The sequence below is a fragment of the Ruditapes philippinarum genome, unplaced genomic scaffold (genome assembly GCF_026571515.1).
Source record: "Ruditapes philippinarum isolate M1 unplaced genomic scaffold, ASM2657151v2 ctg1855_1_1_1_1, whole genome shotgun sequence".
Classification (NCBI taxonomy): Eukaryota; Metazoa; Mollusca; class Bivalvia; order Venerida; family Veneridae; genus Ruditapes; species Ruditapes philippinarum.
In genome coordinates, this window is record NW_026854339.1 from 7,009 (window position 1) to 133,787 (window position 126,779).

General features: G+C 33.2%; 2 protein-coding genes across 2 annotated transcripts; both read left to right on the forward strand.

Annotated features, from left to right (window-relative positions):
• The first annotated feature begins 8,762 nt into the window (after positions 1-8,762).
• Positions 8,763-72,054, forward strand: LOC132739857 (mitogen-activated protein kinase kinase kinase 2-like). Its single transcript, XM_060727666.1, has 15 exons — positions 8,763-10,335; positions 19,092-19,189; positions 24,708-24,754; positions 33,939-34,044; positions 38,589-38,674; positions 41,347-41,356; positions 42,408-42,524; positions 54,287-54,345; positions 55,437-55,516; positions 56,412-56,708; positions 57,286-57,434; positions 60,111-60,236; positions 60,717-60,846; positions 61,502-61,676; positions 64,494-72,054. The coding sequence occupies exons 1-15, from the start codon at positions 10,311-10,313 to the stop codon at positions 64,720-64,722; spliced, it is 1,734 nt and encodes a 577-aa protein (XP_060583649.1). The 5' UTR covers positions 8,763-10,310; the 3' UTR covers positions 64,723-72,054.
• Positions 72,055-78,512: 6,458 nt separating this feature from the next.
• Positions 78,513-119,891, forward strand: LOC132739858 (activin receptor type-1-like). The gene is made up of 11 exons (XM_060727668.1): positions 78,513-78,636; positions 104,538-104,689; positions 105,562-105,757; positions 106,572-106,774; positions 109,226-109,348; positions 109,669-109,708; positions 111,223-111,315; positions 113,692-113,838; positions 114,939-115,091; positions 115,238-115,368; positions 117,605-119,891. The coding sequence occupies exons 1-11, from the start codon at positions 78,573-78,575 to the stop codon at positions 117,797-117,799; spliced, it is 1,497 nt and encodes a 498-aa protein (XP_060583651.1). The 5' UTR covers positions 78,513-78,572; the 3' UTR covers positions 117,800-119,891.
• The last annotated feature ends 6,888 nt before the right edge of the window (positions 119,892-126,779 follow it).

A 126,779-nucleotide genomic window follows, 5' to 3' on the forward strand; every position in this document is an offset into this window, starting at 1 on the left:
CTCTACTCACTGACTTTGGATTCTTTCCTCTACTCACTGACTTTTGGATTCTTTACCTCTACTCACTGACTTTGGATTCTTTCATCTACTCACTGACTTTGGATGTTTTCCGCTACACACTGACTTTGGATTCTTTCCGTCTACTCACTGACTTTGGATGTTTTCCTCTACTCACTGGACTTTGGATTCTTTCATCTACTCACTGATACTTTGGATGTTTTCCACTACACACTGACTTTGGATTCTTTCATCTACTCACTGACTTTGGATTCTTTCATCTACTCACTGACTTTGGGTTATTTTCCACTACACACTGACTTTGGATTCTTTCCTCTACTCCACTGACTTTGGATGTTTTCTGCTACACACTGACTTTGGATATTTTCTCTCTACACACTGACTTTGGATATTTTCCTCTACTCACTGACTTTGGATGTTTCTGCTACACACTGATTTTGGATTCTTTCCTCTACTCACTGACTTTGGGATGTTTTCTGCTACACACTGACTTTTGGATTCTTTCCTCTACTCACTGACTTAGGATATTTTCCGCTACATGCTGACTTTGGATTCTTTCAACTACTCACTGACTAAGGATATTTTCCGCTACATGCTGACTTTGGATTCTTTCCTCTACTCACTGACTTAGGATATTTACCGCTACATGCTGACTTTTGGATTCTTTCCTCTTTACTCACTGACTGCTAGGATATTTTCCGCTACATGCTGACTTTGGATTCTTTCCTCTACTCACTGACTTAGGATATTTTCCGCTACACACTGACTTTGGATTCTTTCCTCTACTCACTGACTTTGGATTCTTTCCTCTACTCACTGACTTTGGATATTTTCTCCGCTACACACTGACTTTGGATTCTTTCCTCTACTCACTGACTTTGGATTTCTTTCCTCTACTCACTGACTTTGGATTCTTTCCTCTACTCACTGACTTTGGATATTTTCTGACTTTGGATTCTTTCCTCTACTCACTGACTTTGGATGTTTTCCGCTACTCACTGACTTTGGATTCTTTCCTCTACTCACTGACTTTGGATATTTTCCGCTACACACTGACTTTGGATTCTTTCCTCTACTCACTGACTTTGGATTCTTTCCTCTACTCACTGACTTTGGATTCTTTCCTCTACTCACTGACTTTGGATTCTTTCATCTACTCACTGACTTAGGATATTTACGCTACATGCTGACTTTGGATTCTTTTCCTTACTCACTGACTGTTAGGATATTTTCCGCTACATGCTGATTTGGATTCTTTCCTCTACTCACTGACTTAGGATATTTTCCGCTACACACTGACTTTGGATTCTTTCCTCTACTCACTGACTTTGGATTCTTTCCTCTACTCACTGACTTTGGATATTTTCCGCTACACACTGACTTTGGATTCTTTCATGTCAGGTCTGATGGTTTATTTTTGATTGAAATGAAGTTTAAAACTGGGATATGATTTATTTTGTCTGTTTAATTAAAAATTTGATTTGGGTTTTAAAAATTAATTAGCCCAATTTTTTTTGAACAACTTTGCACTGCTTTAGATTTGACACCTTTGTATTTTTTTCCTTTAAAATTTTTACCCCCTTTTTTAACTTCATTCTATCCTCGATGTTTTTTTTTAAATAAAGCCTTTTCGATAAAAACATTGTAAATTTTTTTCGTTTTCGATATATCCCATTTAAAATTTCGGGTTTTAAATTTTTGGTATATTATATTTCAAAAAACCCAAAAAATCTTTTCACTGATGTTACTTGGTTTTTGATCCCGTGAATAAAAGGGGTTTTTAAATATCTATATCCCAAATTTAAAATTTTTGGGTTCATTTTTTTAAAACCTTTAAAAAAATTTACAGAATTTTGAAAAGTTCACACGTTATTTTTTGGATAATGACTGAATATTTGTGAGTAATTTGTGCTACACTTTTACAGCAGATTATTTGAATTCTCTATAAATGTGTAATGGACATTGTATATATAAACAGGGTCTGATAATATCCTAAAATGTTCTTAAATGGTTTTAACATGGCTAAGATATAGGGCTGATAGAATTATAATAAGTTTGAAATTGATATAATGATTGTGTGTATTGTATGATACATGTGATTTGTTTTTCAATTGGATTCTATGTTAATTGGTTTATGATAAAAAAAAATTTATTTAGAATTCATCAGAATCCATGTTGATTTGGAGGTTTGTGGAATTTCTTTTTCTCTTTTATCACTACAGGTAACTACTGTATTATAACTAGATAATTTCCTGTCTTATAGTAAGATAATCATCCATAGTTAAACAAAATAAATGCTCGTTGTAGTATATCAAGATAATTGCCAGTAGTGTAACAAGAAAATTGTATTTTATTCAAATTGATATTCATTTGACATAAAACTGATAGTTTGATTTTTTTGGAACTGGGTGTAAAAAAAAGAGGGGAAAACAGTCTTGTGGGTGGAAAACCCCCAAAAGGTTTTTTAATTTTTACCCGAACATTTTTACCTTAAAAACTTAAGTTTTAAAATTTAAAAAAAACAATTTGGGGTTTAGTAAATAAAAAAGAAAACCTAAAGACATCAAAGCTTGTAATAAATTATTTATTTAATGAAATTAATTGAAAAAAACACAAGCATGTTTATAAGCTTCAAATAGGCAGAGATTTATCAAGTTGAAATTACCTTAAGGGGAAATTGTTTTAAATGTAAACACAAGTTTGAAATTCTTTTTGCTTATTTAGTTTTAAGGGATTTTTGGTTATTTATTTAAATATTCACTCGAAAGAGTTAAACCTCTCACAGATAAAAGTGTGTTTAAAATGTTTGTTTTCTGATTTCTCCAAAGCCGCGTTGACATCGCAGCTCCGATTTCTATAACAAAGTTGGTATTGTTTAAGATGGGGGGATAAAGTTGTGTGAAGAAATTTAATAACTGAGCGAAATAGTGTATTAAAACAAGTGTTATGTATACTTTGAACCCTAAATTTTTTTTCGGATTTCTGATAGTAATTGGATATATACAATAATTCATGGTGCTGATAATAAAATCATGATTTATGATATATGATTTTTGCAGTGATGTTGATTATGTTGGGTTGGTAAATATTTTATTATTTTGTTAAAATTTTATTTTAGAGCACTTCAGTAGCGTTAAAGCATTCCTGAATACCATGCTTTTCAGGTAACTTTGCTTATTAATTACCTGCAATGTAAATATAATCTGTAAGTACAGTCATGTACTGCCATATGTCAAGAATTTCCCTAAAAGGGGCTATGGGATCTGTAGGTGGCACTGGGGTTAAGTTATTTGATGGTCTGTCTCTGTCCGAGGACAGGAGTTAAATGTTGGATATTTGATGTGAGGAAGCTTTACACTGTAAGGTTACACATAAATGTCACTAAGACTCTTAGACTGCTACAGGTAATATTTTGCCTCAATAATTAATGGAAAGAGTTGCACCAGAGATAAAAAATTACTAACTATTTTAAATTTGAGTTCTTTTCTAGTCAGTAAAGGTAGGAAATATTGTCTTCATTAACCAGTCAAGGTAGATCTATTCTTGCTAGTTGAGGTAGGTGAACTTCTCTTGCCAGATGACATAGCTGTCTTATCTTGCCATTTGAGGTATGCTGTCTTCTCTTGACAGTTAAGGTAGGCTGTCTTCTCCTGTCTGTTGAGGTAGGCGGTTGTCTCTTGTCGGCTGAGGTAGGTTGTCTTCTATTGCCTCTTGAGGTAGGCTGTCTTCTCTTGCCATTTGAGGTCTTCTGTTTTCTCTTGCTAGTTGAGGTAGGCTGTCTTATCTTGCAAGTTGAGGTATGCTGTCTTCTCTTGCCAGTTGAGGTAGGGGATCTTTACTTGCCAGTTGAGGTTGGCCATCCTTTTTTGCCAGTTGAGGTAGATACAATATTTTCTTGCCAGTTAGGGTAGACTGTAATTTAGTCTTTTTAATTGACTAAAGTCTAAAAAGCACAAAATTATAATCAGATTTGAAAAATAGTCTCATTAGTTATTTATTCATGTAAGTGTGTAAATTGTGAAGCATTCTAGTGTTGGAAAAACATTTTAATCTCCATAATATGCCCTAAATATTTTAATCTTTACAGATATAAAGTAGCCTGATGTTTATCCTTCCATTCATAAAGTTTACTTGGGTCTGGTTTACAGAGAATTGGGTTAATTTATGACACAAAAAGTTTTAGTAAGTTTGCCATTAACCAGTCTGTTTAAACAGTTTTATAAATCTCATACCCTACTTAATTTTGAAAATGGACTGGTTCTGTTTTGAATTTGAAGCAGTCCATTGTTACTTAAAGGGATAGCTTATAAATGAAAGGTGGGTGGTTGTACCCAGATGCTGGGTTGTGCCTGAAATAATGCGCAAAGGTATAAGCTTCTGAGGTTTTCTCCACCAGTAAAGCTGGAAAAACACCCTATGACCTTAAATACTGTGTTGGTGTAGCTTAAAAACCTACAAAACAAACAGACATTTACTAAACTTCAGCATAAAGTATATAATTAAGATTATATTGTGTATACTTGTAATGTTTGTGCATTTTACTATCTAACATCTTGAAATTCAGAATAATTTTCACAGATCGTATTGCTTTTAAAGATCTTATTAAACATAAGTAAATATGAATTTGGAAGACCAGATAATCTAGGGCCACAAACATAATTATGACACAAAGGTCACAACCATAATTAAGCCACTAATGACATAAGGGTCACAACCATATAACACTAGGGCCACAACCATATGACATAAGGGCTACAACCATATAACACTCAAAGGGCCACAACCATATGACACTCAAAGGGCCACAACCATATGACACTAAGGCCACAACCATATGACATACGGGCCACAACCATATAACATAGGGCTACAACCATATAACACTGGGGATACAACCATATAACATTATAGGGCCACAAACATATAACATAAGGGACACAACCATATAATATTATAGGGCAACAACCATATAACATAAGGGCCACAACCATATAACACTAGGGCCACAACCATGTAACACTAGGGCCACAACCATATGACATAAAGGCCACAACCATATGAGTTAATACTGACCTATGCCAACAATTGGCTCTGGAGGTCTGAAGATAGCCCCACTATGTGAATAGTTTGTTTTTGCATTGATACAGAACACCTTAGATTGATATATATCTTACCCTATGGCGGAAACTGTGGTTCTTTGTTTAGTGGTTTTGTGGTATTTTATATGATAGAACACAATGCATATCATTGGACATTGTTATATTTGTAACATTTATTGTGCATTTATATTATATAGTTCAAAATTGTATCAATCTACAATGATAAATTGTCAGGAATACAAAGTTTTTATACTCATTCATACAAGTTTTGCTTGTTATATTGGTATTGCTTTCTTTCATATTGCATATTCAGTCGTTTTGTCACATGTTTTTCTATTCTGACATAATTATAGTGGTGCCTGTGGCCAAGTGGCTTCAAAACACTTGCCCCTCACCTCTGGGTTTGAATTTTGACAGAGACGATAGATTTTTCCATATGAGGAAGCTTATAATCCAGCTTACTTACGGAACGTTGTTGGTTTTACTCATGTGTCTGGAATAATGCACAGAAAGGCACCTGAGGGCTTTCTCCACCAGTAAAGCTGGAAAGTCACCATATGACCTATACTGTGTTGATGCGATGTAAAATCCAACCAAGAAAAAAACCCACAAAAAATCAAAGTAGCTGTTTGGTGTGAAGTGTAACTTAATTCCACAGACCCTTACCATTAAATGAGAGCAGCTGATTCATGTGAGCAGTTTAAATTGCTTTTCCTTGTAGGGCGACCAATGATTTTACCATTGTCGAAGGACTTTGGGGACGTACCTGCATTTGTTTAGATTTTTAGCTCGACTATTCGATAAGAATAAGTAGAGCTATTGTAGTCACCCGAGCGTCGGCGTCGGCGTTTGTGTCCATGTCGGCATAACCACTTATGTTAAAGTTTTTGTAATACCTCAAATATTTTCAAAGTCCATTGACATATGGCTTTGAAACTTTGCACACTTGTTCACCATCATGACCCCAACCTGTAGACAGGAGGAGGTAACTGTATCAAGCATTTTGACAGAATTATGCCCTTTTTTCGACTTAGAATTTACATTAAAGTTTTTGTAATACCTCAAATATTTTCAAAGTCCATTGACATAATTTATGGCTTTGAAACAAGATGAAATTTTATACCCTTTGAGAGCTTAATAGGACTTTTTCCAAGGCCTATAACTGTAACATGGATTTAAAGAAAAAAAATTTCCCTTTTGTTAACTTAGTAAATTTTACATTATCAAGGCATTCTTACTATCAAGCACTAAGAATAGTCGAGCGTTGCTGTCCTACCGACAGCTCTTGTTGTCATTATTATGTTGTATCGATACTTTGTAAGTCAGGTAGTATACACAATATACACTGATAAATATGATAGTGTGGTACAAAACAACCTGCATAGATTAATTAAGTGAAACATATAATGAGTAAGTCATCAATGATTGACAGATTAATTGACCAGATAAACCATTAACCTGGAGAATTTGTGTAATGAATTTGTCCTACTTTACAGTTGGAACAGTCCATTCAGTTTAAGGAATTTGAAGATCAAAGTACAGAAAATTGTGCTGTCTACAGTATAGGGCCTGCAGGTTGGTGCATCCTAGCTTGGCTCTGTGCTGGTAGCAAATTTCCATCAGGTTAAATATTACTTTATAATGATATCTAACATGGTGACCTATTTGATTTGAATTCAATAAATTCACTGATTGATACCAAAGATTATCATTCATGTGAACTCTCCCACTTTTACTGGGAGACTACCACATTCTGCAGCCATATTTTTAAAGATTTTTCTTAAAATAAGGGGTATTTTCACAAATCTCCCTCTTTTTGATATCAGAACTTTCTTCTTTTTTTATTGCAAATTCTAAAATCTCCCTCTTTTTGAAGAAAAATCTCCCACTTGAACATCGAAAAAAGTTCACATGTATGGATTATATACAATAATTTTTATATTTTAAGATATTAAGTTAAGCCACTTTCGAATTTTATCCATATAAAGTTTTTGTTAGAGATATATGATAATATTTGGTATTAACTTGATCTTTACAAACAAGTTTGGTAAATGACAGAATTGACACCTGTCATATTAAAGGTGATAATTGATATCATGTAAACAATAGTTATCAATTAGGGTAAAATATTTGGCATAGCTTTGATTAGGAAAATTGTTTTACATAGGTTAGATCATTATCTTCAGATATTACAAAATAAGACTGAAATTTTACTTTTAATAATGACTCACAAATGTACAAAGTAATGAATAATATAGCTTTAAATAGCTTTAATAACCTGTTAATGTCATTTTAACTTGAAAAAAAAGACTTTAATCTATACATGGAAGTTATTTAAATAATGCACCACTTGAGAATTGAACCAATTGCTTTCTTTAATGGAGGTTTACAGTACATTCATGTATAATTCTTGAAGGTGAAGAATGTATTAATTTCATCATGCAGCACACATGCTAAGAAGGGTAAGGGGATGTGGCGGGGAGGGGGTAAAGAGGAAGGGAAAATAAGCTTAGGTTTCGTTTATTGTTTGTGTCCATTCGGTTTGATGCTATAAAATGGCTTAGGATATGATTCTAACTGTCTCTACAGGGCATGAAAAATCCCATGACTTTCAACAAGGCTTGAAAATCCCATGACTTTCCACAGGGCATAAAAAACCCCATGACTTTCCATAGGGCATGAAAATCCCATGACTGACTAAAGGGCACGAAAATCCCATGACTCTCCACAGGGCATAGACGTCCTGTGTGTCTCCTCAGGGCATGAAAATCCTGTTACTACACAGGGCATAAAAATACCATGACTCTCCTTAGGGCATGGAAATCTTGTGACTTTTCACAGGGCATGAAAATCCTGTGACTCTCCACAGGGCATGAAAATCGCATGATTCCACAGGGCATGAAAATCCTGTGACTCCACAGGGCATGAAAATCCTGTGACTACACTGGGCAGAAAATACCATGACTCTCCACAGGGCATGAAAATCTTGTGACTCTCTATAGGGCATGAAAATCTTGTGACTTTCCACAGGGCATGAAAATTCTGTGACTCTCCACAGGGCATGAAAATCCTGTGACTACACAGGGCATGAATATACCATGGCTCTCCACACAGCATGGAAATCTTGTGACTTTCCACAGGGCATGAAAATCCCGTGACTCTCGACAGGGCATGAAAATCACATGACTCTCTGCAGGGCATGAAAATCCGGTGACTATCCACAGGGCTTGAAAATCCTGTGACTCCACAGGGCATGAAAATCCCATGACTCTCTGCAGGGCATGAAAATCCTGTGACTCTCCACAGGGCATGAAAATCGCCTGACTCTCCACAGGGCAAGAAAATCCTGTGACTCTCCACATGAAAATCCTGTGACTTCACTGGCATGAAAATACCATGACTCTCCACAGGGCATAAAAATCCTGTGACTCCACAGGGCATGAAAATCGGGAGACTTTCCACAGGGCATGAACATCCATTGACTCTCCACAGAGCATGAAAATCCATTTATTGCCCCAGAAAGGGAAAGTGAGCATGATTATAATTGAAAGGTACATATCATATTTTAGAGTAAATACGGTATTTCTTAAAACGTTGGTTATTTGATATTGATATTTCACATCTAATAATGTTTTATTCTTTTTTCTCATTTCAGGTAAATAAAAGTCAACAATGATGCTGTGTATAAAATGATCAATAGAGTGGAATGATATTACAACAACAGCAATGTAGGAACTGAAATAACCCTCATCATAAAGTGACAAAAAGCAACAACAATTATTTTTACAGAAGAAGATGAAAAATTAAGACACTTGGAACATCAGTTTTTTTTATATGAAAAATTTCAAGTCTGAAGAAATAGTAATTACGTGTAACTTTTGATTAAACTGACCTACTTAATTTATGCCATTTTGCAAAGAATAGAAAAGCCCTAACAAACACAAAAAAAAAAACGCAATTTGTTTTATTATGAATAGGATATATAGTTACCTACCGTAGATTAATACGCTAGTGACTGTGTCCTATATGCTTCTATTAAACAGTTTGTTTGACATCAAAAGGAGGTAAAGTTGAAAAGAAAATCTTGCTAGAAGAAAAGTAAAACAGTGATAAATTTGATACAGGGCACACACATGCTGTAAAGAATTTTTGTGATATCATAATCCGAACTACTTAGATGTTGCTATATAATGGTCATCAGGGGGGGTTGAAGTCAAGTATTAAAATAGAAAAATTCTTTTGATAAAGTTTGAAAAAAAATTGACTATTGAAAAAAAATTGAAAATAACACAAAAAAATCAACTCAAAAGCTGATGCATTTATAAACAATGTAGAAAAGATATATTGGAAGGAAATACGGGGGATATCTGACGGAGTGTTAAAGGGCTTGAAGTGTGATATGACGGTTATCTTGTCGGGATATATAATTTGCATATTATGACGTTGGTTGGCTGATAGTGGAATTGATAACAGCATTATAGTACATGTGTTTATACAGCTTCGAGATTGATGAAAATGTTTGGAAGTAATTTTTGAAGAGAAAAAAAAGGGGTACGTCATAACAACAAAAAGGACTGAGACGGACCGTTGTTTACGTCTTCGTTAAAGTATTTCCGTGAAAGTGTGGGAAGGAAATAATTGTCGGAGATATATAAGATTTGTGTTAAGTTTTGTAAAGGCTGTCGATTTATTTATTTTATTTCAAAGTTTTGTGCACATATTTTCTCCATGGAATAATCTGTGCGAGCCGATTGTATAATACTGTTGTATTGTATTGTGTAATATCTTGTGTTTTTTTTTTATGCGCGACTTTGTAAATTATAACCCTATCACTGTAATGCAAGGTGTTCTATGAAAAAAGAAGTGTTGTATTTAAGGGATTTGTGACATTATTTTTATTCAATAAAAAGGTGAGAAAAAAAAAATCAAAATGGCAAGTGTGAAGTTATTATATCATTCAGATGTTGGATAAAAGTGTGCGAGATTCTGAAAAGCCCGCGATATTCACTGTTCTTGGATGTATTAGTATATTTCAAAGGTGTAAAATTTGTGTGAATTAATCAATAAATTGGAAATCAATCAAAAATTTACTTAAAGATACAGTTAAGGATTTACTAATGGAGTTACAGCAAACTCTGTATTCAGGAATTAAGTGGAATTAACATACGAAGTCAGAAGATTTACATACAAACAATGGAAATGGCGGGGAAAGATCCAGGTAACAAAACTTTTTTAATTTACAAATTTTAAATTTTTTTTTATATTTTTAGCTCACCAGAACCGAAGGTTCAGGGTGAGCTATTTAAGTATCAAAGGGGGATGCTCCGTTGTCCATCGTCATGTGTCAACAATTGTCTTCTTCTCTGAAACTGCAGGGCAGATTTACTTTAAATTTGGTCTGTAGCATCCTTGTAACAGTCCACTTGAATTTGCTCATGTCATTTCAATTGGCCCTTTTTAGGGGTCAACAGAGCTAAACATAAAAAAAACCTTAAAACATTTTCGATGGATGATCACCAAACTTTGTCTGTAGCATTCTTGGGTAGTCTTTTATCAAGTTTAGGTTCTTAAATCCAACAAAACCTTCATACAAAACTAAGCATTATGAATTTTTGTTACCATATTTTGATGCATGCATTGACAATGGTGGTAAATTTTTATAAAAAACAATATGTATATATAATATTATTACGGGGAAGTCAAAGACCGGGCCCGCTTTTGCGGGCCCGGGCTTTGGCTTGCCCGGCTATAGACTACACGTGTATATGTAAAAGAAAATCAAATAAAAAACAATTAAAAAATATATAGAATTCTATACCTATCAATGATTTTTTCAGTGTCAGTTCTAGTCGGGCGCCGCCATTTACAATGTAACTCAATGATAATAGGCGGGGTATTCCGATAACGGAACAAATCTCAACTTTTCGGATAAATGATAATCGTCTAGTGTTCCGAGTGAAAACAGAAGCGGTGCATGTAATACCGAATAACACCTTTAAAACGGAAAGAATGAAAGGAATTTTTAACGACTTCCCCGTTCATAGGCCTTGCCTAATTTCATATCATATATTTCTTTGATGTGTGTATCTATGTGATGAAATATAAAAAATATGAATGCCCAGAACTCAAAAATCAAATCGTCTCTAAAACAAGTCTGAGAAATTTTTTTAATGACAAAACTGTTTAAGATTTTTACAACTCTTTAGAATTTAGATAGGGGCCCTAAAAGTGACAGCTGTTTCTCTTTGATCTATAAAATTTAATATATAATGTATATTTGTTTTATTACTGTATTATTGGCATGACGTTTTTCATGGGTGTATAATGTAGTTGTAGGTCTAATTTTACCTCGCATCAACACAGTTTAGGTCATATGGTGACTTTCTAGCTTTATTTAGACTACAGGTGCAAACAGGCACCTGAGTAGAACCACCGATATTCTGTAAGCTAGCTGGTTAGCTTTCTCACATGCTAGAATCGGAAGACACTAGTATTGCTTGAACCTACAGCAGTGAGAGGCAAGTGGTTTGAAATCAACGACCTTAACTTGCAGGCTAGTTTCAGTTATTACTTATTAGGGACTAATTTGGTAGCTTATGTCATGTTTTCAGGAAATTATGAACTAAAATTCCGAATTCATGAACTAACATTCCCAATTGAATCAGTTGTGCAGAAGGTAGTTTTTGTTGTACCTACCTAAGCAAGAAATGGCTTAACATGTAAATTTCCAATACCTATCAAAACTTAGAGTAAGACTAAGGGCACAAAGGACATGTTCCCAAAGTACTGATATGAACTTTGCATCGGTTTGAACTATTAGAAATTTTAACACATTTTCACTTTTCGAGAAAAAAATAAATATGAGTTTTTCCTGAGAAACATTCTGTACATGGGGTTCTTCACTGTGCTATGACTTAACCTTTAACCCTTTACCTACTGATTTTGTGTAATGTATTTGCCCTGCATTGATTTTGGAACAGTCCATTATGAAACCCAATCAAACAAACAAACAAAACTTGAGCAAGTCTTTGTTCCCTTGAGCAAGAAACTTTACACTCATTGCTCAGTACTGGTTGGTTCCAGGAATGGATTCGAAAGTGTGTCCATAAGCTTATAGCTTCCTACACAATCAAACTGACGTAAGTTCTGTATAAACCAGGGACCGTATAAACCATTATCAAAATAAAAAAAATCGAACAATATATCAACAGTATATAGCCTGGTCAGACTGCATACGAGTTCAGGCTGGCCTCAGGCTCTTGACTTGCATGCAAAGGCTTTCAGTTCCAGTACGACAACGGTTAGGGATAACCCTAATCATAACACAACCTCCTTGTCCCGCAGGTTATAGTAAAAATACATATGAAATTCTGAAAAGAATAAAAATATATGTGAAATACCTGACAGAAATACCAATAGTACATAATGACCCAAATGTTTATATATTTCACTTGTTAGCCATAATCAAAGGTAGATATATGTGCTGATAAAACTGTAAAGTAGCAAATGCCAGTTGTGATAAAAGGCAGACGTAGACTGTGCAATGATTCATAGAAAATGTGTGAAAATTATATAAAATATGTCATATTTTATCACAGAAACCTATTAGAGTAGAATTCTCATGATTCATGCAGAAATTGTTACCATATTTACTACATTTAGTGCCCTGATTTACTTTAGTTATTACACTAAATGCCCTGATTTACTTTAGTTATTACACTAAATGCCCCAATTTATTTTTGTTATTACACTAAATGCCCTGTTGATGTTACATTAAATGCCCTGAATTACTTTAAAGCGTCGGACTAGTGATCTAAGGATTGCTGACCCCATGGGTTCAAATCCCATCTACATTAAGCTGTTGTTTCCTTTGAGCAAGAAACTCATTGCTTTAAGTACTGGTCGATTCAAGGAACGATTTCGAGAGTGTTTCAATAAGCTTATGGCTTTCACAGCAATCGAGCTAAAATATATTTGTATAAACAGTTAAACTTACCTACATATATTTCTTAGTGTGTTAATTGCCTATGTGTAAATTAGAGACTATTTTGACCAAATTTGTGTAAAACTGTAAATTGATTTGCCCAACTTTGAATTTGGAATAATCCATCTAAATGTTTTAGATATGACCCAGCTTACTTATAGAGTATTGGTGGTTCTACATGTACTCAGGTGCCTGTTTGTGCATGAAAAAATGAACAGAGGGGCACTTGAGGTCTTCCTCCACCAGTAAAGCTGGGAAGTTGCCGTATGACGCTACATGTATACTGTATTGGTGCGACATAAAACCATACCAAAAAGAAAATATTTAAAAAAAAAATATATTCAAGAGATTTTAATATCAATATATACAAAAATAGCATTGTCACTTGGGTATTGAGCCTGGTCAGATAACAATGATTTGGGTTCGGATTGTACGGATCCCCTGTTTGGTGAGGGTTGGCCTAGCTCTATACTGATGACAAAGGCAAATTAGCTATTATCACTGTTGGTTATGTACTATATGTTAATAAATAAGTGATTTGATATTGGCCCTGTTATTTGTCCGAGGGCAGTCGTATTGGCCCAAGGCCGAAGGCCAAGGGCCAATACAACTGACTCGAGGACAAATAACATGGCCAATATCAAATCACTTATTTATTGACAATTTTATTAACTAACTACATGTACTTATAATATTTCACATTTAATCCTCAGATATTTCTTCTTTTATTGATTCTAACATATTTTTATTATAACAAAGAACAACAGTTACTGTAAAAATAACTACTTTTTAAAACAAAATGGCTGCCATTTCCCAGTTTCTTGCAGAAATCAATAACATTTTTGGCCCTACTTTAAAAGACAATCAATTACTTCAAATGCGAGCTTTATATCTATATCACTTTTCGGCACGGGGCCGAAAAAGTGATGAAATAGATATTGGCACTGTTTTAAGGCAGGTCATCGTGTTATTGAACGTGGCAGGTGCTTTTATAGGACTAATAAGGTATAGTTATTTCGTAAAGTGGGTTAAGGATTTAGAAACACAGTAACCAATCTTTTAACTCAAATGTTTGCCGTCTCCAGATGATAAACTTTAATCTAGTTAATAAACCGAAAAAAAATAAAATCTTTTTGTGTCCCCCATAAGTATGAACAAATGTGTTGTCAAGTTTATGTTTATTAAGGAAATTACCATAGCAACAGCCAGTTATGTCAAATATGCTATTATTGGAAACAATTTAATTGCAGCTCGGTTCAAAAGATGAAATAAAAAAAAGAAGCCGTAAAAATTTAATTTTCATGAAACTTTAAGAGATGGGAAGGTAAATGAGGTCAAAGTTCAGACAGCGTGGGTGTTGATAGTTGAGTTGCAAAGCATGTAAATAAATAAAGAGCTAATAAACAGTGATGTGTTAACACAGGTGAAAATCTAGCCGTCTGCCTGATGGTTTTAAATTAATGTTGAATAACTTGTCAGAGTTGTTTTATAGATATTAATTTGTTTTATTTAGGTTTTTATTTTCTCTGTCATTTTTGATATAATAGTAAAAAAAACAAAAAACAAACAGTTTGTGATGCACAGATTGACTTTGAAATGTAAGTCCCGACCTAATTTTGTGACTTAAAATATCTGCCAGTTACAGAAATTGTACAAGGGCTACTGAATGATTGTACAATGTTTACTGTAAATGGAATGATCCTCACAAATAGAAATTTTCATTCCCCCCCCTCCCCCACCCCCTATGGACATGGTGTTATGATTAAAATTCCCAATTTGTTCCCCTAATTTTTGCCATTTGACCTATTTTCATGACTTAATTTTTTTTTTCAAATTTGTGCAGACCCTGCCACCCTGGACTGCTGTTTCCAACAATTCAATTTCTATTTTTTCCCCCAACATGATGTTAAGATTTAAATTGTTGAAACTTATTTTCGCATTTGACCGATTTTTACAGCTTAGAAATTCACCAACTCAGAGCCGACCCTGCCACCCAGTGGTCGGCTGTTCCCAAAAATCCAAAATAATGTGAAAATTCTGCAATTGTCTCATCACAATGGTTTGCTCTTGTAATGCTGCAATTGTAGAAATATATATTGGCAGATTAACAAGGAATTTGAACAATTCTGCAGCAGGTGTTTTAATCTTGATCCATCTATAGAAAAAAAGAGAACAACAGGATAAGCTAAAGCAGTTTGATATTTTGCTCTGATAAAATAATCCCATCAAGTTCAACATTTTTTTTTATTTTCACTGAGACCAAGCTAAAGAGATAAAAATAAGGAAATTGAAACTTGCAGTTAGAAGAATGCCAGTGTATTATGTCAGATTACCTTTACCATATTTATCTTAATATAAGCCCCTGGCTAAACATAAAACTGGATGCTGACCGAGATTCTTTCATGTGATCCAGTGTGAGTGTTGCTTCTAGAATAAGACATTAGGGCCACAGAATTAAATGTTGAAGGACCCTTTGAGGGACACATTTGCTCATTATTATTAGCGTGATGCTAATAATAATGAGCACACACAACTCAAAGAAGATGGGGATGTTTCAGAAATTTTTTGATTACAGTAAAAACCCTCAATTAAGACCACCATTGAGACTGGACATACTTGCATACTAAATGACCATAGTCTATTTAAGTCATTTTGTATTAAACATTATTAAATTTTTTAATTACAAAATTTTAATCCACTTTTTTTTCATCTGCTTGCTGTAATTTCGTATATTTAGTTTTAGGCTTTCATTTAGATTTTTCTGATTTTAATTTGAGACAGTGAGTCTTTTTTTGGTTCTTAGAATCACATACAACGAAGAGTGTTTCTAAGTTTTGAATGGTAGCAGCCCAAAATTTTGGGCAAAGGAGGCCAAAAAGGTTTCTTTCAGTGACAAAAACATTATCACTCCTGTGAATTTCAGGTCTTGCACAACATGTAACACATGATTCTTGCAGACTTGGTAAAATGAAGTTAACATTACTAAATGGGGATGGTGGCACCTGAGGTCTTCCTCCACTAGTAAAGCTGAAAGTCGCCAAATGACCTATAATGTGTCGGTGTGAAGTAAAACCCAATCAAACAAACAAACTAAATTGGGGGGAAAGCTTATACATTTAAAGGGAGGGTGCTAATATTGAGATAATTACGGTATATACCAGACTAACATTGTGTTATCTAAATACATAGAGAGAAGAGTGTTTAATAAGTGATTTATTGCATACTTGATTGACAGTGATTAATGGTTTGAAATGTTGCTGTATCAGAATATAAAAATCTGGGTGAGAATTTATTGAAATCTAACAGATAACAATCTCTGGATCTCATGAAGATATCTTCACTGCAGTCTGCTGATATACTGGCTTCTCCATAAAATATATGCCTTGTTGATAACAAACATGTTTGTTTGTGAAGGTATTCAAGATAAGTCTCAGATTTGACTTACATTTTTATGCCAAAATTTAATATGTTTTAAAACTGCTAAATCCAAAGCAGGGTCGGCAAAATCTGATTTTGACTTACTTGTCCATTTTTATCTGAAGCATTTTTTTACTTGTCCGTATGATATTTACATAGTTAATTCTTGAAAATTTCCACTTGTCTGTAAAGAATTTTTCTTTAAGTAACATGAACAGTGCTGTCCCATACTCTTCCTATAATTGAAGTTGAAATGCTCTGCCTCTAGTAAGTTGCAGAACATTTCTAAATGAAACCATGAGTTCAATGAAAGAAAAAATCATTTCAGAAGAAAAAAAAGCAGCAAAACACTGATACATGTAAACAATTTGAGAAAATGGCTTTTACAGGTGTCTTAGTTTAGAATGTAGGAAAATGAATATGTCTAAGTGTAGAAACCTGCAGAAATACAGTAACTGTTGAGTGAATGCTCCAAAATGAACCTTACCTTGAATGTATGAATAAAACAAGTCAGTGTGAGACATTTTCGAAGAGGTGTCCATGGCTGAGCGGTCAACTTCAAACCACTTCCCCTTCACCGCTGTGGGTTCGAATTCCAACAGGGACTTTGGATTCGGTAATGCAAGGAAGCTATCCAGCCTGCTTATGGAACGACATTGGTTCTACTCAGGGGCCAATTTGTTCCTGAAATAATTACCATATGAGCCGCGTCACGACAAAACCAACATAATGGGTTTGCGACCAGCATGGATCCAGACCAGCCTGCGCATCCGCGCAGTCTGATCAGGATCCATGCTGTTCGCTATCAGTTTCTATACTTGTAATAGGGTTGGTTAGCGAACAGCATGGATCCTGATCAGACTGCGCGGATGCGCAGGCTGGTCTAGATCCATGCTGGTCGTAAACACATTATGTTGGTTTTGTCGTGACGCGGCTCATATGACCTTTACTGTGTTGGTGTGGCATATAAAAATAATAAAAATGTCATTCATAATTATCAGAATTATGAAAAGCTGTGTTGATCATGATTTGCATAAGTCATGATGATCATGATTTGTATCAGTCATAATGACCATGATTTGCATAAGTCACGATGACCATGATTTACATACGTCATGATGATCATGATTTGCATAAGTTATGCTGACCATGATTTACATAAGTCATGATGACCATGATTTACATCAGTCATGATGACCATGATTTGCATAAGTTATGCTGACCATGATTTACATACGTCATGATGATCATGATTTGCATAAGTTATGCTGACCATGATTTACATAAGTCACGATGACCATGATTTACATACGTCATGATGATCATGATTTGCATAAGTTATGCTGACCATGATTTACATAAGTCATGATGACCATGATTTACATCAGTCATGATGACCATGATTTGCATAAGTTATGCTGACCATGATTTACATACGTCATGATGATCATGATTTGCATAAGTTATGCTGACCATGATTTACATAAGTCATGATGACCATGATTTACGTCAGTCATGATGGCCATGATTTGCATAAGTTATGCTGACCATGATTTACATACGTCATGATGATCATGATTTGCATAAGTTATGCTGACCATGATTTACATAAGTCATGATGACCATGATTTACATCAGTCATGATAACCATGATTTGCATAAGTTATGCTGACCATGATTTACATAAGTCATGATGACCATGATTTACATACGTCATGATGATCATGATTTGCATCAGTCATTATGGCCACGATTTGCATCAGTCATGATGACCATGATTTGCATAAGTCATGCTGACCATGATTTACATACGTCATGATGACCATGATTTACATAAGTCATGATGGCCATGATTTGCATAAGTTATGCTGACCATGATTTACATACGTCATGATGACCATGATTTACATAAGTCATGATGACCATGATTTGCATAAGTTATGCTGACCATGATTTACATAAGTTATGATGACCATGATTTACATAAGTTATGATGACCATGATTTTCATAAGTTATGCTGACCATGATTTACATAAGTCATGATGACCATGATTTACATAAGTTATGCTGACCATGATTTACATAAATAATGCTGACCATGATTTACATAAATAATGCTGACCATGATTTACATAAGTCATGATGACCATGATTTACATAAGTCACGATGACCATGATTTACATAAGTCATGATGACCATGATTTACATAAGTCATGATGACCATGATTTACATAAGTCATGATGACCATGATTTACATAAGTCATGATGACCATGATTTACATAAGTCATGATGACCATGATTTACATTAGTCATGATGACCATGATTTACATAAGTCATGATGACCATGATTTACATAAGTCATGATGACCATAATTTATAAAAGTCACAATGACCATGATTTACATTAGTCCTGATGACCATGATTGGCACGAGTCACAATGACCATGATTTTTATTAGTCATAATGACCATGTGGAATGAGGTACCTGGTTTAATGTTTGTAATTTCAACTTGTGTAATGCCTAGGTATTGAACCCTTGTAATCACAATTTAATTATTTTTATTTCAGATAAACAAGAACTGCTGGACTCTATCCAGGCAGATTTAAAGAAAGGTCTCAAACTTGGTAACAAGAATGTGCAGAAACTATCATACTCACAGCTTCAAGTAAGTCTTTCTTTAAATTTAATAAATTTCTGTTACATATGAAAGTGAATTTTGTAGTTTGCCTCAAGTTTAAGTGATGCCCCAAACCCTAAGTCTGATGCACTTGTACTTAGAAACTGGAAACCATGAGTAAATAGAAACTGAATCCATGAGTTATTGGTAACTGGAAATCTGTAAACCATTCTGTTATTACTAACAGAAATACAATGGTTAGTTGTTAATAGTAACTGGAATCCATGAGTGATTCATAACTAGAACCCATGAGTTATTAATGCCAAGAATCCATGAGTAATTGTTAACTTAAATAAATCCATGAGTTACAAGTCACTTGAATCTATGAATTATTATTGACTACAAATGTGGAATGAATGTGTTATTAGTAACAGGCTTACAGTACTTAAGTATAGTAGTAATAGAGATCCATGAGTTATAAGTAATCAGAATCCATGAGTTATAAGTAAAAAAAAATCCATGAGTTATTAGTACAATGTACAAGAATCCATGAGGTATGTATACAAGAGTCCATGAGTTATAAGTAATAGGAACCAATGAGTTATGAGTAACTGAATTCCTTGAGTTATTGGTAACTAGCAACCAACCAAACAGTAACCTTTTCAAATAATAAAAATAATATTGATAACGATTATATGTTAGTTGAGGACAGGATACTCATTCTGACAAACTATTTGCTGATGCTAATGTTTTAGCAAAACACACCTGCAATTATTATATAACTGTCTCATAATTTAACTATAAAAAATATACTAAAGGCAGACACATCTTGACACAAGCCAAAGTGACCTAAAACTTAAAGCCCCCCAAATAATGCAAGAAAATAATTGTTGAGGTGAAAATGAATGTGAAAAAGTCGTCAAAAAATTAGTATAAATCAGTGTCAGAGTTTTGTATATATAACTGTGACATATATATTTATTACTGACCTGCTTTTACTAATAACTTGTCTATGTTTTATGACCTCCCACGACAAGGAGAGAAATCGTACTAATTTATGAATTATTTACCATAATATAATTATGTCATTCTAACCCTGTTACTTACCCTACATTTCATTGATTAATAATGACCTTTAAAAGGATATCATTCAAATCTGTTGCTCACCCAACATTTCATTGATTAATGACCTTGACCTTTTAAAGGATCAGGCCTCTGTGGTATAGTGATCAATTTACTGAACTTACTCTTGAATCATTTGCCTCTAACTGCCGTGGATTCGATCCCCAACATGATGGTGGTGTGAAAGCTTCCAAAAGGTCGGTGTAATCAGGGTTCTCGGTGCCGCTTATTTTCCGACGGTGTCCTGGTACGCATGTTTATTACGGTTGGACACTGTTATATTCAGATACTTATTTGGTACCCGTAAATATATAATACACTGAGGGACAACTATGCAAGGTTGTTATTGAAAATTTTCTAAAATGGTGGGTTTTGACTAAAGAGGCAGTTATTTTTGGTTATATCACATTATTATAGTAAGAGTTGTTTCTGAGTTTTGAGATGGCCCAGTATGCATTGAAGAATGCCATTTTTGCCTACAGCCGCATCTTAACGACAACCCTGCTACGGTCACTCTACACACCTTTAATGATGCATGGGTGGCCAGTATAGTACCGTTTATAATATGACCTTATATACAAATCTCTATAAACCAATCTTTTGTGTTGATATAAAATATGTCGCAACTTTTTCTCTGTTTAAAAACAGACACATATTTTGAAGAAAAGTATTTATTCTTGAATGTTATTTGATCATAATTAAATGGAAAAAAAACTCAACTTATTTTGAATACTTGATTAAATCATAATTTTATAGTAGAATACTTTTCACCCCCTTCTTTCAATTTTGTTTTTCACAGTAAAGATGTAGATCTATGGTTATAAAAATAAATTAAATATGATTTTTTTTCTATACAATTTTGATAGATACGGTCATTTGATATTGTTAGGCCATGTTTTTCAATTATACCACTTTAAAGTAGTTAAATATTTCATTATTAATACTGTAACTTAAGAAGCTACTAGATAATTCTAGCGATACATGACATCAAAAAATCATTTAAATATAAACTGCAATAAAATTATAATTCCATCAGCTGAAGATGTCAAAAATCAGTAAAGGTTTATAGAAAACAAGTCAAAAATCAGTAAACATTTAATAAAAAGTCATTTATAGAAAACAAGTCAAAAATCAGTAAACATTTATAGAAAACAAGTCAAAAATCAGTAACATTTATAGAAAACAAGTCAAAAATCAGTAAACTTTTATAGAAAACAAGTCAAAAATCAGTAAACATTTATAGAAAACAAGTCAAAAATCCGTAAAAATTTATAGAAAACAAGTCAAAAATCAGTATAGGTTTATAGAAAACAAGTCAAAAATCAGTAAACATTTATAGAAAACAAGTCAAAAATCAGTATAGGTTTATAGAAAACAAGTCAAAAATCAGTAAAAATTTATAGAAAACAAGTCAAAAATCAGTAAAGGTTTATAGAAAACAAGTCAAAAATCAGTAAACATTTATAGAAAACAAGTCAAAAATCAGTAAACATTTATAGAAAACAAGTCAAAAATCAGTAAACATTTATCGAAAACAAGTCAAAAATCAGTAAACAAATCCTTTTTAAATCTAATGGAAACAAAGGTGATTTAAGTCTTTTAAATCTGATGGAAACAAAAGTGATTTAAGTCTTTTAAATCTGATGGAAACAAAAGTGATTTAAGTCTTTTAAATCTGATGGAAACAAAAGTGATTTAAGTCTTTTAAATCTGATGGTAACAAAAGTGATTTAAGTCTTTTAAATCTGATGGTAACAAAAGTGATTTAAGTCTTTTAAATCTGATGGTAACAAAAGTGATTTAAGTGTTTGCCATTAGTATAGAACTCGGCAAGTCGGCACCTTTGTAACAGTGGCTAAGTTCCGCCTTCATATCCCTTCGTTTCCATTTGCATTGGTTCAACAACTTGAGTATCCATACACATAACAATATAGTTCCATGTTATCTAACTAAAGTCGGAAGAAGAAAAAACTTTCAAAAATAAATATAAACTTAATCATTTTCTTGAATGCTGTTACATAGAAAAACGAAAAGAAATTCAATTTTGAAAATTTATAATTTATTATACCCCCAAAACGAAGTTTGGGGGGGGGGGGGGGTATATAGGAGTCACTCGGTGGTCGCGGTCCCTTGCATTTTCCTTGTCCAGAGCATAACTTGAAGACTAATGATTGGAATTCAATACAACTTCATACAATGATCAAACACATTGAGAGGAAGTGCGGTGCACAAGAACCATAACTCTATCTTGACTAATTACAGAGTTATTGCCCTTTGTTACTTTCTTTGTCCGGAGCATAACTTGAAAACTACTGGTTGGAATTTAAAACAACTTCATACAATAGTCAAGCACAATAAGGGGAAGTGCAGTACACAAGAACCATAACTCTATGTAAAGTAATTACAGAGTTATTGCCCTTTGTTACTTTTTCACAGCTCTCTTTTGTCCGGACCATAACTTGAAGACTAATGGTTGGAATTCAATATCATTTCATATAATGGTCAAGCACATTGAGAGGAAGTGCAGTGCATAAGAACCATACCTCCATCTTGACTAATTACAGAGTTATTGCCCTTTGTTACTTTTCTTTGTCCGGAGCATAACTTGAAATGTACTGGTTGGAATTCAAAACAACTTCATACAATGGTCAAGCACAATAAGAGGGAGTGCAGTGCACAAGAACCATAACTCTGTCCAGAGAAATTATAGAGTTATTGCCCTTTGTTACTTTATTAGCTAACCTTTTTTAGCTTTTTTTGGACCATGGAGGCTTGAATCTGCTTTCTGAAAATAACTTACTAGTAATGGCATCATATGAGGACTTGGAACTAAATCCAGAGGCGATTCAGATAATCAATGTCTGAAATTGTCACCTTAGTACAGTAATGGGTTAACTTCTATTAAATTATATAAGGAGTTAACCCATTACTGCTCTAATGTGACGAAATTAAAGGCAGACCCATCTTAATTAACTCAGATCCCACCATATATTAGAGGGCTTGACTCGTAACCTGTTAAATTTATGAAATGGTCTTGTCAAGCTCTCTGGTTTTCGGAACTGAACATTGTTAAATTTGGGGGTATCAACTTGACAAGAGGCTTGTCTGTGGCACTACATGTTGACAAAATCTTCTTACTTACAATACCTGCAACTGGTGTCTTCACAAACTAAAAGTTTATTTTAAATGGTGAAGAAGCTGTAGCACAGGGGAGGAACTGTTACACGAGAAATGGTTTTCTTATGATAACTTGTCTGGAGTTCTTGTGATATTTTTACTGTCACGGAGTTCGTCAGAAAACTTTTGTATATTCTACAAAAACACTCATCAAAAATGTGAATTTTAATCTTTAAAAAGTGAGTTTTAGGTGCTAAATTAAACTATAATGGTAAAGCTTGCCCTACGTGTGACTATAGAGCTATAGTGATTCTGTTGGGAAATCAGATTGTGCCTGATGTATAAATAGATGTTAGCGCTTCCTTATTTAGTATTTGAGCTCGAAATTCATTATAATGATAGTTTATGTCCCTTCACAGTGTCCTGTGTGATTAGTATATAATTCAACAGAAAAAGTCCGAAAAAAAAAGAGTTAAAATGTATGTTTAAGTTTTATTAAAATTTTGGCCTAGTTAAGTATATAAAATGTTTTGATGTTTAAAGATGTGATCTCAGCAGGATTTTAACACCTCATTACACACCTGTGATGAATGGTTTTACATGATTATATGGGAATAAAAATCATTCATATGTTAATAAACAGGCGCAAAACTTACAAACAAACACAAAATAAGAAAAAAACACAACATCCTTAAGTCATAAAATGCTAGAAAAAAACCTATAAAAAAATAAACATGATAAAAGATTTGAAAGTAAACTTTGAATAATAATTTGGTTTGCATCACAGAGCTATATTTAAATGGAGAGAAAACTATGACAGTATAATAGAGATGATTATAAGATACAAACATGTCTTAATGTTCATTGAATCTAAGAATTTGTTGGAGCTGGAAAGAGGGTAGGGCACAAAGCAGGGTAGGGCATGAAGAACAGGGTAGGGTACAAAGGGCTGGGCAAGATGCAGGGCAGGGCATGATGAACAGGGCATGGTACAAAGGAGGGCAAGATGCAGGACAGTGCATGAAGAACAGGGCAAGGTATAAAGAAGGGCAGGGCAAGATGCAGGGCAGGGTACAAAGCAGGACATTGCAAAAAGCAGGACATTCATAGGGGATCTTGGTCTTACAAGTTTGAGGCAGAATATGGGCTTCATTTCCCTCTACTTAAACATATTTGATGACCAAACACTTAAGACCTACCTTTTCAGTAGATTTGGAAGTCTTTGTAAAAATCATCATAATTCAACTTTATTTTATATTTAATCATTGAATGTGTAAAATGTAGGTTTTGGTTCGTAAAGTATTCAATTTTTGTTTGTTTATTTCAGAGATCTCAGGGAATTAGAATCAAGATGGAGTACAACGAAGAAAAAAGGTGGGTTGTTTCCCTTTATACTTAACATTATTTTGTAAACATCAAGACTTAATTTTCATTATGCTTACATTACAAAGGATGCTTCTTTAAATTAATGCTCCAATATCTATAATTTACTGCCACTGGTGTTTAATTATCAGAGAATTACTTCCCTTTATGCTTAAACATTAAAAATAACTTCCCTTTATTCATTACTTCCCTTAATACTGTCTATTTATTACATGCTTTTCGGTGGTTTATAGAAATATATCAGTGATATAAAACTGGTAATTTCACTGTTTGAAACAGTGAAATTACCACTTTGATTAAATTTCACTGTTTTGAATTTAAGCCCCTTACGTTGTTTCAGTGAAATACCAGCGTACACAGTACTGGGTACCAACTTAATGACGTGACGTCGTAAATGACGTCACATTATATTATTATTTGGCGCGCTTTTCATTCAGTATTAGGTATAATGACTTTTTAAAACGTTTCAATGCATATAATAAAAAGAAAATTTGTTTAGTTTAGTGTAAGATCGAAATATATTTCACCTTGTGAACACCAAAAGTTCATATTTCACTCGTGGCTGCGCCACTCGTGAAATATACCTTTTGCTGCTCACTCGGTGAAATATATTTCGATCTTACACTGAACTAAACAAATATCCTCTATATATAATTGAAAAATTCATGAAGCGTACCCAGCTACCTAAAAAATGAACGCCTTTGGCTCTTCTCAGGTGCCCATCATTGTCTGAAATAATGCATAGAGGGCCACCTAAAATCTTCCTCCATCAGAAAAGCTGGAAAGTCACCATAATTATGACCTTTACAGTTTTGGTGCGAGGTAAAACCCAAACTAAGGAAAGAAAAATAATGAACTGTACGATCACTTTGTTTTTATATTCCGAGGGCCATATTAAATCTGGAGAGAAACTTTAACAACAAAAACTGTCATTGCTATTTAATTTATAAGAAAACAGAATAAAATGTTTCTTAGCAAAATTAACAATTGCTGTATTTAGACTGGTTTTTTTTTTGTGTGCTTACTCAACCTGCTTTATTATTGGAAAATTTTGAAAATGAATTCTTTGAAAATACAAACATTTTAAACATTGCAGTTTAGCAATATCAGACCACTTAAATATTTACACATCTCAATTATTCATATTGCAATTTTATAATTGTTGTTTGTCAGCGAACTTACACATACTTATACATAACAAAACGTTTATGGTCCTGTTTCAGATTACTAATTTAAGGATCTTGGTGAAATATGATGACTGTCATATAAACGTTTATTCTGTGTATAAAAATGTTTTAAGAGATGTATCACATTATTTACTGGCCAATCAACACGTCAGCTTATAAAAAATGATGCCTTGTCAACTTATTGTTTATATCCTACACAAGATTTGTATTAAGTAGTTATAGGAGAGTTTTAGGTTGGAATGTGTTATGAGGATTCCAAATATTGTGTTGTGTGTGTTATTATAATGATGATAATAATTATGATACTGATGATGATGAATATAATGATGCTGCTGCTGCTAATGATGATGATGATGATGGGGAATATGGGGATAATAATGATGGTATTAATGATGATGATATTAATGATATTCAATAATAGATGATGACAATCCTCTGATTTTGGGGCCTTGGTGTGACTTAAAATCAACTTCATCAAAAAAACACTGTAACATTATCACCAAAATATCATCACCAACATTACCATCGATTACATCAATAACAACATCATCAAAATCATCATCACCAACAACAGCACTATCATCATCATCATTTCCAAAATCATCATCAACATAATTTCCCTGAATCATCATCATTATCATCAAAATTATCATCAACAATGTCACCAATATAAATGATAACAACATCATCAAATCAACATCATCATCACCAACAACATTATCATCATTATCTTTTTATTCATCATCTTTAACAACAACATCATCAATATCAAAATGATCATTTCATCATCTATTTGATGCTGCTGATAAAGTTTAAAATGGTTGACATGCAGGTACGACACAACAATACCTGTAATATAAGTGTTATGTTAACTTGAACTAGGTGATTGAGTGATGCTGTCAAGGTGTATGTCTGCATTGTTTTCATCCATCAATTTAAAAGAGAGGGGGGGGAAAAAACACACACAAAAAAACTTTAAATACTTTTATAGCAAATCATTTGTTTTGGTAAATGTCTTCTCTCCTCTATCTAACAATTAGTGACAACATTAAATAAATAGCATATTTCAAACAGTCGGTGTGAGAGGTAACTTAGTAAAGATGTCAGTATGATAATGATGTGAATTTGTTCTTGGTGACTTTTAAGAAAAGTGGAAAAGAAGGGGGGAAAAAAACCTCATACCTGAAATGTCAGGATTGTAAAAAAACTGAAGCTTAGTGCACAGTAAAGTAAATACTGTACAGTGCATTTTGGTTGTTAATTCGAAGTTTTTGATGGTGTATCAAGTACAATGAGACTACTAAGTACAAATGTCCCATTTCTCATCCCCTGTTAAGTATTTTGTTGTAGGGCTAAGGTAATTATTAGTCTATAGGGTATACCAATCTAATTTGACCTTACTTTTGATATTACCCACTTTTTTAGGCCCCATTGCTCATTTCAAAAAGTGTTTCTCAAAAAATTGAATTTTTTTTTAAGTTTCTGTTGTTATGGATATTTAAGGAACAAAAATTTGTGGCTTCTTTGCTCATGTTTAATGAAAGGAATTATCATTCATGTTGCTTTTATTTACTTCTCTATTATGGTTTTTGTTTGGTTTGGTTTTTACGGCACACCAACACAGTATAGGTCATATGGCACAGAACAGGAAAGTTGATTTTGGTTAACCTTGGGTGTTACAACACCAGGGGTCAAAACCACCTCACCTGCTAGAGGTAAGAGATGCATAGAATCCAGTTATTTGAACCCATTTAGTAGCATCTTAAGATCACGCAGAGATAGAAGGTGGCTGCAATTCTTTTGCCTCAACCAGTTAAGGTAATCCCTCAGCCACAAAGGGCCTCTATAATGATTATTGATGGGTAATATTCTGCTAATGAAACAGAAGAGCTGTGTCATCATATCCCAAAATGCTGGAAAAATAGTATAATCATAATGCTAGGTTGATTGACCTTCAGTAAGGCCTGCACAAGCTCACAATAAAACCGCAACAAAATACTTGTAAAAAATATTAATAAATGTAAACATAGTAAATAATCTTTTTGAGTGGCAATGGTCCTGAGTGGTGAACCTGCCAGACTACTGGTAGTAAGTAGCATGGGTTTGATCCCCGTCATGGGCAATTAAGTCGTTGTTCCTTTGAGCAAGAAACTTCAAAGTCTACGCTTACTGCTGTATCTTACACTGAATCAAACCTTTATAAACTTCTATTTTTATACTGTAGTATATTGGAAATAAATCAGTGATACATGAAAACAGATATACTGTGGTATATTGGTTATTAATTCATGATATACTGTGGTATATTGGAAATAAATCCATTATATACTGTGGTATATTGGAAATAAATCCATTATATACTGTGGTATATTGGAAATAAATCCATTATATACTGTGGTACATTGGAAATAAATCCATTATATACTGTGGTATATTGGAAATAAATCAATTATATACTGTGGTATATTGGAAATTGTATCATAGTTTGGAGACCTTTCTGTTGAAAATGTGTCAGGGTTAAATCGTATACATAAACATGCACAGTGCGTTAACTGGAGTGCGGGTATTAGTTACCCGCACTCCAGAGCATGCCCATTGATTGGCTCATTTTTGCTGGGGTTTACATATTGTGACGGCAGTGAAAGTGAAATCGACAGAAATGTCATATTTAGATGCTCGTTCATTGGTTCATTTTTGCCGGGGTTTCATATTGTAACAACAGGGAACGTGTTTTTATGTTTGACTATGATACAAAAGAGAAAGAACACCAAACACTCGGTAATCTGATTAATACTCGGGGGCTACGCCCCCTCGTACAAATCAGATAACCTCGTGTTTCGGTGCTCTTTCTATTACTAAATCAATTATATACTGTAGTATATTGGAAATAAATCAATGATATACTGTGGTATATTGGTAATTAATTCATGATATACTGTGGTATATTGGAAATAAATCAATGATATACTGTGGTATATTGGAAATAAATCAATGATATACTGTGGTATATTGGTAATTAATTCATGATATACTGTGGTATATTGGAAATAAATCAATGATGTACTGTGGTATATTGGAAATAAATCAATGATATACTGTGGTATATTGGAAATAAATCAATGATATACTGTGGTATATTGGTAATTAATTCATGATATACTGTGGTATATTGGAAATAAATCAATGTATACTGTGGTATATTGGAAATAAATCCATTATATACTGTGGTATATTGGAAATAAATCAATGATATACTGTGGTATATTGGAAATAAATCAATGATATACTGTGGTATATTGGAAATAAATCAATGATATACTGTGGTATATTGGAAATAAATCAATGATATACTGTGGTATATTGGAAATAAATCAATGATATACTGTGGTATATTGGTAATTAATTCATGATATACTGTGGTATATTGGAAATAAATCAATGTATACTGTGGTATATTGGAAATAAATCAATGATATACTGTGGTATATTGGTAATTAATCCATTATATACTGTGGTATATTGGAAATAAATCAATGATATACTGTGGTATATTGGAAATAAATCCATTATATACTGTGGTATATTGGAAATAAATCCATTATATACTGTGGTATATTTGGAAATAAATCCATTATATACTGTGGTATATTGGAAATAAATCCATTATATACTGTGGTATATTTGAAATAAATCAATGATATACTGTAGTATATTGGAAATAAATCAATGATATACTGTGGTATATTGGAAATAAATCCATTATATACTGTGGTATATTGGAAATAAATCAATGTATACTGTGGTATATTGGAAATAAATCAATGATATACTGTGGTATATTGGTAATTAATTCATGATATACTGTGGTATATTGGAAATAAATCAATGTATACTGTGGTATATTGGAAATAAATCAATGATATACTGTGGTATATTTGTAATTAATTCATGATATACTGTGGTATATTGGAAATAAATCAATGTATACTGTGGTATATTGGAAATAAATCAATGATGTACTGTGGTATATTGGAAATAAATCAATGTATACTGTGGTATATTGGAAATAAATCAATGATATACTGTGGTATATTGGAAATAAATCAATGATATACTGTGGTATATTGGTAATTAATTCATGATATACTGTGGTATATTGGAAATAAATCAATGATATACTGTGGTATATTGTAAATAAATCAATGTATACTGTGGTATATTGGTAATTAATTCATGATATACTGTGGTATATTGGAAATAAATCAGTGATACATGAATACAGATATACTGTGGTATATTGGTAATTAATTCATGATATACTGTGGTATATTGGAAATAAATCAATGATGTACTGTGGTATATTGGAAATAAATCAATGTATACTGTGGTATATTGGAAATAAATCAATGATATATATATTGGAAATAAATCAGTGATATAATTATTGTAGTAATTATTGGAAATTAATCAATGATATACTGTGGTATATTGGAAATAAATCAAAGATACCTGAATACAGATTAACATGATAATAATGCATGATTCACCTGTACACACAGCCAACATTATCTATTTACAACAAGCAGACACTTGATTGTATCAGAATTTAGGTAAAAAAAACCCAACAACAAATGAGCTTGGATGTAGAATAAGTGAAGTACCATTGTCAATTGTGATTATGATGTAATTACTCTACCATACAGTATCATGATGAAATATCTATACCATACTGTAGGTCCTATCTATCAAGGTAAATTGCAGTCAATTGAGTAATAGCCTGTATATTTGTATACATGAGCCCAAAATGAAGTATATTTTGTTTCCCCTCCCCGCTACCTACCAATAAAAAAAATTGGAGCTTTCCAAAAAATTTCATTGCCAAACAAAAAAACATATTTTTTTAATTTCTTTTTACTAAACATGGAAGCATTTTGAAGTCTGTCAATGAGAATCATAATCTTTGTATACCAGCATTTAAAATTTAATATACAAACTGGGAAATATGTTGAATAAAACTTTGAAACATTGGTTTTAAACTTTAAAAATATGTTAAGCATTCACAATTTACTTATTTTTTGAAAGCCATTATAAATTTAGAGAAAGATAAAAAATATTTTGGATGAAAAAAAAAGAAAAAAAGTTCCTATCTACCTCACCTACCCTACCCTACCTACTGTAACTGGAATAGGGCTTTGAAGGAGAAAAATTAGGCCGTTAACTGAAAAGGGTCAGTTGCTTGCATATAAGAATTCAAAGTCCCTGGTGAGATTCGAACCTACAGCAGGTGGGGGCAAGTGGTTTGAAGTCAGCAACCTTAACCACTCAGCCTTGGACCCCCCCCCCCCCCCAATAAAAACAATACAAACAAACAAATGTAAAGTGTAAATGCCTGATTATTTTAACCCATTACTTCATATACACGCCTTTTAACGCCTTTTTCACCCCCCCCCCCCCCTTTATGTTGTCTCAAATGATGAAAAAATGCCTTATTTAGGCCCCAAACACTTGTTTTTGTTTGAGAAATGTTGTTAAAAAAAGTGACCTCTTTTTCGGCGCGGTCCCCCAACCAAAAGATACATCAGGGGGTTGCCAGAAGGGGGATGTGCCCCCTTCTGTTTGGGGGGTTTGAAGGGGGGCGGAGTCCCCCTCATCGCCAAGAAAATTTTGGACTTGTGAGAGGCTGTAAATGACCCCAGATTGATCATAAGGTAACGTGTAACCAACGCTGAAAAGCATTTGACTCTATCTCAATCCATTGAGAAGTTGTAGCACTTTGAAATCAATTTTGATGGAAAAAATCAACGCAAAATAGTGATTTTTGGCAATTTTGAGATGTCCCCTCGTTGCCATGGTAACAGAAAATTTAAGCCTGAGCATGTTGTTGCAAGGGCAATGGTCCAGTCAACATTTGTGCCAAGTTTGATAAGTGTGGAAGCAGTTTTTATAGTATTATAGCAATTTGAACTTGTAACGGGAGACTTTTCAATGAAAACAGCCATTTTTCACAAAATGCTCATGAAGTAATGGGTTAATGAAAAAAATAAAAAAATCTACAAAACAACAATTTTTCTTCAAATTTATATGACAGGCCATGTTTAAACATGAAAAAACGCGATTTAGGGTAATTTCAATTATTTTCATCATTTTCTGTTAAACCCATTACTTCATATACACGCCTTTTAACGCCTTTTTCACTCCCCCCGCCCCCCCCCCCCCCCCCGCTTTATGTTGTCTCAAATGATGAAAAAATGCCTTATTTAGGCCCCAAACACTTGTTTTTGTTTGAGAAATGTTGTTAAAAAAAAGTGACCTCTTTTTCGGCGCGGCCCCCCAACCAAAAGATACATCAGGGGGTTGCCAGAAGCGGGATGTGCCCCCTTCTGTTTGGGGGGTTTGAAGGGGGGCGGAGTCCCCCTCATCGCCAAGAAAATTTTGGACTTGTGAGAGGCTGTAAATGACCCCAGATTGATCATAAGGTAACGTGTAACCAACGCTGAAAAGCATTTGACTCTATCTCAATCCATTGAGAAGTTGTAGCACTTTGAAATCAATTTTGATGGAAAAAATCAACGCAAAATAGTGATTTTTGGCAATTTTGAGATGTCCCCTCGTTGCCATGGTAACAGAAAATTTAAGCCTGAGCATGTTGTTGCAAGGGCAATGGTCCAGTCAACATTTGTGCCAAGTTTGATAAGTGTGGAAGCAGTTTTTATAGTATTATAGCAATTTGAACTTGTAACTGGAGACTTTTCAATGAAAACAGCCATTTTTCACAAAATGCTCATGAAGTAATGGGTTAATTATGTCTGTAAATATTCTTAAACTGTTGAATAAAAAAACGTCTATAAACAAAAACTCAAAAATAGAGCCCCATAACATTGCTTATAACATCATTCTTGTAATTTTACATATTTAACATTGTGAACAAAATACACCAAAATTTTCCCCCTTTTTGCTTTAAAACCACTCATTATAAATTTTCTGCTTTATGCAAAACAAGTTGCTTTAAATCTCATGCTAATTCTTTGAAATCGTTAAATTATAAATTTTCTTTCGTGCAAATCATTACAAATTTACTTTCATGCAAATCATATTCACCATTATATAATATGAAAGAAATTTTGAAGCATGGCCAAAAGTTGCTGGAAAATTATTCTTAATACAGCCGTAAGACATGACACAAAATTACATGGTTATTTTTTCTTATTTTTTGTATGTAGTTTATCATGATTTAATAGAGAAGGTAATCTTAAATGTTGAATACACTCTTATAATAAATTTAAATGAAATTTGAAGTGATCGTGGGAAGAAAGTGAAGTAATCATTTGTTTACAAGCCAACAGAATATTATGTTTGGTTGTCAATCATTTTATGTAGAGGCTAATTTTTGGATATCTTTGGGTCTTTACGTTGTTTGTTGGAATCCTTTAAGAGAAGTTGGGTTTGTTCTTGACAGAAAGTTATTCAGCTAGTCTATTCTATGATCAGTAATTCTGAGTATTTGTTCACATGCCACTGATATAATTTCCAAACAGGCTTACATAATACTTGTTCCTTAACTCGAATAAAAGCTTGAAAGAGTGTTAAGCCCCAACCCCCCCCCCTTTTGTACCTCTCCCTCCCGTCATGTCCCCTCCACTCCCCTCCCATGTGCTTGCCTCTTAAATAACAGCCATAAAAGTTTCTGATGTGCATGCAGTTCCCAGACCTCTTAAAGCTGGTAAGCACCATAATTATAGCTTAACACTCACCCATTTGTGACAGTAATTAAAAATGGGGACGTCAATATGATAATGGCCATCTATAACAGCAAAAGAAACTATTGCAAAATAACATGCCAATCAAATTCTTAACCCATTTCAACCAGTTTGTTTCTTTTCTTGTTTTATTTTATATTAATATATTGATATTAAGGGGTATATAAAACTTAAATTAAGGTTTAAATTATATTGATATTAAGGTTTATGTTGTTTATTTTATTATTTCAGGACAATACACATGCCGAGGCCGCTCATGTTTGAGCAGATACGTGACAAGGTGGAACAGATGTACTCTTCTTCTCTTAGTATCTTCTTTACTCAAGCCAATGGCGAGGTACGTATTTTATATTATATTACATTATGAAATATCTTTACTCAAGCCAATGGCGGGGAAGTGTCCTATTAAATATCACATACCCATGGAAACAGCAAGAAATATTTAATCAAGCCAGTGTCTCATACCTCTTACACCCCTGGTGTTAAGCTTAAGTCACCAGAATGACCAGATTTAAATTATAAGCTAAAAGCTGTGAAGTCCGTATATAACCTTAAAGCTGTGAAATATAACCTGCAAACTGCAATTTCTGGAAATAATTTTATTGTACTTATATGTCTTATAAAAAAAACCAAAAGTCTGTTGGTTTACTTACAAAAGTGCACTATAGCATGTCAGATACAGTAGTACAATGTTAATATGACAGATTAACTACTTATATTTGAGTGGTATTTATTTAAAATCAATGAGTGGATCATGTTAAAAGTACAATTTTCAATAATTGTTAACCATGGATATGTCCTTGAAAATTGAAAAAAAGTAGTTCTTGTTTGCCAAAAAAAAAGTAGTTCTTGAGGAGTAGTAATTGATCATCTGTAAGTGATAATTGACAGACAGTTGGCTAGCTTACTATACAACTAACATTCAACTATGATGATCATGGTTTGTCTTGTATTCTACTTGGGTGCCCTTCAAAATCACTCGCCCCTCTGGCCCTCATCACTGTGGGTTTGAATCCTGCCGCCAGGGACTTTGAATTTTTTTCATGTCAGGAAGCTATCCAAATGTTCTCCTGAACTTTTTTCCCAACCCAAGTATGCTAAAAATTTAAAACATTTATTAAAAGGGATTTTTTACAGTTTAAAATAAAACTAAGTAAACAAAAAACCCCTTTTCATAAAATTTTTCAAATCCTTAATCTGGAAATATATCATCTTAGCTAGAAAATAATATGTATTTCTGCAGTGCTGTGGTATTTTGTTAAAGTTACTCAGTTTTATCAATTTAGAGGGACATACTGGTGAAAGTTGTGGTCAGCAAATCATAAAAGTGCTTGTCACTGCATGTGGGTAATCTTATCTGGCAAGGGTTCGAATCTCGCTTCGGGCTTTTGATTGAGGAAGGTTTTCTAATAGTTTACTTTAAGTTGGGTTGGGTTGGTGATCCTAATAGGGGGTACTTGCAGGAAGGGTGGGGGGCAAGATTGATCATCTTTCATCAGTAAGGCTGGACAATTGTCCTATAATATGTCCAGTATGTAATTAAAACTGACAAAACCTCTCTATATAACTCTGTTACTTCATTATTTAATTTTCCCACCCATGCTTTGCCACCCTATTACTATTATAATATACTTATCTCAACTTCCCACCCTTACTTTTGCCACCCAAAATTTTTTTAAACAAATAAATATAAAATCCATACATAAAAATGATGGATGTATAAAACCCTTCCCATTGTCAGTAAGGTGTTTAAAACCAATGTAAACAAACATTCGGAAAAGAATTCCTTGGTCACCTCAATTACATAAACAGAAATGTAATCCAGTTGACAAAAAAAATTAGAAAAAAAAATCAGTAGACGTCTTAAAATAAATAAATTGTAGACTATGTCACTAGACTGTTGTAGCAACAAAATATGTAAAATTTACACGTACTTGTTGAAGCTTGAAAATATGTGGACGATGAAATTGAACAAAGAAATAATTATAGTCGGATGTTTAAGAATTGGGAAAACTTTAATAGAAAGAAAATAGATTTGTATGCTTTCTGATAAATATTGACATTAATGTTTACGCTTAAATTCCCGACCTTAGATTTTTAAAGCGGCATTTCCACCAAATTCATGGTAATTTTATGAAAATTAAAAAAAGTTATGTATAACAAAAAAAGGTATTATCTGATGTGGTTAATACTGTAGTGATTTAAGCAAGCCTAATTATGTGCAATAGAAATTACCTATAGCATTTTAAAATATACAAAGTGGAGGGTTGAGGGGGGTCATATTAGATTTGCCGGTGTCAGTCCATCACACTGTCTGTAAATTGACATTACAGTGTCCCCTTGTGGCTGAGGGGTAGCCTTTTAGGGTTTAGGCATCAGAATTGCAGCCACCAAGTAATGGTTTATCTCTGCGTGATCATAAGAAGCGACTTAGTTGGTTCGCATTACTTGTGTCTATGCATCTCTTGGCTTCTAAATTGTTTTGGTGCACTTTAAAACATAAAATAAAACAAAACCTAAAAAAAAATATGTGAAATGAGTGGTCATCAGTATCCATTTATCAACCCATTCCTAGTGTATTGAAGTTATAGTTTGATTTTGAGAAGTTTGTTTAGCCGTCCATAGCCGGGTGGTTAAGGTCTTTGACTTTGCCCTCACCGCTGTGGGTTCAAATCCCCACTTTGGATCCTTTCATGTGAGAAAGCTTTTCAGAATAGATTACAGAATGTTGCGGGTTCTATTCAGGTGCCTGTTCATGCTTGAAAAATGCATAAAAGGGCACCTGAGGTCTTCCTCCACCATTTAATCTTGAAAGTCGTCATATATTGACCTATAATGTATTCTGTGTTGATGCAAAGTAAACCGAACACCCCCCCCCCCCTCCCCCATAAATAAATAGATAAATAAATAAATAAGCAGTCACCTGCCTTATGAAGTCAGTTTGAATGCTCCCAAAATTGACCATTTTGTTCTGAATATGACCTGACTTAAGCAGCCCCCTCATTTAAGCAACCACTTTTTGTTAAACCCTTGACTGGCTGCTTAATGCAGGTGTTACTGTATGTAAAAAAATAAATAGATAAATAATAAATAAATAAATAAGAAATAAGGAAAAATTAAAATAAGAATTTTGTTTATACATTTGAAGGATTGCCTCTTTAATTTCAGGGTTAAAGATTGTATAATGATTAAATTGTAATAGTTCTATTTGACAGTGTGTTTGGTCCAGAAATTTTTTACGTATTGCCAAATAGTTCACTTAATACACTGAACTTTGTGTAGAATAAAAACCAGATAAAAGCCTTTTTTTTCCCAATTGACTTACAAAGTTGTTGAAACTTTCCCAAAATTATAATAATTTCCTGTACCTGTTAAACTTTTAAGCATAATATTGGCTGTTTATTTAAAAACATCGTTTATAATTTTGTCTAATCATTTGTAAAGAAATTAATGTTTAAATCTGTTTGTGGAAATTTCTCAATTTTCTTCTGCTTATTTAACCATGCATGATTATTCCCCCCCCCCCCCCCCCCCCTCGCCCCCTCTCATTTAAAAGGGCAAAGAATTCCGCCAAACAAGAAAAGCAGTCTATTCTGCATTAATATTTTACCAGCTGGAACTGAAAAAAAGATTAGCCTTTGTCACCACAGTACATATATATATAGAGCCAGGGCACTGCCAGCGAAAACATGCAGTCTGACCAGGCTCTATTTTGTTGGTAGCTTTAATTGTTGTAAAACAATATTCAAATTCTTCAACTTTTGATAGATTATTCAAACTTCAAAGCATGACAAATTCATTCCAAAATACCCAAAAAATGATCGACAATGATTTGTCTTGTAGTCTCAAGTTAGCAAAAAAAAAAAAATTATGTTTTATTGTGTGTGTGTGTGTGTGTGTTTTTTTCTCATCATTTTCACAATTGTTAAGTTTTAAGACATGCTAAGTTGATGCTAAAAATAGATGAAATTTTTGTTATAGTTGTTCCTACAGTGACACTATCACTGTTGCTTGGCGTGTAAACTATTTTGTATTGTACAAAACAAGATGTTTTTCAGGTAAAGTTGTGTTTGAATTTTTAGAAAGAAAAAGAGAGATATGTTAACTACTTTAAGACATTGTTGTTTGCTTCATAGCAAATATTTTACTGGTAACTGTTACTGTGTAAAATCTACAGATTTGAAATATTTTCTATGATATGTTATTTTCATATGACAAGCTTATGTTCACGTATCATGATTTTAAATTCAAGGTTTGAATTCCATGTAGTTCCCTGGATTATCAACTGGTTTATATTCCTGTATTAAAACTTAAAATTCAGGTTTATATTCAAATATGCCTCTGAATTAACTATCCAAGGTTTATATTCAAATAATATATAACTCAGGTTTATATTCAAACATTATAACCCAAAAATGACAGGCTTCTTTATTATTCAAACATCATAACTTTAAAAATAAGCGTTATATTATTCCAATACCAAAATTTTATATTGCTGGATATAACAGTTATTGTGTAACTTAAAAGTTTATATTTGACTATTCTTAGTTATAACTTTATAACACAGGTTTATATTACAAGTTCCAGGTTATAACACAGGTTTATATTACAACATAAATTTATATTCTAAGTTATAACTTTATAATGCAGGTTTATATTCCAAGGATATAAATCCTTGTTCCAAGTTAAAACTTCATAGCAGATTTATATTCAAAGATAATAAATTCATATTCTAGGTTATAGCTTATAACACAGGTTTATATTCGAAGTTCCAGGTTATAACACAGGTTTATATTCCAAGATAATGAATTTATATTTTAGCCTTAGGTTATTACTTGACATTTCTTGCTTATATCTTAATGTCACATATTTATTTTTCAGGTTTATATTCCAATAAAATGCCAGACAGACTTGGGCACTGCAAAAAACCTGGTGGACAAGGGAAAGATTAAAATGACCCGTCCCACGTTTATTTTTTGACCAAACCCCGAAAACATAAATGGACATCACTGCTTTCCCTTTAAAAGTTTAACATATTAATCTGAAACCTTTTTAAATCCCAAAGTAAGTTTTTTTTCTCGACTATTCGATAAAAAAGTAGGCTATTCAGTCACCCCAGCGTCCGCTCGGGGGGTCGGCGTAACCACTTAAAGTTTAAAAATTTTTTGTAATAGTTCCCAAAAATTTTCAAAAATCCATAGACATTTTGGCTTTTTAAAAATTTTTCACCCTTGTTCACCAAACATGAACCCCCAAACCCGGGAGACAGGAGGAGGTAAAATCTAAAAACATTTTTTCAGAATAATCCCCTTTTTTGACCCTTAAAAAATTTTCGTTAAAGTTTTTTTAATAGTTCAAATATTTTCAAAGTCCATTGACATATGGCTTTTGAAACTTTGCACACTTGTTCACCATCATGACCCCAACCTGTAAACAGTGAGGAGGTAACTCTATCAAGCATTTTGACAGAATTATGCCCCTTTTTTTTGACTTAGAATTTACGTTAAATTTTTTTTGTAATAGTTCAAATATTTTTCAAAGTCCATTGACATATGGCTTTTGAAACTTTGCACACTTGTTCACCATCATGACCCCAACTTGTAAACAGGAGGAGGTAACTCTATCAAGCATTTTGACAGAATTATGCCCCTTTTTCGACTTAGAATTTACGTTAAAGTTTTTGTAATAGTTCAAATATTTTCAAAGTCCATTGACATATGCTTTGAAACTTTGCACACTTGTTCACCATCATGACCCCAACCTGGAAACAGGAGAGAGGTAACTCTATCAAGCATTTTGACAGAATTTATGCCCCTTTTTGACTTAGAATTTACGTTTAAAGTTTTTGTAAAAGTTCAAATATTTTCAAAGTCCATTGACATATAGCTTTGAAAACTTTGCACACTTGTTCACCATCATGACCCAACCTGTAAACAGGAGGAGGTAACTCTATCAAGCATTTTGACAGAATTATGCCCCTTTTTCGACTTAGAATTTTACGTTAAAGTTTTTGTAATAGTTCAAATATTTTCAAAGTCCATTGACATATGGCTTTGAAACTTTGCACACTTGTTCACCATCATGACCCCAACCTGTAACAGGAGGAGGTAACTCTATCAAGCATTTTGTTTTACTATCAAGCACTAAGAATAGTTCGAGCGTTTGCATGTCCTACAGACAGCTCTTGTTATAAGTTTTTTTTTTAAACAGAGGGTTATAACTCTGTGTTTGCCTAGGCTCCTAGCTGAGTGGCGCGCCTAGGCTCATTTCTGTGTGGGTTTGCATATGCTCTGGCTGAAGTGGTTTGTGTAGGCTCCTGGCTGAGTGGTTTGTCTAGGCTCCTGGCTAAGTGGTTTGCCTAGGCTCCTGGCCTAAGTGGTTTTGCCTAGGCTCCCTGGCTTGAGTGGTTTGCCTTGGCTCCCTGGCTGTGTGGTTTGCCTAGGCTCCTGGCTGTGAGGTTTGTCTAATCTCATGGCTAAGTGGTTTGCCTAGGCTCCTGGCTGTGTGGTTTGCCTAGGCTCCTGGCTGTGAGTTTGTCTAATCCTTCATGGCTAAGTGGTTTGCCTAGGCTCCTGGCTAAGTGGTTTTGCCTAGGCTCCTGGCTGTGAGGTTTGTCTAATCTCATGGCTAAGTGGTTTGCCTAGGGTCCTGGCTAAGTGGTTTTGGGCCTTAGGCTCCTGACTGTGTGGTTTGCCTTGGCTCCTGACTGTGTGGTTTGCCTTGGCTCCTGGCTGTGAGGTTTGTCTAATCTCATGGCTAAGTGGCTTGTCTAGGCTCCTGGCTGTGTGGTTTGCCCTTGGCTCCTGGCTGAGTGGTTTGCCTAGGGTCCCTGGCTGTGAAGTTTGCCTAATCTCATTGGCTAAGTGTTTTGCCTTAGGCTCCTGGCTAAGTGGTTTGCCTAGGCTTCTGGCTAAGTGGTTTGCCTAGGCTCCTGGCTAAGTGGTTTGCCCTAGGCTCCTGGCTAAGTTGGTTTGCCTAGGCTCCTGACTGAGTGGTTTGCCTAGGCTCCTGGCTAAGTGGTTTGCCTAGGCTCCTGGCTAAGTGGTTTGCCTAGGCTCCTGGCTAAGTGGTTTGCCTAGCGCTCCTTTGGCTAAGTGGTTTGCCTAGGCCTCCTGGCTAGTGGTTTGGCCTAGGCTTCCTGACTGAGTGGTTTGCCTAGGCTTCCTGGCTAAGTGGTTTGCCTAGGTTCCTGGCTAAGTGGTTTTGCCTAGGCTTCCTGACTGAGTGGTTTGCCTAGGCTCCTGGCTAAGTGGTTTGCATTGGCTCATGGCCGAATGGTTTGCCTAGGCTGAAATTAAAAACAAGTAATTCGGTTATATATGCTATGACCAATAATATGTGGTGTAATCCAAGCAAACACTACTTTTGTGGGAGAAAAGCGAAGGTTTCATCAGAAGGTGCTGTATAATATAAACTGTAATAGACCAGTTTACGGCCCGTATGGGCTAATACCACGTCTTGAAGTAAATATATAAGTAATCATACACAAATTAAGTGCAATTTTATAAAGGGTGATTGCTGACCATTATTTCCAACACTGACTTTCAATCTGCAATGATATAAAAAAAATTACCATGACTTTGTAAATCATTAATTTTATGTAGATAAGGTTAAGATAATCCCAAGTTTATCTTTTTAGAATGTTTACGGTAATTTCAGGTTAAAATAATCCAAGTTCTGTTTTTAGAATGTTTACAGTAATTTCACTGACCAGATCTATTGTGGTGATATGTGGTCATGTTTGTATATTGTTCTTTTGTTATGGGTGATTAAACTGGTTTTGCAAGTTCAGTGATGGGTGATTGATTTTGGATTGTTCATGACCAGAAGATGACCCCTATTATTTTTGGGGTCTATATAAGGTCAAGGTCAAATTGACCTTGAAAGTCAAAATGGTTTCCAATCAATAACTCAACAACTCATGGGACTTTGACCTTCAAACTGCATAGGTGCCAGTAGATGACCCCTATTGATTTTGTGGTCAAGGGGTGAAAGGTCAAGGTCACATTGACCTTATAGGTAAAAATGGTTTGCGATCAATTACATTAACAACCCAAGGGCTATTGGCCCTCAAACTTTGTAGTTGCATTGGTCTTGGCAAGTAGATGACCCCTATTGACTTTGGGGTTAAAGACAGTTTCCTATAAATAACTTGACAACCCATGGACCTTCAAATTTCACATATGCATTGCTTCTGATCAGAAGATGACCTCTAAGGTTTTTTTGGGTCAAGGTGTCAAGAGGTCAAGATCATATTGACCTTAAAGGTAAAAACAGTGTCTGATCAATATCTCAACAACTCATGGGCCCTTTACCTTAAAACCAGCAAACATCACAGGTGCATTGGTCTTGGCCAGTAAAACCCTATTGATTTTTTGAACACTAGGTCAAAGTCAGTCGCAATAACCTGGCACCATGACTAATTGGCTGCCAATTATGTATTGCTTCACGGTGCACTACCATTTGTAATGATAAGTCATTTATTTGCATATTTTTTGCGAAGTTGTAACTGTAAAAGTTTGTTTGTACCCCTGGATAAGCTGGGAAAACCCATTTCAAAGTAAATCTATTCACTTATAACTGTATATTCTATTTATAGATTTCATGAGTCACTTTATTCTAAATATAGTATTTTCATTCTATTTATAGATTTCATGAGTTTACTTCATTCTAAATATAGTAATTTAATTCTATTTATAGAATCGTGAGTCACCTAGTCCACCTCCAGGATCATTACCAGAACATGAGAGGTCATATAACCATAGTCTTTCTTGTAGTTCTATCAACAGCGAAGGAGAATTCATTCCAGAAAAAGATGTAAGAGTTGATTTTCTTTGAAAAATTACGCAATATACTAACTACAGAATGCTTAGTGCAATTTCTGTTGTGAGGTACAAAAATATTGTAAATGAGGGGGGAGGGGGCATCTGTGGCCAGGTGGGATGGTTTGTTGTTTTGTTGTCTTCAAATCACCTGCCCCTAACTGCTGAGGGTTTTAAAACCTAAGCAAAAGACTTTGAATTCTTTCATGTGAGGACCTGGAAGCTAATCACTAGCTTATGAAATGTTTGGTGGTTCTACTCACGATTCTTGTGTGTGCCTGAAATTACCCATGAAATGGTAACCTGAGGTCGTCGTCCTTCACCAATAGAGCTGGAAATCGTTATATGACCCATACTGTGTTGGTGTGGCGTGAATCCCGACCAAAACATAGTATATTATCATAATAACATGAAGGTAGGTATATCATTATTTGGTTGTCCTTAGATTCAGGTAATAAAGCCAGTGTTTTCTTTAAAAATTTACGAAAGCTGTCCGGTTAGCTCAATAGGTAGAGGGTTGGACTGTCATCTTTTTAGCTCACCTGTCACAAAGTGACAGGGTGAGCTTTTGTGATCGCTTTTCGTCCGGCGTCCGGCCGTCGTCCGTCCGTCCGGCGTCCGTCCGTAAACTTTTACTTTAAATGACATCTCCTCATAAACCACTAAGCCAATTTCATCCAAACTTCACAGGAATGTTCCTTTGGTGGTCACCTTTAAAAAGTGTTCAAAGAATTTAATTCCATGCAGAACTCTGGTTGCCATGGCAACCGAAAGAAGAAACTTCAAACATCTTCTTTTAAAAATCCATAAGAGCTAGAGCTTAGATATTTGGCATGAAACATCTTCTAGTATGTGTCTACCAAGTTTGTTCAAATAAAAGCCCTGGGGTCAAAATTGGCCCCGCCCCGGGGGGTTATTGATTTTCCCTATATGCATATAGTAAAAACTTAAAAAATCTTCTTTTAAAGAACCCAAAGAGCTAGAGCTAAGATATTTAGCATGAAACATGTTCTAATGGGTGTCTACCAAGTTTGTTCAAATAAAAGCCCTTGGGTCAAAACTGGCCCCGCCCCGGGGGGTCATTGATTTTCCCTATAATTTATGCATATAGTAAAAACTTAAAAAATCTTCTTGTAAAGAACTCAAAGAGCTATGGCTAAGATATTTAGCATGAAACATGTTCTAATAAGTGTCTACCAAGTTTGTTCAAATAAAAGCCCTGGGGTCAAAATTGGCCCCGCCCCGGGGGTCATTGATTTTCCCTATATGCATATAGTAAAAACTTAAAAAATCTTCTTGTAAAGAACTCAAAGAGCTATGGCTAAGATATTTAGCATGAAACATGTTCTAATAGGTGTCTACCAAGTTTGTTCAAATAAAAGCCCTGGGGTCAAAATTGGCACTGCCCCGGGGGTCATTGATTTTCCTTATGTGTGTATAGTAAAAACTTAAAAATCTTCTTTGAAAAAACCCAAATAGCTAGAGTTAAGATATTAAGCATGAAACATCTTTTAGTGAGTGTCTACAAAGTTTGTTCAAATAAAAGACCTGGGGTCAAAATTGGCCCCGCCCCAGGGGTCATTGATTTTCTTTATATGTGTATAGCAAAAACTTAAAAAAAATCTTCTTTTAAAAAGCCCAATGAGCTAGAGCTTAGATGTTTAGCATGAAACATCTTCTTATGGGTGTCTACCAAGTTTGTGCAAATAAAAAGCCTTGGGTTAAATTGGCCCTGCAACGTTGGGGGGGGGGGGGGTTGGGGGGGCCTATATACAGGTGAGCGACCTCAGGGCCATCATGGTCCTCTTGTTGTATTTTACCAACAGTTAAACACTTGAAACTTGTCAATATGACCTTATTTAAGTGTTGTTACGACCTCATAAAAAAAGAACCCATTGATTTGATTAAAGCATAAATATACACATAAACCTCTTGTGTTTTAGCGAATTTGAAACTAAAAAGATGTGGAAAGGGAATTCTGAAAGGGGATTTACAGTAACCGATATTTTACCGTCACTTAAGTAACTGATATCCAGATCTGAAATTTCTATTTAAAAGCCAGTACAATAGACTAGACTATGTAGAAACATGAAGTTATTTACTCAGTTACTACATTACACTGAGCTGTGTAAATACACTACCTTTAATGTCTGATATCTCAAATTCCTCAGTTGTGGGTGTAAGGTGAAAACTAGGTCACGCCATTTTACTGTTTATTCCATATATAATGGGTACAAAAGATTCCTTTTAAGGTATCAACTCCCATCAATTATGGTTTATTTGTTTGTTCCAAACGCCGAATAATCAACAGCCAGCCCGCATAGCTCAATCGGTTAGAGCGCGAGACTTGTAATCTCGACATTGTGGGTTCGATTCCCGGGCTGGCCAACTAAAATTACTAATCAGTCTTTCGGATGAGACTTTAAATCGAGGTCCCGTGTATGGGTGCTTAAACACTTGGCACACTAAAGAACCAGGAGAAGCTTCTGGAACTGGGGCATCTTTCTGTATCTGTAATTGCACTATCCTCCGAAAAATAAAATGACTAATACTCTTCTGGAGGGCTCGCCCATATGGGCAACCGGTGGCGAGTATAAATAAACGCAAATACACACACACACGAATAATCAATTTCAATGTTTGTTTGTTTGTTTTCTTTTATTTTAATTTGTTTGTTTGTTTTCTTTTATTTTAATATGTTCTTTTTCTGTAATATTCTTTTCTTCTCTGTGTCTATTTAAAGAGTAAAAAGCTTTTTGTCTTCCACACAAAATATATATTAATCATTATAAATAAACTACATGAAAATAAAGGAATTGTTAGTTACAGTCATGGCAGCTTTGCTGTTGCCGTCCGCAAACTTATACCTTGATCATAACTTTTTAAGTTCTTTGTAACAAAATATACATAAATAAATGAATAAAAAGCTGTTGAAAAAATAAAATGAAAATGATGTTATATTTAGGCTTACTGGGCCTTTAACTTTATAGGTTATGAAATCTCTAAACCAAACAATAATAAAGATAGCTTGAATCTTTAATGTGTGTAAAATTTTTAGATGTAAAATAAAGTACACGGCTCTATATAAGTTAACAACAGACTTGGAGGAGACAAGAATCTTATATTAAATAGTTAATTAGGGGGATATCAGAGTTACATAACATAGTGTCATTACATAAGATTATATAAATGCTGTCTTGTTTGTAAATGAAAAATGGTCTTCTGAAGTAATTTTAGCCATGTCATGTAAAAATTGATACAATGTTTTTTTGTTGTTTAATCCATTAATAAGTATTAAAAAAATTTAACCAATTAAAAAATATAAAAAATTTAAACCAATTAAAAAGTATAAAAGCCTAATTTATTTTGAATGAAGTATAGTCTTATTTTGTGTAAGTATATGGTATAATATTGGGTTCTTAGTTAGTTTTTTCTTTCTTCTTTTTTTGGTTTTTCATACAAATATAGGGCAAAACACGTCAGTTGAAAACCTGAGTACATATTATTTCTTCTTACAGCATTTTCTGTTTGTTATAATGACATTGCATTATTTTTTTTTTATTTTTTTTTTTTTTTGTTAATTTTTTTTTTTTTTTTTAAACTTGATATCAGTTAATATCAGATTGATGTTTTTTAAGACATAAATAAAAGGTATACAAATATATGCTAAAATAAAATACCCTCTTTTAATGTTAACTTCTACTAGAGTATTAAATTTTTCGCTGAATTATGGCTAGGAAACATTTTTTAAAATCATGGTTTAATTATTATTTAAAAAAAACAAATCCTAGGAAAATAACATTTTCTTCCCATTACGATGACTCGTAAATTAAAAACTTTGTTTGCGATTTAAAATTTTCATGAAATCTTAAAATCTTGAATTTTAATGTCTATACATGAGTAATACTTATTATGTAGATTTGAATGCAAATACTTTGTTTGTTTGTTTCCCTTAATCACACTGTTACTACATTTATATAAACAATATTGAGGGTTTACCGCAAAAGTCTTGTGGTCAACCCTGGATTATTATTTTTTATTATTATCTAATTCATTTATTATTATTATTATGTTTATCTATTTTACATTAATTCATACTGTGTAAAAATATTTTCACAGTAAATCAATTATAATATAATAAGTTGGAGGTACGTTTAACAAGAGCTGTCGGTAGGACAGCAACGCTCGACTATTCTTAGTGCTTGATAGTAAAAGAGCCTTGATAATGTAAAATTTTCTGAGTTAATAACAAAAGGACAAATGTTTTCTTTAAATCCATGTTACAGTTATAGGCCTTAAAGAGAGTCCTATTGTGCTCTCAAAGAAGAGTATAAAATTTCAACTTGTTTCAATAAAATATGAAAATATCTGAGGTGGTGTGCAAACTTAAATGTAAATTCTAAGTTGAATACTTGAGGTATTACAAAAACTTTAACATATGTGGTTACGCCGACACCAACGCCAATGCTCGGATGACTACAATAGCTCTACTTATTCTTATCGAATAGTCGAGCTAAAAAGGAAACAATACAGTTATTTAAACGGCCATTACATTACATAGAGATGTTGAAGACACGTGAATATTGTGGTTTTATTGTAGATCTATTATATTGTACATAGTATTAATTGTTCACTTTAAACTGCTGTACTAGACATTTTGTTACAACAAAAGTGGTTAACCAACCTTGGTTAAATGACTGAGTTCTCAACATTATAGGTTAAGGCACTATTTTTTTTTTTTTTTTTTTGCTTTTTCAACAACTCACAGTTTCTGGTTTAATTACTTCCTCCTAATTGTATCATTTTTCATTTTAATTAGACTATTATGAAACTTGGTACAATTTATAATTAGATGTACTATTAATACGGGGAAGTCAAAGTCCGGGCCCGCGAAGCGGGTCCGGGCTTTGGCTTGCCCGGCTATAGACTACACGTGTATATTTAAAAGAAAATCAAATAAAAAAATAATTAAAAAATATATAAAATTCTATACCTATCAATGAAATTTTCAGTGTCAGTTCTAGTTAGGCGCCGCCATTTACAATTTAACCCAATAATAAAAGGCAGACTGGTGTATTCCGATAATGGAACAAATCTCAACTTTTCGGATTTATAATAATTGTCGAGTGTTACGAGTGAAAATGGAAGCAGATACATATAATACCGAATGACACCTTTAAAACGGAACAATAAAAGAATTTTTTACCGACGTCCCCATTCATAGGCTTTGCCTAAGTTCATAATATATCATACTAATTCAAGTAAAAAGGGGAGGGGCTTAATTTTAAAGCATGCCCCTTATTTGCATATAGACAATTATCTTCCAAACTTGAATAATATTCATAAAAGATGTGCACCTAACGAACCCAAAATTTAAATGACAGCTATGATAACAACAAACCTATGCCATAACGTACACGTCTCTGGCGTCTGACCAGGCTCTTAAATTACTTTATGTTTTTCAATATTATCGTAAAACTGACCAGTCCTGGTGTATTACCATGGTAAATGGTCATCAGAGGATAAAGTAATGATTCGGACGGATTTCTACTGGACTTAAACCCAAACTCCCTCAGTTCAAAGCTTTAACTAAAGACACCTAAATCACCATTCTGATGCCTGCACTTGACTTCAGAGGCCTCGTTTAAATCTATATCACTTACATTATACATTACTATATTTGCAAATATATTCTAGTTGACTGACTACTGAATATTCAAATCTACATAATAAGTATTACTCATGTATAGACATTAAAATTCAAGATTTTAAGATTTCATGAAAATTTTAAATGCTATTTTACTTCATAATGAGTTACTGAAGTTTTGCGGTAAACCCTCAATATTGTTTATATAAATGTAGTAACAGTGTGATTAAGGGAAACAAACAAACAAAGTATTTGTGCATCTACAACTAGAAATCTAGTATCATTGAATATTGTTGATTGCTTAGTGGTTGGTTGGAGGGGTGGGGGTAAGTTTCCTTATTATGCATAATTATAGAAACATATAGATATCATACTCTGGTAAACTAGGAAGAAAAATACAAGGCTTTCATGTCCCTCATAGGTAAAAAGGTCAGTCAAATGGGATAGAATATAAAATATAAATAATAAGTGATGGTGATAGGTGTCATGTAAAATGAGTTTGATATCTTTCAGATTATCTTTCCAACATCATTATGTCATAACTGCATTATTTAATTAGAGATTTTATCAATTACGCTCAGCAAATGAATAGGTTTTAGAGTATAGAAATATTGTAGTATTAATATAGTATTTTTGATTGAAGTATAACATGGAGAGTTTTGACATATATGAGAGAAATGTTGACAAATTAATGTAGGTTATCATTACAGTTACCATATACACAATATTATTAATTGGCCCCGCCTCGGGGGGTCATTGATTTTCCCTATATGCATATAGTAAAAACTTAAAAAAATCTTATTTTAAAGAACCATAAGAGCTAGAGCTTAGATATTTGGCATGAAACGTCTTCTAGTGAATGTCTACCAAGTTTGTTCAAATAAAATCCCTGGGGTCAAAATTGACCCCGCCCCAGGGGGTCATAGATTTTCCCTATATGCATATAGTAAAAACTTAAAAAATCTTCTTTTAAAGAACCCAAAGAGCTAGAGCTAAGATATTTAGCATGAGTGTCTACCAAGTTTGTTCAAATAAAAGCCCTGGGGTCAAAATTGGCCCCGCCCCAAAAACTTTAAAAATCTTCTTTTAAAGAACTCAAAGAGCTAGAGCTAAGATATTTAGCATGAAACATGTTCTAATGGGTGTCTACCAAGTATGTTCAAAAAAAGCCCTGGGTCAAAAACTGGCCCCGCCCGGGGGGTCATTGTTTTCCTTATATGTGTCTTATAGCAAAAACTTAAAAAATCTTCTTTGGAAAAAACCCAAATAGCTAGAGTTTAGATATTAAACATGAAACATCTTTAAGTAAATATCTACAAAGTTTGTTCAAATAAACCCGGGGGTCAAAACTTGGCCCTGCCCCAGGGTATCATTGTTTTTAACTATATGTGTATAGTAAAAACTTTAAAAATCTTCTTTTTTAAAAAAACCCAATGAGCTAGAACTTAGATGTTTAGCATGAAACATCTTCTTATGGGTGTCTACCAAGTCTGTTCAAATAAACAAATAAAAGCCCTTGGGTAAAAATTGGCCTGGGGGTGGGGGGCCTATATACAGGTGAGCGACCTCAGGGCCATCATGGCCCTCTTGTTTTTTTGTTTTTTTTAATTTGATATCTGTAAAGATCAGATTTATGTTTTTTAAGACATAAATAAAAGGTATACAAATATATGTTAAAATTAAATACCCCCTTTTAATGTTAACTTCTACTAGAGTATTAAATTTTTGGCTGCATTATGGCTAGGAAACATTTTTTAAAATCATGGTTAAATTATTATTTAAAAAAAACAAATCCTAGGAAAATAACATTTTCTTCCCATTACGATGACTCGTAAATTAAAAACTTTGTTTGTGATTTAAAATTTTCATGAAATCTTAAAATCTTAAATTTTAATGTCTATACATGAGTAATACTTATTATGTAGATTTGAATATTCAGTGATCAGTCAACTAGAATATATTTGCAAATATAGTAATGTATAATGTATTAGTGATATAGATTTAAACGAGGCCTCTGAAGTCAAGTGCAGGCATCAGAATGTTGATTGTCTTTAGTTAAAGCTTTGAACTGAGGGAGTTTGGGTTTAAGTCCAGAAGAAATCAGTCCGAATCATTACTTTATCCTCTGATGACCATTACTGGTAGTACACCAGGACTGGTCAGTTCTATGATAATATTGAAAAGCATAAAGTAATTTAAGAGCCTGGTCAGACGCCAGGGACGTGTACATTATGGCATAGGTTTGTTGTTATCATAGCTGTCATTTAAATTTTGTTTTTTTTTTGGTTTTTTTTGCGTTTATTTAAGGTCGCCGCCGGAAAGCCCATATGGGCGACCGTACACTCAAGTCGAGTCATCCTAGAGCGTCTCGCCGAGATTATTCATCGATTTTTTTCCAGCTTTATTGGTGGAGGAAGACCCCAGGTGCCCCTCCGGGCATTATTTCAGGCACGAGCGGGCACCTGGGTAGAACCACCGACCTTCCGTAAGCCAGCTGGATTTTGGGTTCGTTAAGTGCACATATGTTATGAATATTAATGAAGTTTGGAAGATAATTGTCTATATGCCTTCCTTTTTAGCTCGACTATTCAATAAGAATAAGTAGAGCTATTGTAGTCATCCGAGCGTCGGCGTTGGTGTCGGCGTCTGCGTAACCACATATGTTAAAGTTTTTGTAATACCTCAAATATTCAACTTAGAATTTACATTTAGGTTTGCACACCACCTCAGATATTTTCATATTCTATTGAAACAAGTTGAAATTTTATACTCTTCTTTGAGAGCACAATAGGTCACTCTCTCCAAGGCCTATAACTGTAACATGGATTTAAAGAAAACATTTGTCCTTTTGTTATTTACTCAGAAAATTTTACATTATCAAGGCTCTTTTACTATCAAGCACTAAGAATATTCGAGCGTTGCTGTCCTACCGACAGCTCTTGTTAAACGTACCTCCAACTTATTATATTATAATTGATTTACTGTGAAAATATTTTTACTCAATGTAAAATAGATAAACATAATAATAATAAATGAATTAGATAATAATAAGAAATAATAATCCAGGGTTGACCACAAGACTGCTGTAAGTGCTATTTTACTTCATAATGAGTTACTGAAGTTTTGCGGTAAACCCTCAATATTGTATATGAATTTAGTAACAGTGTGATTAAGGGAAACAAACAAACAAAGTATTCGTGCATCTAATACAACTAGAAATCTAGTATCATTGAATATTGTTGATTGCTTAGTGGTTGGAGGGGTGGGGGTAAGTTTCCTTATTATGCATAATTATAGAAACATATAGACATATAAACATATAGGGAGAAAAATACAAGGCTTTCATGTCCCTCATAGGTAAAAAGGTCAGTCAAATGGGATGGGATTATCCATATGGCACCATTCAATTTCAACCTGACCATGGCAGTTTGGGAGATACAAGGGTTTTTGGAGGGGTGGGGGTGTTGACAGAGGGAAGTAAAATGAGCATTGAAAAATACTTCTGCCATTTTTTTGTTTGATTTTACTCCAATTTTAACATACATAATTTTTTGACATATTTCATTTATTGGGTGTTTGCTTTTTTTTGGACTCCAAAAACGGCTTTGACCAAGCAGGGACTGTCAGAAGGTTAAAGCATTGCTAACTTCCCCTACATTCTCCCACATACAATGACTGACTAGAACATTTTTATACAAACAAAATCTCAGAGGTCACTGGTTCAATTCTTAGGGGAGGCGGGGCAAAATTTCTATGACAATTAATTTTCAGACATTGAGTCTCATTTTCTGTCACAGCTGGTGGATCACTTACGGAGAAATTTGTAATAACTTGTACATGTAAGTTATTTTTGAGAGCAAATTAGGTGATGTTATTAAAATATGTTGAAGTTGGGGTATTAAAACCAACTCAACAAACAAATAACATAACTATGACCAATGTGATGTAAATAAATGTGAAATGCCACAAAGTTTGAGATATTTTACTATTGAATAAACTGATAATAAATGTTGAATTAAAGTGTCATGTTAGAAACGATTTTAATGCTTAGTAAAATAAGACATACTGTTATCTAATGTTTTATTCAAAAAATAAAAAATAACAAAAAAAAGTGAACATTTTGGAGGAGAAAAAATTGAGTAATATTAAGAGGATATTCAAGTTTTTTCTATAAATACATGATTTATTTTCATCGAGTGGTATGAAAATAAATATTTCATGAGTGGCGGTAGCCACAAGTGAAATATGGTAATTTTCATGCCACAAGATGAAAATAAATCATGTATTTATAGAAATAACTTGAATTTTCTGTTTATTATGTACATTTTTCTCTTTTTTGCGATAAAATTTGAAAAACTTTCCCTTAAATTTTGTGTACTGGTAGAATTTAAAAGAAAGTAGTCCGGCAAGACACCAGTGAAAATACGGAAAATATGTTTCACTGCAGCGGAAAATAAATTTTTACATTGAAAAAACAGAAAATGAAAATACGCATTTTATTTCATCAAATATTTCTCAATATTTCATTATATAAGTATATAATAAATATAAGTACATTTATATATAGAATATAAAATATAAATAATAAGTGATGGTGACAGAGGTGTTATGTAAAATGAGTTTGATATCTTTTAGATTATCTTTCCAACATCATTATATCATAACTGCAATATTAAATTAGAGATATTATCAATTACGCTCAGCAAATGAATAGGTTTTAGAGTATAGAAATATTGTAGTATTAATATAGTATTTTTGATTGAAGTATAACATGGAGAGTTTTGACATATATGAGAGAAATGTTGACAAATTAATGCAGGTTATCATTACAGTTACCATATACACAAAATTATTACCACGGCAACTAGCTTGTCATGATTAGTAATAATGTCACATCAGTACGAAAACACAGTTTTACTTGTTTCTTTTCTTTTTCTTTTTTTTACTGTTTTTGGGGAATTAAAATGCCCGTATTGACTTGAAGTGAAAATGTCAAAATTGAAAATGCATCATTGCTGTACAATGTTGGCAGTATATTGTAGTGTTGAATGATTGATGATTTAATATGTGTTCCATTTACTTGATATATAATACAAATCGGCCTTAAATCCAGACGATCAAACATGACTTGTGCAGACTCTGTATTTCTGTTTAACATCTTTATGACATATTTTTTGGTGTAAAAAACAACCTTTGGGTTAAAATGGAGCAATTACGAACAAGAGTGACGTTTTTTAATGTTTGTATATTAAATTGTATATTAAAATGCACAAAACTGCAAAATAAGTGTTAAATGCACGGCTGCTTACAGGAAACTTAACAACCCATTAGCTAGAAAATTACCGAAAATAAATAATTTATTTTGTTTACGAGAATTTCATGTACTTAAAGTTAAAAGGTATGGTCGGGCCCTTTTTGTGTCCTCCTTTATGTCCTTTTATGACCTGTTGAAATACTATCCTATTTGTGCTTAAAGGAAATCTCTGACTGAAAACCACAAAAAATATCACAAATATAATCCTAAGAGATAATTTGTCAGTATTTTTTTTTTTTATCTTAGTACATGTAATGAAGTCATAGACATGCTCATTCCATAAATTTTGTTTAATAAATATGCAATACCGGTAGTTAAATAATAATCTCTTGTTTTGTGACAGTTGAATACATGTACCATGTATTTAATATCCTGAAATAAATCATTGTAAAAGATAATTTAATTTTTAGCTCGACAATAATTGTACTTGCCTTGGTGTAATTGTTGCTGTTGTCACTTTCGCACTTTAATTTTTTTTTTGTGCAAGTTTGTATCTCTCTCCAAAATTACTGAAGGGGATGAGTCGAAACTTCACATACTCTAAAACTAAGAATAAAAAACTTTTCAGGAGTAGATATGCATGAAAGCATTCAGAAAAAAAACCAACAACATACCTTCAATTTTGTAGAGTAAACAAAAATAACTGTTTTTAGCTATCGGGTACTGCTTCGATACCAGTAAAAGCAGCATTTTGGGGAATTAATGAGCTTGTAACGTTTTGTGTGTGTCAATACCTTAGTGTTGTCAAAATGGACACAGTAATGGTTACTATATTTCTTGTCTTTTGTTATTTCAGGCACCAGGTTCTATATCGGACAGTTTGTCTTCCCTCGACAGCAGTTACGTGAGCAGTCAGTAAGTATAGCTTACGTCATGTTGATTTGCTTATGTACAATAGAATTAATCATTTTTAATTTTTTTTAATTTTGAGTGAAAACTTGGCAAAAATCCCGATCTTGTAAGTTACGTTTAATATTCCTGTAAGGTTAAAGGTCATTTGAAGATGTTCCAACTTGTTGGACGGAGAACTGGCTTGATGTCTTTCTGTGAATTGTATCAGGCACAAATCTGCCCATTTAATAAGTTAAAGTATACAGGCTATTTACTTTTTGTGATAAATTATTTGATTAAAAACAGATTTTTGTGTGTATAAAGAATAAAGTTTTTACACCTGTCGCCCTAACTTAAGCATCTTCAAAGATTTTAGAAGTTGCTTTTTATGGGGATAAATTTGAATAATGTTAATTAACAGACGTAATGTGTTTGTAAATTAATTTTATTGCTACACATTTAAAAAAAAAAATCACTTGGAGATAGAATCAAAGGTTTGTGTTTTTAAGGAGATCAATAACCCCAAGGAAAAATGAACTCAAAGTAATAAAATTACAACACTAGATGATAAAAATTATTTATGGTGTTTATATGGTTAATGTTTTTGTACTAGAAAAAAAACTTGGTTACATTCAGCTAACTTGAATGATTGTTCTCTATTGTATTTCACCATTCTGTGGTTTCTGTGTTTGATTTGTGAGAAAATTTGCAAACTTTTGTAATGGTATTTTACTTTAAATTATTTGGTTATATATTATTTTGCAAAAAGTAATGTTATATGGGGTATGACCTACATTGTGACTTCATTATGGCTGAGTGATTGCTGTTGATGCTTGTGAAGCAATAATTTTGCCCCTTCATAATTGACAGAAATTGTCATCACATACTTTAAGGATTATTCTTGTAATTAAGTTATCAAGCTATTACTTACAAAAGTGTTGCATGTTCTACTTGGGTTATTCATAGCAAAGTAGCTCACACAGGGGTGTGCATTAAATTCACAGGGGGTATATTTTGTCAATTTGTGTAATATACAATATATTGCATTACTTTCAAGTAACCTGTAGGTGTACATGTATATTTAATTTTTAATCTGAAACATTCTGTATTCACAGTGGTGACACATATCCCATGATAAGAAATCGTCGTGACTCAAGAAGAAGTATCCTCTCTGATGGTGCCAAAGATGAATATGGTATGGTAATTGATTTATGTAAGATGAATATGGTATGGTAGTTGATTTATGTAAGATGAATATGGTATGGTAGTTGATTTATGTAAGATGAATATGGTATGGTAGTTGATTTATGTAAGATGAATATGGTATGGTAGTTGATTTATGTAGGATGAATATGGTATGGTAGTTGATTTATGTAAGATGAATATGGTATGGTAGTTGATTTATGTAAGATGAATATGGTATGGTAATTGATTTATGTAAGATGAATATGGTATGGTAGTTGATTTATGTAAGATGAATATGGTATGGTAGTTGATTTATGTAAGATGAATATGGTATGGTAGTTGATTTATGTAAGATGAATATGGTATGGTAGTTGATTTATGTAAGATGAATATGGTATGGTAGCTGATTTATGTTGAAAATAGAAAACATTCTTGTAATAATGCCAAAACTTTTCCCATCATTAGATCTAATTAAGAACGGAACCTTCAATTATGTCTTCACATAAAATTAACTAAAACATTAACATTTTATAACACATGTCATCACAAGTTATATTTTAACACTGAATGTTTGTTATTTTGTTTATCTGTTTTTATGCAGATTTTAATGCAATTTGTTTAGATCTTGGCAGTAAGTCCACATAACCAGTAATTACCAATTCCTCTGCAAGTGACCGACAACTAATTGCACATGTTTTAATTATTGAATCATCGGTGACGGACAAATGACAATAAGACATAAGATATCTGAGATAATTTGTCAAAATAAATGGCCCTTTCCGAAGGATCAAACAAGTTTCTGCTGGATTACAAATCAAATGTTCAATATGAGACATTTGTGTTCCACGATTATTTCAAGCTTTAGATTCCCTTTCAAACAGAATATTTTTACACTTTCTTTTCAGATGGTAGAGGGAGTCGGTTTGGAACATACCCACGAGGTTTTGACTCGGGAACTCATTCTGCCAATGTTGAAGGTCATGGTACGTTTCCAAGGTCAAACATTGTACAGCATCGGCGACCGGAACTTACAACAACGTCTCTACGATCTCTCATGTCAACGAGAGGAAGTGAGGGAACGTTAAGTACCAGTTCAAGTAGTTCCGGTTTCCCGCCTGATCCGGAAGATTCACCGGAAGGTCGGATATTTAAACGTAACAGCAATGATGGTAGTCCAATTTTTCATCCAGCATTTTCAAAATGTAAGTATTAGATGCCGCATTGCTTGTAACATTAAAAATATTGTTTCAATCGGAATGCTACCAAAATGCCTGGATGAAAGACAAATGAAAGTTTATTTTCCTGAAAGCTAATAACACATGTATGAAATCATTGCTAAACTGTTAAAAACCCTACTTCTTGCTATTCAGTCTGTAAATATTTTTAAATCTTTCTAAAAAAATGATTGGTATTGGAATGTCCAGATTGAAAGATTCCAAGTTCTATTTAAGATAAGTAGTGTAGAAATGGGGGTTACCCCTTAGTCTGTTAAGTGCTATCAAAATAATCTTTGCAAACAATTTGGTACCAGAAGAGAAGCGGAGTAACCAAGCTGTTTGACTTACGGCAACAAACAAAATCTTTGTCTCTCAAAGGGTGTAGGTTTGGAGAGGTTATATTGTATGTAATAATAATATGTCTTAATTTTTTTGTGTGATTTTGAATTAATCTACTGTTCTATTTATAGCACCTACATTTTTTATTTATAGCACCTACATGTTCTATTTATAGCACCCACCTAAATGTTCTATTTATAGCATTTACATGTTCTATTTATAGCACCTACATGTCCTTCAAATTGGAAACAAGGTCAGAGGTTAGGGAGCGGGGCATTTGGTGAAGTATTTATTTGTTTTGATCATGACACTGGAAGAGAACTGGCTGTAAAGATGGTGAAACTTCATGGTCAAAATGCAGAAGTTTCAAAGGTAGGTGTTTATGTCATGATGTTATTTCGTTTTTTGGTGTATATACAGCAAGGCGATTTTCCTTAATATCTGTAAATCTGTTTGAAATGTTTTTGTTTAACAATAGGCTAAGTTTTTAGCTCACCTGAGCATATGCTCAGGGTGAGCTATTAGGATCACTCTTCGTCCGTCGTCCGTCGTCCGTCGTACGTCGTCCGTTGTCCGTTCACACTTTTCAAACGACATCTCCTCTGAAACCATAAGGCAGATCATAATGAAACTTCACAGGGATGTTCCTTGTGTGAAGCCTTAACAAAGTTGTTCAAAGAATTCCATTCCATGCAGAACTCTGGTTGCCATGGCAACCAAAAGAAAAAACTAGAGCTTAGATATTTGGTATGAAACATCTTCTAGTAAGTGTCTACCAAGATTGTTCAAATAAAAGCCCTGGGGTCAAAATTGGCCCCGCCCCAGGGGGTCATTGATTTTCCCTATATGCATATAGTAAAAACTTTAAAAAATCTTCTTTTAAAGAACCAAAAGAGCTAGAGCTTAGATATTTGGCATTAAACATGTTCTAATGGATGTCTACCAAGTTTGTTCAAATAAAAGCCCTGGGGTCAAAATTGGCCCCGCCCCAGGGGGTCATTGATTTTCCCTATATGCATATAGTAAAAACTTTAAAAAATCTTCTTTTAAAGAACCAAAAGAGCTAGAGCTAAGATATTAAGCATGAAACATCTTCTAATAAGTGTCTACCAAGATTGTTCAAATAAAAGCCCTGGGGTCAAAATTGGCCCCGCCCCAGGGGGTCATTGATTTTTCCTATATGCATATAGTAAAAACTTAAAAAAATCTTCTATTAAAGAACCTAAAGAGCTAGACCTAAGATATTAAGCATGAAACATCTTCTAATAAGTGTCTACCAAGATTGTTCAAATAAAAGCCCTGGGGTCAAAATTGGCCCCGCCCCAGGGGGTCATTGATTTTCCCTATATGCATATTTAAAAAACTTAAAAAAATCTTCGTCTAAAAAACCCAAAGAGCTAGAGCTTAGATATTTGGCGTAAAACATGTTCTAATGGATGTCTACCAAGTTTGTTCAAATAAAAGCCATGGGGTCAAAATTGGCCCCGCCCCAGGGGGTCATTGATTTTCCCTATATGCATATAGTAAAAACTTAAAAAAATCTTCTCTTAAAGAGCCAAAAGAGCTAGAGCTAAGATATTTAGCATGAAACATGTTCTAATGGATGTTTACCAAGTTTGTTCAAATAAAAGCCCTGGGGTCAAAATTGGCCCCGCCCCAGGGGGTCATTGATTTTCCCTATATGCATATAGTAAAAACTTTAAAAAAATTCTTTTAAAGAACCCAAAGACCTAGAGCTAAGATATTTAGCATGAAATATGTTCTAATGGGTGTCTACCAAATTTGTTCAAATAAAAGCCCTGGGGTCAAAATTGGCCCTGTCCCAGGGGTCATTGATTTTCCTTATATACATAGAGTAAAAAGTTAAAAATCTTCTATTAAAGAACCCAAAGAGCTAGAGCTAAGATATTTAGCATGAAACATGTTCTAATGGATGTTTACCAAGTTTGTTCAAATAAAAGCCCTTGAGTCAAAATTGACCCTGCCAGGGAGAGGGGGGGGGGGGGCAAAAGTCGTTGTTATTCATTATTTGTGTATAGTTAAAACTTAACATCATGAAATATCTTCTAATGGGTGTCTTCCAAGTTTGTTCAAATAAAAGCCCTTTGGTTTAAACTGGCCCGGCCCTGGGGGCCTATGTTCAGGTGAGCGACCCCAGGGCCATCATGGCCCTCTTGTGATAAATATAAAGCGAGTAACCATTGTAGAATAGAGATTGCCGATTTCTTTGTCACTCAGCATTTCAAGTCCAATCAAGTGTCAGGGGTCACTGTACAATTCTTTTTTGTGAGGACATCGCCTAGCCATGTAAAATAAATTGAGGGGGTTATACTTAGTTGTAAATATTTGTAAATCTTGTTTCTGTCTGGCCAATAACACATGCAAACAAACAGTTGTAAAATTGTACTAGACAGCTAAAGGGACATGGATGTATAAAAGAACTATTTGAAACATACTATATAACTTTTTGATTGCACTGCCCCTATGTAGATCCCAGTAGTGGGCGAAATCACTGGCTACTGAAGATTTTAATGTCAGATATGGGATAAATAAAACTGGTTTTAAATCACTAGAGACAGTGTTTTGCCACTGGCCAATTCTCACTGGTGATATTTGCCGCTTGTGGCTGAAGGGTTGCCTTTAGATTTGAGGCATAAGTATTACATTTAAAGTTTATTCCTGTGTACCTATAATCTCTAATTATGATAATGTGATCGTAAGAGGCCACTGAATGAGTTTGAAGACCTGGAGTCTATGCATCTTTTAACTCCAGCAGGTGAGGTGGTTTTGACACCTGGTGTTGCTTTTAAGTTTGAAACACCCGAAGTAAACCAAAATCATCTTTCCTGTTTCAGGGCCATATGAGCTATACTGTTGAAAAAAAACAAACACACAGTGGTGATTTTTATAATTCTAGCAGAGCACTTAAATCCTACTTTGTGTAAATGCCAGAAAGAACAATGTATCTTTTTATATACTTTTTTAACATGCAAAAAGTACTTTTACCAGAGAATGGTTATGTATATATAATTGATTTTTGTTTTTCAGGAAGCACGAGCGTTAGAAAATGAGATTATTTTGTTAAGAAACTTTCAACATGAGCGAATTGTTCAATATTTTGGTTGTTCAGTGGATAGAAGTGAGATCTGTATATTTATGGAATTTATGCCTGGTGTAAGTTTTACTGATTTTATTTTGTTTTTCTAACCTGATTACTTTATGCTCATGGTATATCATCTATATTTCATACTACTTTGCTTACATTATGCTACCTTTATGACAAATAATTTCAAATTCAGCCTTGCATTCTTTTGGTAACAAGCATCTAACATGCTCTAAAAACCATTATTGATACATTATAACACTCATGTAGGAAAAATTCATTCATTCTGGAGGCATAATGTGGGGCTCCATTGAGGTCCCAAATCATAAAACAATAAACTTTGAAAATCCTATACATGTACATAGATCATCTGGGCACTAGATCATCTGGGCACTTAAATGCAAAAATACCAAACAGATAATAAAGTCACTGATCTTCAGTATTATTTTGAAATTATCAAAAAAAAACACCAAAAAAACCCACACATTTCAGTGGAGTCCGTTTAAAGCTTTAGTTTATGTTATATGATGAGATATTTCTCGTGTTTTCAGGGATCAATATTTGACATAATGAACAAGTATGGTGCACTATCAGAACCAGTAGCAGCTAGATATACTAGACAAGTTCTAGAAGGCCTTGCTTACTTACATAGAAATGTGATAGTTCATAGGGATATAAAAGGTAGGTTACACCTCAATGTGTCTTACTTCATAGGGATATAAGGTTTACATGAAGATCTGAGCATCAGCCTTGTTGCTGATTTAAATTTTCTGATAAATCTATTATAAGATATAGTTCCCATATGACTATTTTAGATCTTATGTTGATCTGCAGTCACTGTGTTTCGCTGCCTAGTCAAATCGGATTTGCCGATAAAGCTAATATCTGTCAACCAATCCAATCATTTGTAACAAAAAAGGAATTTTACAAAATCATTGTTCTTACCATATACATAAAGTCATACAAGACTTTAATCTGGCATTAAAAATACACTTAAGTAGATATTTCAATTAGTTTTTATTCTGATTATTAGAGTTTATCATTTTTGGTATCGAAGCGTTGATTCAAGCTTATCTATTTGCATGTGTAACAAATGGGAAGTTTGTTGATTTTGGTAAATGATAGCAGTTACAAATTATGTGGTATATGACAGGTGCTAATGTGTTACACAGAAATATGTTTTATTACAGGTGCTAATGTGTTACACAAAAATATATATTACATGCTAATGTGTGTCACAAGTTACGTGTTATATTACAGGTGCTAATGTGTTACACAAGTTACATGTTACATTACAGGTGCTAATGTGTTACACAAGTTACGTGTTATATTACAGGTGCTAATGTGTTACGAGATAACTCTGGTAATGTGAAGTTAGCAGATTTTGGAACAAGTAAACGGTTACAAACTATATGTAGCGTATCGGGACTAAAATCAATTATAGGGACACCGTACTGGATGGCTCCCGAAGTTATCAACGGTGAGACGTACGGACGGAAAGCAGATGTCTGGTATGTTTAGTTGTTTTAGTTATACGTTAATTAAGCTTAAAATGTTGCCACGGATACAGCTTTAGCTTGTGACTGGTGTAAATAATTGTAGTGAAATGTGAATATAGCTTACTAAAACATTTATGGCTTTACTGTGACATCAAATTCAAGTGACAAAATAGGATGCATAGCTACATCCAGTGCTAGTTTAGGAAAGATCTATGGTTTTACCTGCCGGACTTTGTGTAGAAATAGGTATGCAGCTGCATTTTGACTAGCTTATAAAAATATTTTGATCTAGCATCCTGTCACAGGTAACATAGGGAAGCTGCATCAGGCCTTGTTTGATCAGTTAAAGCTAGTAAATCAATACAATTTCTTTACTTGTGTTTATTGTGATTAAGACTTGTACAATGCAAAGAAAAGGAAAGAAAAGTGGTATATTTTAAATGAACAAGTTCAAATAAATATCAAAACTTTCAATTTTATTATACATATTTTGTTAGCTTCAAGCAGGCTTTGATTAATTATATTCATTTTTGTCACATTTAGATAACATTGTTATTAATGCAATCCATTTGTAATTTTCATGAACAGCTGTACTGTGTTTACTGAACAGGTGCACCAATTAACAACCAATTAAGAAAAATGTTATGTTGATAATTAATGAATAAAACATTCGACTTGTGGCAAATTGACACAGGTTCTTACTTATAAATCATAGGATTTTAGCTCACCTGTGTACAAGATGTTTTGTGATTGCTTGATGTTTGTTGTATATTGTTGTCTGCTATTTTTTTGAACATTAATTTGACTTAATTGACTTGTATTAGAAAATAACTTGTGGCAATTTTCTAAAAAAGATTACAAGATTTAGAGCTAAAATGGCATGAGGAATTGATCAGTTGATTTGTCCATACAAAATCATAAATCATGTCCCCTCGATGAACAAGTTCTTGACCTGGAGTCACTTTTGTTACATACACTTGTATAGGAAAACACATTTAAAAAGGGAGTCACTTTTGTTACATACACTTGTATAGGAAAACACATTTAAAAATCATTACCTCTGAAATTACAAAGCCTGGAGCATTGATAATATATTATATTTATATAGCAAAATATTTATATAAATCATGTTCCTTGGGTTTAAATGGCAATGCTCTGGTGTTGCTTTTGTGTTATAGACATCTTGGATACAAAATCTTGAGCAGTTTTAGACTGTGACCTAAAGGACAAATTATATACAGTTAAACTTTGTTCGCTCGAACTCGGATCGCTCGAATACCTCCCTTCGCTCGAACTCATCGCCCAGTCCCGGCAAAATTCCTATCTAATATATATTGTTCTACCTCGGATCGCTCGAACACCGATCGCTCGAACTCTCGAACCTGATCTCTGGTCCCTTCGTCAGAAATATAGTGAAAATCACACCTTTTCGGTCGAACACAAAAAGACAAGTCGGTATGTTCTAAATAAATGACAGCCGGCGACACATGTTTTTAACACCTCGTGATCGTGACAAAGGTAATTAAGGTTAATTGATACAAAAATAAGAGGTGTTGTAACCGATTTATTTGTATGATAATATTGTTGATTTGCCGTTTATGGTAACGATAAAAAGAAAATAACTTGTGAAATAAGTGAAATATGCATGCCAATAAAGAATGACGTTTACCCGGACGGCTTTAATTACAACCGTGGTTCATGTAAAGTGAACCGTAAAAGTGTTATCTATTTATAGAATGATACGTGTATGTGTGTTTATTTTAGTAAATGGCTACAAATAGATGCTGCTGTAAATGTTTTAATAAATATTTCATTAATTTATTTTTTAAAATTAAATTCATCCCATTATAAACATATAATTATAGTTTGAACATTGTTTAACAAGTTTGGTGTGATTGCCCAATCCAACTCAACCAATTACAATATGCATGAATATAGATTAACACAGCGTACCGTTAATACTTAATTAAAACACTTGGATAATAATTCTGAATATGAAATATTCGACAAACAGATATACTAACAAACAATTATATTGACGCATTTATCATTCGACCGATGTAAGCTAGGAAAAACTTTAGTCATATGATCAACGTAATATAATAGTTCAACCTCGGTTGGCTCGAACTACCGATCTCTCGAACAAATTTGCACAGGCCCTCCGAGTTCGAGCGAACGAAGTTCGACTGTATCTGGAATATTTGAACCTTAATTACAGTTTTGTATGTAATATAAAACTATGACCTTCAATAAAAGCCATAACTTTTAATTTCCCCCTTTGTTATCGTTAAGAATGCAAAATATTTGTTTCTGTTAACAGAGACTATAGTTGTCAATCTTTAGCTAAGTTGTACATTGCCGTGCATGTAGTACTTAATACTTTGATTTGCTTGCAATGTCATATGTTATTTATGTCTCCAAAGACGTACCTTACTATTCCACATTAGCTTTTGGGATCATTAATGAACTTCCTTTTCAAAGACCCTTTCCTTTGCGTCCATTGAACGCCACCCTTCCTTGGTGATCTTGTATTTCATATTTTACCTTGGACTTGAATTTTACCTCTAAGATCAAATTTCTACAACAATTACTCAGCAATGACCAACTGGTGAACTTTTGTTATGGCATACATTTGTATGTATCAATGCCATACATTTGTATGTTACAGCATTCGTTTGTATGTTTCAGCATCCGTATGTATGTTTCAGCACCTGTTTGTATATTTACAGCATCCCTTTGAATGTAAAAGCATCTGTTTGTTTATTACAGCATCAGTTGATATATAACAGCATCTTTTTGTATGTTACAGCATTGGTTTGTTTATTTCAGGAGTGTGGGATGTACTGTTGTAGAGATGCTGACTAAAAAACCACCGTGGGCTGATCTCGAAACAATGGCAGCCATTTATAAAATAGCAACAACTGAATTTCCAAGATTTACTCTTCCCAACGGTTTATCATCGCATACGGATGACTTTTTAAGATTGTCCTTCAGACGTAGTCCGCAGGAACGACCTACGGCTGAAGATTTGTTACTGCATCCGTTTGTAAATAGATGACATTGAATCTATAGAATGTTTATTTTAATTTGATAATTGGATGGGTCGTTGATAAGGGGCATTTTGTTGGGGGAGTGTTACAGTAAGATGATTTGGGTATAAATTTTACGAGGGAAGAGTCTTTCAGGATGATGATTACAGTGTATATTGTATACTCAAAAAAATAAAAACTGTGTTCAACATAGAGATAAAATATGTTACCATAGCTACAGTATAGGAGATATACAGAGATTTGTTATTATTTTGTTAAAGTTTGTGTTAATGATACTGTTATACTATGAGGCGGAAGAAAGTGAACTTCACATGTGATAGCTCTGTTGATGGAGGCGGAGACAAAAGTGGGTGGAGTGAAGGGGGCGGAGTTAGTTGGCGTTTCCTGCTAAGCAGATGATGAATACTTACATGCATTTTTAATCAGTAAAAATTTATCTGTAGATTATATATGAAGATACTTATGTTTGTTAAGTTATGTGATTAAAATACCCAAGTGCCTGATTGGTTAATTCTGAGCATATATTAGATGTTGACCAATGAAAACCTTGCATTTGAATAGCGGATCTCTTGGCGTAATATATTAATTATATCTTTGTCCCTAATATTCTGAAATTATTAGCTTGCCTTCACATTTTAACAAAGTTTAAGGAACATGTTTTGATCAAAGGACACTATCTTAATCAAACTTTAACATAGAAACGTTTGTTTGTGATGCAGTTAAAAAAGGGAAATAATTGTCTAGGGGAAGTAATCAAAAAAGGTGAAAATATGTTGCAAAGGGAGATAATCAAAAATGTAATAATGTGAATGTGTGGGACTTTGATTCCAGAAAAATGTTGTTTTTATACTGGCCTAGATAATAATTTTTTTTACTGTTTATTGTTAAATTTCTTTGTCCAATCATAGTTCATTACATGAATTAATCATTTTATTGTCAAGCAATTACTGATGTTAATAGAAAAATATGTTATAGGCAAAGATAAGTGTCAGATTTAAGAAGAAACAAATTGATTTCTTCCATTATGAATATTCCTCTTTCTCCTTTTATTTTTCTTTAAAAAATATATATTTCATTTAATAATGTGCCTTTTCATTTATTTGTGCCAACAATTTGTAGCATGGAAAGATTATTCTGTCACATTTTACACTATATTGTTCTCAAACCTACAGACTTATCTTTTAACTGGAATTATGTTTTTTCCCCTTTAAAATTTGTCTCTATAAATGAAATTTTTTTTATTAATAATTTTCATTGTTTTTTTTATTCTCTGCTAAATTCAACAGTTTAATAATAAGTAATAATGATACAAATTAATTTCATTAGTCGTTACCCAAAAAAGAACTGCAGCTATGTTTTAAAAATACATAAGGTTAAAGACTGTTACTCTTCCGGTGTTTTTGTAATTCAAAATTGGTGTGACACATATTATTATAGTTTAATCTTTTACAAAATAGTATTAATTTCTTTGTTTCAATAAAAAAAGGCTTTAAAAGATGTTATAAGGAACTCGGCAAATAAGCGTTTTTCTCAACTAATACCATGGTGCAAACAAACTTTTACCTTCAAAGCTTCATGGTGTATTAGCGTTCACATTACAGTTATCAAATTGTTGTCGATATATATCGCAAACAGTGATTTTATCGCTCAGTAAGTAGCCCGAGTAATATAATGATGCGCATCCAAATGACAAACAGTGATAAGGGATACAATCACCGATTTGGATATATATTTTCAATGTAACATAACTTAAACAAATAAATGCTGCCGTACCTGATATTAAGCAAAATTGCGCCTGATTTGTTTCTGTACTTATTTTCAGCACATTTTATATTCAGTGGTTACATCATTATTATGTATAATGATTACGTCACAAGTCTATATATAGAACATCAACAATGATTTTATTGCATAATAACCTACTCTTTTGGTTAGGGAAAAATGCGGGTCATGTTAGAGTTAACAAGTTGTAACTGTAAAAATGTAATTAGATAGAAAAATGCGCAAATTTGCCGAGTGTCGGACTATCTTTGTTTTAGAGACCCCGATGACTGATTTGTACTACATATAGATTTTATGTTTCATATGGACGAGATAGGGTCACTCTTAGACATGTTTCTATGGTTTCATACCTTCTGCCTAAGAAGTTAAAGTATTGAAACATTACATAGAATTTTTTCAAGCTTTTTCGTATTGTAGACCCACGTCACATAAAATTCTATATGTTGCATATCACAAACATTTTATTTGACAGACTTAAATCAGCCGGAAATGTAGATAAAAGCGACATGCCTCAAGATTAGTGAATTAAAAATATGGTTTTTAAGGAAAATTTGAAAGAAAAAAATTCTTTTTTTAACACTAATAAAATAATTTTTGCTTATTTAGACACAATAGAAAGGAAAACTTACAGTGGAAGTGTATAAAGCTTACTTAAATTACTATAAATTTGACAATATTTTAATGCCTCCACTTCTAATGGTTAGAATAGCCCTTGCTCATTGGGGATGCTATATTACTGTCAGCCTGTAGAAGTTCAAAACAGTGGAATATGTGGGTCGCCATGGCTATGGACATATTTCTAGTCTCTATTTAGAACACTTCCTAAATTTTTTATTAAATTTAAAATTTGGTGTCAATCTTGAGGTATGCAGCTTTAAAAACAATTTTGTTGGTAGATTATCGGTCTTCATTGGTAGAATATATGTCTAATTAACATCTTGTTTAATGAAGCTTTACATTTAATTACATTGTTCATTTAAAACAGTGAAAAATGATGCCTGTAGAACATCTCGAGTAAAACATCATTTACAGTTGAATGTTAACATTAAAATAAGATTAATTTGAACAAACATTTTCAATTAAGATTTTTTGTTTTGTTTCAATTAATTGTTGTTATTACAATGTTGATTTACCAACAGTATGGAAACAGCTTAAAGTTAACTTGATGTAAGATTTTAAGATTTGCATGAACTTTTCAATCATTAAGATATTTGAATTAATTTAGGGAATGCATTTCATATTTTTGGGGGTTTTTTTAGGTGATATTTAATTTGGAATATTGTATGGTTATGAGGTCAGTTGATAAGTAATATAATAATAAAAGTTGTGACTGTTTATGATAAAATAAGAAATTATCTGATTTAGAACAACTAACTGTGCAGTGTAGAATACAGTAAAAACTCTGAAAAGCGGACCCTCTGAAAACTAGAATCCTCCGAATACTGGAGCCTCTGAAAACCCGACAATTTTAAAAGTCATGTATTTCCTCATTATAAATTCATTGAAATATAAACCTCTGAAAACCGGAATCCTCTGAAAACCAGACTTTTCGTTGAGTGGGGATAGAGTCCGGTTTTCAGAGTTTTTACTGTAACACAGCACTAACATGGTTACATTTTTTCCATTTAAAAATATGTTAATCAATGCAGTCCGACCTGGTCTTGAGGTTATGAAACATTTTTTTTTGTGAGATCTGACTTGGATCTCGGGATTTTCATTGGTCAGTGCAAATTCTGTGCAGGTGTCTGACCAATCAAATACCTAAGGAATGAGTTTTGAAATTAAAAAAAAAAATTCTTAACCTCTGGTCAAGGCTCTAAATTGATGATGGTCTTTTCCGATAAAATGAAAGGTAGAAAAACTCATTTGAGAAACTTGGTAAAATAATTGATAGTGTCACATTCACAAGCCATTGAAACATGAAAATTTTGTTTTTTCTTATAATGTCTAAAGGATATTAATTTTTGGTGCAATTTTTCTTTATATATGAATATTTTCTTTTTTCCAAAAGCCTCTGGACAACGTTTTTTCTTTCTATAGTTTTATTTTATACATTTTTATATATGAAACTGAAAGCGTCTTTAAAAATACATTACACCAACTAAAACCGTCGTAATTTGTATCTCCCATTTGCCAAAATTTAAGAGTAAAATCTATGCAATTTTATACAGAACCCTTTTGTACTATTTCATGTTTATATTTTGTCATAAATATGTAGTTTTTAAACTTCTGACAATATTGTCAGTATAGATTTTCTGACAATTTTTATCTATTTTTATCTGGCATTGTCAGTGCATTATTTATCCAATCATGATTTTGAATTCAGTGATGTGATTCATTTGTCAGAAAAAGTATTTTTGTCATGGTTAGGCCAAACTCTTGTAATATTACATTTGTCAAAATTTTCCAAGTTTGTTAGGAATAATGGAGAATTTGCTTTGTCATATGGTATAAATTAATTAGATTTTTTTTAAAGTTAAACTTAAGTTAATGCATTTTGTATGTCTCAATGCTGATGTCAGAAATCATGTGGAATTAGTTGTTAACGTCACTTGCAGAATAATCAATCATTGCTGGTTTGTTATTCAGGAAAGCAGGTTAGGTGGTTGGACTGCCAAGCTATGACATAAAAATGTATAAAAGAAAAATCGGCTTACAAAACCAGACAAAGAAGCATTGATATAAAAAAAAAGATTTCATTGAATCTGGATTAACTAAATAATCAAACTTTTGGGAGTTTCAATGGTGACAGTTTAACAGACAATACAGACAATACAAAATGTCACCATGTTGGACAGCTCTAAAATCTCACATTTAAACTGCATTTTCTATATTTGTAGGTACATGATTATCTGTAGGAAAATACTGTATATTTTTATTTAAAGCAGCATGCCTCCAGATTCATGCTAATTTTTCATGAAAATTTTGAAAATGTATTTAAAGGTAAAATATTCTGCAGTGAACAAAGAAAGTAATTTACACATTGCAAATTTCACAATCATTCCACATAAATTACCAAAAAGAGGTCAAAATGTATACATAAATGCCTCTTACTGCCTTAGTAACGCAGTAGAATTATAGTGCTTGATACTGCAAAATCAGTCATTAATTGCACATAACATGTAAAACATTAATTAAATATTGAATCTTTTTACTTTTCTAAAGATCTTGGTTCATTTTTCTAAAAATTGAATTTCTTGAAATATTTTGGCTCATCTGAAGGCGTGCAGCTTTAATAGTAAGAAAGAATGTGCAATTGAATCTTGCAGTCTTGTTTTTCTTTATCTGTTAAGTATTTCAATGTCTGTTAGTTATGCAATTTCTTGTTTTGTTTTAGTGAACAGAGATTTTATTGAATGTTTGAAAATTGGGGAATTACGCTTTGGTATTGTTTGTTTTAATATATCGACAGATCTGTTTTTTTAGAATAAGCCTATTGTATGTTAGAATATTATTATGTGTAATAGAACACTTGTTAGGTCCGAACAAACTTATCACCGATGTATTGCGAGGAAAAACTGAAATAAGTTTTCATATTCATTGTACATATACTGGTTTCTAATTCAGAAACACATAATTATGTATAATCAAAACAGATGTGCTATTTTGTGATCATGTGATATCTTTATATAGAATATTATACTATGTGTGATCATGTGATATCTATATATAGAATATACTGCGTGATCATGTGATATCTATATATAGAATATAATATTGTGTGCGATTTAACCATGACCACGGTTCCCCAGCACACACCTTTTGGCACAGTCGGTGCTTGGCTTCAAATCCGGTGTTCTGTTTCCATTTCTGATTTTCAGGCTGTCAAGTAGGCCCTTCTTTGTTTTTTTTTTCAAAAATGCCTTGCCTTACAAAGGCTTTATCTAGTACTTATTGTTTTGTCCTTTAGATTCTTATACAAACATTGTAGACTGACGCTGTTTCAGTTGAATGTATTTACAAGCATTACTCCTTTAGGTCCAGGCTTTTTATAATAAAAAATGTATCCATATATATATATAATATTTAATAAAAGTACAGTAAAAACTCCCTACTGCGACCACTGAAGGGACTATGCAGATCTGGTCTTAATAACGGATTGGTCTCATTAATGAGTTTGGTCAGTTTAATCAAGTAATTTTGAAAAATGTCTTTTAACAACAAAACACACTGACGGATTTAACCTTTCATTATTTTGCAGTTTTCATTGCTGGTTACAACTTCAGTAACTTTAAGTCTTGAAATCTGGGTGGTCGCAAAGCGGGTTTTTACTGTATGTTGAAAATATTAATTATGCCACTGTTATAAAAAAAACACCCTTGTTCTCCCACTCTAATTTAGTTATCAAAAAACATCACAGAATTTATTCACTGTCTGAATTTCATGAAAATTAGCATGAATGAGAACATGCTGCTTTAGTGGCATTACTTAAAAGTCTGGCGATTACGTTAGTGTAACCTTGGAAATAGTGACACATATAAGTAATTTCGATCATTTTCATCAAACATTTTCCAAAATGAAAACTGATGTTTGGCCAAAGGTCTGTAATAGTCTTTATTTTCCAATTTAATACCTTGCTGAAAATTGTGTGCATTTTTTATTAAAAAAAGTTTCATATGATTTAAAATTTTAACAAAACAAAATTTCATATAATTAGATTTTTAATTGCCAACAGACAATTTCAGGTTATATTTAGAAGCTCAGTAATATTATCTTGATGGGATTTTCATTTTACATAAAAGCGATCTTGAATCAGTTTTAAAGGGGTGTATCTATGGCCAAGTGGTTAAGGGTATTGACTTTAAACGATTTGCCCCTCAAATCCCTCCAGGGACCTTGCATTCTTTAATGTGAGGGATTCTATCAAGATAATTTATTGATGTGGTTCTATTCAGATGGCCCATTCATGTCTGAAATAAAGCCTGGAAGAACACCCAAGGTCTTTCTCCACTAGTTGAACTGGAAAGCCACCCTGTGACATTAACATTGAATGTCATAGAATATATTTTGTGTCTGGTCTGTAACTTTTTCATCCATCAAGTGATATTGAGAAAACTGACCCCTACATCCAAGGTCAAATTAACCCAGACGCCTACATCCAAGGTCAAATTAACACACACCCCTACATCCAAGGTCAAATTAACAATATTAGGTCAAAGGTTAACATGGTCTGTATTTTCTTTTAAGTCCTCTCCATTTATGTACTTTAACTTTCAGAGATGATAAAAACTGAGGAGTTATTTCATTATATATTTCAATTTGATTTACTAAAAAAGTACATGGTTCTTTTACTTATCGCAATGCTCATTATGGCCATTTATTGCACAGATTCAGTGTAACTATTGCACAATTCCTGCAATACACGCTATATACACTGAATTTATACACTGAATTTATGCGAATAAACTTGAGAATATCAAATGGAAATGGCACACACCTGATTTGAAGGCAGGCACCAAAATGTGCCAAAGGTGCGTGTTGAGTAAACTATGCAGATGTCGAAAAGATATTGAAAATATGCTATTAATATTGAAAATAAAATATTTGAAGTAAACCAATGTTTTAATTTATTATATTATATATTCCATACAAATTACTATATAATATATATACCTCCCACCACATTGGGAGTCCAGTTGTTAAGCATAGGTTTTAAGGATACCTAGGGTGTAAAACGTTTTCTGTGGTAAGAAACTTGTCGCGAATTTCTTTTATAATGTATATATACAAGATAAAGGATATGGCCGATGCTGATCTCCTTTGATTACTTTATCCGGTGATCATCTAACATTTGCCAAAGTTTTGTTAAATTCTCCGGACTTCATCCACAAATGCTATACAGATACACACAGGCAGTCAGTGCTTGGCTTGGATAGTTAATACATGAACATGACCACTCCCACATTTTTGATAAAATAAATTTATCACAAATGTTTTTTTTTTTAACATTAATTTTCAGTAAAGCAAAAAAAAATAAGTTGTTTTAATTTCATACATATTATAATAATTTATATAAAAGTTATGGTATATATGGATGAAATTAAAACAACAACTTTCCTTTGTTGTTTCACTGACAATATGATTAAACAAGAGGGCCCTGAGGTCGCTCACCTGTATAAAGGCCCCCCACGTTGCAGGGCCAATTTAACCCAAGGGCTTTTATTTGCACAAACTTGGTAGACACCCATAAGATGTTTCATGCTAAACATCTAAGCTCTAGCTCATTGGGCTTTTTAAAAGAAGATTTTTTTTAAGTTTTTAATATACACATATAGTTAAAAACAATGACACCCCTGGGGCCGGGCCAGTTTTGACCCCAGGGCTTTTATTTGAACAAACTTTGTATACACTTACTAGAAGATGTTTCATGCTTAATATCTAAACTCTAGCTATTTGGGTTTTTTTCAAAGAAGATTTTAAGTTTTTGCTATACACATATAAGGAAAATCAATGACCCCTGGGGCGGTGCCAATTTTGACCCAAGGGCATTTATTTGAACAAACTTGGTAGACACCTATTAGAACATGTTTGATGCTAAATATCTTAGCCATAGCTCTTTGAGTTCTTTAAAAGAAGATTTTTTAAGTTTTTACTATATGCATATAGGGAAAATCAATGACCCCCGGGGCGGGGCCAATTTTGACCCCAGGGCTTTTATTTGAACAAACTTGGTAGACACTTATTAGAACATGTTTCATGCTAAATATCTTAGCTCTAACTCTTTTGGTTCTTTAAAAGAAGATTTTTTAAGTTTTTACTATATGCATATAGGGAAAATCAATGACCCCCTGGGGCTGGGCCAATTTTGACCCCAGGGCTTTTATTTGAACAAACTTGGTAGACACCTATTAGAACATGTTTGATGCTCAATATCTGAGCCATAGCTCTTTGAGTTCTTTAAAAGAAGATTTTTTAAGTTTTTACTATATGCATATAGGGAAAATCAATGACCCCCGGGGCGGGGCCAATTTTGATCCCCGGGCTTTTATTTGAACAAACTTGGTAGACACCCATTAGAACATGTTTCATGCTAAATATCTTAGCTCTAGCTCTTTGGGTTCTTTAAAAGAAGATTTTTTAAGTTTTTACTATATGCATATAGGGAAAATCAATGACCCCTCCGGGCTGGGCCAATTTTGACCCCAGGGCTTTTATTTGAACAAACTTGGTAGACAATCACTAGAAGATGTTCCATGTCAAATATCTAAGCTCTAGCTCTTATGGTTTTTTAAAAGAAGATATTTAAAGTTTTTTCTTTCGGTTGCCATGGCAACCAGAGTTCTGCATGGAATTAAATTCTTTGAACAATTTTTAAAGGTGACCACCAAAGGAACATTCCTGTGAAGTTTGGATGAAATTGGCTTAGTGGTTTATGAGGAGATGTCATTTAAAGTAAAAGTTTACGGACGGACGGACGGACGCCGGACGAAAAGCGATCACAAAAGCTCACCCTGTCACTTTGTGACAGGTGAGCTAAAAAAAAGAACATTTTGAATTATAAAATAAAAGTGGGAGTGGTCATGTTCATGTATACTATCCAAGCCACGCATGGACTGCCTGTGTAATTTAAGAAGTTGGCATAGTTTTGAGCATTTATTTCACCCTAATTGTTTGTTTAAAACATGCAGTATTTTATAAACCTCCACTTTTTCAGGAAAATAATTTGGGCAGTTAAAGCTACATGGTTCCATATGAGTCAAAATATTTCAATAAAATCAAACTTTAGAAAATGTACTAAGATGTAAGAAAAAGGAAAAAAATTCAAGATTCAAGTAATATTTTACATATTATGCGCGATTAATGACTGATTTTTCAGTATTTACATCTATATTTTTACTGCGTTACTAACGCAGTAAAGGCTATTTATGCATATTTTGACCACTTTTAAGTAATTTACGTGTTTGTAAGTGCCATTGATAATGTGTAAATTGCTTCTTTTTGGTTTCTTCACAATATAACACATGCAAATATATTTTCAAAATTTTCATGAAAATTATCATGAATCTGGAGGCATGCTGCTTTAAATACCATTTTAATAATTATCAATATGCAAGATCGTGGCATTCAAAGAGAAAAAAGTTTGACAGTGAAATATTCATTACAACCTTTACACAAAAAAAATGTGTAACTTTCATGTGTCCTATCTGACATCTATGAAGAACCATTTGATCAAGAAGGTTTACAAGAGCTAGAGATGGCGACACTTAAAGGCTTTTGATAATTTTCATTGTGAAATTATCAAATATAATTTTCACGGATAAATCAGTAATCCACTGAAAAGCATAAAATAAAAAAGGATAAAGTGTGGCTGTCAAAATGAACATAAAAGATTTTTGAACTCTTGTCATGCAAAATTCCGTATGTATCAAACTCAAACTGTTATAGTAAAAAATCCAAACACAGTCACTGCATCTCGGTGCCCTGCAAAGTGAATTATAGTATATAAAAATAAACTTATAACAGGAAAATGCATACAGATATACAGTATGATTTAGATTGCAAAGATCAGAAAATACCACAGAGCTTGCAGCCCTTTGATTCAGTCTTGTGGTGTTACTGCAACATACTGTAAATAAACATGTGCACAATAGAGAATGACAGTGATTTATATAAATTACTGCAAATAGATATATATTTAAATATGATACCATTATCAGATGCATTGTAAACCACAGAAGCTTGACAATTTCTATCAATAATTGAAAAATATCAGCAAATATACCCCTCCATGCAATATGGAATTCGACGCTTCAATTTATTTCTTATTTATCTGCATATATATACATGCATACCAATTATTGATAGAAATTAATATTATGACAAGCTCCTGTGTGTAAACAAATCATGTGTAATCATATATAATATAACATGTACACTGGGACATACGTTATCGTCCCAGATGTACAGAAGCCAGAAATAACTTCTTTTAATAAACTTCAGACGCACAGCTCATTTGTAAGTCAAACAAATTATGCAACCAATACAGAACTTTACCAACCTAAATCCACAATCCTTAGAATTTACTAATATATCAACAATTGAAAAACATATATATGTCGGTCTTTTTCAAAAATCGTGACACCTCAGAACCGATTCATTAATAGCCAGGGGAAATCACCTATACTGATTTCAATCAATAAAATACAACTGATTATTTCCCTTTGCTTATACAATGTAATAATATGATATCGTGATGCTGTTGGACCTGTATATTTCCGTGCGATGTCATATGATGAAGATTTTTTGTTGTCATTTGTTCCATGTTTGAATCACCGATCAAATATATCACGCCTTGAGAATAGGGTTATTAGAAATTATCAAAAATCTCGCCTCATTATGTGACCCTTGTCTGTTATTTTGAAATGGAGTTTATTATGTGAGCCCCCAGAGTATTTACTCCAGTTATATAATTCCTGACTCAATATAATGTGATGTGATGTGATGTGATGTGATGTGGTGATGTGATGTGATGTGATGTGATGTGATGTGATGTAATACGAGTATGATATAATGATGAATTAACTTGGGGGAAAAAAGAAAAATTTAAACTTTGATTTGAACGTTGTACTAGAGATTTTGAAGATTTTGTTTTAAGAAGGCTGAGCTACATACTACCTTCATCATCAAAAGAACTGTAAGAGATTAAAACAACTTTTTAAACCTTCTTAATCACAAGAGGTGAGATGAGCCGTGTCATGACAAAACCAACGTAATGGGTTTGCGATCTGCATGGATCCAGACCAGCTCGCGCATCCGCGCAGTCTGATCAGGATCCATGCTGTTCGCTATCAGTTTCTCTACTTGTTATAGGGTTTGTAAGCGAACAGCATGGATCCTGATCAGACTGCGCGGATGAGCAGGCTGGTCTGGATCCATGCTGGTCGCAAACCCAATATGTTGGTTTTGTCATGACGCGGCTCATATATATTTAATTCATTAATAAAGCTAAAAAAACGTTCTTGGGATAGGAAAGTGGCTCCAGCCACTGATGTTTAAATAGAGGCATTTTTCATATCTTTTTTAATATTAAAGCTAATTTAGCATAATACAACAAGTTTGGCGGTAAGAAGCTATGCAATAATTAATTATGTCAATAAAGGCATATCCCTGGAAAAACACCACGTACACAATGTGTCCTTTTTTAGTAAATGAAATTATTGTTTTTGTGATTGTTTTATTTATTTTGTCGACCAAATACATGTCAGGGATCCGACGAAAAAGAAATGACTTTTTCAAAAAAGTTACAATATCTGGAAATTGAACAAAATCTTATTCATATGCCTTTTATGACATGGTTATTTTAAAAAGAGGGGAAAATGTCTGCTTTAAGTTTAATACTTTATAATATTATTGTACTGCATAATTGTACATGCTATATAAACATAAATTTAACATCATTATTAATTTATCAAAATTAAAATGGACACAAACAAGAGCTGTCCATCAGAAAGCGCACTCGACATATGGGGCAAAATATTGTAAAAAACGGTTACTCAGTTATGAAACGTCACATGTGCCTTTATGTTAGAAAATCACAGAGAAGTTCGGTAGATTTGGAGATACCGACATGCACGCAAAAAATGTATGACTTCTGCAGAGAAATACATTGACATGCTGATTGACGCTACATGCCAAACATGCCATGGACATTATAATTTTTGATTAGAAGATTTTTTTAAGAAATTTATTTTCAAAGTCTTTATTTAGCTCGTGTAAAAATACTTACTGGCCATATCGTGCCGAATGCTATAATAGGCTTAAAATGTTAAGCCTATTATAGCATTCGACACGATATGGCCATTTATGTGTTGACGTGCCGTTAAAATCCAAACAAACAAACAAACAAACAAACATAGATAACCCCGACACTGGATATACACTTGTATAAGATCCTTGTTAAAAAAACGAAACAACACAACAACAACAACAACAACATGCTTACACATTTTGAAGCCTTGCACCCCTTTAGTCAATCTAAAAATGGTCAGATATTATCTGTCCAAATGACACTTATCTATGTGTTGGACCAGTACTGTATGCTATGGCCTTAGTATACAGGAGGTTCCGAGTTTACCTTTATATTACGGCGTAAGAAGCTATTTTTTTTATTTTATTTATTTTTTTTAGGGGGGGGGGATATAATGTCTATCCACGAAATGGGCACTTAAACTTATCATTATCAGATTAATAAATATCCGTGAGCATATCTGTATTTTAACAAGCAAATTCGTTGAATTTATATCTCCCGCAGAGTACTGGTTATTACTAACACAACAACTGGAGACATAAGGCTTTATTTATATATTTATCATGGCATAAACATTTTTATATATTTATCATGGCATAAACAGTAAAAACAAGGCAACGATATGCACATCTCCTCTAAATATTGATGGTTCCCTAAAGTATCGTTGAATTCCAGCCAGTATATATATAGTTGCAGAGAAATAGCGCGGAAACGAAATTTGGACTATATGCATACTGCATAACTAAACAAGGACCATAACTCTGTCTTAATGGATCTAACTGGAACAAGGTGACGATATGTGCATCTTGTCCTGGTATTGATTGTTTCCAGACAGCTTTCTTGAAATCCATCCATTAGCTGCAGAGAAATAGCACGCATTAATGGTTCCTATAAAGGTTTGTTGAATTCCAGCCAGTAGTTGCAGAAAAATAGCAAAGAAACTAAATTTTGACTGTATGAAATACTGAATAACTAAACAAGGGTTGTAACTTTGTGTTAAAGGGTCTGACCCCAACAAGGTGGCGAAATGCGCATCTTCTCTTGGCATTGATGGTTCCCATAAATTTTCATTACAGTACATTTCAGCCAGAAATAACGCGGAAACGAAATTCGGACGGACGGACGGATGGATGGATAGATGGACGGACGGACGAACGAACGAACAGACACTACCAAAACAATATCACCCGTCCGATTTCATCGGGGGGGGGGGGGGAAACAACAAAGCTCAAAGAGGTAAAATATTTAGTGGTGTTGACCTTTTACCTGGTGATGATGACAACGATTGTAGCCAGTATTCGTTTGTAAATTTTAACTGGGTCACCTGTCATGGCGGAGAAACAATTTATTGTTGTTTTAATTCTAGGTTTTCTGTCAATTTCTCTTAAATACGGTAAGTAGTATACACGAATATGTACGATCAATATGAATAATGATCATGAAGTTAGTTTACAGGAAAAGATCTGCGTTTTAGATTGATCGATTTTGTGAAAACTGTATTTAAACGCATGAACTAGATTTCATTTGATTTTGTTTTGTTTAGCAGACAAACTGGCACCAAATAAAATACCAGTTTAAAATGAAGATGATATGCGTTTATCCCGTTGTTTCCGCTTTTAATTTTCAAAGTTGATTGATTTTAAATCTAATTAAATTTTTGTTACTCATTTTTGACAGCATTTAATGATTTTGTGCACTATGCAGCCAGATATGCCATCATGAATTTATGATATTCATGATAGATCTATTATCAGATGAAGTCACAGACACTTGGAGCTCAAACCCCTTTAAAATCCAAATATAATGAATTTTTGTCAATCCCAGCACATGTACTGATCAAATATTAAAAAAGAACTTAATATTATATAAGCAGTTTTGAAAAAATTACATATATGCCTTGTTCTCATATTTTCGGGGGTTCTCATATTTTCGTGGCGTCATTTCCGGTCGTGAATGACAGCTAGTGTGTTTGATTGGACTCTCCAAAAAGCAGTCAAGTTTTCGCCGACACTTATTTCTATCAATTACTACCGTTAAATAAATGTTGAATGTCAAAAGATTTTCATGTTCTTTGTCAATGTCATTTCAATTATAATTATTTCTTTTCTCATGTTATATTCAACTACAGTACACAGCAACAAAAAAGAACCTAAAGCGTATCTTCGCCTAAAAATTCATCACCGCGACTTATGCCTAACTTAAACTAATGTCCAGAAATATTTTAAGTGCAGTATAGAATTTGAACGCGTGCAACGTAATTACCGAAACAAGGCTATCCAATCAAAATCTCCGAAAATATGAGACAGCTTTCGAGCGACACAGACTATCTAGTGAAAGTAGAAAGATTAGGATTTATTATTTAAATAGGTAATTTTCGTATTTTAAACGGTTCCTCTTTTGTTTGTCATAGTTTTAACTTACTGTTGAAGTTTTTTGTCTTCCACTTACTATTAATTTAAAAACGGTGGCTTAAATTAAAAACGTTAACCCCCCCCCCGAAAATACGGGTCAACGGCATATATCAACGTCTTAAATAATACATTTCTTTAAATTTTCATGTTTGAAATCGCGTTGTATGTCCACCTTACTGTTAGTACTGTCGTTAATATTTTAGCACAGTAAATGCAATTCAAGGGCAAACTACAATGCGATTTCAAACATGTAAATTTAATGAAATGAATCCACGTTGTCGTGCTTTTCAAGAACATGATAATATAGGAAAATATTTGAATTGTCGATAATATCATCTTAATGACTTAATCTCCATTTTACATTAACATACATTGTTGTATGATTCACTGATGCTTACAGATCTTGTCAGTTGCAAGGTTAATAATCTTCCCTATATTACCTCGATTTAGTAACTTATATTCTGCAGCATTAGCGCCGACTAAGTAAATTTCAGATTTTATAGGTCATAAAGCGATGAACCTCGAGAAAATAATGTCATATGCTAGCAAATGAATATGTACTTACTGAAGTAACAGCTATAATATGCAAATGGCATTATGTCTTGAAAAGGCAGTGAGTTATGCGCTGCTAAACTTAAGATACATATGGTATTGTATGCATGTAACTGACAGACACAACAGATCAAGCACACGTGCATGAATATGGAAAAATGAATTTCTTCATCTTAATTGCTCTATTTATATATATAGTGCAATTTTGTCGTACTGAATCATCACATTTTGTATTGTATCTGCGTGTTGCTAAAAAGCTTTTTCGATGCACATACCGCATTAATAACTTTTTTATCTTGAGAAAATATTAGAAATGATAGTTTAACGTCTCAATTCCGACTAAAAGGGTGCAAAGAATAGAGGAATTGATAAAAGATTGACCTTGATTTTCTGTCAGAATGTTAGCCACTTTCATCGTATTTCTGCCATCGACGGCAGCATTTGAAATAAGTATCTGCCTACAACGGCAGCATTTTTTCTTCAACCGGACCAGATTGAACGTCTGTAAAACTTTCAAGAGAAGACTCACGAGGTAGATATTTGGCTTGCGTGACCCCAATGGATGAACGTCTATATTAATAACACGAAATCTTGCCATTTAGTTAAAACTTGAGATATTTTGAACAAAAAAAAAGACATTTTCACGGATTTTTCCGAAGCTGTCACTTTTAACCTGCTTAAAATAGTCTGAAAACAGGAAAAACGAGTCCAAAATTACCTAACAGTATCTCCAGTCAATGGACAATAGTTTCATTGCAATGAAATGGGCCGTATTTGTGTAATATAATGATACCAACCAAATTTATAACCTACCTGTACCGAGCGGTAAATTTCAGCTATCTGCCATCACTGCAGTGATCTGCCATAACTGCCGCCGGTAATACGGTGTGAAGCCAAATCAAGGAGAAAATGACTCCCAGTTCATTTCCTACTTTTAGTGATTCACACCTAGACATTATTTAATGTACAATTGTTATCTTTTTTTTCAATCTCAAATAGCAAAAAACATGATTAAAGTTAATAGTACCGGGACTACCCCTAGGAAGCACATATCCAAGACAATCTTTACTGTGTAGGTCCATCCCTTGTACAAATCAATACAGGTTTTTTGTTATCTCAGTCAAACTGACCTTTTCTACTTTAATGCACAAAACAAACTTGTTTTAATGACAGCTATTTTCAGACAATATGCCTGCTTAATGTAATGGTTAATTGATTTTATAGCAGTGTTATTTACATGTAGAAGACATACATTCATTCAAGTGCAGATTGGATGGGTCAGACATTAACCATATTTTGGGCCATTATTTCAGGACATGTACTTCCTTATTCAGGGCTTCCATTAAGTTTCAAAATTTGGAAGTCAGAGACTGCAAAAGCTCTGGTTTTGGAAGTCAGACTCACATTTTATAGGTAAAGAAGGAAAAGTATTAGATTTTGGAAGTCACAAGCCAAAATCAGGCAGTAAATGACTCCCAAACTTCCATTAGTGGAAGCCCTGTAGGTTAAGAAGGAAAAATATTAGATTTTGGAAGTGGCAAGCCAAATCAAGGAGTAAATGACTCTCAAACTTCCACTAACGGAAGCCCTGCTTATTAATGTCATGGTAAATCATGGTGTCAAACCGTTTATTTATAGCTCAACTTCTTTATTTATTTTAAGTAGAGGTATTGTTATAGTCCTGGTGGCATTGCTGTTGCTGTCCGCAAACTTGTACCTGGATCATAACTTTTTTTATTCCTTGGTGTATTGTTTTCATTGTTGGCCACAACAACCCTTGGGACAATACCTTTCAGTAGACCACATAACCTTGACCTTCATTCATAAATGATCTTGGCCTTCAAGGTCAAAAGTCTAAATTTTGCTTGTTCTTGCTATTATTGGCTGTAACATTGTAACAGTTATTTTTGAATGGATTGTCTACAAACTTGAACATAATAATCTTCAAGGATAGTCCTTAAAAATAACCAGACAGACCATAACCTTCACTCATAAATGACCTTGACTTTGAAGGTCAAATTATTGAATTTTTCATTATTTTTGCTGTAACTGGCTGTAACTTTGCTATTATTGAATGGATTGACTTCATATTATAACAGAGCATTCTTAAGGATGAGACTTTCATGTTTATCAAACTCAATTTGACTTTGGCTCTTTTATGACCTTGAAAGTTAAATTATTGAATTTTCCCTGATTTGTGCATTAAATTGATTTTTTTTTGTAAGACACATGCGGATATGGAAATAATTCATATTTTGACAAAACTAATGTGACAAGACAGATCAATTAAATTTATAAAAAGGAACGTTAAGATTTTTTCAAACATTTCTTTGTTTGCTTTTAGAAAAAGTAATAAGTTGAGTGTTGCCCCCACCCGGCGGTGGCTCTTGTTCATATTTTGGTTAAAAGTACTTAATGTTATAGCTCTAGTACATGTACATGTACAAAGTATACCATTATATTGAAATTATCTTTATATTAATTTTTTTGCTACAAACAACATTTGGAAAATGAAAATTTGTTTCAGACACTGCCACACACACATAATTTTAAGAGGACATTGGACATTTCTTGCAGAAATGATTTAAAATAGTTTAATGATTTAAAACACAGATTTAAAATGTTTTGTCTGACAACTTCCTTGCTTACATGTATGTGTATGTGTATGACAAAAAAGGTCAATTTTGACCATGATTTATTCTTGTTGTTGGGGCACTTTTGAAATACATGATTGTTACATTAACTATATTAATCATGACCCTCAGGTCAAAAATGGCCTTGCCCCGGGAGTCACTTGCCTAATATGTAGACTGAAGTATAGTCAAACACTTCATATCTTTTTGTGGATACATTTAAATACAATTCCAGTATATTTGGCATATAGCATTGCACAGTAGACCTCTTTAAAAGTCTTATGAATTATGCACTTAATGTAAAAAAAATGCCTCCACCTTGGAGGTCCTAATTATAGTATCATAAGATTTATTAAGATAAAACAATTTTCAGACAAGCTTCTTGATTGGGTCTCTACCCTAATTGAAAGACTTAGTTTTAATTACTTTAAGTTTTAATTACTCAAACAAATTTACATTCGGGCATATATTGCCCGCCTCTAGTTTTCTACCTAATCCCTGTTCTTTATTTTTACCAGTATTTTTGAGTATGCCCAATAAAGTTTTAACAAGATCTGTAACTTTTGATAATTATTGTAACAAATTTTTTGTTACTTTCACCATAAAAATCATTACAACAGGCTTTAAACATTTACACTTTATGTTTGAAAAATGCAATCTTTTGTTCACGTCTTGGCAAATCTGTAAAATGAAGGTTATGCAGTGACAAATGGTGAAATCATATTTGCACACTTAGGTTGATTTTAACACCTTTGCTGTTCGTTTTGTACCATGTATCCATCTCCACTGAGTAGGTCAATATTTTCACAAAGGATTAAATATTAAGTAAAGTCAGATTTATAGGTTATAGTTGATTAGTCCACCAACCATATTTATTTCCATATTTATGATTGATTAAACATGTATTGAATATAAAGTTATTGCTGAAGCTTGACTTCTAAAAAAATCCTGCTTGCCTGGATTAACACATTTACAATTTTTGGCCACAGATGTTTTTAGATCTTCTTTTATTTACAACACTAGTGAGCAGAAGCATTGACCTACCTACATGTAATAATATAAGATTGCAAGAATCCTAACCCTAGACTTCTAAACTTAACATTTAACACTTAAGATGTTAAGGTTTTATTTCTTCAGATGAGACAAAATATTTCAAGAAAATTAAGAAAAGTGAAAACATTCTGACAGTAATTACAACACTGAACAGGTCATTTTGAAAATTGAAAAAAAAAGCACTGGAGTTGTTTTTGATTACTGGTGTCCCCCCTTTGCTGATTTATCATGCTATATTTTCCCTTCAGAAAACCATATCAGTTGTTTAGAAAATTTTACTTTTTAAAACACAAAAAAAATTCGTCAAAATTAGCTTGTTAGGCTTGCTGCTTTAAAGTCTATGTTACATTGTATTGTCTTAGATTGTAAAGGGTGAGATTTAATAATATCAAATCTATACTGCAATGGTAAATTTTTTTGACCAAACACTAAAAATTTGTTCAGAGAACAGTTATATAAATGAGCCGCGTCACGACAAAACCAACATAATTGTTTAAAACCAGCATGGATCAAGACCAGCCTGCTCATCCGCGCAGTCTGATCAGGATCCATGCTGTTCGCTTACAAACCCTATAACAAGTAGAGAAACTGATAGCGTGGATCCTGATCAGACTGGGCGGATGCGCAGGCTGGTCTGGATCCATGCTGGTCGCAAACCCATTATGTTGGTTTTGTCGTGACACGGCTCATTAATGTATTAAACTATAACAAATTGTCAAATTCTGTCGGTTTAGATTAAATTAAGTTTGTTGTAAATTTGGATTGCTGTTAAAATTTTCACAAATTTTTAAGTGGTAACAAGATACAAAATGTATATTCAGTACATGCCCTCCCTCTTCGTCCTTAAAATAATGAGAAAACTTTCTTCTTAGTTACTTGAGCTTAAGTTGCGTGGGTTAAGATTTTGTTTATCAGTGAATTAAAATGAAGAACATTCAGAAAATTTTTCATTTAAAGCAAAAATTAATGTCATATATTGAAGTTCTGTTATCATTTATTATTTCTATGTAAAAAGAACTATTGTATTGTTCACTGCTATAAGTCTTAAAATAAATTGATGTATTATAATATTTGAAGTGCCCACTCAAACACCTGGCAGGGGACTTAATATAAAACCTGCGGAGTTTTCAAACCTTTATTGTTCTTACCTATATAATACACTCGCATTTCTGCAATAGTGTCCACGAGTTTAAGTGCAGTTTAAAACACTTGTCAAACAATATTCGAGAATATTGTTAAGATTACTTTAATACGGTCATTTTAATTTTGAACAAGATGTTGATAAAAAATTATATTTAATCATGCTCTAAAATAGTACAAAGGATAAATCCATGTTAATCGTTTTAATGAAATGTAATATATAATTTTGGCAATTTTTTTTTTTTTTTAAACTCATTCTATATCAGAGAAGCTATTATATCACTCATGTTATTTGTTTAATTAATTGATTAATGTAATTAATTTATTTATTGAGGTGTTAGGAGTGTGTATAATTATATTGGTATTAATTATTTTGAAAATTATAATAATTAATTAAGTAAATCAGCCCCAAAAATGATCTCTGGTGACTTTAATGCGAGAAATTGTGGAAATCACCCCCAAAATTAATCTCTGCAAAATGGATAAATGTGGCACCCCTAATTCTGTCAATATTACTATCAAGTACTGAAAAAAAGTTAAAACCCACTCAACTTTTGTTATTTTATAAATGTCAGTTTTTTTCTGAAAATGACAAATTGTCGAAAGCTAAAGAAAAAGCATTTGTACTGATTATATTATATACTGTCATGTACTGAAAATAGAATGAGTGTTTTAATTGACAGACAACATTTTGTTTTCATCCTTGTGAAAATCTTCAGAATTTTAAAATTGGACTGGTTCTTTGATTTTATATAATATATATTCTCCTTGACATGAAAAGTGGACTAAAATCTGAGATGCAGTCTGTTTTATGAATAATCATATTAAAAGGATATCAATACAGACTTATTGTCCGCATTTATTCTTTGCATTAGACAGAAATAAACAGGAATTAAAAAGAAACCCACTTGAAACATTTTGAAATTAGGCGTAATTAACTCAAACGCAGGTACTTGTTCACAGTGGTGTATTGTTCGCTGTGTCTTCTATTGAACGAAGTTGTTTCCGAAAAACCTCTTGAAAATGTCGCAAAATCATGAGAAACTGCAGTATTCTATAGATTCTCCTTCTTAAACAAATAGTATAACTTCTAATATTTGTTTGCTACTGTGTATGCATTAGGACTTTTGAATAAAAGAAAAAAAAAAGTAAAATTACAGCTGCTGTCAAACAAGTGTTCCAATATGGATACTGATTTTATATATCGAAATTGTTTTGGAACAGAACAGAATAATCAATTACATCATGGGTTCATTTGATAGTTACTTTTCTTTATTTATTCAAGTTCTTTATTCTTTACAAGTGGGAAATGTGGGAAACTTGTTTTCTGTCGACTCAGAAATTAAATATTCTGCACCTACATGTATTTCTATACTGAACAACTCAGTACCTATCTTTATCTTTATATGTTGAAATTTTTATCGTAGAATTCAAGAATTATCTGTGGACTTAAGAACACTCGTTGAACATTTGAAAAAATGCTAAATGGGACAAAATTAATTTCAAGAACAGTTCTTCAAGACAGGTACTTGAAAATTTTCCTATTAAAATACACCAAGGCACCTCTGAAATATCAAAATTCTTTTACTTTATATTGATGTAAGTTATTTAAGAATCAATGGTAACTATGTATCGTTAATATATCAAAATAATTTAAATGTGTACCAAAATGGTCTGTAGGTGTACTAAAATAGTCTATTAGTATACATGTACCAAAATAGTCTATATAATATACCAAAATAGTCTATGTAATAATGTACCAAAATGGTCAATATGTGTACAATGTACCAAAATAGACTATACATGTACCAAAATAGTTTATATAATGTCCCAAAATGGTCTATATGTTTACCCAAATTTGCCTATTTATATAATGTATCAAAATGGTCTATATTTGCACCCAAATTGGCCTATATATATTATGAACCAAAACAGACTGTTTATGTACAACAATGTTCTCTACATGTACCAAAATAGTCTATATGCATGCCTAAATGGTTTATATTTGAACGAAAATGGTCTATATATGTACTGAAATTGGCCTTTTTAATTATATAATGTACTAAAATAGTCTTTTTATGTACCAAATGGTGAATACATGTACTGAAATTACCTATATGTGTACAAAAATGTTCTATACATGTACCAAAATTGTATGTATACCAAAATGTTCTGTACATGTACAAAAATGTTCTAACATGTACCAAAATAGTCTATATGTGTACCAAAATGTTCTGTATATGTACCAAAATGGTCTATATCATTTTGTGTACCAAAATGTTCTGTACATGTACCAAAATTATATGTGTACCAAAATGTTCTGTACATGTACCAAAATGGTCTATATCATTTTGTGTACCAAAATATTCTGTTCATGTACCAACATAGTTTGTATGTGTACCAAAATGTTCTGTACATGTACCAAAATGGTCTATATCATTATGTGTACCAAAATGTTCAGTACATGTACCAAAATAGTTTGTATGTGTACCAAAATGTTCTGTACATGTACCAAAATAGTTTGTATGTGTACTAAAATGGTCAATACAAGTACCAAAATAGTCTATATGTGTACAAACTGTTCTCTATATGTACCAAAATAGTCTTATAATAGTAAAAATGTACCAAATGTTCTGTACATGTACTAGTATTACACTGATAGACATTTTAAATAGACTTTGAGTTTTAATCTGGATAAAACCAGTCATCATTTTTATTTACTGACTAAATAGCTAACTGCTGATTTGGATGTCTCTCTTTTCATGGCTTATTGCCTTATTTTTTTCTACCCTTCCTTTAAGGAAAGTAAAACATGAGTCAGCCTAATTAATGATTGATAACTGATCTATATGTATTATTCCTTTACACTTAGAATGTGCTGTTCATAACAGCAAATTCTGACATTTATATAAATTCAGCATACTTATAACACACAGGTTCCATTAAGTTTCAAAATTTAGAAGTCCGACTTAGAATGTCTGACATTGGAGGTAAAGAATGAAAAGCATTATATTTAGTTTTGGAAGTCACAAGCAAAAAGTCAAGAGTATAAATGACTCACAAACTTCCAGTTAATGAAAGCCCTGATTATAAGAATTAAATTTTTGTAAAGAAGGGATGGGATCACTTGTATGAGCGAAGCTGTAATGTATTTGAAACACCTTTTACTTTCTTTTCACCTTAAGTTTACTTTGAACGGATTAACTTCTCTAGCTAGCATTGAAAATCCACTAACAAAGCGTTAAAAGTTTATTTTAAATGATATTTTTTTCTACAATTCGAAGCTTAAAAATTAATGTGATTTTATTTTTTTTGAAACATTGTATTCATGAAAACATCTGCGGTGTGGTTTTAACTGTAAGATAGATCTGATAATTTATCTGCGGGTAAAAAAACAACAACAACAACTTTGAGATCTGATAAGGGTACAGTTAGTTTAAGACAAGTGTATGAGTTTGTCACAGTAGCAGCTGTCAAATCATATGTTGACTTTATTCTATGTAATGTTTTGTGGCTGTGAATTTTACTTGTATGAATTTAATTGAAAAAAAGTGCTGTATATAAACTTTAATTATTGGAGAACTAGAAAAAAGAGAATGTGAAGGAAGATTATATATAAATATATAAAAAATTAAATTAAAAAATTGGTTTGATTCATTATGAAACTCAGGATTATTAAGGATAAACTTTAGACAAATTTGGTACTGTCATAATAATTTTCATATACTTAGAAGACAGCAAATTGTTTTTATTTTGAAAAAACAAAAACAAACCCAGAACAAAAAAACAACAACAAAAAACATATGGATATCCGATATAGTTTAAATAGATAAAACCTTTAAATAGTAAAATCAGTGAATTATTTTCAAGCTGGAATTGAAAACTAAAATGGGGAAAAGACGGGCTTTCCAGCTGTACACCAAAAGAAAAGGTATAAAAATATATATTTATTAATTTATATTTAAACATATATTACATATAAGATTAATTCTGTCATTTTACTTTGGTAGAAGTATTAAAAAGCATTCTGTGTGTTTCATCATAACACATGTTTCTACATTGTTTTGTATTATATCTAAACAACAACATCAACAACAACAACACAGCTTTAGGGTGTTGTTGTTGTTTTTTTTTTAATTGAACTTTGGTATTTGAGACCAAAAAATTGGTATATATTTATGATATTCTCTTCTTGTATGTAAATAATCTTATCTAAAATTTCACATTTTTCTATAATTTTGCAAATTCCTGTTCATGTACTTCATTTAGAGCATTTTTGTTATATAAGTAATGTATATTTTATAAATACAATTAAACAATATAAGTTTTGCTAAAAATTTGGTTAAATTAGTTATGTTGATAATTTTTATGAAATAATTTTAAATAAGTTTTATACATGTATACATGTATTTGAAGACAAATAATTGAGCCGCATCACGACAAAACCAACATAATACGTTTGTGACAAACATGGATCTGTGCAGTCTGATCTGAGGATCCATGCTGTTCGCTTACCAACTCTATTACAAGTAGCAAAACTGGTAGCAAACAGCATGGATCCTGATCAGACTGTGCGGATGCGCAGTCTGGTCTGGATCTATGCTGGTCGCAAACACATTAGGTTGGTTTTGTCATGGCGCGGCTCAATTATGGTGATTGGATTGTTTTATATTGTATTAGAAATTAATCAGTAATTAAAAAAAAAATGTCAGGATAATAAAAAGAAACTCAGGAAATGTTTTTCACATGCATTTAAAGATGAAGGTGTATCTTTCTGTCCATAAGTTAAATGTAAATGAATGACTCTTATAATTTTATATTGATATAATAATACAAGATTATTTTATCAAAATAATATAGAAATAAAGAAATACAACACATCTACACCAGTGCAGGTTGAGTAATTTAATAATCTACAGGTTTAAAAATTTTACAAAATTTTCCAGCTAAAGTATACAAAATATGGATGTCTTTTATGTTGCTAAGATTATTATTTTATAAACAAATCTCAGTTTTCAAGCATCACCTGTGTTGGATGGCTAATTAGTGATAATAACTGCCACATTGTTCATTAGACTTTATCATAACTAAATTTCCATATGTACTAACAGATGTTTTACTGTGAAAACCGTTCCCCCCCCCTCCCTCTCCAATAAAAATGTAACCTTTGTGTTACAGCATGCATGCATAGTTAAACAGAGAATTTACTGTGTTTAATAAAAGTTCTGTGAAAGTCATTCAGATTTTGTTGAAATATTATTTTATGAAAAGCGTACTTGAGTTATTTTGTTGTTGTTTTTGTTATTGTTTTTTTTCACAAGGGATTTTAGAGAGCAATTCATCTCAGAAAAGCTGTTCTGTAAAGAATAAAAAAAATCATACAATAAAATATTATTACCATTCAAATATTAGATAATTTTGACTATTTTTGATGTCACAATATTGCCTTTATTTATACTGTGACTGATCATCAATATGCAACATTTACAGCAACAAAAATGCCTATTTTTCCAAAATGGTCTCAAAAAATTAGCAAAGGGTGAAGAGATTTATAATATTTGGCTGTTGTTTATGTAATTATGTGAAGTAAAATATCTTTTACTTAAGCAGATGACAAAATGATGAAAATACAAATGATGCTCTTATTTATACCTTTCTTATAATACTTTTTTTTATTGGAATAGGGGGTTGGGGGGTCATTTTGTTAAAATGATTCTTTCAAAATATATATGAACTACATGTATGAAGTTTTCAGTACTCCTGCCATTTACAGGAAAATGATTAAAAGGAAAAGTTACATAACGATTTGTGAGCTAATATATTATAAATTGGTTATGTAAGTGTCATTGTATCAAGTGACCTTTTTTATTTGGCAACTTGTAGTCTCAGCACTTTTATTTTTGACATTTAAAACTAGAAAAAACTTGTCAAGTTTAAAAAAAAAAAAATTATAGCTACTTGAAATTGCAAGTTGTATCATAGTTATGATCGAATGATCCAAAGCTGTTTAAAGTATTTCCTTGGTTTAAAATTGAACTGGCCTGGTTATATACAAGTGACAAGTTTTGTTCTGTTCCATTCTGTTCCAGGAGGTTGAGGGTTCAAGTATTATCTAAATTGAATATTGAATGTTGTTTGAATTTACTAAAAAAAAGTTGCAGCATGAAATTAATTCTACAACTTCTAAAATTGGCAGATAAGATAGAAAAATTTGGTGATGTGAAATAAAGAGGTCATTTAAGACAGTCATTATACATTGTTAGATACAATATTGATTATATTGGACTACAAGACCTATATTAGACTCAGTTACAGGCATGGAAAATTATTTTTCCTGCATGACGAGTAGCTTGTAAATACAATGTGCAGGGAACATTTTCCTACTCGTCTTGCATCGGGTTCTCTTAAATTCTACTCGTGATTAATTATTACGAGTGGACAAGTGGAATTTTCGATCTCTGAGTTAGTGTCCTGTCCGATATAGGTTTGACAGCTGTTACAATAATCGTCTAGTAGAATTCCATATTGTACTCAACTATGTACAATAACCTCATAATATCATATATAGAATATTTAGTAATATTTAGAATATTTAGTAAGCAATATAATTCAATGCCAAAACAGAATTTGTTTATCAATAATAATTATAATAACGACCATATTTGGTGAGTGAGGATGATCGTGGACAATATTTTAGACGTCTTTTAAAATTTTGTTTTCGAGTCATTAGACATAGTGTGAAATTACATTTAGATAAACCAATCAGCGTACAGGATTTAGGTTATTATTACTATAGATGATTCAGAAAGACTTCAATGGTGAAATGATAGGAAATTGATTACATAGATGTGGCTTGTAGGGCTTTTTAGCTCACCTGTCACAAAGTGACAGGGTGAGCTTTTGTGATCGCTTTTCGTCCGGCGTCCGTCCGTCCGTCGTCCGTCCGGCGTCCGTCGTCCGTCCGTAAACTTTTGCTTTAAATGACATCTCCTCATAAACCACTGAGCCAATTTCATCCAAACTTCACAGGAATGTTCCTTTGGTGGTCACCTTTAAAAATTGTTCAAAGAATTTAATTCCATGCAGAACTCTGGTTGCCATGGCAACCGAAAGAAAAATCTTTAAATATCTTCTTTTAAACAACCCTAAGAGCTAGAGCTTAGATATTTGGCATGAAACATCTTCTAATGAGTGTCCACCAAGTTTGTTCAAATAAAAGCCCTGGGGTCAAAATTGGCCCCGCCCCGGGGGGTCATTGATTTTCCCTATATGCATATAGTAAAAACTTAAAAAATCTTCTTTTAAAGAACTGTAAGAGCTATAGCTAAGATATTTGGCATGGAACATCTTCTAGTGAGTGTCTACCAAGTTTGTTCAAATAAAAGCCCTGGGGTCAAAATTGGCCCCGCCCCGGGGGGGTCATTGATTTTCCCTATATGCATATAGTAAAAACTTAAAAAATCTTCTTTTAAAGAACTGTAAGAGCTAGAGCTTAGATATTTGGCATGAAACATCTTCTAGTGAATGTCTACCAAGTTTGTTCAAATAAAAGCCCTGGGGTCAAAATTGGCCCCGCCCCAAGGGGTCATTGATTTTCTCTATATGCATATAGTAAAAACTTAAAAATCTTCTTTTAAAGAACCCAAAAAGCTAGAGCTAAGATATTAGGCATGAAACATCTTCTAGTGAATGTCTACCAAGTTTGTTCAAATAAAAGCCCTGGGGTCAAAATTGGCCCCGCCCTGGGGGGTAATTGATTTTCCCTATATGCATATAGTAAAAACTTAAAAAAATCTTCTTTTAAAGAACCAGAAGAGCTAGAGCTTAGATATTTGGCATGAAACATCTTCTAGTGAATGTCTACCAAGTTTGTTCAAATAAAAGCCCTGGGGTCAAAATTGGCCCCGCCCCGGGGGGTCATTGATTTTCCCTATATGCATATAGTAAAAACTTAAAAAATCTTCTTTTAAAGAACCATAAGAGCTAGAGCTTAGATATTTGGCATGAAACATCTTCTAGTGAATGTCTACCAAGTTTGTTCAAATAAAAGCCCTGGGGTCAAAATTGGCCCCGCCCCAGGGGGTCATTGATTTTCCCTATATGCATATAGTAAAAACTTAAAAATCTTCTTTTAAAGAACCCAAAGAGCTAGAGCTAAGATATTTAGCATGAGACATGTTCTAATGGGTGTCTACCAAGTATGTTCAAATAAAAGCCCTGGGGTCAAAACTGGCCCCGCCCTGGGGGTCATTGATTTTCCTTATATACATAGCAAAAACTTAAAAATCTTCTTTGAAAAAACCCAAATAACTAGAGTTTAGATATTAAGCATGAAACATCTTTAAGTAAATATCTACAAAGTTTGTTCAAATAAAAGCCCAGGGGTCAAAACTGGCCCTGCCCGAGGGGTGTCATTGATTTTAACTAAACATCTTATGGGTGTCTACCAAGTCTGTTCAAATAAACAAATAAAAGCCCTTGGGTAAAAATTGGGCCGGGGGGCGGGGGACGGGGGCTATATACAGGTGAGCGACCTCAGGGCCATCATGGCCCTCTTGTTTTAATAAGTTTTGAAATATGCCATGAAAAAAATTGAAACGTTTGATATTAATAAGTTGAATTTTTGCTTTTAATAATTTAAGTTGTTTATATATGGTATAAATTCCAATACTTCTGTATAAGCAATTTGATTTTTTTTGTCAGTTTTTATAATTTGGTAATTTGGCTGAACTTTTTTTTTTTAAATGTCATTTGAAAAAAATTGACACAAAATAGTGTCCTTTAACAAGGTGTTGACAATTTTAGAAAAACTGAAAGGTCCATGATCTAGTGACATGCCATGAGACTATAAAATAAGTTTTTGACACAGAATATATACACAGCGAACCTGAAAACATTTTCCTTAAACATCAACTTTACAAGCAGCGACTGTACTTAAGAATTTGATTCAACACCAGGCACAATGGTTATTATAAAAGAAGTTTTCTAAGCTTTTGTTCTGCTTTGGTTCTAGGGGAATTCTTGTACAACTAAAAGACAAAAAGATGTCCTTTTCCTCAATTTATTTTCAAACTATTTTTTAAATATTTCAAACTAGAGTCATACAATCTATGGCTGATCAGAGGAAAGGACTTTAAAAGAACAACTTTCAAAACAATAATAGACCAATCAATTTTAGTGTACATCATGTGACCCTTAATTCCCTTAGTAAATTTTTAACCAATCAAAATTCATTTCATGTAATGAAGTTTTGAATCATACAATGAAACAATAACTTTACTTTCTAATAAAAGTATTTACTGAAACCTTGTAAGTTCTTGACAAATCAGCTGATGGTTACAGTAATGATAGTGATAAAATTTCTTTTATCGAAACGTCTGAAATAGGATTAATTATCTTGTTAAAGTTATAACAGTAGATTGGTTAAATTAGATCTTCCTATCTGTATTTGTTCTTTTGCATTCTGTTATACATCATGTTAATGACATTAAAGCGCACATGAAGAAATAAAAGCAAAATCAAAATTAAAAAAAAAAAAAATTAAAAAAATTAAATCAAAAATTTTAATGCATAATAAATTATTATAACTCGGATATCAGGTATTTGATTGGTCAGAAACCAGCACAGAATATATATTGACCAATGAAAATCCTGCGATTGACATGACAGAACTCAGAAAGAAAATTTTTATATTAAACTTCGAGGCTGAATGGTAGGTTTATTCAAAGAAAAGATATTTTTAGACCAAATTCTGCACATATTGACAAACGGAAACAATTCTGTTTGTTTGGGTTTAACGGCATATTGACACATTACTGGTGACATACTGCGCAGAAAGAAAAAAAAATATGTGGATAAAAAAGGAATGGTAGCTAGAATATTGATACAAAGTCAGTTACAGCGGCACACTTGAACGACGTAAACATTGACATTCTTCCGTCCCTGCATATTTTCACCTTTAAATTGAATAATTGTCACTTGAAATTTCAATTTTCCCGGCTTTTGGTGTTGAGTAATTGTTTAGATAACTCCGGACAGACGTGCAGTAGTTATTGTTGTTAGATTTGATTCAGTCTCCGAAAGTTGAAATTAATCTTGAAAAATGATGCTCGATTAACATTTCAGTAAAGCTTGGGAGAAGTCAGTTTGACGGGGAGAAGTGAATGATGCATTGTGGGCATTTATTGTCAGAGGCTTCGCAATGAGCGAATTGTGATGACAGAATAACAAAAGGTGAAAATGAATGGTTTAAATAACTGCGATAATTGGTGTGTCCGAGACACCTGCCAGTAACTATGGTGGTCATTTAAATGGTCAGTCATTGGTCATTTCATATTACTAATACTATGAATTAGCTGAATACTGATTTAAAAAAGGTATGCTTCATTGCGATTTTTTTTTTAAAGAAAAAGAAATTACAATTTCATGTAACCATAATTAATCCGACATTTCATAAAAATTACTGAAACCTTATGGTAACCATGACATAATTTTAGTTATTCTAGACTCCACTTAGGTTTTTTGACATTAAAGGGACTTGACTGAGGTGTTTTTTTGACATTAAAAAGGACTTGACTGAGGTGTTTTTTGACATTAAAGGGACTTAACTCAGGGTTTTTGACATTAAAGGGACTTGACTGAGGTGTTTTTGACATTAAAGGGACTTGACTTAGGTTTGAGAGTTTTTTTTAAGATAAATGTTCCATTTGATGTAGGTCTAAAACAGATTATGTTTTTTGAACTTGTTTAATGTAAAAGAAATGGCACCGGTGAACTAAAAACAACATTGTTTTATCAAAACAACAACAATAAACAACATAAACCACAATGTTTGACCTTAAGTCACAATATTAGGTGAGATTAATTCTGGATACTTGTTTTATTGTCAGAACAGAAATGTCCAAAGTCAAAAAATCATGAAACTGAAAATAAAGTGCAGTAGAATGAAAATAAAGTGCACTAGAATGAAAATAAAGTGCAAAAGAATGAAAATAAAGTGCACTAGAATGAAAATAAAGTGCAATAGAATGAAAATAAAGTGCGTTAGAATTAACTAGTTTGTACCAGGTGTCAAAATGTAAACCAGTGATATTGAAACTGTAACATGGAAAATATAATGTATGAAAATACTGATCTAAGTTTTAAAGCATAATTAAGTCTTTAGAAAAAATTACAATGCTTCAAAATCATGCCAAAATCATTATATTACCGGACCCAAACTCACTAAATATCTTAAAGGAACTTGCCCATCTTTCAATTTTTTTGGACAAACCATTCATCATGTTGAAAGTTCATACTGAATAGTAAACAATGTAAAACTTATGATTAGAGGGCACCAATATCCCACGCTAATTTTAGCCAGAAAATTTCTTAAAAATTGCCCTAAATTTGCCCTAATTTTTTGTCAGAAGGTGCTGGACTGAGTCTGAGGTTGTCATTTCGATGGTTGATTGCAAAGCTGTTGTAAGTCCTTCTTTATTGACATATAAGTTACTGCAATTTTGCAGTCAACCCTCAATTTATTATTCTTTTTAGCCATTTATAAGCACAGAGACATCATGTTAGTTTACAGTAAAACAAAGTTGATAACTTATATATCATAGTTTGTTTGTCAAACATGACCACCTGGGTGGAGAATAATACGTTTTTGTACGTTTAAGATTTGAAAGATTTAACCTGTGCATGCTTTTAAACAGAAAATTTGGTAAATTTCGAGACATCTAGACCTCGTGAAAGTGTTTAAAATATTTTAATCAATACCACTCAAGTATTTCGTTTATTTACTGAGTTCTTGTATTTTCCTCAAATCGCAATTCCAAATGTAACAAATTTTGAAAAGATAAAAAAAAGAGTGTCAAATGGTGCGCATATTCCAAAACATTTTAATAAGTTTGAATTTTCAATTTTATGTTATAAGTGGACTTAATCCAGTCAAGTCATATAGCCCTTTCTTTAAGATTTGCGATGTTTTCTCCCGTTTAATACATCGGGAAGATGTCTTATAAAATTTGAATGGCCAGATTACGATACTGCTCCCCCAAGATATTGATTAGCTATGTAATTATTCAATTCGCTTCAAATTGAAACTTTTTTTTATAGTGGAGATATGTGACTATGCAAGCAATGGAAGGATTTGTTTTCTTTAAATTTCGTCCATGCTTTATTGTGAATAGAGTCGCTGATTGGCATTTATTTGTGTTTATTTAAATATTTGAATAGATTTAAAATGAAAATCTGCAGGATTTGCTGGGCAAGTTGTTAGGATTTAAGTGTTACAGTTCTGAAGTAGCCTCGTACAATAACCGGAGGTGATTTATGAATTATTCCAGCGGATATCTTTTGTTCCTGTTAAGGCTGTTGAATCAAAAGAAAGAAAAAAACAGCCTCAAATTTTGGGGGAGTTTCTGACTGTACTAACTTTCAGTGAGTCAGCTTTGTGAATTATATTTGAAAGCGGTAAATTAAAAAAAATTCTTTTGATTAAAAATTTCACGCAATAAACTTTGAATTTTAATTAAATTTGTTATTGTTATATAAGTTGTCAATAGAAATTTCTAATTATTATGTTATAAACAAGATTTTTTTCCCATATCTTAGTTACATGTTAGATTAGTTTATAATTATATTGTAAAAAAATATGAGCTGCGTCTTGACAAAACCAACATAGTGCGTTTGCGACCAGCATGGATCCAGACCAGCCTGCTCATCCGCACAGTCTGATCAGGATCCATGCTGTTCACTATCAGTTTCTCTACTTGCTATAGGGTTTGTAAGCGAACAGCATGGATCCTTAGCTCAGACTGCAAGGATGCGCAGGCTGGTCTGGATCCATGCTAGTCGGAAACCCATTATGTTGGTTTTGTCATGACGCGGCTCATATGTATTTTTTGTACTTGAATTAAGATCATAGCTGTATTTTAATGATTTTCCCTGTAAAATTCACCATACACTGGCATGGATACAGTGTACTGGTAATATCTTGTGTTGTAGAACAAAGAGTTTTGAGAGTGAGAGTTTCTGCTCTGTTCTAAGTGCAATGTTTGACCTTAGGTCACAATTTTACGTAAGAAATTCTCATTGTTTGTATGTGAATGTCAAAACAGAAATGTCAGGTGCTGAAAAAGTCGAAATCGTGAAACTGAAAATAAAGCACGAGGGAATTAACCTCCATTGTAGCATTTCCGCGGAGACATTTAAAAAAAAAAATATGCTTGTTCTACAAATTGCTTACAGACTTTGCTGGCAATGGGTCTTGAATTGTTACAAAAGAGTTCAATTTATGAATCATAATGAAAAAAAACAACATATATGTACCTATGAGGAAAGACCTTTACATGATTCTATCATGTGATTTTAGTATATACATGTATTTTGTTTCAGAGCAAAATTTTGTCTACTTACAATAGGTCTGAGATTATTTTGATTATTTTGGAAAATTTAATAAATGAAACGGTGAGGGTTTTTATGCCACCGCAGCATCTGCGATGCGGTGGCATATAGCGATTCACCTGTGTGTGTGTTTGTTTGTGTGTGTGTGTGTTATATAGATTATATAGTGAACTTAAAAAATCTTCTTGTGAAAAACCACTAGTCCAATTTCAACCAAACTTGGCAGGATTGATCCTTGGGTGAAGGGCTTCCAAAGTTGTTCAAAGAATTTCATTCCATGAAGAAATCTGGTTGCCATGGCAACCAAAAGGAATTATAAGAATAAACTAAAAAAATCTTCTTGCAAAGACCCAAAAGGCCTAGAGCTTAGATATTTTGCATAAGGCATTGTCTGGTAGACCACTACCAAGATTGTTCAAATTATAGCCATGGGGTCAAAATCGGCCCCGCCCCGGGGGTCATTGATTTTCACTATATGTACATATAATAAAAACTTAAAATACCTTCTTGTAAAGACCCAAAGGGTCTAGAGCTTAGATATTTTGCATAAGGCATTGTCTGGTAGACCTCTACCCAGATTGTTCAAATTATAGCCCTGGGGTCAAAATCTGCCCCGCCGCGGGGGTCATTGGTTTTCCTTTTATGTATATAGTAAAAACTTACAGTAAAACTATAAAAAAATTTCTTCTAGCAATTGACAAATGCTAAAGGTTAGATATTTTGCATGAAATATTGAGAAGTGAACTTCTAGCAAGGTTGTTCAAATTATAGCCCTGGGGTCAAAATTGCCCGCGCCCCGGGGTTCATTGATTTTCAATATATACATAATAGTAAAAAAATCAAAAAATTTTATTATCTGAAGGTACAAGGCTTAGAGCTTTGATATTTGTTAAATGATATCATCTATAGGTACTCTACCAAAGTTGTTCAAATTTTGTCTCTAGTGTCAAAATTAGCCCCGCCCCGGGGGCCATAGGTTTTCCTTATATGTATATAGTAAAAACTTAAAAAATCATCTTCTCTTAATTTACAAATGCTAGAGTTAAGATATTTTGCATGAAACATTGTGTAGTGAACCTCTAGCAAGATTGTACAAATTATAGCTCTGGGGTCAAAATTGGCCCCATCCCCAGGGGTCATTGATTTTCACTATGTATAGTGAAAGCTACAGCTTAGATATTTGACTTGAAATGCTGTTTGGTGGACCTGTATCAAGATTGTTTTGAATTAAACCCTTGGGTCCAAAATTTTGCCTTGCCCAAGGGGACAGTGACCTACTTTCTTGTCCTTTGATGTACAGCAATGAAATTTTGACCATTTGCACAGTTTTAGTTGTAAAATTGAACTTTGATTTCAGCTGACCTAGATTTTGACAAAGTGTCTTACTGTGTTGTCCTTTGATGTAGTCATGAAATTTAGGGTGTGTGAAATATGACCCTCACCACCAAATTCACTAGACTCGCGTGCATTGATATATTCCTACTCTGATCTTTTATTGAGTTAACAACAGATTTAACCACTAATCTGATAATAAGAATAAGATTATTTATAAGGTCAGGGATCTATGCATTATATCTTCAAAATTGTATAGAAACAAAAAAAAATCTGTTCCTACACTACTATTTAGTATTGTATTAATGCGGTGGCATAGCATTTTTCTCAAATGCAATCTTGTTTTTCTCTTGGTTTGTATTTGATTATTATACTTAAATGTTTTTTTTTTGTGGAGACTTTGATAAAACCTTGGAAATCAGTTTTGTGAAATTTTATATATTCTTTTATAGTCGCAACCAGATTTTCTGGACTTGATTATACCAGAAGTCGATTTTAATGTTTCTTTTTTTTTTGGGGGGGGGGGGGGGGGTGTAGGTTGTGTATGGGGGAACTGTGGCTATGAAACTAGTTTTATTTCAATAATACCAGGTCTTTTAAGATGTTATTTTAAAAAAACTTGGTATTATTTTAAAGTTGACGCAGAAGGGATCAAACTTAGGACACAGGGGGGAGTTATGATATGATACCTTGCAGTCTGTGCTTCCATCGCAAATATTTATTATGAAAACAACTTTGGATTCAATTTTGAATTTTTGTGATTCATCGTGTAAATGATGACCAGAATTATTGCAAATGATCAACCTGTGTTGTAATGTGGCTGTAAAAGATATTATTGGCCAGGGATATACATGTGTAGATGATTTTACTTTACGTAAAAGTGAAGACACAAGTACCGCCCCATCCCCAACCCCACCCACCCCCCCCCCCTCCTCGAAACATAAGAGATAGTTTAACATTAACAAAGTCGACAGAATGTGATGACATTAAATTATGTAAATCTAATATGGCATGCACCTGTCTATGTACATTATTTTCACATCTTATATTACACTGAAAATTACATATCCACTGACAGTAAGTGAAGGGTTTTTAGAACAACCTCTACCATACAGTGCTTATTTTATCTTTTTAATGAAAATTTAAAAGGACTAGATGAAACTTAAAATAGATATTGCTAAGCAAATTAGAAAGGGTTTTATTTGTACAGAATGAAGAATTATTGCCACATTGTTATTTTTGTGACCAGAGGAAATAAATTTCTATTTTAAACTGATAGTTAAGTTGAATGTGTTGAAATAAGTTGAAAGAACAAGACAGGTGTGTATTTAATTTTTATGTTTAACTTTTTAGCTGTGTTTGACCCCTGACACCCCTAAATTTGTGGGATGGACTTGCCCTGCTTTTGAATTTGGAGCAGTCCACAAACAGTTTTAGGGATTTTGATTGCAATTATACAATTTAAAAAAAACAACAACAAAAAAAACTATTACTATGAATGTATTACGGAAGGTGTAGCAAGCGCTTGTTTTAAATATGTATCATATACATTCATAGTTACTTTATAATTGATAAAGGCTAAGAGATGGGCATGTATGTATTAAAGGCCCAATAAATGCATGTTTGAAAGACACAATATTAGCAGCATTAGAACGAATGACAACAATTTTTCGTGTGGAGTAACCTCACTCACACTATTCATAATGGATTTAAATTTGTGAGATACTTATCATTTGAAGAAAGCAGCATTGAATGTGAAATGATTTGTCATAAGTGTAGAAAAATGGAAACAAAACCTAAACTAAGGTAAATAAAACTTAAAGTAAAGGTAAATGAAATAAATAAAACAAACTTAAGGTAAATGAAAGGTAAACAAAATTAACATAAACTAAAGGTAAACAAAATGTAAACAAAACATAAACTAAAGGTAAACAAAACATGAACAAAACATAAAGGTAAACAAAGAGGTAATTTGTTATATGTATAAACAGTTCTAAATCATTATTAAACTTTACTAATTGGCAAATCAAAAGCTCTTTCAGCTATAATCGCCAGTGTGTACCGTTTTGGATATTGAAACATGGAACATCAAAAATAAAAACTTTTGAAAACTAAAAATTATTGTGTTTTTACGTCTGAATGAGCCTTTAATAAAAAATTTATTAAAGAATTTGAGAACATTGAAGAATATTGTTTGTTTAGTGGCGGACTGTGTTTAGTGGTGGACTGTGTTTAGTGGTGTACTGTGTATAGTGGTGGACTGTGTTTAGTGGTGTACTGTGTATAGTGGTGGACATATTGTTTAAGGATTGTAGACCACCAGGTGAAGGAATTATTGTGCTCCGGTTATTGTTGTGATTTGATCAGGTGATTAAGATACAAGGCGGAACAAATGGTATCGTAAAACATCGGAAATTATACGTCTTTACAACAAGCCTTATCTAACATGGTTGCGTGAAATACCATAAATAAAAAAATCAAATTTGCTTTTTACCCCACGACTCAGTGGGGAATCTTGGTGTAAACGGGAATTAATCCATGATGAATATTTGTTAAACAAGTTTATTCGACTCATGTATTGAACAGAAGTGGACGTTTTTTATCCGACTTCTTTTGAAAGACGAAGGGCCGTGATTAAGAAACGCAGTGTGAAAATGATAGAACTGCTTATCTCATTTGCATAAATTAGAGGGAATTATGGGGTTGGGTTTAATGTTTTCAATATAACATGTAAAGGATTGAGTGATTTGTGCGAAGTCACGGCAAATTTTGTCTAAAAGTGTTCCCTGCCTAGTGGTGTTTTGATGAGATTACGTTTACAAATGTACCATCACGTGCGTGAATAACGTCCATGCTGCTGAATTAATGACGAGAGATCTTCTATTTTTTCATTGCGCAGAGAAACACTTTTTTAAAAAAGAAAGAAATATATTAAATGAAAAGGAGGTTGTTTGTAAATAATTTAAGGATAATCATACAAAACGAGCTGTTTAGTGTTTGATCAGAAGGTTTTTGATCTTTGCTTCTTTTATTACATTATATTCTTTCAGGCCACAGATGTTTTAATGTAAAGTTATGGTTATATGGTTATGAAAAATAGTTTGAAAAACAATTTACCAATTACACTGCGATGAATTTTTAATATGGACAGGTCAGATCTACACTTTTGGAACTGTCTATTTTCAAATCTTGGGATTTCAAGATTAAATAAATAAAATAAAAGATTTGAAAGCAGATAGTTAAAAGAGTTGGTCAGTTTGTATATTTACATTGAGTCTGCTGGCGGCGGCTGAATACTGACCCTAACCTGTGCGATCAGTACTGACCTATATCAGCTGGCATATTTGGAAGTATAACAGTAGAAGCTGTCTACCTTATGTCTGACTTAAAATGGTCTAATCATATTCTAATTAAGCCAAGATTTTGTGTCAAGTTCTTTAATTGTCTGAAGTCAATATTGGTAGAATGAAACTCAAACTATCCTTAGAATAAGAATTGCCATTTGGTTTTGTTGAACTGTGAAAGGGAGGTAACTATCCTCAGAATAAGAAATGGTTTTGTTAAACTGGGAAAGGGAGGTAACTATCCTAAGAATAAGAAATGGTTTTGTTAAACTGGGAAAGGGAGGTAACTATCCTCAGAATAAGAAATGGTTTTGTTAAACTGGGAAAGGGAGGTAACTATCCTCAGAATAAGAAATGGTTTTGTTGAACTGGGAAAGGGAGGTAACTATCCTCAGAATAACAAATGGTTTTGTTGAACTGGGAAAGGGAGGTAACTATTCTAAGAATAACAAATGGTTTTGTTGAACTGGGAAAGGGAGGTAACTATCCTCAGAATAACAAATGGTTTTGTTGAACTGGGAAAGGGAAGTAACGATCCTCAGAATAATAAATGGTTTTGTTGAACTGGGAAAGGGAGGTAACTATCCTCAGAATAATAAATGGTTTTGTTGAACTGGGAAAGGGAGGTAACTATCCTTAGAATAACAAATGGTTTTGTTGAAGGATTTAGCTCAATACAGGATTGGAGCAGTACCTCTAGACGCTTGCAGAAATCATGATCACAAAATAGACAAATATCGTTTTTTTCGCCGAATTTTACATTTTTCCTTGATTATCGTACTTGATTCGGTGTGAAAAGATGAATTAGACCTGTTAAAGTTCATTCCGTTGGGTAAAAAGACAAGATTTTAGCATTTTATCATTCAAGCGCCTTGTCCGGTATATACCGGAATACGGTATTTAGTGTGGTGCTCCAATCCTTTTTTTAGTCACAGCCTTTGTTGAACTGGGAAAGGGAGGTAACTATCCTCAGAATAACAAATGATTTTGTTGAACTGGGAAAGGGAGGTAACTTTCCTCAGAATAACAAATGATTTTGTTGAACTGGGAAAGGGAGGTAACTTTCCTCAGAATAACAAATGGTTTTGTTGAACTGGGAAAGGGAGGTAATTGTTTCATTTAACTAACACAAAAATCAACAAAGCAAGAAACCAAAACAAAACTAGATGAATGAGTGAATTGGATGGTTGAAGGTGGGCTGATCGGTTGTTCTATTGTTCAGTCAATCATTCAATCAGTCAATCAATCAATCAATCAATCAATCAATCAATCAATGAAATAAATGAATAATAAAAATACAAGTTAAGTGTGACAAGTTATAAAACTTTACCAAGTCACTTCTGGCTAATGTATTTAAAATTTCATCTTGGTAATTGGTTGTGATGTAATTTAGAATTTTTTACCATGGTAACGGAATGTTGACCTACTTTCTATATTCAGGTCAAGGTGAAGATGTGCAGGAGTCAAGGTCAAGTTTAGATGAAGATCTGATAGCCAAGATGAATTACACTGACAAGCCAAGGTTTAACTGTACATGTTTTCCTAGAGATAAATGTCCCATGGGACAGGACTATTGTGAAACATTTTCTGGGGTAAGTGTCTTGGAAATTTCACGAGTCATAAGTGAAACATTGTTTTAGCAGAATCTATCCCAAACAATTTTGATTTGTATAACCAGTAATTATCATAAATATATCCAAAGTTTGATAAAAGCATAATGCCTACCTATGTAATTTTCCTGCCCAATGAGGCAGAAAAATACTTTTACTTTAAAAGAGCACAGTTTAGCCAACACATTGTTCCTTGGCTAAATGTACTTGATGTACGAGATGTCTTGACACAAAAAATTTAAGTAAAAGAGGGGCATAACTTCAAAAATCTAGCTTTCAGAATTATGCCCCTTGTCGAACAACTGCACCTTGTCAAAATAATCAATTAGTATTCTAAGTTTCATGTTGATGCCTTTTTAACATGTTTGAATGAAGTTTTTCCACGACAATGACATTACAGTGATGCTGCAGCTATCATAATAACTTGACTTTTCTTCGAAACAGACAAACGAAAAATGATTTTGGGTCATATATTGGTTATGAAATTATTGACAAAGTTATTAATTTGTTAAAGGCTCTTTATTAATTTGTTCTATATTGAATGTTTTATTGGCTACGATAATGTAATTAATGTTGTTTTATTCCTACTTTACAGTGTGACAAGGCATTAGTTGTAGAGAACAAAATTATTAATTTGTTAAAGGCTTGTTATTAATTTGTTATGTATTGAATGTTTAATTGGCTACAATAATGTAATGAATGTTTGTTTTATTCCTACGTTACAGTGTTACAAGGCATTAGTTGTAGAGAACAAAATTATTAATTTGTTAAAGGCTCGTTATTAATTTGTTATGTATTGAATGTTTTATTGGCTAGGATAATGTAATAAATGTTGTTTTATTCCTACGTTACAGTGTTACAAGGCATTAGTTGTAGAGAAAGGTCAGAATGAGAGAACAGAATGGGGTTGTACGTATATGGATTTTGGTAACCGCGTTTTATGTACAATAAAAGATAACCACGTTGTTGCCGTGAGTTGTTGTTCTAATGGTACACGATGTAACGATGATCTCACACCAGCCAGGTTACCTTATCCTGCCATACATCCAGGTAAATAGTGATCTCAGACAGTTGATAAATATATGACAAATGTGATATGTGATAACAAAATATCTAGATGACAAATTTATAGTGCTGTCATTGATAGAAACGATATCATTGTATGGTTGATTTTTAGTTGTTGATTATCAATACAGATTTGAAAAAAAAAAAATTGACAAAATTTTATATGTCTTTAAATGACGTAAATTCGTTCATAACATTAAAGGGACTTCACTGAGGTTTTCTGAAATGAACAGATATTTTCTGAGAATTGTGTACCAATTGATAAAGGTCTTGACCAAAAATTTGGTAGCGAAAATTTTCAGGTCATTCTCTCAGCTTGTTTTTCCGGTATAATCATTTTTATTGTGTAAAATGACCCCAAAAGGAAAAGTTTTGCAATGCATTTCACTTAAATCCAGCTAACTATAGCACAAAAACCAGTTTTCAAATTAATTCTGAGTATCTTTCTTTGTTATTCTTTTTTCGTTGTCAGTGCTTCACTTGATATTTGTAAGATTTTCAAGTTTTATGTTTCTAGGCTTTTAGACCTCGGTGGAGTTCCTTTAAAAGTAGCAGGTGCTTTATCAAAAGGACATGTCTAAAACTATGCTGTTATTACTTAATTGACTTTATTCATTTTGTTAATTAATTTACATATTTCATAGCAGTAATTACAAACTATTTATGCCCCTTTTCTTACTGTCACACACTGAGAATAGTTGATGCTGCTGTCATATTTGTTATATACAACTGTATAATGTGTTATATGCATTGTTGTTTTCATTTATTTATTTTTAGACAATGTTATTTTTTATTGTAGAAACACACGATGGTGGCGCCACTAGAGATATGGCCATCTTTATAGCTCTTCCGTTTATCGGATTTATTATCGTGCTCGCGTTTGTGATGTTTCTGTGTAAATGGAGACATCAGAGGAAGATGAACGAGCTATCACATAAAGAAAATCTACTTCTTGGACACGATGAGTTACGCGCACAACAGATAGGGGACACAACACTTAGGGTCAGTGTATTAACATGTTCGTAAAAAGTTGTAATGAAATTTGATAGGTCTTTTTTTTTACCCTGACTAGACTATAGCGAGGAGCTATACTGCACACAACAAAGTCCGTATTAGCTTAGAAACTGTTTAGTTTAAACATATTTATGAAAGCTCGTTTCCGAAAGTTATTGCAACTTATATTAATCACTTTCGAATCTGCTTCCTGGAACCAACCAGTACTTGTGTCACATGAAGAGACATGGTCGTGACCTGAGTAGGGCTCGAACCCATGATCCCTACGTTGAGAGGCAGACACCTTAACCACTAGGCCACTGCTCCCCTTAAAGTCAGTATTGATATCATATAAAATGTACATTTATAGTTCTGAAAGCAAATCAGTCACTTCATTTCTCATTTATTAATACAGATGTTCAATTGGGACACAAGTTTGTTTTTTTTTTGCGGTTTCATGTTGGAAGGTCATAGTGCAGGAACCATAAATCTGTTTTCACTTTCACTGTTTCTAGATAATTCCTTGAAAGTGTTAAACTTGTTTCATTTTCACAATTGCTGTTGAATTATTTGCTCACATGTCTGGGTTTTTATTTAAATAAATCAAAGAATCACACCTTGGAAAATATGCTTATATATTCACAGTCATCAAATTTAGCACTTGGCCAGTGAAAATTAGTTCGGGCCAGTGTAAATTTTAAGAAAATTTAGTTAAGTATATAGTAGAATAAATTCAAAACTGGAATACTGGCTAGTAAATACAAAATTTTAAATCAAATGACTGTATTCAGAAGTTAAAGATATAGAGTATGCTCATCTTTGAGTTAAATATGTTAATCATAGAAAACTATTGACTTCTATAAAATTCATACTAAATATAAGCCGCTAACAAAACCAACATAATGGGTTTGCTGGATCCAGACCAGCCTGCGCATCGGCGCAGTCTGATCAGGATCCATGCTGTTCACTTACAAACCCTATAACAAGTAGAGAAACTGATAGCGAACAACATGGATCATGATCAGAGTGCGCGGATTGGCAGGTTGGTCTGGATCCATGCTGGTCGCAAAGGCACTATGTTGGTTTTGTCGTGACGCGGCTCAATTATCTTATTTGAATTAAAGAATATACCAACTGGGGAGCTACATTCCCTATTATGAGTCAAGTAGAGATGGTCCTTTCTTTATAAAAAAAAAACTACTAGATTTTTGTAATGACACTATATGTTTATGTGTCCACCTATAGTGTGTAGAGTTTAAAATAGAACTTGTTTACTTTTTGTGAAGTCAAAACACTCTTGTTTTATACCAGTATTTACAAAGAGACTGTGTAGCAATTATCAATATTTACAAGTTTAATATTTGAGCATAGTGTATCGTATAATATCTAACTCAAGTGACTCTTACTGTGTGATGGAACGATAGGGAATGGGGGAAGGATAGGGGTTTTTCTTAACCACTATAATCCACCATCCAATTATTGAACAAAAATTCTCAGTTGAAACTTAATAAATTAAAAAAAAAAGTAATCTTGAACATAAACAAGATTAAATTGAAAATCAATTTCTAAGACTAATGAGTAATGGTTATTAAAATGTAATGTGTTGTTAATTATCCTATGCTTGAAAAATTTAGTTATCCTGTTTTTGAAAATTTAAAATGACATTATGCCCATCCAAGGGTATATAGTGAGTGAACGTGTGAAGATCAAAATAAGTTTTCATTTTGCCATACATACTTTCAATTTGATAATAAAGGTTGCAAAAACAATAAATATCACACAGATCCAAATGGAATTTCTGTCTTTTTAAATTTTAGTCAGATTTATAATTTTATCCTAAACATTTTCCAATATCAACTGTTGGTCAAACACCATTTTGACAGTCAATCTTTTGAAATATAAAGTCAAATCAGCTCAACTTGACTATGAAAATATGAGCATAATGTCACTTTAATGGAATTATTTTTTAAGAAAATTTTGTTTTAAATATACATGTATTTTTTTTGTAAATTTGTGGTTGGTACATTGGCAATACTTTACTGTGATATGGCCAACAATTATTAAAAAAAAAAAAAAAAAAAAAAAAAAAAATGTTGATATATATTTTTTGGGGGTAAATTTGTGGTTGGTATATTGTAAATACGGTAATTCAACAAATGGAAAATTTCCTGATTATTTTCATCTTATCTAACTTACAGCAGTTACGGTGTAGTATAAGATATTTGAAATATAAAAACAAGGTGACCAATGTTATGGTACAGGGTGAGATAAATGTGCAGCCTGACCGGGACATGAACCCGGGGACCGGGACTTGAACCCAGGGACTGTGACTTGAACCCAAGACCCTTGGAATACCATTTTGGGACTTTTACCGACTAAGCTTTTTGGCCGCTTACACATTTTTTTCCCTATATAGTGAACAGTTTTTAACCTTAATTTTATAATAATTATGTTTTATAGGAGATGTTGGATGAATCTTGTACCAGTGGTAGTGGATCAGGGTTACCTTTCCTTGTTCAACAAACAGTCGCTAGACAGGTGCAACTCCTAGAATGTATAGGTAACGTTTCTGTTTGTTTTTTTGTTTTTTTGCCACTGTATTAATTCATGGTTGCAAAAAGACAGGACATTCTTGTGAGATGACATTTTGTTGAGTGTTTTTTTTTTGATCAACAGGTAAGAGAATATGGAAAGCTGTTGTATCCAAATCTCAAGAAAAAAATATTTTAAGTCCTGTCATATCAAAAAGGCCTCAGTGGAGTGCCATTTTAATTAAAAAGCTGAAAAACAAAGGTGAATTTAACCAAGTAGATTTTCTTAAGGATAAGTCTTTGTTGCACAGTGAAAACAATATTATAGGTAAAATATCTTTATACTATAGGTAATATATCTTTATATTATAGGTAAAAATCTTTTGGAAGGGAAAATTTTCAAAAGGAGAAAGTGGGTTTCCGGAAAATAATTTTTTCCACGTGACGGCGAGTTGGGACGTGGACGGAATATACAAAAAGTGTCTTTTACGAACCTAATATACTCGGTTATTAAAAACCAGGGATGTTAAAAATTTTCAAATATTTTTAAAGCTGCCAAAAGGGGGAAAAATATGTCCCCCTCTTTTTCTGTTACTTGGGGGTTTTTTTTTTCAATTTTTTACCCCTTGAACTTTTGGGATTTTATAAGAACCCAAAAACTTGCCCTTTCCCACTTTTGGAGTTACTGCAAGGAAAATACGTCTCTGTATGACAAAGGGGTTTTTTTTTGAAAAACTAAATTTATGTTAAATTTTATTGGGTGTCCACATTTGGGGGTTTAAACCTCGTCAAAAAAAGGGGCCCAAACCCGTTGTTTTCATTAAGTAAAAAAAACTTTTTAAATAAAATTTCTTTTTGTCTGGGTGGGGTTTCCGGGAAAGATTTTAAAAGGGGGTCCATTCTTATTAGCTTTTCCTTTTACCCAAACAAACTTTAATTTTAAAACTTTTATCTTTTGGTTAAAATTTTTGAGGGATGGGGTTAAAGGGCAAAACTATGTTACACTGCGCCATGTTTAAAAAACTGCCCAATTTTAGCGCTTTATCTCAGTTTAACCCCATAGGCCTTTTTCCCAATGTACTCAGTTATTAAAGCTACCAATGATGTTGAGGGTCCCCTTTAAATTTCAGATTTTAAGGGGGTTTTTGTGAACAGGTTTTTTAAAGTAGTTTTTAAACCCCCGCAAACGAAGTTGGTTTTAAAGGGGGGGGTTTCTGGAAACAGCTTTTCCTTCCCACCATTCCGGGACGTATTTCCGATCGTCGTTGGTTTTCGTTGTCCGCAATACTTGAGGGTTTTCCTTTTTGGCCCACAGTCTTCATATTTGGCATGGAGGTTAGATCATGATTAGTAGATGACCCTATTGATTTTGGGGTCACTGGGTCAAAAGGTCAAAGTCACAGGGGCCCTTGACTTTAAAAACTTGTCACCCAAGTAACTTGAAGATTCCTTTGGCCCACAGTCTTCATATTTGGCATGGAGGTTAGATGACTCCTATTGATTTTGAGGTCACTGGGTCAAGTCAAAACAAGAGGTATACAGCTTATAGTGATTTTGTTGACTTAGATATATTTGTGGTTTCCATGGTAACTTATAAGGGCAACTTCTTCACAAGAGGTCCATAATACAAATTTGCCAGGTCAAAGGTCGAGGTTAGAATTATTTACTCTATTGACATTTTAAGACAGTTAGCTTTGATGAAAAATTAGAAACGATCGTAAAAATTATGAATTAATGGTTATTTTTGAATATCTGTGAGCTAATTTATTGTTTTGATTTAGGCTGACATCAGTAATCGTGCACACAAATTGGTTGAAAATGCAGTATACGCTAAGGCTCACTATACGATTATTTCAAATAAACACTAGAAACGAAAAATTTCGATTAAAAGCAAGTGCATGTCCGGACTTGTACATTTACATACAGGTATGTTATATGAATTATATTATACACTAGATCACGAAAGTATGTTACGATTAATGCACAGTGCATGTGCCGGACTTGTACATTTACATACAGGTATGTTATATGAATTATATTATACACTAGACCACGGAAGTATGTTATGATTAATGCACAGTGCATGTGCCGGACTTGTACATTTACATACAGGTATATTATATGAATTATATAATACACTAGACCACGGAAGTATGTTATGATTAATGCACAGTGCCTGTGCCGGACTGGTACATTTACATACAGGTATGTTATATGAATTATATAATACACTAGACCATGAAAGTATGTTACGATTAATGCACAGTGCATTGTGCCGGACTGGTACATTTACATACAGGTATGTTATATGAATTATATAATACACTAGACCACGAAAAGTATGTTATGATTAATTGCACAGTGCCTGTGCCGGACTGGTACATTTACATACAGGTATGTTATAATGAATTATATATACACCTAGACCACGGAAGTATGCTACGATTAATGCACAATGCATGTGCCGGACTGGTACATTTACATACAGGTATGTTATATGAATTATATAATACACTAGACCACGAAAGTATGCTACGATTAATGCACAGTGCCTGTGCCGGACTGGTACATTTACATAGGCAGGTATATTATATGAATTATATTATACACTAGACCACGAAAGTATGCTACGATTAATGCAGCAGTGCATGTGGCCGGACTGGTACATTTACATACGGTATGTTATATGAATTATATAAACACTAGACCAAAAGTATGCTATGATTAATGCACATGTGCATGCGCCGGACTGGTACATTTACATACAGGTATGTTATATGAATTATATAACACACTAGACCACAAAAGTATGCTATGATTAATGCCACAGTGCATGTGCCGGACTGGTACATTTACATACAGGTAATGTTATATGAATTATAATAATACACTAGACCACGGAAGTATGCTATGATTAATGCACAGTGCTTGTGCCGGACTGGTACATTTACATACAGGTATGTTATATGAATTATATAATACACTAGACCACGAAAGTATGCTATGATTAATGCACAGTGCGTGTGCCGGACTGGTACATTTACATACAGGTATGTTATATGAATTATATAATACACTAGACCACGAAAGTATGCTATGATTAATGCACAGTGCTTGTGCCGGACTGGTACATTTACATACAGGTATGTTATATGAATTATATAATACACGTAGATCATAATGTGATTTATATAAAATGATTAATTCACTATAAAAATGATAATTAATGATAATTCAATATAATGATAATTATGATAACGCATATTAGAAATGATAATTATGTGTATCATGTAATGATAGTTTATATATACAGTTAATTAAAATAATTCATATACAAATGATAATTATATAATTTATATAAAACAACAATTCTTATATAGAGGATATTTGTTAAGTTCAGTGTAAGATCGGAATATATTTCACCGAGTGAGCACCAAAAGGTATATTTCACGAGTGGCGTAGCCACGAGTGAAATATGAGCTTTTGGTGTTCACGAGGTGAAATATATTTCGATCTTACACTAAACTAAACAAATTTTCTTTTTATTACATGCAATCAAACGTTAAAAAGGACATTTTTACCTAATAATAAATGAATAGCGCGCCAAATAATTATACAATGTGATGTCATTTACGACGTCACGTTATTAGGTTGGTTTCCAGTTCTTTGTACGCTGGTCTTTCACTGAAACAACGTAAGGGGCTTGAATTCAAAACAGTGAAATTATCAAATTGATAATTTCACTGTTTCAAACAGTGAAATTATCAGTTTTAATTCACTGATATATTTCTATAAACCATCGAAAAGCATGTAATAAATAGTTATAATTTTGATTAAGAAATAATATTTCCCAAACTGTGTTTGCCTAATAAAATCACTGTTTGGAGTTTGGATGCGAGGAATTTTATCAAGAAGGCGTAACTCGAGTGATATAATGATACCCATCCGAATGACAAACAGTGATGTTATCAAACGATTCTATCACCGATTTGGATATATTATTTTGATTCTAACATGACATCAACAAATAAATGCTGCCATACCTGATATTAAGCTAAATTGAGCCTGATTTGTTTCCGTACTTATTTTCAGCGCATCACATTTTACTTGTTACGTCACGTGTATAATGATTACGTCACATGTCTAAATATAGCATGTCAAAGAGTGATTTTATAGGATAATAATGCACACTTTCGGTTCTTCTATGTTCAATAGGGAAAAATGTGGGTCGTGTTAGAATAATTCATATACAAGGATAATTTTGATTTATATAGAAAGACAATTTATTTAGAATGATAATTATGGTAATTTATATAGAAAAATAAAAATGATAAATTACATAGATAGTTATGATAATTTATAAAGGATGATAATTATGATAATTATATATTACAGAGATAATGGGAAATCGAGGTAAACCTGCAATAGCACATAGAGATATTAAGTCAAAGAATATTTTAGTACGAAAAGATGGCACAGCTTGTATAGCAGATCTGGGTCTTGCTGTTCTACATAAATGTGAGGAGAATTATCTTGACCTAGGTAAATATTTTTATCAAACACAGATAATTTTGTGGTGTCAGACCCCTGTAATTTGTGGTTAAACATCTAAATTTACCACTGTAATGTACGAAACGCTGTTAAATAATTGTGTAGGGTTCATTCACTCACCTGTCTTTTTGGTATGATTGATTGTGCTTTGGTTGAAGCTTAAAGGAAGATGCCCATGTATAGGTTCATCGTGCTTGGAGTAACTGTAGATATGTTGTTAGTTCTGGAATGGAGAAAATGGTGACGAAATAGCAAATAATTGAGTGAAAACAGGTGAACTATTCAAAGAGTTGGAAAAGCTATTGTACTCCCACTGGCATCAGCATCATGATGGATTATTTTTTGTGTGCAAGTTGGTATCTCCAAAACTACTGAAGTAAATTGCACACTCATTTTAGAGCATAATAGAAGGTCATTGTCCAAGGCCCATAACTCTAACATGGATTTTGACAGAATTATCCAGACTCTTGTTTTACTATCAAGCACTAAGAATAGTCAAGCGTGCTGTCCTACTGTCAGCTTATTTTGAAACTTTTTTTGAAACTTATTTTTGAATATTTAATTTATCACATACCCAAAATAAAGTGAAAAATATTCATTTTTTCATTGACACACATATAGTGTAACACTAACTTTTCTTTACATGTCTTTACACTATGTTTGTATAATAATGCAAATTTTGTTTGTTTGGGTTTTATGTCGCATCAACACAATCTAGGTCATATCGCGACGTTCCAGCTTTCCTGGTGGAGGAATACCTCAGATGCCCTTCGGTGCATTATTTCAGGCACGAACGGGCACCTGAGTAGAACCACCGACATTCCATAAGCTAGCTGGATAGCTTCCTCACATGAAAGAATCCAAAGTCCCTGTGGGGATTCGAACCCACATCGATGAGGAGCAAGTGGTTTGAAGTCAATGACCTTAACTACTCGGCCACGGACATATTGCAAATGACGTCACTTTAAAATATATACATGGTTGTACAATACCATTTTTACAGAGTCGTAAAAGCGGCACAGGTATGTGGTAAAAGCATTTATGACATTTCAATTTATGATTTTTATTGATAATTATTTCTGTAATTTCAGGCTCAAATAATAAAGTGGGTACAAAGAGATACATGGCACCGGAACTATTAGACGAGACGTTAAATCCGGATATATTTGACAGCTTTAAATGTGTAGATATCTACGCGTTCTCTCTCGTACTGTGGGAGATAGCCAGAAGATGTTACTCACAAGGTATGATAATGAAAAATTTTCGGCTTTATTTTTGTTGAAGTTTAAGTTATATGACTTTTAAACTATAACACTTTCACTGTTGATATATATAAATATAATTCAATTTTACATGTAATGTGATATGCTCTATTTGATGAACATTTCAGGTATCGTAGAAGATTACAAGCCGCCATTTTGGGACATGGTTCCGTCAGATCCGTCGTTTGAAGACATGCGTAAAGTAGTTGTTGTAGACCAGTATAGGCCAGTTATACCTAACAGATGGTCCTCAGATACAGTATGTTTCTCTCTCTATATCCCCTTATTAAAGTCACATCACTCTCATATTTAGCTTAACTTTCTGGAGAAAAGGGGGAACTTTATAGTTGGTGTTTCGCTTTGATTCAGTTTTTCCGTGCAAGTTGGTATTTCGAAAACTACTGAAGGAAATGGGTTGAAACCGATCACACTTGTTCTCTATGTTTTTCTAATATGATGAGCACAGGTTCCATAACTCTGAGTTACCTTTATTTTTTTACAGAGTTATGACCCTTTTCTTATTGTAAACCACTGACAATAGTTGAGCCAGTTGTTCTCATGGACAACTCTTGTTTGTTGTCAAGTTGAGCTGAATGGACCTTTACAGTATTTACAGTTTTTATGCAAATTGACTGACAGGCTGTCCTGTTGCTACACTTGAATAAAACATAGCCATTGGTTACACATGGTCCTGTTTGTGATCATTTCTGTGAGCAGTCAACTTAGCATTGAATCAGAACGTCTAAACTGTTCACTACTATGAACTAGAAATACCATTCATAGCTATATATTTCAAAAGATTGTCTGTTATTATGATGAATGACAAATAATTGATACTGATCCACAATCTGAAGGATATTTATGGAAATTTCTGTGAGTCATATGCTTCATTGCTGGAGCAAATTAAAAGCTCATGAAATTGTAAATAAAATTTGTGTATATCTAAAACTCCAGGGTAACAGCTTTTTTGTTTTTGTAAATAAAGTTTACATCATGGGTTGTATTGTCTAATGTCCTTGACCAAGTGGGTAAGTTTGTTGACTTCAAATCACTTGCCTCTCACAGCTGTGGGTTTGAATCACGACAGGGACTTTTGGATTCTTTCATGTGAGGAAGCTATCCAGCTAGCTTACGGAACCTAGGTAGTTCTACTTGGGTGCCCATTTGTGCCTGAAATAATGCTAACGTATGTCATACATGGTACAGTTTAATTGTGGGGTATACGTTGCCACATTACATTGAATGAAATAGATATATATAATCCAATGCGCTAGCCAGTGAAAAATTGCAGAATTTATGTGATTTGTTATCAATTTTCAGACTCTGTCTCAGTTATCACGTACTTCGTTATCAATTTTCAGACTCTGTCTCAGTTATCACGTACTTCGTTATCATTTTCAGACTCTGTCTCAGTTATCATGTACTTCGTTATCATTTTCTGGTTCTGTCTTAGTTATCACGTACTTCGTTATCAATTTTCAGACTCTGTCTCAGTTATCACGTACTTCGTTATTCATTTTCAGATTCTGTCTCAGTTATCACGTACTTCGTTATCATTTTCAGGTTCTGTCTCAGTTATCACGTACTTCGTTATCATTTTCAGACAATGTCTCAGTTATCACGTACTTCGTTATCAATTTTCAGACTCTGTCTCAGTTATCACGTACTTCGTTATTCATTTTCAGGTTCTGTCTCAGTTATCACGTACTTCGTTATCATTTTTCAGACTCTGTCTCAGTTATCACGTACTTCGTTATTCATTTTCAGACTCTGTCTCAGTTATCACGTACTTCGTTATTCATTTTCAGACTCTGTCTCAGTTATCACGTACTTCGTTATCAATTTTCAGGTTCTGTCTCAGTTATCACGTACTTCGTTATCATTTTCAGACTATGTCTCAGTTATCACGTACTTCGTTATCATTTTTCAGACTCTGTCTCAGTTATCACGTACTTCGTTATCAATTTTCAGACTCTGTCTCAGTTATCACGTACTTCGTTATCAATTTTTAGACTCTGTCTCAGTTATCACGTACTTCGTTATCATTTTCAGACTCTGTCTCAGTTATCACGTACTTCGTTATCAATTTTCAGACTCTGTCTCAGTTATCACGTAATTCGTTATCATTTCCAGACTCTGTCTCAGTTATCACGTACTTCGTTATCAATTTTCAGACTCTGTCTCAGTTATCACGTACTTCGTTATCATTTTCAGGTTCTGTCTCAGTTATCACGTACTTCGTTATCATTTTCAGACTCTGTCTCAGTTATCACATACTTCGTTATCATTTTCAGACTCTGTCTCAGTTATCACGTACTTCGTTATCAATTTTCAGACTCTGTCTCAGTTATCACGTACTTCGTTATCATTTTCAGGTGCTGTCTCAGTTATCACGTACTTCGTTATCATTTTCAGGTTCTGTCTCAGTTATCACGTACTTCGTTATCATTTTCAGGTTCTGTCTCAGTTATCACGTACTTCGTTATCATTTTCAGGTGCTGTCTCAGTTATCACGAACAATGAAGGAATGTTGGAACCAGAAACCCAAGGCAAGATTAACAGTGTTACGGTTGAAAAAGACACTTCGTAAACTTTGGGACGATGCGCAAGATGACAAACTCATGGATAAAAACAGTCTCAAAGATAAAATTATTTCCGAGAAAATAATAGACAAGATGGCAGACGTTTGATTTGTGAATGCTGGGAGTTTAATGTGCAAAATTCTTCATTTAGATTTGAATAAATAAATCGTCAGATCTGATTTATGACTTCGCTTGCAAACTGGTTGACAATGAACAGTTTTGGCATTTTGCCAGAAATCGATTTGCATGTTAAGATCATAGATACTAACTAGAAGGGTCTAGTAAATTAGTATAGAAATTAATCATGATTATTAAGTTGAGTCACCATCTAATATACATGTATAATCATGAGCTATTTGGGTAGATCAGTCCTTAGAACCTGCACTGGTTTATTACACACAAGTGATAACATAATACAAGTCAGTAAAATTGTATTGCTCTGTTATGAAGTAATCAGGTGAGAGACTTCTTTAACAAAACCAGAAAAATTTATCTGTCAAGCTCTGGCTTCAACAATAATGCCTGTATGTTGAACATATTAGGCAAATCTGGAGTTGGTTCAGTAAATTCCTGGTACGGTTGACCAGTCCAACATGACATAGCAATGAAAATTATTGATGAGGTGAAATACTTTAACTTGAATTGCAACACATAGGGTATATTTTAAGTTCATTATTTAATACACATGGTCTTTATTAGGACTGTTTGCAGCACATAGGTCTAATGTCAAGCCATCACAACACAAATGGCCAACATACAGGGTGAATATGTAGACCCTAACATGCAATACATTAAGCATACATCACGGAAGACCAATATATTGGACACATTCTTGTATTGCCAATATTAAGTTCATAGCCCAGAACATAAATTGTAGGTTCAATAGCCCAAAACATTAGTTCATTTGTTACATGTAGGGCCAATAACCCAAATCATAAAGTTCATTTGCAACATGTAGGGCCAATAGTGCACAACAAATTTCATTTGCAACATGTAGGGCCAATAGCCCAAAACACTAGTTCATTTGCAACATGTAGGGCCAATAGTGCACAACAAATTTCATTTGCAACATGTAGGGCCAATAGCCCAAAACACTAGTTAATTTGCAACATGCCGTGCCAATAGCGCAAAACATTAGTTCATTTACAAAATGTAGGGCCAATAGCCCAAGACACAAGTTCATTTGCAACATGTAGGGCTAATATAAAGATGATTTGACAGTAGGTGATCTTGTTTCTATCAAAAAATGTATCACTTTTTCGCAAAATGCTTGAAGGTTTCACTGTGAAAATTCAAAGAATTTTTTTTATCTGTCATTTAATTAAAGAACAATCTCTGTTAGTGAAATTTACTGCAGCCTTAATACTCAATATTTTTTATCAATTTTATTTTCGGGAGCTTTAAAAACGATACAGACAGACTTGCAGTGTCGGAGAAATTGTCAACAAATTGCAAAATGTTTACCCAAGTTTACCCAAGTTAATTGGATGTATATCTTTTATTAATGATATAAGATTGAGGTAGCAAACAATAGTGTACTTGTATACATGAATATGTAAATGATTATATGAAATTGGGATTTACTGTACCAGTACTGGAATAACTGTTCTAATAAAACATTTCTGTTTTACTTTATTGACACTTATTTGAGATATACACATGTACGTATAGTCTCTGTGTTTAAAGTGTTAATATAAGATGGAGATATTTGAAATATCTTGTTAATTAGTGTAGAAATATTTAGTTAATTGATTTTATATTTAACCATGATTATGTTGATAATATCCTGACAGCTGGGAGTATTGTTATTATCACTGTTATCATCACTTTTATCATCATCATTCATCATCAGTCATCATTGTTCTTTAATCATAAGTGTAAATAGCTAACCATTTGTCATAATCATTGAAATTTCACAACTGTTTCAATCATCATCATTATCATCATCATCAATAATGATATTTGTAACATTGTCATAATAATGTTAAACATAATCTTAATCATTATTCACTGCATTACATGACAGTTATCATTCATTCTTCATTGTAAATAACATTGTCATTTGTGATTTATCATCATCATTTATTATGAATTCTAATTTTTATTTGTCATCTTATTTGTACATTTTGTATTTTTTCAGTGTATTTAAAATGTGAAGTCGTTTTTAAAACTGATCTGAGAAATAAAGAACAAATGAGTACATACTTCTTGTGTTTATTAATAGGAAGATCATGATTTCTTGCATATTATATTGATGTTTCCGTAAGTTTTACCCTTGCCGGAAATTTCATATGGAATGCAGGGTGCCAGATGAGTCGCTTGCTATACAATGGCACGCTTAGGATGATGTAATTTTACTGTTATGAATGACGTTGTAATATAATACGCTTTTATAAGAAAAAAGTTACGAGTGTAATGACATAAATGTCCATGGAAAATTGCTTTATCAAGGTAAAGAGTTCAAAATATAATAGCATATGGTAGAATATGCAAGAAAAAAATATCTGACCTATGTTTGTGGTTCCGTACCTCGGGAACCCGTGCATGTGCGGTAACTCGGCAAGCCTCGGTACTTCCCAATGGGCGGGTCCCCTCGGGGCGGATATTCCGATCCGGTTCGCAATATATAACATATATTATTAGTATCACACCAATACTCTGATTTAACCAGCAGAGACAGAAAGCTTGTAAAAGTTATCCTCCCGAAAATATTACAGAAGTTACCCAGAACTATTAGCAATATAAAAATGGCCAACATCATTTAATGGGGCTGGATAAGGCAAAGTTCGTGTAAATATTGAAAGTAACTGCCTGTTAATACTGAATTCTTCAACTTTCTGTCATTCAAGTGATCATACTGCGAGTTACGTGATGTCATGTCACTGAAATCATACAATAAATTAGCTCACAGATATAAAAAGATAACAGCTTCAGCGAATTATTAATCAGCCTGGGCTAAGGTAAGTTTAAATTTCTTTCTAAATTGTCAGTGTGTTCACGGTACCGAGCAATATTTATAGGACATATACAATGCTGTCTAAACGAGGCATCAATTGGTCAAAATGTTTTTGATATTTGTTATTTAAAGGCCCAATTTTACTTCAGAATTACCACAATTTTTATTTCTCAAAAACTAAATGTTTCGTATTTTATACAGTTTCAAATAAAAAAATGAATAAAACAAAATCAATAAAAAGATCATTTGCCATATATAGGAACTACCTTTTGCTTCTTTCACTTTGTTGGCAATTAGTAAATCTATAGTAAATTAGTATTTTGTACGGAAGTCAAAATACTACTTTGTTTACATTTAGCTATATTTGCTACAAATTACTGCATGTGTTCAGCGCTACCTTAATCGGTTTTTAAACATGCAACATGCTCTAAATCCACTATTTTATCATTGTCATTGACAAATCCAAAGTTTAAACAATATTTAACACATGTTTGATATTTCTAAATAATAAAACATGTATTTCTGATGCAAAATGTACCTTAACTTATCATTTAAATATTTTTGTGTGTAAAATTTGAATCGTTAGGTCTGAATGATTGTAAAATACACTCAGCAGTGTCATAAAATGATGTCAATATGTTAAGTTCAAACATTTATTTTCTTTCTGTCACGTACATTACACAAACTTTTAATTGGGAGTTAAACAGAGCAAACCACTGACTGATAAGTCTTTGGCCCATATCATATAATCTAAACTAAATAAATGGAAAAGGATCTAAGGAAATAAAAGAAAAATAATCAGGGCAAGTTCAATCTTAACTTTCCGGCCCTTTCCATCTGTCTTTGGATAAGGACCTGAACACCAATCGCAAATTTCCGGCCCTTTTCCGTCAATCTTTGGACTATGAATAAGCGGCTCCCATGACTTTCTTTAAGTGTCGCTTTTTTATGATTTTTGACATTATGAAAATTACATAAGAGCTGTATCTTTATTCTAAAATGTAGTTTGGTAAGTTTGCTTCAGATACAGTGTGATAGTAGTAACATGTTTTTCCCCAGTTACTGAATCAGACTTCTGTCTCGTACTAATTTCTTTTTTCTTTCTTTTTTTTTCTTTAAATCTTATATCATTTAGTAAGAGTTATTGATAAAAAAATTTACAGAGGAATTTAGCTTGACGAAGCAGAGCATGACTGTTCGTCTCTCAAGAATTTGCTCAAAGGGAGACGACATTTATTACAATGATGAGATCATTTATTTTCAGTTATTCCCCTTATTTCCACAGTCAAACACATGATAGCTTTGTTAGACAGTAAAAAATATTGTCAATATACCATTTGGATAAAATTGTCAGTCAATGAGTAACAATGCCAAAATATTAAGAGTACATTTGCAAAAAAAGTAAAAAAAAAAAAGAAAGAAAGACAAAGAAAATAAAGAAAAAAATTAAACTGAATTAACTAGCTAAATCGGCCAACTTATCCCTTTGATAAAGTCAGGTCGGCAATCTCAACATAAAATTTGAGTTTCACATGCACGTCAGGAACGGACATACTTGGAATTTGTTAATACGTAAATTTTGCAATGGTCAAAAACCTATCAAAAGCCTTAAACTATGTTAATTTTAGTTCATAATAAGAAATTCGAATGTCTAGAATTCCGGAATATTTAAGCCAAAGGACCGTAGGCATGTCTGAGACTGGTATCAGCGGAGATGGCAGCTCGTGTTGGTGTACCGCCATAGCAGTAATAAATAGCAACTTATGTGGTGAAGCACATAAACTGGATACAATATCGTTGGTGGATTTCTTTACTGATAAGACTTGGTTCGCATTTTCTCGAGCTAATATCCGTGTACGGTTTTTTCCGATAAAGGGAATGAAGGGTTTATCCCGACTGTTGCGAAATTTTAAAACGTGGGGGTCAATAAATTAATGGGGTTTTTGAGTATCGAAACCTTAGCACTTTGGGCTTTTGGGAAATTCAAATCCCCCAAAAAATACAGAAAAGATATTTTTAGGCCAAAGTTTTCCCTTTTTCCTGCAAAACACATGAAACGATAACGAATTTGAAACAAAATAATACCAGACTAATTCTGGTTGTGTCATTATACATTTTTTTAAGAAATCAGAACGACAAATGGCCCTCAAAACCGCGTGTTTGACCTAAATGTACATCTCATAATTATAATGACGTCCAAACCCGTCAAACAACATCAGCAATCTATAAGCACCGCGGCTTGAAGACTGGACTTGCATACCAAAGGCTGACATTAATAAGCTTGTCCTCTCAATACTACGTCGGTGTCAAGCAGTCAGTATATTGTAAATATCGTTGTAAGTTGGCACGCCTGACGAAGAGTTAGCTAGTTTTATATCAATCAACACTCAAACTAAAGATCTTAGAGGAATATCTAAACGAGGCTATAACCTCACAGGTCCGGCTATAACCACACGAGACAAGCTATTATTTCACAAGACCAGCTATAATCTAACGGGACTAGCTATAATCTAACGGGACCAGCTTAAATCTCACGGAACCAGCTATAATATCATGGAACCAGCTTTAATCTCACGGGACCAGCTATAATCTCACGGGACCAGCTATAATCGCACGATACCAGCTATAATCTCAAGGGACCAGGTATAACCTCACGGGACCAGCTATTATTTCACAAGACCAGCTATAATCTAACGGGACTAGCTATAATCTAACGGGACCAGCTTTAATCTCAAGGAACCAGCTAAAATCTCACGGAACAAGCTTTAATCTCAAAGGACCAGCTATAATCTCACGGGACCAGCTTTAATCTCATGGGACAAGCTATTATCTCACGGGACCAGTTATAATATCACGGGACCAGCTTTAATCTCACGGGACCAGCAATAATATCACGGGACCAGCTATAATCTCATTGGACCAGCTATAATCTCATGGGACCAGCTATAATCTCACGGAACCAGCTATTATTTCACAAGACCAGCTATAATCTAACGGGACTAGCTATAATCTAACGGGACCAGCTTTAATCTCACGGAACCAGCTATAATATCATGGAACCAGCTTTAATCTTACGGGACCAGCTATAATCTCATGGGACCAGCTATAATCACACGATACCAGCTTTAATCTCACGGGACTAGGTATAACCTCACGGGACCAGGTATAATTTCACAAGACCAGCTATAATCTAACGGGTCTAGCTATAATCTAACGGGACCAGCTTTAATCTCACGGAACCAGCTATAATCTCACGGAACAAGCTTTAATCTCAAAGGACCAGCTATAATCTCACGGGACCAGCTTTAATCTCATGGGACCAGCTATTTATCTCACGGGACCAGTTATAATATCACGGGACCAGCTTTAATCTCACGGGACCAGCAATAATCTAACGGGACCAGCTATAATCTCACGGAACCAGCTATAATCTCACGGAACAAGCTTTAATCTCAAGGGACCAGCTATAATCTCACGGGACCAGCTATAATCTCACGGGACCAGCTATTATTTCATTGGACCAGCTTTAATCTCATGGGACCAGCTATTATCTCACGGGACCAGTTATAATATCACGGGACTAGCTTTAATCTCACGGGACCAGCAATAATATCACGGGACCAGCTATAATCTCATGGGACCAGCTATAATCTCATGGGACCAGCTTTAATCTCACGGGACCAGCTATTATCTCAAGGGACCAGCTATAATCTTACGGGGCCAGCTATAACCTCATGGGGTCAGCTTTAACCTCACGGGACCGGCTATAACCTCACGGGACCAGCTATAACCTCACGGGACCAGGGAGTTTCGAGCGTGATCTTTTCCAGCAAAACCATCTAGATAACAAATATAACAACGTTTGAACAAATCAATTTAAAGATTTACTTGACTCTTTAAACGTTCGGGTTTAATGTAAAATATCAAACATCTTTAAAAACTTTTTCATCCAAGTGTAACTGCACAGTTTATATTTTTATGCGTTTAGTCAAGCGTTTATCTTGGGAAAATAATTTACATCTATACTAGTATATGTAAGAATGATCATCCACTTCAACTTCATTTACTTTATCTAAAAAGGATGTTTAAGATATAAATTATATGTTGGTTTATTTGTTTTATTTATCTATCAAGAGCATCTCATTAAGATGTGTATAAATGTAAGATTTGTTGAACACTGGATTAATTATTAGGCTAGAAAAAGGTTAGTGCCCTGGACTTTATATTGAGCTACACAAAGGGTTTAAAGCTATATCTTATGAATATTTTTATAAAATGTATCAACAGTAAAATCATATTGCTTCCGTTATCTTAAGGTCGATTCGTGAAAGAGTTGAAACAGAAGATGTCTCTGTTATGCAACACACATGAATATTGTAACACACATGAATATTGTAACACACATAAATATTGTACGTAATATTATTCTGCTATTTTAATAAGGGGTTTTACCCGTTTAGGAATCAAGTGCATGCGCCATTCACTTTGCAGGCAATTTACTTCCATATTGAATAAGTAACACATTTTTTGGAAGTACATATTCTTTTTTAAAAAATTCAAACAATGATTTTTGCAGCTGATATATAGCTTTATACATGTTATTCAACGTTAAAAATACAACTTATAGATAGATTAATTAAAGGAGCTCCGCTGAGGTCCAAAAGCTTAAACACATAAAATTTGACATTTTTTTTACATAGATCACATTACTTTGTGCAGTTAAACCGAATAAATATTAATATGATTATTAAAAATATACTCATAACTATATTAAAATCAATAGTTTGTGCGATTCCTAGCTCGATGTAAGTTAACAACGTTTTAACGCTTTTCATTTTAAAAGTCATTTAGCACAATAAAAATGACTAATGTGAAAAAAAAAACGAAGTGGGCATATGATTGGGAATTTTATACAGAAACTAGAACTATCTCTGAATGTGACAAATGTCCCCCTTCCATGTAAACAACATTTATTCTTAAAACAAGAACCACCACAAACAAGGACAAAACCTTATGTTTATTATCAAATTCAAAAACACTAAAAGAGGCCTTAAAAAGAGTGCAGGTCTGTCAGTGGTGAAATATGGCCAGAAATTCAAAAGCGTTGCAACGCTTTTCACTCAAATCGAGCTAAGAAGAACATTAAAATATAATTTGCAAAATGTTCCTGAGTGTATTTCTTATCTGTCGTTTGCATACATATATTTTTTATATTTTAAGTGCACCAGCTGATTTATGTAAGACATTCAAATAATATATGTTCAGGCTGTTGGATCTCGGTGGAGTTCCTTTGAAGTGTTAAGTCATATTCATTCCAGACAGTGTGATGGTATTATATTACAATGTTTTTGTTTTGTCAAATTGAACTTGACCACTAATCTTCTGACCTAAAAAAACATTAGGTGTCATTTATTGGTTATGATTAATATCCCGACAAAATAGTAAAACTATAGAATAATGAAAATGATGGTTTTAATTTTGTCACCTGCCTTGGGAAATGTATATACTGTACGATAAGACAGAATATTTTTTCTTAAATTAGATGTACATATCCAACAATTCCAGCTCACCGTAAACTATATACGTTGTCAGCTAACGAATACAGCTCACCGTTTACTACATATGTATATACATTGTCAAACAACGTATACCAACGTTATCAGCTCACAGTAAACTATATACGTTGTCAGCCAACGAATACAGCTCACAGTAAACTATATACGTTGTCAGCCAATGTATATAGCTCACCGTAAACTATATGCGTTGTCAACTAACCGTAAACTATATACGTTGTCAACCAACGAATACAGCTCACAGTAAACTATATACGTTGTCAACCAATGTATACAGCTCACCGTAAACAATATACGTTGTCAACCAACGTATACAGCTCATAGTAAACTATATGCGTTGTCAACTAACCGTAAACTATATAAGTTATCAACCAACGTATATAGCTCACCGTAAACTATATACGTTGTCAGCCAACGTATACAGCTCACCGTAAACTATATAATTATGTCATAAGCTGTATACGGTGCAACAGCGCTAGTATCCACATAATACAATTTTATTTATTACGTGTTAAAATGAACTATGCGAAAATAGGCCTCATTCTTTTAAAAAATTTCC

Coding starts and splice junctions, on each gene's coding strand:
- LOC132739858 (XM_060727668.1), top strand. CDS start 78,573: ATGGCGGAGAAACAATTTATTGTTGTTTTAATTCTAGGTTTTCTGTCA. Junction 113,839..114,938: donor GGAGAATTATCTTGACCTAG/GTAAATATTTTT, acceptor CTGTAATTTCAG/GCTCAAATAATAAAGTGGGT. Junction 115,092..115,237: donor CAGAAGATGTTACTCACAAG/GTATGATAATGA, acceptor TGAACATTTCAG/GTATCGTAGAAGATTACAAG.
- LOC132739857 (XM_060727666.1), top strand. CDS start 10,311: ATGGAAATGGCGGGGAAAGATCCAG. Junction 10,336..19,091: donor AATGGCGGGGAAAGATCCAG/GTAACAAAACTT, acceptor TTTTTATTTCAG/ATAAACAAGAACTGCTGGAC. Junction 54,346..55,436: donor AGCAGTTACGTGAGCAGTCA/GTAAGTATAGCT, acceptor CTGTATTCACAG/TGGTGACACATATCCCATGA.